We start from the raw sequence: 119,692 nt of genomic DNA, 5'->3' as shown, positions 1-119,692 counted from the left end.
CTCTTACCTAAACATGAGTCTAACTACTGTTTGTGTGTGTGTGTATGTCTCGACCTCAAAATGCACTCGGCCTCACCCCGCCCGTTGACGCTTCTGACCTTTTACCAGACAGAAGCTCTCTGTCTCCTCTATTATCAGAAAACAAGGTCCTGACTCTCTGAAAACAGTATTTCTTGTAACTCAGCAGTATAATGCATAATAAAACAATATCATTCATTCACAATAAATCAGCAGCCTAATGTAATACAAATCAGTTTAACAAATGTAATAGTTATCACCTTCTTCTAATTCAGGAGAATAATGCAAACTAAAACTACATAATAATTTCACAATCATTAATCAGGGGTATAACATGGCATTAGATAATATCACAATCTCACAATCCTTAGACTACGATGACCTGGATGACTGAGAACCTTCACAGACATTTCATTTGTCTCATTTCTTACTCAAATCTTCTCATTTCATGCTTCTTTTGCTGAATTCAGCAATTGCCATTAATAAATGGGAGGGATTAATAAAGTTAAATTTAATCTAATGTAATAACTTTAATCTCAGCCAAACTGATTTACTCACGAACAAATAAAACACTGAAAAAGCCAAACAATAACATTTTGAAGTTATCAAAGTGACTTATATATCATGTTTAACCCGAGTAGTGAAAGACCGCGGGGGTGTGAAGACGATGTGTTGGCTCAGATATTTAAAGTTTACACGGCTATATTCTCACCTGAAAATATGTTAAAAGTTTTTTTGCGACCCAGAAAGAGAAGTAAGAGTAATATTAAAACTAAGTCGCTGTCGCCATTGTTGGAAACTGGAATTGGCTGGGCCGCGCTATGAATTCTGCGATATGGTTTTTCAATTTTGTTGTCCGGGTAGAAAATCGGGAGAAATTCGTGATTCTCCCGGAAAAATCGGGAGGGTTGGCATGTATGGTTATGGCAACATAACTAACCGTGTCAAACACCTCAGAGTAAATCATATCACAGAATATGACAAGCGTATGTTCAGTTCAGTTCATTTTTATTTCAAACATTTCAAACATGAGCCTTCACAAACATTACAATATATTATTCCATTATTTGTTTGAAAAGGAGTAGGTAGAAGTATTTACTTATTTGTCCCTACCCCCTCAAGTTTTACCTCTCATTCAAAAATTTTTTATTTATTTATTTATTTTTTAGTCTCAAATTAAACAAACAACATATGAAACAAAAGTAAAGCAAAACAAAACAAAACATACATAAATCAAAAACTAGAAATTAGCAATCCCCACCACAGTATAGTTTCTTTCATATGAAAAATACAGAAGGTTTATATTTGCAGATGCACAAATTATGGAAAAACAAACAACCAAAACAAAACAAAACAAAAAAACCCAAAAAAGAACCACAACACCATTACCAGCAACATTACCGTCCTGGGTTAACCCCGTTTTCTTCATTGTTATACTTATTTATAATCAGGTTTTTATATTTTACTTTAAACTGTTTTATGTTTTTACTGTCTTTTATTTCTTCTGTTAGACTGTTCCATAATTTAACTCCTGCAATTGAGACAGACATCGTTCTTAAAGTTGTTCTAGCACTTTGTATTTTTAAATTCCATTTCCCTCTTAAGTTATACCCACCTTCTCTTTCTATGAACAATTTACAGATTTCTTTTGGAAGCAATTTATTTCTTACTTTATACATTATTTGCGCTGTTTGAAGCTTCACCAAGTCTTGGAATTTAATAGCTTGCATTTTGACAAAGAGTGCATTTGTATGGTCCCTGTACCCCACATTATTTATTAATCTAATGGCCCTTTTCTGTATTACAGTTATTGTTTGTGTGTTACTTTTGTATGTATTTCCCCAGACCTCTACACAGTAGCTCATATATGGCAGTAGTAAAGCACAGTATAAAATGTGCAGTGCTTTCTGATCCAGCATATGCTTTGCTTTCCCCAGGACGGCAATGCCCCGTGCCAGTTTCCCCCGAACATAAGTAATATGTGGCTTCCAACAGAGCTTGTGGTCAATGATCACCCCAAGAAATTTTATTTCATTTACTCTTTCTAAATATACATTGTCAACACATATTTCTACTTTGATGTTTCTCTTTTGGTTTCCAAACAACATAAATTTGGTTTTATCTAGATTCAATGATAATTTATTTATATCAAACCACTTCTTTAATATAGTTAATTCCCGTGTGATCATTTCCAAAACCTGTGGCAATTCCACACCTGAACACAGTATATTGGTGTCATCTGCAAATATTACAAACTTTAAAATCTCCGATACTCTGCAGATATCATTTAAGTACATAATAAACATTTTTGGACCCAGTACTGAACCTTGAGGTACTCCACAAGCTATATCCATCAAATTAGATTTATATTCATTTATTTGTACATATTGTTGCCTATTCCCAACATAGCTTTTTAACCATTCCAAAACCACTCCCCTAAACCCATACTTTTCCAGTTTTTTTAATAGAATTTCATGATTAACAGTATCAAATGCCTTCTTTAGGTCTAAGAAAACGCCAAGCGCATACCTCTTATTATCCATACATTCCGTTATCTTTTCCATTAAATCTATTAATGCCAAAGCTGTTGATCTGTTGCTTCTGAACCCATACTGACTCTCTGTCATTAATTCATATTTTTCCACAAAACTGTCAAATCTTTTTATGAAAAGTTTTTCCAGTATCTTAGAGAACTGGGAGAGTATTGACACTGGTCTATAGTTTGTAAAATGATGCCTTTCACCGGTTTTGTAAATGGGAATAACTTTAGCAACTTTCATTTTTTGTGGAAAAACCCCTTTTTGAAACGACAAGTTGAATATATATTTTAATGGTTTTACAATACCATCAATAACTGTCTTTACTGTTACCATATCAATATCATTCCAGTCTGTACTGGTTTTGTTCTTAAGTCCTCTAACTATGTCATAAATCTCTTTCTCTTCCACTGCTCTTAAAAACATTGAGCTACTATTCCTTTCAATATTTTCACCAGTGTCCCTTTCTATTCCATCAACCTTTATTTCTTCTGCCAGTTTTGGCCCTATGTTTACGAAGAATTCATTAAAGCCATTTACTATCTCTTCCATGTTATTAATACTTCTTGTCCCTTCTATAAAGTACCCAGGGTAATCATTATTCCTTGATTCATTTTTGATTATACTGTTTAATACATTCCATATATCTCTTGTGTTATCTTTATTGTGTTCTAACCTTTTAATGTAATACTCTCTTTTACAGGATCTCATTATATTAGTTAATTTATTTTTGTAAGTTTTATACTTCCTTTCAGTTTCTATTGTTCTCTTTTTTATGAATTCTCGATATAGGGTATTCTTTTTTTTGCTGGCATTTTGTAGTCCTTTAGTCATCCATGGTCTTCCTGCATAGCTGTGTTTCCTATTGCTTTCAATTACTGGGCAGTTTTTATCAAGTAATGTGTTAAATGTTCTTAAAAATCCTTCGTAAGCTTTATTCACTTCTGTTTGTTCATATACAATATTCCAATCTTGCTTTAAAAGTTCATTTCTAAGACAATTTAATGTCTTCTCTGTTCTTATTCTTTTGTAAATAATCTTATGTCCATCATAGTTCCCTTTATAATGGCAATTATAAGATGCAAAGACTGGTAAATGGTCACTTATATCATTGATTAACAGCCCACTTTTTATATTTCCTTCTATTATATTTGTAAATATATTATCTAATAGAGTTGCACAATGAGATGTTATTCTGGTCGGTCTTGTTATCAGTGGAAATAAACCGATGCTGTACATGGAATCAATAAATTCTTCTGTACTCTTATTATGATTTGGATTCAATAAGTCAATATTAAAGTCCCCACAAATAAACATTCTTTTCTGATTTATATTTGTAAATAAGTCCTCCATTTTATCTTTAAATAACTCAATGTTAGATCCTGGTGTTCTATATATACAACTGACAATTAGGTTTTTCCTTTTTTCCATACTTATTTCCACTGATAAACATTCCATCACTCCATCAATAACAGTTGTCATTCTTCCCATTCTTTCGTACTTTAGGTTTTTATCAATGTAAAGTGCCACCCCACCTCCTTTCTTATTGATCCTGTCTACATGAAGGAATTCATATCCATTTATTTTAAAGTCTTCTTCTTTTCCAGGAGTTATCCAGGTCTCCGATATGGCTATCACATTGAATGGCTGTTCAAACTGTATTATATAGTCTTTGATGGATTGAAAGTTTGCATATAAGCTTCGACTATTAAAGTGAACCATTGATATACCCTGTTCTACCTTGAATTCCTTTTTAAGTTGTTCCTTTGTATAATAATTGCATTCATTTGTCTTATTGTTAAAGAAATTACAATCAGGATCTATGTTGCTGTCATACATCAATATCTTATTTTCAATATCTATATGAGTTGTTAGTTGAAAATTATCAGACATCTGCGTTGGTTGTGCACTTGGACGGTCCCATCATATTCAGCACTGCTTTGCATTTATCAGTTATATTTTTCTAGTTCCGTCATCTCTTTGATGACTAGAACCTTAGCCTGCTCTGGTGTTCCATTTAACTTAATGAATATTTTACAGTCTGACGTCCAAGTTGACTGTATTTTCTTCTGTTTTCTTAATATTCTTGCTTGTCTTGCAATGTCTGCATTTTTCTTGATTAGGTGTTCATTTAAATAAACATTTGTACCTTTTAGCTTTCTTCCTTGCTTGAGCAGTTCTTTTTTCTGTTTTCTATTAACAAAACGAATGATAATGGCAGGTATTTGATTTTTGTTTTTCCTCGGAAGAGGATGGCATCCCTCAATATTTTTATTGTCCATTTCGATACCTTTGCTTTTAAAGAAGGCCAGTACCTGTTCTTCCAAAGAGCGTAGCTCTTGCTCGGGTGGCTCCCCTCTCTCTGATGCTGCTACCCTCGCATATGTCTGATGCTTGGTTTCCAGTCCTGTCACTATCACATCATTTACTCTTGAATATTGTTCCAGATCTGACACCCGTCCTTCCAGCATAGCAATCTTCTTGTCCTTTTCCTCGCTCTGCCTTCTTAGTTCTTTAATATCATCCATTAAATTAAGTATCAGTTTTTGTTGTTTTCAAGCGTATGTTGAGACGAAGAGGAGGACAGGGACGACGCTGCTAGGGCGAGACAGACGTCTCTCAGGGAGTCATTTAGTGCTGCAGGCAACGTGTTCAAATAGCACAACTTCAGTTTGTTTATTTCTATATGATGAATTCTGCATCATTAAGTGATAAGAACAAGTAATCTGATGTCCTGTAATCATTATGATGCTATAATTTGAGATACAATAAATAAAATAAGTTTTTGTACAAAGTATCGGATCAGTATCGTCGATACCACCCTGAATATTACTTGGTATCGGATCGGAAAGGAAATCAGTGGTATCGCACATCACTACCACTCGCGCGATCTGCCTGCGCATGACGTCTCTCTCTCTCTCTGTCATTTGGGTTAAAAACACATATTAACAAATTGCTCAGTGATGAACAAGTACTCAGATCCTTTACCTAAGCAGTGCGCTTTGTCAAAACAAAGTGTGTGTTCATTACACTGACATTCTGTTGTGCAGTTGTTATTTACTTGTATTTTATAATTTGACTTTACATACTGCTGGGTGGTTTGTAAAGTTTACAATAACTAGTATCATCATTATGCTATATTTTCTAATATATATAATAACCTCAAAAGTAATGCCTTGAAGCAGAAAATAGTAATGCTTTATTAAAATTTAAAACTAAAGTACAGTATTTGAATGTGTGTATTGTGTCTACTGTTTGTTAACTCACCATATTCATAAACATCTTAATAATATTCTATTACCACATTATTTGTGATCAATGGGTTTGCTGGGTTAGGGGTGTGTGTGTGTGTGGGGGGGCTTTAGGCTTTGGCCCCCACCCCTGCCACCAGTATATTTTTAAGCAAGTATTTCTAACTTCATTTGAATATTCAGTTTCCTACCATCTGCTCTTAAAGAGTAATCACCAGGTAACCCGCCCTCCCCCCTTGCACACATGCACACAAACAAAACACACAGTATAATTCACACTCTAATTATAGTAAATAAATATTTATGTCATTTTACACCATCAAACTTAGACAGCTAAGGATGAAGAACCTTTTGTTCTTTAAAGAACCAGCAGACAAAATAAAAAGGTTCTTTGACGAGAGTGGAGTGAATGAAGATGAGTCTTCATAGTGACTCTGGAGTATGCATGTGCATTTTTCATGAAGAAGTTAAAGGATCTTGATGAATTCTTGATTATTATTGTTTATTACAGCTGGTAATAATCAATATTAATACATTATTACAAATAACTGATGCAATTTTTCATTAACAGCTGAAAAAGATGTCAGATATCAACTTATTTTTTCACATTTTGACCTTTGGTCTTTACAGTGTATTAACTGAGGAGTGATATGATTTTAATTCTACAGTATGTTGGCATCACAGGAGTCAGGCTGCAAAATCTGCAACATAACTATCAGTTTAACAGTCTTCCTAAACCAGGGATAGAAAAACGCATAGATAAGTGGATTTAGACAGGAATTACAATAAAGTAACCAGACCCCAAAAATGGAAAATTCCACACTGGTTGATGTGTCCTGCCCTGCGAGCGAGGGATAAAAGTAAGGACAGAAACACATCAGAAACACAACCACAACAACACCAATAGTTGTAGCTGCTTTTCTCTCAGACTTCTTAATGTGAGCTGAACCCTTTGAAGTAACAAAGGCAACATGAGATCTCATAGCCTGAGCATGAGACGCAGCCACCAGAAATACTCTCACGTACAGAAATATAATCACAGCAGTGGGGCCGATGAAGGTAACTACGACATCAAAAGCACCAGTTATGAAATCAATTACAACTATGCATTCCCCGTCACAAGAATTATATCTGTCTGGCTGCTTCAGAAAGTTGTTTAGTATTGTGCCGTTATACAGCAGTGAACAGGCCCAACACAGACAGACACTGATTTGGACTTTTCTTTCAGTAACTGTGGTGGGGTAGGACAAGGGGTCACAAATAGCTACATACCGGTCAAATGAAATAAGCACCATGTTTCCTACTGAGGCAGATGTGAGAACAAAAGAGGCATAGTAAAACAGTCCACACATGAAGGTGCCCAAAACCCAGCAGCCCCCTAAAAGGAGGATTCGAGGAGGCATCAGCAGGAGGCCAACAAGGAAGTCTGAGACAGCGAGAGAGAGGAGGAAGAGGTTGGTTTGGTTGTGAAGCTGCCTGAGAAGAAAAACAAAGAAAGATGTAACATAATATTAATAAACCTGCAGCAGGTGGATCAGCTGCTACAGTAATGCACCAAGTCTGAAAGTAAAACAACATACAATAAACAATCCAGTGCAACAAAGTAGGGCAAATCTCTCGTTTCCACATCATTCTGAGAGGAGGGGGTTAAATAGTACAAACATTTATCACATCAGCTGTTCCTTTCTAAAAGAGCTATTACAGTTTAGTAAAGGCCACATGTGAAGAGTACTCTGTAGCTAATCCAAGTATGCTCAAGTCAAACACAATATATTACAGTTTACTTTAACACCTGAAGTGGGAGATAGAGATGATGACCAGGACGTTGAGAGTCACTGTGAGCAGAGAGATGCAGGAAAGCAGAATGTACAGAAAAATGGTCTGATTGTGATGTTGCAGCGGCTTCCTACAGGAGGTGTTGAGGAGCTGTGGAAAGCAGAGTTGTTGTCCATACAGGTTCTCCATGAGCAGAAAGGGAAAAGAAGATGAAAGCTGCTGAACACTGGCACCTTTCTGACTAAAGCTATCCATGTAATGTGACTTACCTTACTCCTCCTACTCCTTTTCTCCATCCACCACACCCCAGAAAATCTCTTGTGCGATATTCTCTAACGAATTCACTGGAAATGCACATGATAGCACGTCCTGAGATTTACTTATGTTTCACAGCTTGACAAAAATAAAAACACACCCATTCCACCGACACATCATTTCATTTCCTGCTGTTTCTCCTGGATTTCAGGAGCACGAGTCTAAGAAGGGATGCCTATGCCTCCTGTCCAGCCACCTATCCTTCTTTTTCTGGGCTCCAAAGACATAATGTCACCAGCATGTCATGGATCTACCACAGGGTCTTGTGATAAACATTCCCCAAACACCTCATCCAAGTGTCCAAGAAGCATCATATCTGTTGTAATAGTAATTTTACAATGTATGTTTAAGGAATATTACTGCCCTCTGTTGGTGTGTCTGTGCATTACATGCAATAAAAGGTGTTCGTTAAAAACATCAGGTTATGGGCCCAGAGGTCGCCAAGGGATGCTGCTAACACGTTTTCTTTTGGGAGTCATAAACAGAATTGTGGGATTCACAATGGAAGATAGACTGTTTATTGACAAGCTGAGCGGACCGGAGAATTGGGCAACGTGGAAATTTCAACTGGAGCACCTGTTGAAGGCAAAAGGACTGTGGGGTATGGTACAGGAGACGGAGCAGTTAGCTGCGGATGCTAATGCCCAAGCACGTACTGAATTTGAACGGAAGAAAGAAAAGGCTTTTTCAGTGCTGGTACTGAATGTAAGTACACCCCAATTGTACTTGATAACAATCTGTAAGACCCCCAAAGAAGCGTGGGAGATGCTAAAGGCACAGTTTGAAAGAGATACTGTTGCTAACAAGCTATTTCTGAAGAAGAAGTACTTCCGGTGTGAAATGAAGGAAGGAGAACATCTCACTGATCATTTAAAGAGGATGAAGGAACTTACTGATCAGCTAGGGGCAATACGTTCTGTAATTGAAGAGGAAGATCAAATTGTCACCCTTCTAGGTAGTTTGCCACCCAGCTATGCAACTGTTGTTACTGCTTTGGAGACAAAGATCGGTGGCGCTGTCACTTGGTGTTCGCTCACTCTGTGGTATAGTATCGCTTCCTGTTCCTGCTCAAACACAGTGGTGTTTCTGAGTAGCTTATTTGCTTAGCAGTTTAATTAACAACTTTTAAATACATTCTTTTTTTTCACAGTATAATCTTCACGTGCTTCATCCGAAGCACACTTTCTGTGTACTCACTACCTAATTTATAGCCAAAGTATTCACTCACTGTCTCTGTACTGTTTCGCTAGCTTAGCTCGTAGCCGACCCGTTAGCACCATGGCTACTTCACCTGTCCCTTCTGCACTTTCTTGCTCATTGTGTCAGATGTTTAGTTACTCCTCGGCCTCCTTTAGCAGTAATGATATCTGTAACAAATGTAGCATATTTGCAGCTCTGGAGGCCAGGATTACTGAACTGGAGACTCGGCTTTGCACCCTGCTATCACCCTTAGCTAGCCAGGCCCCTGTAGCTGGTGCAGCCGAAGATAGCGTAGGCCCCGCTAGCTGTTCCCCGGCAAACCCCAAGCAGCTGGGGAAAGACGGCTGGGTAACGGTGAGGAGGAAGCGTAGTCCTAAACAGAAGCCCCAGGTACACCACCAACCCGTTCATGTGTCTAACCGTTTTTCCCCACTCGGTGGCACACCCGCTGGGGGTCAAACTCTGGTAATTGGTGATTCTGTTCTCAGACATGTGAAGCTAGAGACACCGGCAACCATAGTCAGTTGTCTTCCAGGGGCCAGAGCAGGCGACATTGAAGGAAATTTAAAACTGCTGGCTAAGGGTAAACGTAAATTCAATAAAATCATAATTCACGTCGGCAGTAATGACACCCGGTTACGCCAATCGGAGGTCACTAAAATCAATATTGAATCGGTGTGCAACTTTGCCAAAACAATGTCGGACTCTGTAGTTTTCTCTGGTCCCCTCCCCAATCAGACCAGGAGTGACATGTTTAGCCGCATGTTCTCCTTAAATTGCTGGCTGTCTGAGTGGTGTCCCAGAAACGATGTGGGCTTCATAGATAATTGGCAAACCTTCTGGAGGAAACCTGGTCTTGTTAGGAGAGATGGCATCCATCCCACTTTGGATGGAGCAGCTCTCATTTCTAGAAATATCGACAAATTTATTAAACCCCTCAAAACATGACTATCCAGAGTTGGGACCAGGAAGCAGAGTTGCAGTCTTACACGCCTCTCTGCAGCTTCTCTCCTCCTGCTACCCCCCCAAAAACCCATCTCCATAGAGACTGTGTCTGCTTCCAAAAAGACAAAAAACAAACTAAAAACCAGCAACAAACAACTTAAACATTTACAAAGAAAGAACAATACAGTATCCACATCTGAACCAAAGAGTAAAACAGTGAAATGTGGATTATTAAATATTAGGTCTCTCTCCTCCAAGTCTCTGTTAGTACATGACTTAATAATTGATCAACAAATTGATTTACTCTGCCTTACAGAAATCTGGTTGCAGCAGGATGATTATGTTAGTTTAAATGAATCAACACCCCCGAGTCATTCTAACTACCAGAAATCTCGAAGCACAGGTCGAGGGGGCGGTGTGGCAGCAATTTTTCACACCAGTCTATTAATTAATGAAAGACCAAGACAGACTGTTAATTCATTTGAAAGCCTGATGCTTAGCATTGTCCACCCCAGCTGTGAAACTCAGAAACCAGTCTTACTTGTTATCATCTATCGTCCACCTGGGCCTTACACAGAGTTTCTGTCTGATTTCTCAGACTTTATATCTAATTTAGTTCTGAGCTCAGATAAAATAATTATTGTGGGTGATTTTAACATCCATGTTGATGCTAAAAATGACAGTCTCAACATGGCATTTAATCTGTTGTTAGACTCAATTGGTTTCTCTCAAAATGTAAAAGAACCCACCCACCACTTTAATCACACTCTAGATCTTGTTTTAACATATGGCATAGAAACTGAACATTTAACAGTGTTTCCTGAAAACCCTCTCCTGTCTGATCATTTCTTGATAACATTTACATTTACAATAATTGATTACGCAGCAGTGGAGAGTGGACTTTATCAAAGTAGATGTCTTTCTGAAAGCGCTGTAACTAAGTTTAAGAATATAATCCAGCCACTATTATCATCGTCAATGCCCTGTACCAACACAGAGCAGAGCAGCTATCTGAACGCTACCCCAACAGAGGTCGATTATCTTGTTAATAATTTTACCTCCTCACTACGTACGACTCTGGATACTGTAGCTCCAGTGAAAACTAAGGTCTCTAATCAGAAGTACCTGACCCCGTGGTATAATTCTCAAACACGTACACTAAAGCAGATGACTCGTAATCTGGAGAGGAAATGGCGTGTCACAAATTTAGAGGATCATCATTTAGCCTGGAGAAATAGTTTGTTGCTTTATAAGAAAGCCCTCCGCAAAGCCAGAACAGCTTACTACTCATCACTGATTGAAGAAAATAAGAACAACCCCAGGTTTCTCTTCAGCACTGTAGCCAGGCTGACAAAAAGTCAGAGCTCTTTTGAGCCAACCATCCCTTTAACGTTAACTAGTGATGACTTCATGAACTTCTTCACAGATAAAATTTTTATCATTAGAGAAAAAATTACCAATAATCATCCCACAGATGTAATATTATCTACAGCTACTTGTAGTTCCATTGATGTTAAGTTAGACTCTTTTTCTCCAATCGATCTTTCTGAGTTAACTTCAATAATTACTTCCTCCAAACCATCAACGTGTCTTTTAGACCCCATTCCTACAAAATTGCTCAAAGAAGTCCTGCCATTGATTAATTCTTCGATCTTATATATGATCAACCTATCTCTAATAATCGGCTATGTACCACAGGCCTTCAAGGTGGCTGCAGTTAAACCTTTACTCAAAAAGCATCTCTAGACCCAGCAGTCTTAGCTAATTATAGGCCAATCTCCAACCTTCCTTTCATATCAAAAATCCTTGAAAGAGTAGTTGTCAAACAGCTAACAGATCATCTGCAGAGGAATGGTTTATTTGAAGAGTTTCAGTCAGGTTTCAGAGTTCATCACAGCACAGAAACAGCTTTAGTGAAGGTTACAAATGATCTTCTTATGGCCTCTGACAGTGGACTCATCTCTGTGCTTGTCCTTCTTGACCTCAGTGCAGCATTCGATACTGTTGACCATAATATCCTATTAGAGCGATTAGAACATGCTGTAGGTATTACAGGTATTGCACTGCAGTGGTTTGTATCATATCTATCTAATAGACTCCAATTTGTGCATGTGAATGGAGAGTCCTCTTCACACACTGAGGTTAATTATGGAGTTCCACAGGGTTCAGTGCTAGGACCAATTCTGTTTACATTATACATGCTTCCCCTAGGCAGCATCATTAGAAGACATAGCATACATTTTCACTGCTATGCAGATGACACCCAGCTCTATCTGTCCATGAAGCCAGATAACACACACCAATTAGTTAAACTGCAGGAATGTCTTAAAGACATAAAGACCTGGATGGCCACTAACTTTCTGCTTCTTAACTCAGATAAAACTGAGGTCATTGTACTCGGCGCTGAAAAGCTTAGAAATATGGTATCTAACCAGATTCTTACTCTGGATGGCATTACCTTGGCCTCCAGTAACACTGTGAGGAACCTTGGAGTCATTTTTGACCAGGATATGTCCTTCAACGCACATATTAAACAAATATGTAAGACTGCGTTCTTCCATTTGCGCAACATCTCTAAAATTAGAAATATCCTGTCTCAGAGTGACGCTGAAAAACTAGTTCATGCATTTATTACTTCCAGGCTGGACTACTGCAATTCATTATTATCAGGATGTCCAAAAAACTCACTGAAAAGCCTTCAGTTAATCCAAAGTGCTGCAGCAAGAGTACTGACAGGGACTAGAAAGAGAGAGCATATTTCTCCTGTTTTGGCCTCCCTTCATTGGCTTCCTGTTAAATCCAGAATTGAATTCAAAATCCTGCTCCTCACATACAAGGTCTTAAATAATCAGGCCCCATCTTATCTTAATGACCTTGTAGTACCATATCACCCTATTAGAGCACTTCGCTCCCGCTCTGCAGGCCTACTTGTTGTTCCTAGAGTATTTAAAAGTAGAATGGGAGGGAGAGCCTTCAGTTTTCAGGCCCCTCTTCTGTGGAACCAGCTTCCAGTTTGGATTCGGGAGACAGACACTATCTCTACTTTTAAGATTAGGCTTAAAACTTTCCTTTTTGCTAAGGCATATAGTTAGGGCTGGACCAGGTGACCCTGAATCCTCCCTTAGTTATGCTGCAATAGATGTAGGCTGCCGGGGGATTCCCATGATGCATTGAGTTTTTCCTTTCCAGTCACCTTTCTCACTCACTATGTGTTAACAGACCTCTCTGTATTGAATCATATCTGTTATTAACCTCTGTCTCTCTTCCACAGCATGTCTTTTATCCTGTCTTCCTTCTCTCACCCCAACCGGTCGCAGCAGATGGCCGCCCCTCCCTGAGCCTGGTTCTGCCGGAGGTTTCTTCCTGTTAAAAGGGAGTTTTTCCTTCCCACTGTCGCCAAAGTGCTTGCTCATAGGGGGTCATATGATTGTTGGGTTTTTCTCTGTATCTATGAAGCGCCTTGAGGCGACTTTTGTTGTGATTTGGCGCTATATAAATAAAATTGAATTGAATTGAATTGAAAGATGGACAGTCTGACGCTACAGTTTGTTCATCAAGCCTTGATAAATGAGGAACAAAAGCGAGTGCTTACTGACAACACCACTGTGTCCAGTAGTGTATCAGCTATGTCATCTCAGATGCATAGAAATGAACAGAGTGGATCAAAAACAGTGGGAGCAAACAGCTCATGGAGATGTTACAAATGTGGGAAGGAAGGACATATCAAGCGTGATTGTCCAAGCATTAAAAAGAAATACAAGGCCCACAAGGCTAAAAGCGTGGTATATAAGGACAAAGAGGACACATTTGAGGGAGCTTTTGTTGTAAATGAGTCATGTGAAAGTGATGCACAAGAAGAAGAATGGTTAATTGATTCAGGAGCGTCAAAGCACATGACATGGAATAAAGAAGCTCTACAGAACTACCAAGAGTTTTCAGAACCACAAACAGTGAAACTCGGTGATGGCAGAGTAGTTGAGGCTTTAGGTCTGGGCAACATAACAATGAAAATGTCATTCAGAGTTAGTGATGGAAAAGATGCCACAATGTATGATGTGCTGTATGTTCCCAAATTATCAATGAACCTTTTCTCAGTGGGAGCTGCTGCCAAGAAGGGAAACAGTGAAGTTCAAAAGGACTCATTGCTACATAAGAGGAAAGAATGGAGCTCTCCATGGAATGGGAACACAAAGATCTGACGGATTGTATCAGCTGGATATCGAGGGAAACTGCACAACTTGTCATGGAGCGTCAACTACATCAGTTCCAGCAAGTATGTGGCATCACCGCCTAGGTCACACTACAAATCTGGAAAAACTCAAAAACTTGGTAAAAGGAGTTAGCTTTACAAATGAAGAGGAGGACATTTTTTGTGAAGCTTGTGTTGAGGGCAAATTATCAAGAAAACCTTACAAATCAGTGGGAGAAATACAAACAAAACGCAAGTTGCAATTAGTGCATAGTGACGTTTGTGGTCCTTTTCAAACTGAGTCACTAGGAGGAAAAAAGTACTTTGTAACTTTCATTGATGACTACTCCAGATGTTTTAAAGTGTATTTCATAAGAGAAAAAACGGAAGTCCTGAGCAAGTTCAAAGAGTTTGAAAGAATCTTCTCAAATGAATGTGGACAGGGAGTAATAAGACTCAGAACTGACAATGGTGGGGAATACACATCTAAAGAGTTTCAAGAATATTTGAAAGCTCAAGGCATCCACCATGAAATGACTGTACCACACACACAAACAGACATTAGCCATATGAAAGTATTTGGATGTGTTGCTTATGCTCATGTTCCAGACACAGAGAGAAAGAAGCTGGACAAAAAGGCAGTGAAAGTTCGTTTCCTGGGATATGCAACCAATGCAAAAGGCTACCGACTGTGGGATGAGGAAAAAGGAAAAATACTGATTCGACGAGATGTGGTCTTCAACGAAACAGAGTTTAAATGCAAAGAAAGTGAAAATTATCTGTTTGGGGAATGAGGTGACACTACACACAGGTGAAAGACAAACAAGTACTGAGGAGGCTGTCGCCAGTGAGGCTGCAAAAGGAGATCAGGGGATCAGAAGACCTCCAAACAGATATGGATTTGAGGAGTTTGCTGATGCAGCTACAGTTGATCATTATGCAAACATCTGTTGTGTCACAGAACCAAATACACTGGAAGAGGCTATGTCAAGTCCAAATGCAAAGGAGTGGAAAGAAGCAGCTGATTTGGAATATGAGTCACTGCTAGAAAATGGCACATGGGATTTAGTGGATCTACCAAAGGATCGCAAAGCAGTTGGATCAAAATGGGTCTTTAAAGTTAAGCATCACAGTGATGGACAAGTGGAAAGATACAAGTGCAGACTTGTTGCCAAAGGCTATTCACAGATTTATGGTGCAGACTATGATGAAACATTCTCTCCAGCTGTACGATTTGGTTCAATTCGTACATTGTTGTCATTTGCTGTGCAAAACAATCTAAATGTGCATCAAATGGATGTTGTGACTGCATTCTTGAATGGACACCTGGAAGAGGAAATCTACATGGAGCAGCCAGAGGGTTACATCAAACCTGGACAGGAACATCTAGTGTGCAAACTAAACAAGTCAATATATGGACTGAAGCAGTCGCCACGTTGCTGGAGCAAAGCTTTTACAGAGTTCATGAAAAGTATTGGTTTTACACAGAGTACTTCAGATCAGTGTGTGTTTGTTAGAACAGGTCAGGAGTTGGAAATATTGGCTGTGTATGTTGATCTGATTTTGATTACAGAATCAGCAGAGAGCATGAAGACCTTAAAGGACACTCTGAAGAAAAAAGGAATCCTCTTTGATCCATTACTTGTGTAAAGTATTTCCCCAAAAGACAAGGACACAGGCAACAGGTAATACTGAACTAAATGTAAAACCTCAACCTTTTTCATTTTTACCTAAACCGTGTGCACAAAACTCTGGAGGGATCTAAATGCTAACGTAGAACCCAGTCAGGACGTCTGCTACTGCTGTTTGCTCGTTTGTTTGTTTTTTATGGGAGATCGTTTTCAGGCTTAAAGTAGCACCATTATACCAACATTTCATATTCTAGACATTGTTTTAGGTGTATTTGACCAAAGGTTTGACTGAAAATTCACCTGCAAGCTTTTTTCAAGGCTGTGGTATTTGCGGCAAACAATACCTTTCAGCTAGCTAAAACAGAATATTATGCTATCAGCGAGCAACATGGCTAATGCCTTTCACACAGCTTTGTCTCAACTCCAAAGAGCCACAGAAGTAAAAGCTAATAACAATAATTGAAACAATCTTTGAAAAAATGACTTACCAAGCAGGGCAAACAACTCAAATATGTAGAGCAAAATGTTCTGAAACGGCTTCACTTCAGCTTCGACTGGAGCCGTGCTGGGGGCGGAGTCTGTGAATTTACTCTATTGGTGTCATAGCCCCTGTAGGAGTTCAGAGTTAAGAGGTCAAGAGTTAATGTTTCAAATTCAAATTCAAATTCAAATTCAAATTTTTATTTGTCACATACACAGTCATACACAGTACGATATGCAGTGAAATGCTTGGACAACTGCTCGTGACCTAAAGAAAAAAGAAAAGGCTATGAATAAGATAGGAAATAAATAAATATGAAAATAAAAAAGGGTAAATTTAACCAGGAAGGAATAAAATAAAATATAAAAAATTAAGTTAAGAATGAGATAACTGTACAACACAAATTAGAATGAAGGGTAAATTTAACTGGGAAAGAATAAGATAAAATATAAAAATTAAAGTTGAAAATAAGATAACTGTACAACAAAATACAAAGTATAGACATATATAAGAATGTAAGAGAAATATAAATATATATACACACATTGTAACACCTCCAAATTTGACATAGAAACACTCATTTTTAACACTCGATTTTAACTACTATCATTTTACACCTCAGAGTTACATTAAAAGAATGTGACTCTACTTAGAGTAAAATTAACTCTAAGACTACTAACACCAAAACATTTAACACTTTTGAATTTGCTGTGTACAAACGTATGGAATGGACAGTGCCAATCCAGTAGCAACTCCAGCTGACACAAATGTCAAATTAAGAAAGAGTGATGATGTCAGTCAACCTGTAAACCCAAGCATGCATCAGTCAATGGTTGGAAGTTTATTGTATGCTGCCATGGCCACACGACCAGATATTGCACAAGCAGTGAGTGTGGTGTCAAGGTTCAATGCAAAACCAAACACTACACACCTGACAGCTGTGAAAAGAATCCTGAGATATTTGAAAGGAACTCTAAACCTGGGGCTCAAATATCAAAGGACAGAAACAGGAACCTGGGTTGGGTATTCAGATGCTGATTGGGCAGGTGATCAGGACGATCGACGTTCTACAACTGGAAACATCTTTCTACTTGCAGGAGGTGCAGTCAGTTGGCTTAGCAAGAAACAAGCAACAGTTGCACTTTCAGCTGCAGAGGCTGAGTATATTGCTTTGAGCCAAGCTGCACAAGAAGGAGTTTGGTTAAGACGACTACTAACTGAGCTTGGAATGGACACCAAAGCAACAGTGATCCTGGAGGACAATCAAGGATTGCAATCGCAAAAAATCCAGTCGATCATGCAAGAACAAAGCACATAGACATTCATTACCACTACATTTGTGAACAGTGTTGGTCAAGTTACTTGAAAAAAGTAATCAGTAATTAATTACTGATTACTTCCCCAAAAAAGTAATCCCGTTACTTTACTGATTACTTATTTTCAAAAGTAATTAATTACTTAGTTACTTAGTTACTTTTTAAAAACATGATTTACAACCTGAATAGGCGATAAAGCGATAGATCTTTCAGCCCAATTCTACTTTTTCTACATAATCCATCATACAAAATGTAATCAAATGGAAAAGTCTCTTTTTAAAACTTGTTTTGTTAGTTTTAATCTTTTAACTTTATGCATGAAGCAAAATTTTAATTATATGCAACATTCTCTGACTGGAAGAAATTAGTTTAACATTTAAACCTATTTTCTGCACATTCCAGCACATACATACATACATATATATATATATATGTATATGTATATATATATATATATATATATATATATATATATATATATATATAGTGTTTACACTCACTCTTTCAGATGCAAGTAAAACACAGCAGAAAATAAATAAAGTCAAAGACTAGCGGTCCTTTTGCTCTATTTTCACCTGTAAAGCAGGAGTGGGGTAGGCGGAGGGTTACCCTGGTGCAAGTGTGCCGCAGCGGTCAGTGGAAGAATCCGCGAGTTTCTCTGTGAGTTTCCCATTACGTCGTAGCTACTCGGTGCTTGTTTGGAAGTTTAGGGGTTTTTTCGCTGTAAAAAGAAGTTTTCTTCCCACGCACAACGGACACTAATGTTTTTGTCACTTTTTATGGAATCAAACTCAAAGTAAGGTCAGTACTTCCACGCTTTAAACGCTGCACGCTCATACTCTCTCTGCACTCGATATATGATCCATTGTTGATCTGCACACAGCTGTTGTCACGAACGTCGCACTCGCTTACGTCACTGTCATGAGACATTCTCGCAAAAAATCACGGTTTTAGTAACGCAGTAACGCAGCGTTCCTACGGGAAAGTAACGGTAATCTAATTACCGTTTTTGCTATAGTAATCCCTTACTTTACTCGTTACTTGAAAAAAGTAATCGGATTACAGTAACGCGTTACAAGTAACGCGTTACTGCCCATCTCTGTTTGTGAATGTGTGCAAAATGGACAAATCCAGCTGAAGTACTGCTGTACAGAAAACACGAAGGCTGACATGTTAACCAAACCAAAGGAAGGTTAAAAGCGTCGTTCAGCGCTATGTCTGAACCAACACGTTCTCACTCCCAAACCGTAACATTTTACGCTAGGTGACAAATCGTCAACATATTACGTTTTCGGCTACCCACCACGTTCCTAAATGACGACCTCGGAAAAATGAGGAAATATGAGAACCGTATGCACTCAATCTACACATGTTCGCTCTTTTTCTTCAATCGCTTAGAAACACGCTATTTAACATCATTAAAGTCCTGGTTAAGCTCAGGAAAAAGGTTATGGTTAGGGCTGGAATACAGGGCTGGAACGTCTATTACCACGGGAGCGTCATTGCACTGGATTTTGCCCATAACCCGCCGCGTACCATAAGAATGCCGAGGGTCTCCTTTCGCGTTCCTCAGGAACGCCGCGGGATGTGACAAAATGTCGGCATATTACGCCTCGGGAGTGAGAACGGGCTGGATTAATCACAAAGTTGAGCATACAGTCTAAGGAAGGCTAAAAGCGTCGTTCAGCGCTATGTCTGAACTGATATATTGATGAAATGACCTGTATGCTGTGAATGAAGGCCTAACACGCTCACATACACATAGATATGAAATATAATTTCAAGGGTAAAGGTGAAAGACTTTGTCTCTGCTTAGCATCTAGTGATCCGGGGTCCACAGGAAACATCTGGGGGGGCCAGACAACCAAATAAGGAGGAAACTTGTTGAACTGTCGTTAATTATAACCTGTACTTGTGATGTTTTTTCTGACGCGAGTCGGGGCGTTAACCCTGACATAATAAAACCATGCTGAAAGTATGTTTTGACGGAAGATCTGTATTGACAATATAGAGCTGTATCTTTCCACACATGTGTTTAATAAAATCATTGTTTTGACGCACTTTGACCAGTAGTCGTTTGTCTCACACCTCAATCACGGATCGGGACACAAGCTAGAGTATTTAACACATCTAACATGGACTATGAAGCTCCAGACCAGGCAGACATTGAGCTTAAACTGGCTGGTTCAGCAGGAAAACTGTGGTTCAAGAATCAGCGGTCTAGGGCACTGAAACAGAGGGAAAGGAGAGTCAGGGTGGTTGTGGGAAGTGGTGAAAACGTCTAAGCCTTAGTTGCCTCAGAAAATAGAGACGACTCTGGCCCTTCCTGTAAAGTGCAGTGGTGTTTTTAACCCAGTCCAGTTTATTATCAGTGTGTACTCCGAGGTATTTATAGCCCTCCACGATGTCCACATCGACCCGCTGGATTGAAACAGGGGTCAGGTGTTTCCTGGTCTTCCTAAAGTCCATAATCAATTCTTTGGTCTTTGCCACGTTGAGCTGCAGCTGATTCTGCTCGCACCACGTGACAAAGGAGTCGACCACAGCCCGGTACGCTGACTCATCACTCTCACTGATGCATCCAACCACCGCAGAGTCATCAGGAAACCTCTGAAGGTGGCTGAAGTCTGTGGTGTAGAGGGTGACGAGGAAGGGGTGCAATGAAGAAGACGCACATACTGTGACTTTCCTGTCACATCCTCAACAATCCAGGACACGACAAGCATCCACATTCATTGCTGTTAGGTTATCAGCCAGGAGAGTTGGCATGATTTCGCTCACAGTGCTCGCCTTCTGATCCAGTCTTCATGAGCCTGGACATGAGTGAAAGTGACAGGTGGGGTGTCAAGACTCACAGGAGGCTTTGGCCATGTCCACGCGAATACGTTTTCGTTTGAAAACGTATCTTTTTGTCTCCGTTCGGCCTTCACTCCACACTGAGACGGCATTTTCGGTCAAGGAAAACGGACCAAAAACAATTGAAAACGCTGTTTTCACGTGGCAGTGTGGACAGCGTGACCGCAGACTTTTGGAAAGATGACCCATTTTAGTTAGAGATGGCACGATACCACTTTTTTATGTCCGATACCGATATCATAAATTTGGATATCTGCCAATACCGATATGAATCTGATATAGTGTTTTTTAATCAATAAAACTGCTTTTTTTAATATCTTGCTGCATTTTGTATAAGTTTATACTCAAGTTTAAATAAATAACAACACTAAAGCTATTCTGTTATACCTGTATGTAAAAAATACACTGCAGCCAAAATATTTCATAGTTCAGCAAAACTGATCAATCTAATAAACTTAAACCTGCTCCATCCTCCCTATTCTGGTATTTTAAAGAGTACTTAGCAGAAATATTGAGCAACCTAACTAATAGGGTTGCAAACTCCCAGCAAAAAAAATAGGGAACCACCCCCCACCTCATGATGCTTAATCGATGTAATCAACTTTAATTTGATGCAGTGTGAAAAAAAATGCACAGAAATAAATAATTTTTTTGAAGAATAATTAAATAGATTCAACATCTTTCTTCTACAGAACTGCAGACTGCACAGATGGTTCCCAAAGGAAAAAGTACTACAGCTTACTAGGGTATATTAGACTTAACAGTTACTATATACAGTAATGGACTTCTATATATTTTACATCAGATTAAAACTTTGGGTGTAAGATTCAGATAATTATTTATTAAAAACTCGACATTTTAAATGAGAACAAGAAAGAAAAGTATGTCTTTGTGCCCCCTTTTCCCTGTTCATGCCCTATCGGCCCCCCTGGCTAAACTTTGCTAGCTCCGCCCCTGCACAGTTACGTCAGCTGTAGAAAAAGATCCTGGTGTAGAAATAATATTAAATAAATTCTAACAACAGCTGATCAAGCTTAAACGTGCTGCTGTTGTTCAGCTGCTGGTTTCCTCTTTCTGGTGAGAAGTGGGCCAAAAACTAAGAAGAGAGACGATCAGCTGATCATTGATCAGTTTATGATTGAAGTAGCAGCAAGAAGAGGGAGGGAGAGAGAGAGAGGCAGTCGCTCCATATATCGGTTGTTAAGCTTAACGCTTTACAGACATTCAGAGATGAACTTACACACTTGCTTTACTTCTCTCTGGGAAAACTTCCTCGGAGATGAAATGCTGGTTTGCTAGCTAGGCTACAAATACACACACAGCAGGATCGGATTACATTTTTTATTTCTCGCCGATATCCGATCCAGTAATTTAGGTCAGTATCGGACCGATACCGATACGTAATATCGGATCGGTCCATCTCTAATTTTAGTTATATGATGCAGTCATGTGACCAATTAAACTAAGACAGCGGAGCAGCAGTTGTTCTGTTTGCTCTCAGTTTTGAGCCCTATTAAAGATTAATATCAGTCTGCACGTGCTCCAGAGAGCTTTTCTTCAAATTCTTTAATTCTCACTCGCTTCTGCAACTTTGTGCTTTTGTGTTCCTCGCAGCAACAACTCCACCTCATTGTTAGTCCATTTAAAAAACTCGCTGCTTTTCCTCGACATTCAGCCACAATTTTCAAAGAGCCGGAAAGTAAATAAACGGCAGACAGAAATGAGGCGGGTCGAATCTTCTTACTTTACATGCATGCACAGGACTGGACTGTAAGCATTTTAGGTCGTTTCAGTGTGGATGCACAACTCTTTGGAAATGATAGTGTGGACGTGGAGTGTTTTAGACGAAAACGCCGTTTTCAAATTTACCCGGATTAGTGTAGACGTAGCCTGAGGTGCAAACTGGAGAGAGAGTAGCTGAAGGCTGACCACAGGTAAATCAGTAGGGAGGTGAGCATTTCAATCTGTTGAAAAACACACAGATGGGACGGCCTGAACACAGTGATGGTTTTCATGCCAGTCAACACCTCTCTCACCCCGTCCTAAATGACTGAGCTCCTCACTATAACCATCTTGGTGTCAGCCAGATGTGATTGCTTGGTGAAAGAAAAGCACTTCATCTTCAAAAAGCAGCGATAAGATCCCGAGACCCTCAAACCTGGCACCCTTTGCATGTATTCAATTTCTTCAGCCTCCCTCAGCGTACAACTTAACACGGAAGAAGCTGTAAAAGGCAGCGAGGTAAAGCACTGGCACGAACAGGTCATAGAGTAGCAATTTATTAACAACAAGCCTTGTTACATGTAAATAAGTATCAAGTCACTGACTATAAAATCACGTTACAATGAGGACACAAACCTGGCTGATGCCCGTAACCAGGGGAGACTCCTACATCCTGCTACCCAATCACATTGGTCCTCCAGCATCAGAGGTATTTACCCTGCACCATTATCCCACTACACAAAACAACAACTGTTGCCACCAACACCAATGACGTGTTTTAAAAAACGGATACTGTGTTATGCAATTAAAAAATAACTTGTGTCTCAAATTAAGTACATTTTACCACCTGACCTGGATTAAACACCAGTTTGCTTTTCGGGCAAACTTCACAGATGACAAAACAACTGCTCCATGTGCAGTAAATGCTCCGTGTAAATGGCCTGTATTTGTAACATTTGAGATTATCCATACATGTTTAAACACACAGAGTACACAATTCTTCTTAAAAGGCAAAGGAATACATGCATATTCATCTACAAGCATATCTAAAGCTACTGTAATCCCCTCTGAAAGGCTACACGGTGTCCACAGCATCTTCTCACAGGACCAGTACTGGGGCCGCTGTCCTCTGTAGGTCAAGACCACAGAGAGGCGAGAAGGGAGGCAGGCTTTCATAACCCAGCAGCTGACGGGTGGCGGACTCCCAGCTCAAACCAAACTCTAGCCGACAATAGACACAGGGGTACTGTCGGTCAGCCCAGCGAACCCAGTCCACCGCCTTCTTCACCTGCTCCCATCGTTCAGGCCTGAAGTGAACAAACTTGTTAAAACCGTCGCTGTGCAAATATTTCCAGACCTAACTGCATTTCTAAAGTCATGCAAGGCAGTGAAATAAGCTTCATTAATATATCAAATCACGTTTTGTACAAAATGTTTTTCAAGCTTAATTTCAGCTGATTTGTAACAACTGCAGAAAGATTTTACTCTAAGCTGTTGTGCATCCTGTGTTGGACAGACCTGGACTGAGAAGCTTCTTCCAGGCAGAACAGGGTGCGCAGCAGTTTGCCTTCTTCCAGTTTGTCCGCTTTCATCAGCTGCAGAACCAGAAGAGTCGCCACCAGCCTCAGGATAGCTGCGTGGGCCGTCACGCCTTCAAACACACGTGCAAAAAAGATCCCAAAGTAAATCACAAAATGGTACTTTTATAACCAAAGTTTTCTTTGGACCAGACACAACGTCCAGACGAACAGAATCAACATCATGAATCAATCTCAAACAACAGCTGCCCAGTTAAATGTCGCACTAGGGAAGAATCTACAGGTTTAACAGGTGCCTGATTTTTAAATAAATAATGAAAAATAAGGTTAATTAACATGTGAGCTCCTAGAAAACTGCATATAAACAGCCCGTTCTCACTTCCGAGTCGTAATATACGATTTGTCATGTCCCGGACGTTCCTGAGGAATGTGACAGGTGACCTTCCGTGTTCTTATGCTACGCACCGGGTTATGGATGAAATCCAATAGAATGACACTTCTGCCATGTATTCCAGCCCTAACCTTATCCCAAACCATAACCAGCACTTCAATGATGTTGGATCATGTTTTCCAAAGCGATCGGAGTAAAACCTCCCTTAGTTATGCTGCAATAGACGTAGGCTGCCGGGGATTCCCATGATGCACTGAGGTTTTCCTTTCCAGTCACCTTTCTCACTCACTATGTGTTAACAGACCTCTCTGTATTGAATCATATCTGTTATTAACCTCTGTCTCTCTTCCACAGCATGTCTTTATCCTGTCTTCCTTCTCTCACCCCAACCAATCACAGCAGATGGCCCCGCCCCTCCCTGAGCCTGGTTCTGCTGGAGGTTTCTTCCTGTTAAAAGGGAGTTTTTCCTTCCCACTGTCGCCAAAGTGCTGCTCATAGGGGGTCATATGATTGTTGGGTTTTTCTCTGTATCTATGAAGCGCCTTGAGGCGACTTTTGTTGTGATTTGGCGCTATAGAAATAAAATTGAATTGAATTGAATTGAATTAAAACAAACGTGTAGATTCATTCCAAATGGTTCTCATGTTTCCTCATTTTTCTGATCTTGTAATATAGGGACGAGTTGAGTGATCGGAAGCGTAATATATCGATGATTTGTCACTTAGTGCGAAATGTTGCGCTTTGGGAGTGAGAACGTGTTGGTATAAAAACTTTTCTTACAGACATCGAGGTAAAGTGTTAAGTGTGAGCTCATAATAATTATAAAACGAAGTAAATTAATGTTTTTAGTAAACTTACAATAACTTGAAAAACAAGAAGCACAAATCTGTCGACCCATCAGTCTCTGGGCTTTATTTAAAGGAACAGCGTCGGCTTTTGTTTGGAACCACTTTGTTTTCTGTTCTTTGTAAACTTTAAGAAAAAACAAATGCAAAGAATTCGGTTTGATTTATGTGGATATACTGGATATGTATAATTTCTGTTTACTGTTTAGTAAAATGAATTTAGATATTTAGTAACAAATATTTAGTGAAAAGTTTTTGATTTTGTTTTCATGAGAAGCCTGATTGAGGAACATTGAACATGCATTTGAACAGTCATGTATTTAAATGGTTATAAGAGGACCCAAATAACAGGATGTGTAAAATCATCATCTATTATTCCCTGGCTTGATGTTGTCAGTATATAAACAACAGTAGTAAGAAACATAGTTTAAAATCTATTACAGCATTACCCCAACATTCTCACCCCAACCAATCACAGCAGATGGCCCCGCCCCTCCCTGAGCCTGGTTCTGCTGGAGGTTTCTTCCTGTTAAAAGGGAGTTTTTCCTTCCCACTGTCGCCAAAGTGCTGCTCATAGGGGGTCATATGATTGTTGGGTTTTTCTCTGTATCTATGAAGCGCCTTGAGGCGACTTTTGTTGTGATTTGGCGCTATATAAATAAAATTGAATTGAATTGAATTGAATTATTTTCACTTTGATATTGAGCTCCATCTGTTGATCACAGAGGTCAGGCCTCAAATGTAACATGATGCTGTAAATCTTTATATGGCACTTTATATACTTTAACAAAACACACATGTAAGAACTGTAGTTTCTAAGTTATTCGAGGCTTTTTGTCAATTTTCCACCAATAAATCTCAAGTTGACCCTAAAGACCTCGGTGGATGTGAGTCACACTTTATATGGATTGTTAACATGATCCCAAGTTTAACTTTCATAAAACTTGAAAGTACAAAGCTAGTTTTTCCAGAATTGAACGAGCTCTCACCGAGAGAATGGATGCCTTTGTTCTTCAGGAACACGTTGGCGAACAGGTCCACGTTGACATTAATTAGTTCCCCCAGCTCTGTGGTTAGTTCCCAGTACCCTTCCTACAACACGCATAAAAATAACACCATTATATCAAAGTTACATTTTTTCCAGGTGCATGCACTCAGAGTACAAAGGTGTGGGTTACAGTTTTGTCCTTGGTCATTTTAATAATTCTGTCCAGCTTTTTTGAGCCTCGCTACCTCTACCAAAGCACAGGAGCTAACCACAGGAAACTTCCACTACAATAAAACACTTTTAACTCTTTGAGCATCACTATCATGACATTACCAGTTTAATATCTGTGATGTAGATTGACAGAAACATGGATGTTTGATCTGTATTCTCATAATTAACTGGATACCATTTGAAAAACTGCATTCTGGGTAAACATGATAGCAAGGTCTTGTTTATATCCCCGTTATGATCCCAGACGCATCATTAGCTGCAATTCTTTCTGCGGCAAAATGATTTTCACCCCTCGGCTGTAAAAGAGTGATGGGGTACCATCACATGGGCAGCATGGACACTCGAGCTCGTGAATGCAGCAACTCAAAAACAGGTGCAGCCACTACAAATCTCAGACCAGTTTGAATACCAGTGGCCTTTAGTATAGGTAAAGGTTGGAGGTCAAGTTTTCTGGAAATCTTGTGAATGTGACGAGTTGAGAACAAGGTGAGTCTACGAGGAGGCTGAGGGGCATCGCTGGAAGCTTTCTTTATATATTCCTGTCATAAAACTCTGAAATGTAGCTTCAAGTTTCAAAACAATGGATGTTTGCATGCTCTGTTAACCCTTTAAGACCTACCATAGAACCAAGTCCGACAGAGCTTATATTATAGTTTTACATGCTGTGGAGCCATTTTTGGGAGTCATATGCTTTAAAGGGTTAAAGCCGGTCAGAGCGAGCACGCTCCGTTTTGCATAACTACTTTTAAATCCTTGTAGCTCTGCAACCACGTGAGCTAGCGCAATAATGTTTTTGCATATGAAACCGGAGGAGTTGTACTTACATCTTATGCCATCAGCTTGTCCTCGGTCACAGTTTCCTTCCACATATAACTTTGCAAAAACTGCATAAAAAGCACTTGCAGCAACAAAAACATAATATTCCAGAAACACGCTTTGCCGATCCGATCAGCTGTTCATAACACTTCCTGTGTCCATCAGCGTGAACTATCACATGTCCGCCATGACCTGCCCGAAACCGGAAGTGACGTCATTTTCGCGGAGATGTAGTTTTTTACCATCAAGGCCTCATGAGCCTATACTGGTGTTTTTAAAAGTTATGTTTGACTTTATGACTTTCTGTGTGGTTTCTGGGATGCTTAGGACTCATATTGCACTGCTGGAAAGTTTATTTTGATGCATATGCTGCTTTTTTGCAAATTTGCATTATAATATTTATTTTCGTTTTTCCTGCAGTTTATAAAAATTGGTGTATTTCAAAAATAAAACTATGAAGACACTCAAAATAAATTTCCTGTGGTGGGAAACTATTTTGTGCAACTTTTTTGTATTTACAGTTTTGAGGGATAAGCCTCTTAAATTTCTCTAACTAGAAATATATGTTAAAAAAACAAAAACGATTTTCAATTTTTTTGTAGTTTATTGCACTTTTTTGCAATTTATGTAATTACTATGCACTTAATGCAGACATATTATTAAAATTTAGGCTGTAATGGTTGTATTGATGTATATCAACTTGAAATGCTCCCAAAAATGGCTCCACAACATGTAAAAATATAATATAAGCTCTGGCGGACTTGGTTCTATGGTAGGTCTTAAAGGGTTAAAGGGTTAATATATGACATAGACTAAAACCCTAGTCTGAGCCTAACCTGACAGTTTAACCTCGTAAGACCCGAACTCTTACACGGCATTTTTAATTTCTCTTTATTTGGGCCGATTGAACCTGATGAATGTAAAAACAAAGAATTATGTGATTCTTTGTTTTTACCAAAATTTAGCATTTTGGTCTGGACAACCCAAAATATGATGTCCACATGTGTGGACGCCAGGTCCTTGGAGGTTAAATTCTCTGTGTTAGCCGTGCAGTACATTAGCAGTCTCTCCAGAGTGTACTCTGCCTTTCGCCCCATGACAGCTGGAATAGGCTCCACCCACCCAGGACCCTAACAATGATAAGAACAAGTCCCGTAGAAATAAAAACAGATGTTAACGAGTGATTCAGTAAAATAATTAAGCTTCCTTCGCAGTTTGAACCTGTCAGAGAGCCAAAGGAAGCTGTTGCTTTGTCCGAGTGATAAACAGTCGTTTGCTTAAGTGAACCCGAGACTATAAAACCACAAAAAGCTCACTGAATGTTGCATCTGGAAGATCTTCATCCACTTGAGCTTCAGCGCTTCAGGAGATTCTGCTGCATCCAGTCTAGTTAACATACAGTCATTTCCATCTGTTAGACAAACACTTCTCATAGTTAACAAACAGAATGTGTAGAAACGGTTTAGGGACTCACACAGCTGACTGATGACGCAGGACAGTCGGGAGATTCTGATGGTCGGCGACTAAAGCTATGACGCCCATTCTTTGTCGAGGACCTGCTATTTCATAAGGTTGTGGTGCATCGCTCTGAGCTTCAAGTTCATGGTGAGGTTGTGATGCTCCATTAATTCTGGGTATATAATTAAACCGAGCGGCCCTCTCAGGAGCCATTGCAAGGCCTACAGGAACATCATCGTTGGGACGGGTGGGAAGTAACGAGGACCCAAAAAACCGGGGGGTTCTACTCCCACTTCTTCTCAGTCCCAGCCTTACTGATGGCAAGCACAAGTCAGGTTTTGGTTGGTGCTCTGAATCTGATAGAGCTGACGTCACAGGAACCACTGTAGAACCCAGAGCACCACCATAGGTGGAGCCACTGGAAGTAAACGTAGCTGACCCAAAAGACGGCGCTCTGTCTGTGGCAGTCTGTGCAACAAGCAGAGAAGCTGTTTCACGTGTGTCATCAGATTCAACAACCATCTGAGACGGTAATGCTGCAGGAGCCATGTCAGGAAGACTCCCATCTGTGCTGAGGCCGCACAATTCGGGAGGTAAATGGGACTTCTCAGGTAAGTCTTTACTCTTAAACTCGGCTCTTTTCCGTGCCCGAAAAGATAATGACTTTCGGAGGTGAGGTTTCGCTTGGTGCTCTAAAACCGATGGAGCTGACGTCTCAGGAACCACTGTAGAACCCAGAGCACCACCATAGGTGGAGCCACTGGAAGTAAACGTAGCTGACCCAAAAGACGGCGCTCTGTCTGTGGCAGTCTGTGCAACAAGCAGAGAACCTTCAACAGCTTCAACAACCATCTGAGACGGTACTGCTGCAGGAGCCGTGTCAGGAAGACTGAGGCTGCACGATTCGGTAAGCAAATAGGACTTCTCAGGTAAGTCTTTACTCTTAAACTCGGGTCTTTTCTGTGCCCGACGAGATAATGACTTTCGGAAGTGAGGTTTCGCTTGGTGCTCTAAAACCGATGGAGCTGACGTCTCAGGAAGTTGTTCTCTAACTTCAAAGCCAAAACTACAAGAATCTGGGCTGAAAGACGGATGTCTGGCAAATGAAAATGAATCCATGGATTGACTAAGAGGACAGTGATTAAATAAAAAAGAGCTGGACAGTTGAGGTTGTTGAACAAGTCCTGAAACAACTTCTGAACCACACCTCATAAAAGAAGGAAGTGGAGGTGGAGGTGGAGCCGAGTGTCTAAGAAAAGAAAGGTGGGGAACTTCGTCTGCAGCAAGCTTCATAAAAGAAGGAGGTGGAGGTGGAGGTGGAGCCGAGTGTCCAGGAAAAGAAAGGGGGGGAACTTCGTCTGCAGCAAGCTTCATAAAAGAAGGAGGTGGAGGTGGAGGTGGAGCCGAGTGTCCAGGAAAAGAAAGGTGGGGAACTTCGTCTGCAGCAAGCTTCATAAAAGAAGGAAGTGGAGGTGGAGGTGGAGCCGACAGTCTACGAAAAGAAAAGTGGGGAACTTCGTCTGCAGCAAGCTTCATAAAAGAAGCAGGTGGAGGTGGAGGTGGAGGTGGAGCCGAGTGTCCAGGAAAAGAAAGGGGGGGAACTTTGTCTGCAGCAAGCTTCATAAAAGAAGGAAGTGGAGGTGGAGGTGGAGCCGACTGTCTACGAAAAGAAAAGTGGGGAACTTCGTCTGCAGCAAGCTTCATAAAAGAAGGAGGTGGAGGGGGAGCCGAGTGTCCAAGAACAGAACATATTGAACCAAGCCCCTCACGAGAAGGAGGTGGAGATGGAGGAGAGTAGTCGGGACTCTATGAAAGGAGAGAAATAAGCAGAAATTTAAACTCCGACTCTACAAACCTCTAAATGTGTTGAGATGAATTGTATCAGAAACACTGTTGGTAAAGTCTTTTGACAGGTTTCACAATATAAGAAAAGTTCTACATCAACATTAACCCAACAAAAGAATCACAGTTTGTTGCCCTGCAGGACATCTGCTACATGCCAATTTAGACATTTCTGAAACTGAACTGAATTGATTATTGTTCCATATATTTGTTAAATTTGTTGTTTTCCTGAATGTGCTGCATCAGCGTCTTAGTGTAAGGGGACTAACCGTGATTGAAAAAAGAGAGGGACCCTCCATCTCCACATCACCATAGCAATCTATCTGCTCCTACAGCAGGAAGACAAAAGCATGAAGTCATAAATGTTTTACTGAATGTGCTGCATCAGCGTCTTAGTGGAAGGGGACTAACCGTGACTGAACCACAAGAGACAAACAAACCAAAGCCTCCATCCTACAGCAGGAAGACAAAAGCATGAAGTCATAAATGTCAGCATTTGTGAAGATTGCAGCAGCAACACAGTCAGCACGATCAATAACATGATGATCACATGTTTAGTAAAGGACACACAGGTGTTGCTCCCTCGGCCGCTGAAACAAAATCTTTGGCAAAACTACAGCTCCAGTTTATGCGCATGAGGACTAATCATGTATGAACAACAGTTAAAAAAATTCATACCAAAGAGTCTTCCTCTGTTAGGTCTTCTTCATCATCCTCGGGAGAAATCCAGTTAATGTAGGGAAGGAAGTCCACATCTTCCTCTGCAATCAGCTTGGGGACGTCTGTAAAACCAGGCTGTGGTTGCTCTGAGTCCTAAAAATACGACCAATTAAATAAATATTTGATAAAGAAGCTAAAAGAATGGAAGACAAGCTGTGAATGTGAAAGAAGGCTGATTTGACAAACCCGCTCCTCAATGGCCACGAAGCTGGTGAACTGAGACAGGATGGAAAACTCTTTGCTTAACTCGATGATGAAGGACTTCAACTCTGCTTTCTTACCCTGCAAAAGTAAAAAACCAGTAAAAATCCAGAGTTTCTCCCTCACAGCCCACCCAGCTATGCTAACAATTAGCCTGTAGTCACCTCTGAAGATATCCACGATGAATGCATTGTTAAACAATCCCAGCACTGTTAACTAGAGAGCCTAAGCCAACTTCTGTCAGTTTGGACAGCAGTGGGAACGAATGGGATCATCGTCCATTGGCTGGACCAGGTGACCCTGAATCCTCCCTTAGTTATGCTGCAATAGATGTAGGCTGCCGGGGATTCCCATGATGCATTGAGTTTTTCCTTTCCAGTCACCTTTCTCACTCACTATGTGTTAACAGACCTCTCTGCATTGAATCATATCTGTTATTAACCTCTGTCTCTCTTCCACAGCATGTCTTTATCCTGTCTTCCTTCTCTCACCCCAACCAATCACAGCAGATGGCCCCGCCCCTCCCTGAGCCTGGTTCTGCTGGAGGTTTCTTCCTGTTAAAAGGGAGTTTTTCCTTCCCACTGTCGCCAAAGTGCTGCTCATAGGGGGTCATATGATTGTTGGGTTTTTCTCTGTATCTATGAAGCGCCTTGAGGCGACTTTTGTTGTGATTTGGCGCTATATAAATAAAATTGAATTGAATTGAATTGAATTGTCCTGCTGCTTGACATCATTTAGGCCAGAGATAAGCTGTTGTACAGATACAGCCATGGCTGCCTTATTCAGGACCATGACAGGCACCTGGTGGGTCCATGGCTGTACCGGCTGATCCGTCATGTAATAATATCCCCCAAATGCTAAGGTGGGAAGTAAAGTAAGTAAGTACAAATACTTTGTTACTGTAATGAAGTACGATTTTTAGGTATCGGTACTAGTAGGGCTGGGCCATATCATACCGTTCACGGCAACACCGGTGTAATGTTGGGCAATGATAAAAAAATGAAATATGGCGATAGAATATGGGTAAAACGCGCATGCGCAGTGCCTTTGTTTACATACGCACATGGCGGCGACGCAAAATGAGAAGGGCGAAAGTGGATCGTTGAATGAAACAGATGAACCTGAACTGGTTTGTAAAAATGCTGCAGCTTCACTGGTGTGGAACTGGTTTAGCTTTCGTCCGTCAGATACACAACAAAGCACTATTTTTGGTAGCGCATGCTAGCGGGCCGTCGTTATTACCGTGTTGTTTGGAAAATACGGCACACTTAAAATCAATCCTTTGATTTTTCTGAAAGTCGACAGAGCCCCTTATAATCCCGTGTGCCTTATGTATGAACTCTGGTTGTGTTTACTGACCTCGAAACGATTTTATGTGCACGGTGCTCGAACATCTGTCAGATGTTTCAGTACGACTTTGCTAAGCTACGAAGCCGCACCGCTTGATGGATTGTTGGAGCCAGTGTTGCCAACTCCTCAGTAAGGAAAATCGCTATTGGCTGTCCTAAAAGTCGCTAGAAGTTGCCAAATGATGTCATCGCTTAATTTGCATAATGCTAATGTAATTGTAACCTACGGTGTTGGAGAGAGAAATAACATCGTGGACATAAAGTGAGTAAAAAACGTCTTTACAAAAATTTATTTAGAACTACAAATTAAATTTATTTTAGCAATTATTGTTTTTTTTAATGTCACAATTCCAACCCTGCTCCTTTACCCGGGCTCGGACCGGCAAAAGTTCTTTCCACTGTGTTCCTGTTAATGATAAACTCCAAATTACCCTAAATTACTAAAATATCGATATTTTAATGTGAGAATTGATTCTAGAACATAAACGATTGGTATCGGAGGAATCGACATTTCAGTATCGATCCGCACATCATCTGTCGTCATAAATAAGTCTCCAATAACAACAGAAAAAGTCACCAGATTTGTCGCTAGTCACTTTTTAGAAAAAAACTCGCTAAGTTGGCAACACTGGTCAGAGCATTACGGCATCGTAGGCGGAGCCTCGCGGAGTGATACGTACTGTGCTTCAACATAATGTTACCGTATTGTGTGTGTATAACTGTTTTTAAGTGTTGTGGATATTATACATGGTTATGCTGAGGATATGTCAGCCAGTTTCCACTGGAAATGCCTTTTGGTTAAACTGTCAGCGAGGAATTTGCACTGTTACATATTTATATAACTTTAATGCACAAAAAAAACAGCTGCTTGTTTAACCCTTTAAGACCTACCATAGAACCAAGTCCGCCAGAGCTTATATTATATTTTTACCTGCTGTGGAGCCATTTTTGGGAGCATTTCAAGTTGCTATACATCAATACAACCATTACAGCCCAGATTTTAATAATATGTCTGCATTAAGTGCATAGTAATTACATAAATTGCAAAAAAGTGCAATAAACTACAAAAAAATTGAAAATCATTTTTGTTTTTTTAACATATATTTCTAGTGAGAGAAATTTAAGAGGCTTATCCCTCAAAACTGTAAATACAAAAAAGTTGCACAAAATAGTTTCCCACCACAGGAAATTTATTTTGAGTGTCTTCATAGTTTTATTTTTGAAATACATCAATTTTTATACACTGCAGGAAAAACGAAAATAAATATTATAATGCAAATTTGCAAAAAAGCAGCATATGCATCAAAATAAACTATTTCCAGCAGTGCAATATGAGTCCTAAGCATCCCAGAAACCACACAGAAAGTCATAAAGTCAAACATAACTTTTAAAAACACCAGTATAGGCTCATGAGGCCCTGATGGTAAAAAACTACATTTCCGCAAAAATGACGTCACTTCTGGTTTCGGGCAGATCATGGCGGACATGCGATAGTTCATGCTGATGGACGTAGGAAGTGTTACAAACAGCTGATCGGATCGGCAAAGCGTGTTTCTGGAATATTATGTTTTTGTTGCTGCAAGTGCTTTTTATGCAGTTTTTGCAAAGCTATATGTGGAAGGAAACTGTGACCGAGGACAAGCTGATGGCATAAGATGTAAGTACAACTCCTCCGGTTTCATATGCAAAAAAATTTATTGTGCTAGCTTACGTGGTTGCAGAGCTACCGGGATTTAATAATAGTTACGCAAAACAGAGCGTGCCCGCTCCAACCGGCTTTAAAGGGTTAAGTGAAAATACATTGATGGGTTTTTTTGCACTAATAAAGTTGAGGAGTTGTAAAGTATTTTGTCGTGTCAGTTATATCGTTATTGCAAATTTTCAAATGTATATCGTGATAAATATTTTTGGTCATATCGCCCTGCTCTAAGTTTATCAGTAGTTTATTTTCTGACTACTTTTTACTTGAACTCTCTACATTTCTAAACAAATATATGTACGTTCTACTAGGGACCAATCCGATATACAGTATTGTCCGATCCTGACCTAAATTACTGAATCGGATATCATTCCAGTTTATGGCAGGCTTGAGCTTTGTTGGGTCATTCCTGAACATCCTTACAAACTTCCTCTCATCTGAGGGGTTGTGTCCATGATGAGTGTGAGTAAACCTTTGACCACAGCTGTATTTATTGTAATAAGGATTTTGAAACTAAACTGAACTGGAAGAAAAATGTGAAGAACAATAAAATATATATATCACTAAAACAACAACAACTACTGGGATGCAAATTTCAATCTGTGGTCTCACTTATCTGCAAAGTACCTCGTGTTCAGCTTCACTGGTGTCCAGGTTCCCGTCTTCATAATCCCTGATGACGGCCCTCGCGGTGAGCTTGTGAAGAAACTAAACACATGACATAACAATTACCTCCCTGTCCTCATGATCGCGTGATGACAGTCAGCCTGCGTGAGGATTGTAGGCTTAACAAGTGAGATGTATGCGCGTACAGCAGGTGCTGTTGAGTGTCGGTGTGCGAGTTCTTACTGTGCCCTTTGTTTTCTGCAGCTCGCTGGTTGACACCATTGTTTTGAGCTCCTGACCACTCAGATTTCCCAGGAGAGTAGCCTGTATTAACACAACGGCATTATTTTATTGTCTAACGGTGTTGTAACTCTTTAATCAGCTCAAAAAGCCAGAGACTGCAAATTAAAATAAAGTTCAGTCACACTGATGCAGTGTTAACTCGTTTGTTGTTCCCCTCAGGCCACTCGCAGTTCCTGTTCAGCTGGTAGAAATATAACCATGCCTGACGTTTCAACCAAAGCATTACTGACCATAGAATAGTGACAGAGTGAAATTAGGTCCTGGAAGTAAGTTAAAGATCCACTTCCAACGTCTGTGAAGGTTCTCAGTCATCCAGGTCATCGTAGTCAAAGGAGCTGCAAAGAAAAGCGTCTGGACTTCTTTAAGTTACTTGAAGACGTTTCACCTTCATCCGAGAAGCTTCTTCAGTTCTAAGGTCAAATGGTGGAGAGTCCCAGATTTAAACCTAGTGGGAGTTTCCCCCCACAGAGGGACAAAAGGACCCCCTGATGATCCTCTAATCGCCTGAGCCAAGGTGTGGAACTGGGTGTGGGTCCCAATCAGCCAGAGTTTCAGGTGAGCTCATTGTGAAACCTGGCCCCACCTTATCATGTGATTTCCTGAGGTCAGATGGCCCAGGGTGTGAGTGGGCGTTAAGGCGTCTGGGAGGGAACTCAAAGCTGGATTATAGATGGCAGAGAGTTGGTGTCGTAAGCCCCGCCCTCTGTTCAAAGATGGTCGCTCACAGTGGACATAGATGCTTCTTTCACTCCTCTTTCAAACCATCTGTCCTCTCTGTCCAAAACGTGAACACTGGCATCCTCAAAGAGTGACCTTTGACCTTTAGATGCAGCTGGACTGCTGATTCGTGTCCCGTGTAGGTGGCTCTTCTTTGTTGTGGCGTGCGTTATGAAGTTGCTGTTTGGTCTCTCCGATGCAGAGGTCTGAGCACTCCTCGATACCCTGTACAGCAAACACTACAGTGTTAAGCCATTGTTGGAAACTGGAATTGGCTGGGCCGCGCTATGAATTCTGGGATATGGCGGGCCACGAAGGATACACCCGACCCATTCTTGAAATCTGGGGAAAAGGAGGACGCATTTGTCGCCCGGATTCAGAGGAGTCTACGAATTCGGACAGCCTTTGCTGGGCCGCTGTGATGTTAAAAGGTCTACAAATGCAGCCTCATGAGGATGCAGCCTACGTTTTGGGACACAGCTTATGTCACTTATTTATGTGCCAATGTTTAATAACGTTAAAACATTACTGTTGGCCACATGTCAGCAAAGTTATGTGACATTAGTGATGTTTGCACTAACTTTGTTTTAAAGCCTTTACTTTAAAATATACGCTGTTCAATAGTCGACCTTAATCTCACAGAGAATGTGATGATTTTTTGGATAATTAAAGTCAGTCATATATCCACAATCACAACATCTCATAAAAGCAATCAAACCAACAGAAAGTCTCCTTGTTAAGCTTGTGTGTCCTGAGTCTGAGTTTCGCTCTGTGTGTTTCCTGTTTTATTTTGATAGTCCTTGTCCGACGTCAGTGTTTCCACTTTAGCCAAGATAGAGCTGCCTTTTTAGTTCACCCTGGTGTCTGTGAGTCCTGTCTGCCACACAGCAAATCACAACACTGCCGATCATATTCTCACTTGTTACATGGACATTTTTAGCAGCACAAAACGTAGTTTGTACATTTCTAAATGTAAGATGGCGGCGCGTGAACAACACGAGGCTCGGTGTCCCTCCAGAATCTGCTATTTAGCGGGTTGTTTTAATCTATTTTTGACCGGATTCTTCATCCAGAATTGCTGTGCGTTGCTGACCTACAGCAGACAAAACCTTCTGGACATTTGGACTCAGAACTCCAACAGTTTTATCGCCGATCTGCGACTCATCCCAGAGATCTCCAGAACACCGGAGGCTGGTCAAACAACAGCTGCCCGGACAATATGCTATTGAGTTAGCAGGACGCTACACACACCGAGCCGACAGGCTAGCAGATGACTCCGGCAAGACCAGAGGTGGAGGTTTGTGCATTCAAGAAAAAAAAGAGCCGTCAGGTGCTGAAAAATAAACCTTGGACTCAAACTTTGAACAAAAATGGTGGCCGTTACAACTTATGTCTAAAGGCTGGAGCCGAACAACAACACCCTGATAACAACTGTTTAGACTGTTCTTCCCACTCTATGCAAGGCCACCTGGGTTGGCTGGTAGACTGTTTACTTAGCCTGGCAGGGCGAAGGACACAGTCTCAGCTGAACTATGGACACACACACACATACACTGATAAGCACTCACACATCCCCCCTCCTCTTCAAATGCCTTCGATGCTTGTTGCCTCCTGGGAACACGAGGCGGGTCTGGGCCCGCGCTGGATGGCTGCTGTGTTGCCTGGGATTACTCCTCACCCCCTACCCAACCCTGTTGCTGGTCACATGCTCTATAATGTTGTACTGTGGACATTTATGTGCTTTCTGTGCAGAGGAGTTTTTTGTTTCCTGTTCTCATGCTGTCCTCTATAGCCCAGCATGAGTAGAGTTCTCTTTTTCCTCTTGTACTTTCCCATTGTAGTGTATATTTCAGTGTTTTTTTCTGTAATGCAACCGTTCTCCGTCTTGTATCCCCATGTGATGTCTGTGTCGTGTGTGTAAGGTGGGTTCATTCCACTGCAGGGCAACCTGCCACTGCATGTGGCGAATAAAATTTGAACTTGAACTTGAACACGTATAGTTTCATGCATCGGTTAAAACACTGGAGTCCAGGTAGAGGACGCCCAGCTGGAAAACGTCACCCAAGTCGAGCTGCCCGAGATTCACAGAATTTACAGAAAATATTACATTTTTGTGATTTATACCGTTGTCAGGACGATAGATGTCTTATATCAGGATATTAGATTTTTGTCATGTCGCACAGCCCTACTACAGCCTGTATATACTTATAGTTATTGCAGATTCATAACATACCTTCATACCGTGTACACTGTAACACACCCATAATAGACCCATTTTTGTAATATATCTTTATTATTGCTAATATATATTTTCTAATATACCTATATCATGGCTAAAGCCCTTCTGCATGGATGCAAACTGCATTTCGTTGCCTGGTACTTGTGATACGTGCAATGACAATAAAGTTGAATTCTATTCTTTTCTATTCTAAAAGACAGAAAAGAAGGAAAAGCCGGGCTGTGTTCAGCTCAGCAGAGAAGCAGCTTACCTGAGTACAGTGTGGCACAAAGCCATAAACCAGAGTGTGACAGTCATTGAACAGAGCGTGCAGCTGCTTGGGAGCCTGCAGGGGTGGACTTGTTGGGCTGAACTGCTGCCACTTGACAGACACTGAGCTGCAGCCAGGAGATGCCAAACGCTTCAGCTGACAGGCCACCTGTGAACACAACAAAGAAAGTTTTGGATTTTATTTAATCTTCTTATAACGAGTCAACAACTGAATAACAATTAACAGCTGCTTGTGTATGACACGAGCGCTCACCTTTTCTGCCCAGTTGTGTTTGGTTTTTGTGTCGAAGAACTCATAGGCTCCGCCCCCTGCTTGAGCCAGGGCTCTCAGCATGTGTTGGTTGGCCGTCGTGCTAAAATCATCAGACACATACTTTATGCATATTTAAAAGATCAGATGGATCAAATCAAGAAGAAGCTCAGTGTGCAGAGCATCACAGAGTCCATTATAATGATCCGTGTTGTTAATGTTGTGATTCAGGCCTTTGTAAACTCACGTCTCTCACTGGTGACTCTACAGTTTAAACAGCAGGACGCACTTTAACACGACAGCATACAGCTGTGGGCAAACGTTTACAAACTGTGGACCCACTTCTTGTTTTTTAAGCTCATTAAAGATGGAAACTGTGTAATAATCTTGGAAAAAGAGCAGTTCAGAGAAATCATGACAGCCTACTGTTACCGTGACGATCATGTTCATGATAAATGGATGTAAACTTGTGACCACAGCTGTAGGACGCCACACATTTCCCCACTTTCTGACCTGAGGCCACAGGTGAAGAGGCGACTGTGCCGAGCGTCGTCTCTGAGCAGCTTCAAGGTGAGCTCCGTGTTCTGGACGTGGCCGTCCGACAGCAGCAGCAGGTTCCTGATGCCGCGCGATGGAGGCAACAGGCTGAGCGCTCGCAGGGGACGCCACAGCTCGGTGCCTCCCCCTAATGGAGCGGAGTGCTAAGAGGAAAGAGAAGAATCGAACTCTCTGTTGAGTTTGGCTTTAAACACAACATTACCAGTGCCATTAACATCAAAATATATTCACTAATACAACACAGTCCAGGGCTCGACGTCCCGGGGCTAGCGATTTTTCTGGTCGGGCGACCAAAATCCATCTCAGCCCTGCTGCCATAGGCAAAAGTAACTGTCAGTATGTGACATATTGAAATCGCATTTGAATTTCCGCTTGTTTTTTGCTTCACTTTCAATAGAGAGCGGCAGCTACTGACTGGTGAGTGACAGATTAATTGCGCACCAATTCCTCTGACATCGTCTTATCACTCATTAGCTTACTATTCAAACGTGACGAGTGAAATCTCCCGCAGTGAGCTTAAACATGTGATACAGGTTGATTGCACAGAGAGTCGCTGAGCGTTATGTGAGTATGTGTGTAAAAGCAGATGGATTTACGCTGGTATTTTAGTTCTGCAGAGCCAAATAAGACAAGTGAGGGTGAAGAAGTGACAGCCAAAGAAAAGCCGATCACAAAACGGAAAAGTTATGACAAATCAGACTATGAGGCAAAAACAAAAGTGCAGCTTGTTTTGGTTTCATGGACAAAAGAATTTCTGTGGCTGGAGTATGACGAGCTAAACAACATGATGTTTCTGAGTCGACAAGCACCTTTGTTACTGGGACCAGTAATTTTAAGAAAGACCCCATCAGAACCCATGAGAAATGCAAGAAATGCATTATTGCTCAGTCTGCAGTATCTTTCCCAGAACAAACGCCAATTGCAAAAAAACTACTAAAAATAAACCAACAAGAAGAAGTCCAGAAGAAACGCAGAAGAAAAAGCTGTTTAGAACAGCGTGATGTTGCAAAGAGTGAACTACCTTTGGCAAAATGTAGCAGCCTTTGCAAACAAAGCAAACGGCCTCGATCTTGGTTCCTTTCAGGATTCAGGATGTGACACAGACTGATCCATGTTCTACAGTTCTTACAAGTTCATAGAAATGTCTGTTCGATTAGAACCAAGTATTTGAGTTGATGATTGTAATTTTCTTTTTATAGTTGTTGTAATTTGTGTTTTAACATTTTTTTAAGTCAATCAAAAAATTGTCCTCTTTTTTTTTCAGGCTACTTAAATTTATTTTGGGCTACCAAAACCTAAAAGTGTCTGCCCGAAGGGCTACCAGAGATTTTGAGATTTTGCGAGCCCTGCAGTCACATTATAACAGAAGCTACACATAAATCTGTGGAGGGAGCCGAAGGTTTTAGTTCATCAGCCACAAAACATTTGTGACTTGAAGAGGATCTGCAAACATGATGTGTGCAAAACTTGCAACTGCACGACACGCCTGACCTCTGATTACCAACAGAGGATCAAATACTTTTTTCCTTCATGAAAATGAATGTGTAACGTTTTTAAAATGCATTTTTCTACATGTTTTTCCTCATTGCTCGCTCTTTCACTGTTCACATAAACCCACCATAGAAATTGATCATTTCTTTGTTTATGGGCAAGTTGCAAAATCTTTTGACGTCTTACTGGCGTCATAAAAGCAAAAACATGTAACAAATTGTAATAAAGGCCAATCTCCAACATCAGAGCTCATCACAGCACAGAAACAGCTTTAGTGAAGGTTACCGTCATGGCCCGGCTCTAAGTAAGCTAATGTAGTTTTTGTACATGTTTATTTTTCCATATGTTGTGTTTTCGGTGGTTTTCCTTCCTCCTTCCTGTGTGTGTGGTCATACGGGGTACTTTGGGTCACTGAAGGGACTGCGACACCTGCCGCTCGTTAGCAGCTGCAGCTGATGGCCTCATCACGAGAGTCCTTTCTAAGAAGGGGGCGGAGCTCCAGTCAGCGCGGGACTATACTATTCCAAACCTGTAAAGTCTCAGTCGGGAGCGAGGAGCGTCGTCTCGAGGGGAAATCACGGAGCGCGATCGGAGTTGTCACCTCTTCACTGTTTATGGACACGTGCACGGTGTGGAATCGCCGCGGGAGCCACAGTGCTGCATTTGTACATGTTGTTTTTTCCACTCACTATAAATAAATCCACTGTCCTTCACTTCACACACAGGTAGTGTGTACTGAGCTTTTTGGACATTAAAAAAATAATTCAAATTGTAACCGTGCTGAGGGCAAGTTCCAGCTTGGAGCTGTTCGGTTTGGGCAGTCCGGGCGAGGAGGGTGCGGCTGCCTCCCTGGGAGCTCCAGTTTCCCCACCGTCGTCTGCTGCTCACTCGTTGGACCCTCCACTTCAGGGAAGAAGGCTTCCTCACCATCGGCACACTACCCCATCTTTTCTCACTCCTTCAACGTCTGCTGAGTCAGCAGACGAAGGACCAGCAGTGCTAGTTGTAACGCCACTTGCTATTAACAAGATGAAGGCAGTTTCTTCCCCACTCACTAGCAATGCTAAGCTAGCTGAAAGTAGAGAGAAAGGTCTAACCTGTCCACTGTGGGTTTCTCTGGGTCAGTGGGCCTGGAGACTGTTAGTTCACTGTCAGCCGTCCCTGTAGTTACTCATTGTGAAGCTGTTGTGAGTAACCGAGGCATTTTGTCATTACCTGTTGGAACAGTGACTATTCATTCAGGGAAGGAGTGTTTAAACTAGAGCCCATTAACAGGCTGTTTGTGTGGCTGCTTTAAAGTTAGTAACTGAGGCTGAACATGGTTGTGGAACTGCCGCCTTCAACCTTGGCGAGGAGATCAAGTGAGCTTTTATAGTGGACTTTGAAATCGCACGTGCTGAATTAAAGCACTCAGAGCTGCCAGCTCAGCATGAAACTCAGCAATTAGCTCAGTCAGCTGCTCGACTTCACCCATAAACGTCACTACGGTCAGTAGCTGAGTTTCCTGCGTTGCCAAGAGCTCAGTCCCTAGTGCGAGACGTGCAGGACCTGAAACTACGGATACTGGATGCCTGTGCTGGCATTTCTCCTGCGGTGTTGCTATCAGTGTGGGAAGAGTGGGAGAAGAGGGTTGCATTGACAATCCAACACAATGGGCAGCACATTGAACACATTTTATAAGTGGTCAGAAACTTGTAAATAACTCATGAAAGAATAAAGTTACGTTGAAACCAAGCACACCGTTGTTTTTCTTGTGACATTACCAATAAGTTTGATGTGTCACATGACCCTCTTCCTATTGAAAAAACAAAAGTTGTATCCAAGATGGCCGACTTCTAAATGGCCACCATGGTCACCACCCATCTTGAGGAGTTTGCCCCTCACATATACTAATGTGCCACAAACAGGACTTTACTATCACCAACCATTCCCATGTTATTACAGTGTATCCATATTGTTGGGTTGACCAGTTGACCTCTGACCTTGAGATCATGGTCACTAAGATTCAAACATGTCTGACACTGTTGGTAGATACACCTATAGTAAGAATTCGAAAATCCTACATGGCTTCGTTCTCAAGTTATCACATTCACAAACTTGTCTGGTGACAAAACCATCAGCCTTTTAGGGCTGGATCATGTTAGCTAGTGTTAGCGTACCTGCTAACATAAGAATAGAACAAATAGAGCAGCATGCAGCCATGCTACTCAGTACCAGGAGCTATAAGAGCACCACAGATTTATAACCGACCTTGATGAATCTCTGGGCTTCTTCATAAACTTCACCGAGTGGCGTCACTGTTAGGAAAGCTTCTGTGTGATCTGAAAGACAAACACAGTAGAAGTTCAGAAAGCTAGCACTGGCTGCAGCATTTGTGGGGTTTCCTCAGTAATGTGTGATTAACAGCTTCATCCGAGCATCGTGTGGGAAAATGCAAATATGACGAACTGTAAATGAAAGTCTTGTGAATGACACACGTTATCTCACAGAAAGACCTGCTGCTCTTGTTATTCACATCCTTCAGGCTGACTTTAGCTAACACTTTTTAAACGTTAGCCTAAAAGCTGTAAGCACAAACCGACCTGTTCCAAACAAAACGACATTGAGTCTCAGGCTGCGATCCAGGCTTTTGAGGATCTGCAGGGCGATTCTGCGGGCCGAGCGGAGAGACTCTCCCTTCATGGACTCGGACGTGTCCAACAGCAGGATGACTTCATCTGCATCTGGACTGGAGCTGACCTCAAAGTCTGGATAGAAAACCAGCATGCAGGCCTAAAGGGACGGAAACGAGATGGCTGAACACAAAAGCAGCATTTTTAGAGTGACAGGAGAAGACAAAGAGACGACAGACAAACCTGGCTGTCCTTGTCAGGGTGTTTCTCCACCCACATCCTGGGCAGGTGGACGTCAGACAGCACGATGGACAGCTGAAATCCATCCGGACCCATGACCTGACCTGGCAGCACGCTCACCACGGCCTTACAGTCGGTTTTCTACATGACCACAAACATTAAGGAGCAAAATGATTGGTTTGCATGCAATAAATCCATATTTGTAAACAGCAGTTTGGTTTAAACTTTGAGGTAAAACAGCAAAATAATTAGTGGTATGGACACCCAGCCTTCCTTTGACTGGATAAACACAGACAACAGGTCAAATAGAAATTATTTTCAACTACATTAAACAAATATTAACAATCAAAATCTTTAAATAGAATGAATGATGGTGTTTTGGAAAGCTGTAAATAATGATAATAATGATTATTATTGTTATTACTAGCAGCAGAATTCATTTTAACGACTTCTGATTAAATCCCAAATGCAGCAGGTTGTCATTTGTTCATGTGCTCGATCAGAGGGACTTAAATCCCCAAAGATTTGGATCATACTTAACTAACAATAATCTGAACAGTTCCAGTCTGGTTTCCGCCATCCCACAGCACTGAAACTGTGCTAATAAAAGTAACCAATGATCTTCTCGTGGCAGCTGACTCTGGTTTACTCTCCATTCTTACTCTTCTCCATCTGACTGCTCCTCAGTAGGCGAGCCTCCATCGGTCTCTCCCATATCCCACTAGCCAGGTTTATTCGACTTAACTCCTTCACTTCTCAGCCCTTTCCTCTGGTTGCAGGCGTGCCACAGGGATCTGTCCTGGGGCCTCTTCTTTTCATTATCTACCTTCTTCCACTTGGACACATTTTTTTGTAAATACAATATTCAGTTTCACTGCTATGCTGATGACACCCAGCTGTACCTCTCCCCCGTCCTCCCTCACCCTCTGATTAGCTGAACTAAATTCATGGTTCTCTTCTAATTTTCTCAAACTCAACAGTAACAAATCTGAGCTCCTCCTGGTCGGCACTGAACAAACACCATCCTGAACTAACAGCTTTTCTATTACAATCAATAACTCGCCGGTCTCCGTTTCCCCATGTGTGAAAAGTCTGGGTGTCATCCTCAATAGTACTCTATCTTTTAACTCACACGTCAATGACATCACTGCATATTTCCAACTCCGTAACCTTAATCGTCTCCGTCCTTTTCTCCCCAAATGATTTGTCCATCAGCTTCAGCGTGTCCAGAACTCTGCTGCTCGTATCATCACCAGGACTCCTTCTATGCACCACGTCACTCCTGCTCTGCAGCAGCTTCACTGGTTTCTGGTTAAATACCGCATCAATTTCAAGACACTTTTGTACACGTTCAAGGCTACCCATCATCTGACCTGGTTCAGATCACCGTTCCTTCTCCGTGTCTCACATCCTCCTCCTCTCTTTCCATCGTTCCCCCGGCTAGCCAACGTGGGGCGCAGGGCTTTCTGCTTCCCTTCCTCCTGAGGTAAGAAACATCACTTCCTTCCCTCTTTTTAAGTCCAGGCTCAAAACTCACCTGTTCACATTAGCCTATTCCACTTAAACTTTTCCATCCTACTACTTTAATTTATTTTATTTATTTGCTCAACGTTTTATCTTATTTTTATATTATTTTGTAAATTGTTATGTTTGTTGTTGTTATTGCTTGTGTACAGTGTCCTTGAGTGTTTTGAAAGTCGCTTTCTTAAATAAAATGTATCATCATCATGTTATTATTAAATTTGATACTAAGGATCAAACAATTTCAGGTCCAAAAACATCGATAAATCACAGATTTGTGCAGAGACTTGTGTGCATGAGGCCCAGCGTTACTTTACATGTTCAATTTACCATGAACATGATGGTACAAATACAGACCATCATGTTCAATTTAATGACTTTATATTCTGCGAGCTTTCACTATAAGCGTGCAGCACAGTGTTATCAGTATATATCTGCTATGTAATATTGATTAAAGAGGTGTGTTGCTGTTCCTTTATGAAAAGAAATCAGTTCTTCCTGATTATTTGTCACTGAGTAAAACAAAGCATGTAAAAAAACATCTTCTGACCCTTAAATCACTGACGCAGGACCTTATTGGTACTTTAATGTGAAAATATGTGTGAAATAAAATCTACTGATTGGTGCTTCACAGGTGACTCGATTAATAGAAGCACCATGATTGGCCCACAGAGACCCAATCAACATGCTCAGTGTGCATCATTACCATCCCCACCATCAGGCAGTTATAGATTATGATCTTATGAAGCTCAGGTTATAAAAACAACAGAGGAAACTTTAATGATACTGATGTTATTGACTTCTCTGATCTCTGGCTACTTGAATCTTCTCGCACGTGTTTCCAAAAGTCTGGTAGGTGGGGATCGGTCCGCCAGGGTCTCTGCTCCGCCGCCCGGCACACAGTGCACCGCCCCCTACGGTGCCTCCTGCAGGAGAATGGGCCCGTGTCCCCTTTTCGGGCTGTGTGCGGTCGGGTCACATGGACTAACGCTCGCTCTAGGGCATCCTCCCCAGGCCGGGGCCCCGGTAACCCTATCCTGGGCAGAGTGATATGAGAAATCCATTTAGGGAACCTAAGGGTCTTCTGAATCGCTCTTTGTCTGGTTCCTCACCGAGGACCAATTTGCCATGGGTGACCCTACCAGGAGGCAGAAGCCCACAGACAACACAGCCCCTGGGATCTCTGGGACACACAAACCCATCATGATAAGGTAGCGATTCACGGAGAGGAGTTCAAGTATCTCGGGGTCTTGGTCACGAGTGACGGGAGGAAGGAGCCGGAGATCGACAGACGGATTGGTGCAGCTGCAGTGATGCGGACGCTGCACCGTCGTGGTGAAGAGAGAGCTGAGTGTAAAAGCGAAGCTCTCTATTTAATGGTCGATCTACGTCCCAACCCTCCCCTATGGTCTCGAGCTGTGGGTAGTGACAGAAAGAACGAGATCGCGGATACAAGCAGCAGAAATGAGCTTCCTCCGAAGGGTGACTCTCCCTTAGAGATAGGGTGAGAAGTTCAGCCATCCGGGAGTGGCTCAGAGTAGAGCCGCTGCTGCTCCACATCGAAAGGAGCCAGCTGAGGTGGTTCAGACATCTGACAAGGATGCCTCCTGGGTAGGGATGGGTATCGTTTAGGTTTTATCCGATACCGGTGCCAAACCGGTACTTTTGAAACGGTGCCGGTGCTTAAACGGTGCTCAAACCGGTGCTTAAAGAATGGAGAACACAAACTTTGTCCAAAAACCTCTCATGTTCAGCTGTTTTTTTGTAAAAAGATAACAATGTTAGCCTTTTCTGCAGCTATAGGGCATATATGGTATCACTCTTGGCTGGAAGCAGCTTAAACAATGGAAAAAACACAAACTTTGTCCAAAAACCTCTCATGTTTAACTGTTTTCCACTTTTTCTTTGGTCATTTTAGCCTTTTTGTCCAGGGTGAAGGGAGTATCTGCCATCAAACAAGAAGACAGCCGCATGTAGCTATGATGATGTTTGCTAGTTCACCTTACATGCATTAATGTAATAACGTGGTTAGCCTACTCAACGTAAATTACACACGAACAACATTAAGCTACTCACGCAGAGAAGAACGGCTGCTGCTGCATCATCATCCTCATCATTTCTGCTACACTGGCAGGGCTAGGGGCCAGGACTCTCCTCTTCGGGTTCTTGGGGGATGTTGCTAACTCCGGGTCGATAACAGGCACCACACCCGCAGTAGATGTGCTCGGTGTGAGGTCTCGCAGCAACCTATCAAATACGGCGCATTTCTCGGCTTTTAAAAAAACGCTATGCATCACCAGGTGTTTCATCAGATTTGAGGTGTTACCTCCTTTGACAGCATCACAGTATCAGCTTAAAGCACTTGTTGCAGCTGCTGAGTTTGCATCTTTTGCTGTGAAGTACAGCCAGACTTTGACCGCTTCGCCTTGGGTGTTTTTAATCTGTAGCTCTGCTCTAAAAGAACGTACGTACCTGGACCCGCCTACTATCCTCGGAAACGTAAAATGATTGGCTAGAATCTAAAGTGTATCACAGCTCAGCAAGAAAAAGCACTGAAATGTGCGCTGCTTTTCGGTCTGGTTACTCCCGGTGCCATCATGGCACGACATGCTGGAGAGATCATCTCTCAGCCTGGGAACACCTTGGTGTTCCTTCAGATGGAGGCTTCTCTGCTTGGGCTGTTGGCCCCATAGATAAGCAGAAGAAGATGGATGGTGTTTCCAAAAGCAGGTTCTGTGGATCCGTCTGCTGTGATCCTTCGGAAACGAGCTGAAAGTTGGAAATGTAACTTTTTTGTTTACACAACACAAGCGTCTATCCCAAACAGCTGATTCTGTTCATGTGGACGAAGGTTTCATCCACTTCACTCAGAGCATCTTGTTTGGGTTTGTTGGAGGAAGAAATATTTGTCAGTTAAGCCTGAATTTTATTGTTAACCTCAAAGAAAGACGGACAGAAAATTCAAGTTGCTTGTGTCAGTCTTAGTCAACAACAGTCCCAAAGCTGACGACATCTCCAGAGGCTTTGAATCACACCTGTAGCAGTTTCTAATCTCACATAAAACACACCCCTTCCTCATTCACTGATAAATATCGTGACTAAAATGTAAAACAAAAAGCCAAATGACCTTCATCTTGATTTGGTGAGTGATACATTGCAGGCTGGAGATCTCGTAGGGCATTTCAGCTGACAGGTCCAAGGTGAACTCTCTGAGAGAAAAGGAACAGTGATGGAAACCAAACCAAAAACACGATACACGACATAATAAAGGTGTAAATGCTGCAAAGCTATTGTTCAGTTGTTAACAGTTTGGATGAGCAGACGAGGTTCACGCTGACGGGTTAACAGAAATGCTTCGTTTCGCTCACCTGACACTCGCAGCTTCATCGGTCACACACACCTTCTCCACAGTGACCTGTGGAGTGACGTTTAAAGTCATATTTCTGATCAAAGCAAACTGATCCAATCACGAGCTGAACAGGATCTGTTACCTGTGTGGTCTGGTTGAGGGCTGCGCTCTCCTGCCACGGAGCCACGCTGCCGGGCAGGGAGAAGAGAAGCGTGCCGTCCCGGACAATCAGCTCGGAGACGAAGGTCACTTTGATGAGGACAGTTGCACCAGGGGGCAGGTTACCCACACTGATGGTGAACACATCCTGCAGTGAGGATAAAGACCATGTCACAACCAGTGGTGGCTAAAAGGGCCTACATGTGTGTGTGTGTGTGTTTAGACGTACAGGTGCATCCTGGTCCATGAGGTAAGCTCCATGTCCTTGCTCAATAGCCTGTTTGTACTCCTTGCGAGCTTTTTCTTTCTCCTTCACCTGAGAAACAAACATCCATCGGTTTGCTCACGTTGTGTTGAACAGCATAACACCAAGATAGACGCAGTCCCTCAAACTGAGCAGCTTCACTATTCATCGTTCATCTAGATATAGATCTATATATCTATCTAGATAATATATAGATATATATATATATATATATCTATATAGATCTATATCTATATATATCTATATAGATCTATATAGATCTATATCTAGATAGATCTATATAGATCTATATAGATAGATAGATCTATATAGATCTATATAGATATGTAGATCTATATCTATATCTAGATAATATCTAGATATATATATATAGATCTATATAGATATAGATCTATAGATCTATATAGATCTATCTAGATATATAGATCTATATAGATCTATATAGATATATATAGATATAGATCTATATAGATATATATATATATCTATATATTATATAGATATATAGATCTATATATATCTATATCTATCTATCTATATATCTATATCTATATATATATCTCTATATGTGTTTATATAAATGGAGAGAGTTTGACAGGTGTTTATATTGTAATTCATAGAAACAGGAAATGAAAACTTTCAGACGGTGAGCTAGTATTTAAACAACGCTCCGTTACCTGTCCCACGACATGCTTCCCGTTGATGAAAGCTTCAAAGCCACACACTGCAGCTGAATCGTCTAGAGGGAAAACATACTTTGCCTCGATGGGCACTGAGCTCAGGTTTGTGTATTTCTGGAAGATGATGACCTAACAAGGAGACAGACGATCACATCAAACGTCAAATCGTACGTCAGCAAGCTAACAATGAAAAACACTGAAAAGACTCGATGTGCCACCGTTACCTGCGAAAGCAGATCCATCAGTTTACACTTCACATGAACGGCCTGCAGAGGGAGCTGCTGACCAGCGCTGTCCAACAGTCCGGCGGTCACCTCTTCCAAGGGGTTTTTACTGCTTTCAAACATATCGTCGCCTAAACTGAGCTCTACAGAAACAAGTGCAAAATGACGTGGTTAGCTTCATTTCTATTTTTTAGCTTCACTGTTCAGTGCTTAGAGACTGTCAGTCCCATCCTGACCAGTAAACACAGTCCTCTCACACAGAAGAAGCCACTGCAGCAGGATTTTGACTCTTCTTCAGCCTGCATGGCAACAAACCTGTAGCTGAGGCCACAACCAACATCCTGGACATACAAACAAACACTTTGAAGAGCTCGACAAAAAACTGTTGTTGTGTAGTTTCACCGACTCCACATGCAAAGATTTTGTGTCTTTCTACAATAAACTAAAAAGTGCTTTGAGTAAAAAAGTCCATCTGCAAATACTAGGGGTGGGGAAAAATGGATACTGTGTAGCATGGTGATATCTTGTTTGCTAATAATGTATGGATACAGGGACAGCAGAAATCGATATTTTGTTACAAAAAGGTTTTTGTGCTCTGACTTCAGAGCATGTTGATCCTTTTTCTGAGCAAGAATCCTGACATTCCTTCACTGTCCAAATGTGTTTAACTTGTTTATGGCAGCAATAAACATGACAGTTTACTTATTTTAATTTAAGACATGTTTTATTTTAATTAAGTTTAAAACTTTTTTATTTAATGTAAAATTATATTTTGTTTTAATTTACTTTCAAATTCTTCAGTTGCTGAAGGGGCTGCATAGTTTTCATAAACTGCATAGTTCAGAATAGCTATAATTGTACCAGATGGTTGATTCAGTTAAGTTGGACTAGACTGTAATACAAACCGTTCAGTTTGTCAACAATCAAACTGAAATGAGAGAAAGACTGAGTGTGAGACTTTGATATTAGAGAAAATTAATATTGATAAAGTTTACCTTTATGTACAGAATCTGAATATCGCAAAATATTTTAAAAAATTGCAATAATATCGTATCGTGCGTTAAGTATCGCAATAATATCGTATCGTGGGATGTATGGTGATTCCCACCTCTAGTGAATTATAAGCTACATCTAATGACAGCCGACTCAATGAATGACGTCACTGTTTACCTTTAAAGAAAGCTGTGGAGCAGTGCTCGCTCCACTATCTGTTATATCTGGTGGTGTTACTGGTTAACCCCACCTGGGATCAGTCTGGGCTCAATGTGAGTCGATGTAAGTGTGGAATAAATGTCATAATCCTGGGTGGCTTCCTTTTGGACTTTTCAGACCTGTGAACTTGATCTTGAGGTCATGGTCACTGATGATTTTTAGCACTGGAGGTTCAAATTTCTACGTTGCTTCATTCTCAGCTCACTGGAATCATAAACTTTGCCGTCCAGGCTGCCAGACCAGCCGGGTGACGATGCTGAGAGTATTTAAAAGTAGAATGGGAGGGAGAGCCTTCAGTTTTCAGGCCCCTCTTCTGTGGAACCAGCTTCCAGTTTGGATTCAGGAGACAGACACTATCTCTACTTTCAAGATTAGGCTTCAAACTTTCCTTTTTGCTAAAGCATATAGTTAGGGCTGGACCAGGTGACCCTGAATCCTCCCTTAGTTATGCTGCAATAGATGTAGGCTGCCGGGGATTCCCATGATGCATTGAGTTTTTCCTTTCCAGTCACCTTTCTCACTCACTATGTGTTAACAGACCTCTCTGCATTGAATCATATCTGTTATTAACCTCTGTCTCTCTTCCACAGCATGTCTTTATCCTGTCTTCCTTCTCTCACCCCAACCAATCACAGCAGATGGCCCCGCCCCTCCCTGAGCCTGGTTCTGCTGGAGGTTTCTTCCTGTTAAAAGGGAGTTTTTCCTTCCCACTGTCGCCAAAGTGCTGCTCATAGGGGGTCATATGATTGTTGGGTTTTTCTCTGTATCTATGAAGCGCCTTGAGGCGACTTTTGTTGTGATTTGGCGCTATATAAATAAAATTGAATTGAATTGAATTGCTACCACATGAGCCTTTTACAGCTGAGGGGTAAAAACGTATGAAAGCTCAAGTTCAACCGCTAAGCTGAGAGCGCCGTACTCTTACGTCCATTGTCATAAATAAGAGCTGATCAAAGGCGCAGGTGTCCGGTGCTCACCGTCAGCAGAACAAGGAAGACAGAGCTCTGGTGACATGTTCAGGGCAGGAGTGAAGTCCTTCAGCTGGTCTCCTTGGATGCTGAACTGAACCACATACTTGAGTTTCACCTGATCAGGACTGTAAACCACATACTCGTCATCCTGGAGGACACAAGAGTGGACGTATGTTTGTGTGCGTTATTGAATGTGTTTTATTCTGTTTATCTCCATGTAAACGCTCACGCAGTCCTACCTCAAACTCAGAGGGGGTGTTTGGAGTGCGGCGGACTCCGCGCACGCTGTCGTATCCATCGGGAGCCTGCTTCAGCAGGACGTCCGTCCTGTAGACCTGCCTGCAACGTCCCAACGCAACGTCACACACCAACAACAGCCGGGAGCCATCCGTCACGCCGGGCTTGGAGTATTTCAGACTGGTGCTGTGGACGGAAAACGTGACTGTGTTGCTGCCATGTTGGTCCAAAGATATCAAAACTCCAATAATAACGAGTGAAATCATTTAGTTTTTATTACTGATGGTCATTCAGAGGAAACTCTACAACCAGAGGACTGAACACAGCGTATGAACCTCACAGTCCTTCTTAGGCGTGGGAACCAAGGAGAAGATGCTGAGGCACAAGATCACGTTAAAATAAGCGGCAGCGAGTCTCATGATCTGATTCAAATTGGACGTTTTGGTTCAAAGCGTTGCCGATACGCACGGCAGTCGGGGGAGAGGTGCAACACTGAGTTCAGCTGTGGTGTTGGAACCAATGCAATCATCAGATTTGTCTCCAGATTGTAACACAAAACGGGAACACATCTCTCGTCCTTGAATTAGTTCTTTATACTTGCCTTATGTGTCGTTTCCCACCAACGTTTGCACTTTTCACTCAAAATGTCAATGAATGAGGGCGGCTCAAGACTTTTGCACAGCAGCGTATGTGTCAGACAAAGAAACTGGTCACATTGAGATTTTCGACTAACCTCAGGGAATCACTGAAGTAGATTCCTCCGCCCAGTTTGCCGACGTCGGTTCTTTCTATCCCGTGGTGGTCGACGCCCACACGGGGCAGCAGCAGCCCACTGAAGAGGACAAAGACAAAGATATCGTTATGTTAATAAAGGAAGTCTAATCGAGCTAAATGATTGGACTAATACAGACGGACACAAGACGTACAGCCAAGTCAGTCAGCTGATCTTAACTGAGCGTTTCATTGGCTGAAGACTAAACTTTGGCTCTGCTGCTGCAGTAAAGGCACAGCACGACAAAGGAGGAAGCTCCGCATCTGGTGATGTCCATGAACTCAACACTTGTCAGTGGCAGAAAAGGCTTTTCAACAACTTTCACTTGTTTCATTTGTCCACTGATGTCTGAGCCCCTGAAACGATGAGATTGTGTCACATCTTTTTGTTCCAAACTCTGAAAGCTGGAAGTCTGAACTTCATTCAAAATTCATTGTGATAAAAACCAAATCTGTCTTTGTCCAAATGTTTATGGACATAATGTTTATTTAAAGTGAGAGAATAAGAGAGAGGACAAGTGAAAAAACGACATGTTTCAAAGTGATAAACACATCATGGATGTCTGTGTATATGGTGAATGTGAAACCACTGACAACATTTTAAGGTGACTGTTGTGATTTGGGGCTGTAGAAATAAAGCACTAAACATCCAGAGACCCTGTGTCCGGCCGGTCAGTGTCCTTAAAGACGAATCACATTTCCCTCTAACTGGTTAAAAAGCGAGACGTCTCACACAGACAACAAACCTTTGGTGTGACCCAAAGCGTCACGGTCCTGGGTCGGTGTGTTTAGATTTTTGTATAATTATTGAGCTTTCATCGTGGTTCATCATTACCAGTCTTTTGGTTTAAGGTTCTGTATTTCGAGCTCTAGTAGTTCTTTGTTCTGTAATTTTAGTCCTTAAGTTTTGTTTTTGTGTTTCCTGTTTTATTTTGATAGTCCCTGTCTGTCTGTGAAGGTTCTCAGTCATCCAGGTCATCGTAGTCAAAGGAGCTTGCAAAGAAAAGCGTCTGGACTTCTTTAAGTTGCTTGAAGACGTTTCACCTTCATCCGAGAAGCTTCTTCAGTTCTAAGGTCAAATGGTGGAGAGTCCCAGATATAAACCTAGTGGGAGTTTCCCCCCACAGAGGGACAAAAGGACCCCCTGATGATCCTCTAATCGCCTGAGCCAAGGTGTGAAACTGGGTGTGGGTCCCAATCAGCCAGAGTTTCAGGTGAGCTCATTGTGAAACCTGGCCCCACCTTATCATGTGATTTCCTGAGGTCAGATCGGACCATCAGGGGGGCCATCAGGGGGGCCATCAGGGGGTCCTTTTGTCCCTCTGTGGGGGGAAACTCCCACTAGGTTTATATCTGGGACTCTCCACCATTTGACCTTAGAGCTGAAGAAGCTTCTCGGATGAAGGTGAAACGTCTTCAAGCAACTTAAAGAAGTCCAGACGCTTTTCTTTGCAGCTCCTTTGACTACGATAGTCCCCGTCCTGTGTGCAGCGCGTTGGCTTTGCTTCTGTTGTCTCGTTAGGTCTGATTTGTCCCAGCTGTGTTTCCCTCCCCTCTCCCATTCCCCGATTGCTCCGGTGTTTATTCGAGCCCTGTGTTGTTGTTGCATCCTCTTGTGAGTTCTGTCTGCCTGTTAAGCCGTGTTATCTTCCCCAGTCTCGTTAGTTTTCTCTTCGTTTCCTGTCCAGCAAATAACCAAGTTTCCATTTATTATTCCCAGACAGCATCCCAGATCTGAACAGAAGGAGCAGCAGGCAGAGATGTCCTGGTAGCTTATCAGGTAGATGTAAATACCAAACAGAGTATTTATTGAAATACAATAAATACAGAAAATCTTTGTTTCTTCCTTCAGTCTTTGCTCTGATTGGTCGACACATTAAACCAAACGTGTTCGTGCAAATGGGCTAAGACGTCCACACGGTTGTGTTTTATCCCCAAAGACGCATCTATGGCATAAATGTTCCTCATTAACTTTCAGTTGACCTCTGACCTTCAGGTCCAGGTCGCTACTAAATGCAGCTGTGGTATCAATTAAAGTTATCATGAAGTTTCCATGAGGGCAACGTCACTGAGATCCAGACTCGTCGAGATATTTGGAAGCTGCAGCTAAAGCGCCGCGTTCTTGTTGTCCACTCCACCCGCCTGCCTGCCCACGGCGGGTGACTACAACACCCTGACGACATTCAGACTTGTATATGAGAGCGTCGACCACAGCTCGATGCGACGAGCTGAGTCTCTGACTGCTTTACAGAAGAGTTTTGTCGGGTTTCAGCTTGAAGTAAATCAGGTACGAGACAAACGACAGGATCAGTTGTTCTCACCGAGACAGGATTCCCACAAAGTTGTTGGGGCTGGAGGAATGGAGGAGTGGCTTAACATTCCCCAGCTCGCTCTTAAAGGTCTGAAGCTCCACCCCTCGGCCGACACGCACGATCTGCTGGATCTGCAGCCTGCTGCGAAACAGATGAAAGCAGGAAACATCTGTGAAAGATCTTTGTGTCGTTGCATACAGAAGACAGAAAACTGAAGACAGATCATTGTGAACACGTTGGCTCGTTTGCACGATCTGATATCCTCGTGTTGGTGTTGTTCCCAGATCATCATACTAAAGGTTGTTCCAGGATCAACATTGCAAGTGACCAATCAGAATGTTGTGATGTCATACTTTTGCGACTTCGGGAAAAAACGGCGTAAAACAAAAAACTGTACTTAAGCTGCGAGAAACCGCCTTTGTCCGCCGATCAACGGACCCTAACCCTAACCCTAACCCTTTAATAAACGCTAAGCAGAATTGATATTGTCCTTGCAACATTGGAATTTCATAAATGCACGAATGGGTTGGCGCGCAAAAGAATAACGTCACAATAATGTGATTGGTCACTTGCAATGTTGAACCTGGAACAACATTTTCATGATGATCTGGGAACAACACCAACACGACGATATCAGATCATCCGGCTCGTTTACCTCTGCAACTACGACTTCTTATAGCAGGGATAATAACACATTTTATTTAAAAGCACCTTTCAAAATACCCAGGGACACAAATACAACAGGCATAAAAACATGAAATATACACAACAATAAGAGCAGCAGACAGAACGTTTAAGTTCGTGGATGAGTTATATGGAGCAGGCCATTTTAAACAGGTAGGTTTTGAGGTTGGACTGAAAAAGAGATCTGAGGCACTGGGACGGCGATCTGAACCAAGTCAGGAAGGAGCAGGAAGTCACCCCCATGTTACATCAGAGGCCAGTAAAGCCCACTTTGATCTGGGTGGGACACGTTTAACCAGTTGTATGTAACAGACAGAGAAGCAGAATTCCAACAGCATGTCTGAGTTTTTGTACATGATAAAGAAATGACAGAAACCTATAATGTGTGGTACAAATGGCCACGAGGGAGGAAGAGCCGTCTCTTCATATTTTCCAAAGCCATCCAAAGTGTTGATTTGGAGTGTTTGGCCCCCAGTTTGACACCCCTGTGTTAGGACAACATCTATATTAAAGTGGCAGGGGTGTGGCCTGCTGCAGTGGAGGGGCAGGTGTGAGTGCTCAACATAATGATCTTCTTCTTCTCTGCGTATATAAACTCTCTCGTTCGGCTCTCAGTGAAGGCGGTCGCACTTTTCTCCTCTCCCTTATCTTCCCTGCTTAGCCTCTTATGTCTTTGTCTTGTCTCGTGACTGTGTCTGTGTCTAAAACCTAAAGAGAATCATGGATTTGATCAACTGGTCTCTGAATGTTATTGACACCCTTTAACGAGAAGTCTGGGCTCGGGAGAGCCCGAGTGCCCTGGAGGACCTTTCCCTGCCGGATACACGATGGACGGGTGGCAGAACTGGAGGGTCGTGTGCCTGGCAGGACTGTGGATCGAGGACGCTGAAGATATCTACCTATTAAGAACCATGATAACAGGGTTCTTGCTGATCGGAGCTGGCTTGGCCCTGGCTTATCGGAGAATTAAGGAAGCGGAACCGGCTGTTCAAACCCCCACGAGGCTGCCCGCTGGGATTGAAACGATGGGACGAGGTGCAGCTTCTCAGAAAGGGCTCACTGAGCGCAGCACGGTTAAGAGCTTGGAGGCACTAACGGCTGCAGTGAAGGCTCAGAACAACACCTCTGGGCGGAAGCTACATCTCGGATCAGTTGGCTGCGGTCGTGAGGTCTCAGAATCTGCTCTGTGAGCAAAAGACTGAAAAGACCACAGAATTGAAGGTAAATAACATCATGGAGAAACTCGCAGCTATTAACGGGAGATTGAGAGACCAGTGTCGGTGTCGGAGTGTTAAAAACAGCTCGAAATTCTCAGGAGTTGTTTGTAAAAGAAAAATCTCTTTTTTCCTCTTGTACTTTCCCATTGTAGTGTATATTTCAGTGTTTTTCTGTAACGCTACCGATCTCCGACCTGTCTCCCCATGTGATGTCTGTGTTGTGTGTGTAAGGTCGGGGGGGTCCGAATAAAGCTTTGATTGGTGTATATAGTGACGGCGGAGATGGAGGAGGGTGTGTGGAATGGAGCAGCTATTCCTGAGTGACCACAAGACGTCAAAACATCATGAAATCCTGTGTGTTGGGTCCTTATCACAATATATCACCATGAATTTGAACGTCGTGTCGCTGTTACTTAATCCTCGTTTGGAAAGCAGACATGAAACTACCTGTCCTGCAGGAGATCGGTCACCGCCTGAAACTCGGAGCTACCGGGGGGAACCGTCTCAACGCTGCACCTCAGAGCTCGATACTTCCCCACAGTGGAAGGGGCGGGGCTCCTCAGAGTCATCTCACTTGCATTCAGAACATCTCGGATTAACTAGAGGAAATCAAATCGTTGTTTTGTGTTAGTCTAAAGACACAAAGAGAGCACAGAGGCTGAGCTGATCGATATCGTGGACCAATCATCATCCTCCTCTGGCCCTTCAAACAGACTTTTAACCTTTGAAGTCATCGTGTATTTGTTTTCTTTAATGTTTTCTACAAATGTGTGATGATATTTGAGACACAGGACAGCTTACACCAGTGCTGCAGCGCTAGCTTGGTTAGCATTTTACTATGTTTTAGTAGGAAAACCTGAAAACAAGACCAAACATCTCTGGATAAATGAAGAAATGCATGCTGGGATTGTTTTTGGTAGTCTGTAGTGTCGCAGTGCACAGTTTATCCACCTGTTTGACATTTTCTAAACCAATTTTTTATATTTTAGCATGAAAGCGATCAAAAAATGAAACGTTTTTGTGAAAAAGCGCCATCTCCTGGTGGAGTTAAAGGGTCGTAGTTCAGAAACACTCCCAGCAGCTGGGAGAGGCCTTATGTGTACTTTACATCACGGGCACGCCTTTGTTTCCCTCCTGTCACATTGACCTTTACGATTTTATGAATCAGAATCAGACGTGCTGCCGAAGCGGTGGAACCGGTCGGTGCTCTCGGTGTTATCGCGAGTTGTTCTGATAGTTTTGTTGGCTTTTCTGTCCCGGCTCAGTCACACTGCATCTCTGACAGAAATCATCCTGCAGGATATTTTTCTCAGTGCGTGTGACGTCAGTGGGCGTGTCTCGGAGCCTCCTGTATGAACGTGTTACCTGACAGAGGTCCAGTTTCTGAGAGATGAGCTTGGTGCTGGGAAACATGGAGGCTTGTCTGTGTGGCAGCAGAGTGTAGAAGTCCTCCAGGAGACTCATCAGCTCAGTGTGGTCTCCCTCTGTCAGCTTCTTCTGAGCCTGGAGCAACAAGCCTTCTGCCCTGCTCACCTGCACACACACACACACACACACACACACACACACGCACACACACACACACACACACCTATCAGGTCAGGCTGATCTCAGTGTTCACCGTCAGCACGTTTTACAAACAGTCCACAGAGACGCTCTTACATCATTCAGGCTGAGCTTGTCAACTGAAACTCTGAGGACGTTGTCGAGGCAGCCCAGCGCCTCGGTCCACAGCAGCTCCACAAATACACCCACTTCCTGTGATAAGCTTCCTGTGTTGAGCTTCTCTTCCAGGAGCAGCTGTCAATCAAACAGAGCATGTATCAGTGTGATGGCATCAGCCACACAGGAGTAAATCAGTCCATTTTTTACTTTATTAGTTTGCTTTGCAGGTTTCTTCATTAATCATTTGGTTAAACCCAACATAGTAACATTGTGTGGTTTTTCTAAAATGTTTTGTTATATTAATGTTTCTCTTTCTTTGAGTTACCTGAGTTTGGGCTGTTTCCTGTCTGGGAACAACATGCCTGCTCAGCAGGACCAACCCTGGGCTTACCAGGAGCTGTTTTAGGTTTAGTTCGGTTATTCTGTGCTTAGTTAATATTAGTGTGTTTGTGTTTCCCCCTATTGTGTTCAAATGGTTTGGCCAAATCATTATAAAAGCTACCCTCATGTGTCTTTGTAATTAGGTCAGTTTGTGAGTTAAGTTGTGTCTCACTTTGTTTTGTTTAAAGTTTTTGGAAATTACTTTTTGTGGAGTTATATTTAGTTGACCTCTTTTATGGGCCTGCTAAGTATGTTTTTGAATTTTATTAATTTTGGACTTTTTGAGGGTTAAAATAAAGAAAACTCTTTTTGAAGACACTTTTTTGCCTGTGTCCTCTTTGCTTTGGCTGCTTGGTCAATCATCCAGCTGCTGAGCAGCACAGATGGAGGTCTCAGATACACGCTACTAAGAAACAGGATTTCCCACATGTTCTCTCGTCCAGCTCCAAATTTGGTCCAGAAACATGAATTCAGTCGTTTTAGTTTAAAGCAGATCGTGTTTTCCTTCTGTGTTACTTTTAGGAAACTTTAATCTGAGCACATATAAAATGTGACACGAACAGATAAAGCAGAGCATTGTTGATAAATCTGTACTGAACTGTTATTATTCATGGTGTGAGACGATCCACCCACAGCTTTGTAGTATGAACTGCTGCAATACAGTTTAACAGAGAGAAAGTTGTAGTGAAGGTTGGTGATTTAGGCCACAGTGGTTGGTGGGAGTTACTTTGTAATATTGTGTCCTCTTAATATGTCAGAAATTATAACCAGTGTTGTGGTCAGTGTTGATATTCAACAATATTCCTCATTGGAAAAACTGATGATTCTTTAACCCTTTAAAACCTACCATAGAACCAAGTCTGCCAGAGCTTATATTATATGTTTACATGCTGTGGAGCCATTTTTTTCAATACAACCATTATAGCCTAGATTTTAATAATATGTCTGCATTAAGTGCATAGTAATTACATAAATTGCAAAAAAGTGCAATAAACTACAAAAAAACTGAAAATCGTTTTTGTTTTTTTAACATATATTTCTAGTTAGAGAAATTTAAGAGGCTTATTCCTCAAAACTGTAAATACAAAAAAGTTGCACAAAATAGTTTCCCACCACAGGAAATTTATTTTGAGTGTTTTCATAGTTTTATTTTTGAAATACACCAATTTTTATATACTGCAGGAAAAACGAAAATAAATATTATAATGCAAATTTGCAAAAAAGCAGCATATGCATCAAAATAAACTATTTCCAGCAGTGCAATATGAGTCCTAAGCATCCCAGAAACCACACAGAAAGTCATAAAGTCAAACATAACTTTTAAAAACACAAGTATAGGCTCATGAGGCCCTGATGGTAAAAAACTACATTTCCGCAAAAATGACATCACTTCCGGTTTCGGGCAGGTCATGGTGGACATGTGATAGTTCACCTGATGGACGTAGGAAGTGTTACAAACAGCTGATCGGATCAGCAAAGTGTGTTTCTGGAATATTATGTTTTTGTTGCTGCAAGCGCTTTTTATGCAGTTTTTGCAAAGCTATATGTGGAAGGAAACTGTGACCGAGGACAAGCTGATGGCATAAGATGTAAGTACAACTCCTCCGGTTTCATATGCAAAAAACATTATTGCGCTAGCTCACGTGGTTGCAGAGCTACCGGGATTTAAAAATAGTTACACAAAACAGAGCGTGCAGCTCTGACTGGTTTTAAAGGGTTAAACCTCAGAAAGAAAGTGGGAAACATTTTTATTTAAACTTTAATTCTTCAAATAAAAAACGAGTGAAGTAAATAAAAGCTGAGAGCAAAGATGTGATGAAATATGGAAACTGAGTGTGTCAGACCTGCTGCAGGGGCGCAGAGCCCATCTCACGGGCAGAAGGAGGAAACCTGCTCTGCCTCCGGAGACCTGAAGCCTCCAGGCTGTCTCTCAGGGCCTGGAACACCTCCAGAGCTTCCTCTGACGTGGACACAAACACCAGCTTGTCCCTCACGGCCTTCTTCTGTGAAACACAAGTATGTGTGCAAAAAAAGACCAAAGAATCAAGTCTATGCAACCAGTGACGTGTGATTGTGGAACATGTCTTCCTATGTCAGCGTCCTGTTTTGCAGACAGTCGCTGCTTACTTGTGCTAGAGTTTCACATCAGGACACAGAAAACATGAACCAGAGTGGAGTCGAGTCAGTCTCACACATGTATACACGTCTGTTGTTTGTGGATATAAAAACACTTCTTACCTCACAGACTACATCATCCTTCCAGTATCTGACCACACGGTACTGCCGCCCCTCCTCCCCTTTGAAGCTCTGCAGCTCCAGCACACACCAACTGCTGCTGTTTACCTACAGCACACATGTTTAATACCAGTGAGAGTCTTTACAGTGATTATTGCTGTGGGAATATCATGAGTGGTGAGCTACAAAAACGTTCTTTTACCTTCTCAAAGATTGAATACTTTGCCACTTGAAAGTCTCTTTGGTCTGATGGAAGATCCGAATCAGTTTCTCTATAAATCCTGTCAAGATGAACATTTCAAACATCAGTCGTCTTCTGAGGCGCCGTGACTGCAGAAAACGTGTCAGAGCAGTCATCTAATAACTACAGAGAACAAACAGTTCAGGTTTTTAACCAGGCCAATCTTTCCAGATCTGAACCCAACGTGGGCGGGGCTGAAACTATGACTGTGTCTGTGCTGCAGTTCAATGAGCTACCAGCAGATGGAGACACCTGATTTCAAGCCAACATGACAATAATCACAATCTTTGTATTACTGTAGGCTCTACCTGACAATATACAGACACCACTGTTGTTGTCATGTGGTATAAACATGTAATTACATATTAGCAGCCCAGCTTTAGCATTTCTGGCACATGAGGATGCTGGGATGCACTTCGTGCCTTTACTAGTGATTCTTGACTTTAAATATATTGTATAAGCAACTTCTGCTTGTGTGTCCACTTCACACTCGGCAGAGGCAAAGTGTGAAACGCACACCGTGCACCTATTACACGCCTATTACATGCCTATTACACGCTTTGCCGTGTAATAGGCATGTAATAGGCATGTAATAGGCATGTAATAGGTGCACGGTGTGTGTTTCACACTCGGCAGAGGCAAAGTGTGAAACGCACACCGTGCACCTATTACACGCCTATTACATGCCTATTACACGCTTTGCCGTGTAATAGGCATGTAATAGGCATGTAATAGGCGTGTAATAGGTGCACGGTGTGCGTTTCACACTCGGCAGAGGCAAAGTGAAACGCACACCGTGCACCTATTACACACCTATTACATGCCTATTACATGCCTATTACACGCTTTGCCGTGTAATCGCTCACATGAACCCAGTTTGTGTAAATCAGAGCAGAATGGACTTGGCTGTTAACCATATAGCACATCCAGGTTCTTGAACCAGAATCAGACACATATCTGATCCCAAACATTAGATCAGTGCATCCCTGGTACTTTGTCCTGTGACAGGTCAGAGGCGTCTTCATAACTCAGGGTGTCGACATTAACAGACAGATGGTCCTAATGTGACTCGCTGATAGACAGATGGCGTCTCTCACCTGAACCTGTCCAGCACATTCCCACTCCTCTCAGGACTCTCTGCCCTCTGAGTCCCACTGACACGCTCCACAGGTTGGGCCCGGCCTTTTGACCCTGCAGTATGGACACACACACAGTTTAATAATTAACTCCATATCATATCACGCTGTGCATAGATCTCTGCACACACCGAGTAGCAAACAGGTTCTTATCCATTTGCACAACAGTGCTGCATCAGCTTTAAACACAATGTGACTGTGTAACACTGCACCCAGCTGCACCCAGCTGCACACAGCTGCACCCACCCATGTTCATCTGACCTAATAAAACTAGTTCAACCTGCTGGCTCAGTCTCCTGAACATTTTTAATGTGAATGTATTTCAATCAGTTCAATCAAATTAATGGAAAAAGAAATAAATGAAACTGTAAACATCTGCTTAGTGGTGCTTTCTATACAGACCTATCTGCTGAGGTGCGAGTGAAGCCAGCGGAGCCGTCTTGAAGGAGGGGCGATGAAGAGGACCTGATGAGGCAGAGGACGTGTCCAGCTTGTATTCATCTACCTGCAGGAGAACTCCTGTCTCCACACACCTGTACACATAATCCACCCCGACCACAGGTGTGCGGTGTTTCTGAATGCTGCGCAGCCTGTTGGAGCTTAGGTTGGATACATCGGTTGTCACTACCAAAGAGCACTGTGGGAAACGTAGGAAGAAATGAGAGAGAAGTCTGAGATGTTTAAATGTATTTATTGGTTTTTGGTCTCTGAACATAAAGCTGCAGAATGAGCACTTTTGCTCACTTGTGTGCTTCTGTTGGTACCAGACTGTCCTGTGAGGCTGCAGCCGATTGGTCGTTGATCATAACCAACTATTAACTACATGTTTCTATAAATGTGGGAGAATTCTAGTTTGAATGACTTCGATCATTCGTGGTGCAGCTTGGTTTCAAAACCTACGAACATGTTGTGAACATTATACTGAAATAGTCACGCGCTGCAGCTCGATATGGACGCAGTAAAGTAAAGTTTAGTAAAGTTTGATTTGAGTATTCAGCCGTGAGGAGCCCCCCCCCCCCCCCCCCCCCCCGCGCGCTGACAGCTCTCTGACCTGTTTGTTGACCACAAACGAAAGGTTGCCTCCGTGACCTGTGACTGCTGACTTCACCTTCTTCTTCTCCTTGAACGACAAACCTCTGAGCTCGAACAGCACCGAGCAGTTGTCGAACACCGCCATGTCTGGAAGCCGAGGGAGACGTGTATCACACAGCTGGCGCTTCCGCCAACTCCTGTTAAAATGCGGAAGTAACTCGCAGCAAAAAGTATCCAATGAAACCGATCAGTTAGAGAACAGCCGCGCGGGACTCGTGCTCGTTAGTAAACATACACAACAAAGCATCGACACGATCAGAAACAGTAAAGTAAAGGTACTGACGAAGTACCCGAAGCACGCACTCGTCCAGTGACTAACTTAAAGGGAGCAGCAACATTTAACTTCCTGTCTGGTTCGGTTTTCAAAATAAAGGTCGTGACGTTAACAGAGGCGTTTCCGTCCTCGAACACGTCCACGACAAATCAGTGTCGAATCAGACTGAAGCGTCACATATTCAGACATTAACACAGTGGTTCCCAAACTTTTTTGCTGCCCCCCCCCCCCCCCCTTTGTTTTACAAGAAAAATGTTTGCGCCCCCCGCGTGCACGCGCGCACGCACAAACACATCCTCCGACCACACACACATATTTGGTCGTTTGCGGTTTATTTCACACCTCAAACATTTAGTAAACAATTAAGCAAATACAAGTAATCTGCAATAAATTACAGGTAGTAATAAAATAAACTACTAACTCTTTTACGCTGCGTCCACACCTACACGGGTGTTTTTGAACACGCAGCTGTTTCGTCCACGTAAACGGCGTGTCGAATCACCGAAAACTGATTTTTTTAAACTCCTTTTTTGCGTTTACGTGTGGACGAGGAATACAGAGTTCATCACACAACAAAGGTATGTGCCTTTTTCACGTCACGCTGTGTGCACGTTATTGTTTACATGAGATGAATTGCAGAATGATAGAGACAAAATACTGTTAATCTGACTGTCTGCAGGTTTTACACAGTTACTGTCCCTCCATTAGAAAGGCAGAGGCGTCACGGTGTCATTATTTTACATAGTTGTTTTTTTCCTGTGTAATAATATTCAACATTGCTGTCAAATCAAAAATTTCTCTCTGTGCAAAATGGGTTTAAAAACATAAACAGCTGTGGGATCCTGTTTGTCCGTGATTTGAACAAATCGTGGCAGGATCAGCCTGATGTTATTTGTATCCTGTAACTTTACTGTATAAAGAGCAAACATCTCCAACATGTCAGGAGTAGTTAGTCATTACAACAAGTGTTTGAACTAAAAATCAAGAATGTGGGATCCTGTTTGTCCGTGATTTAAACAGCCCAGCGCTGCTCCCAATGAAGGGAAAACCAATCCTGCAGGGAGACCTACCTCGGCACCTGTGCAGGTGAAACCAAAGGGAAGATTTGCTTCATCATATTTTCTAGTCTTTGGCTCAGAATGAAGTTGGTTTGGAAACATATTCATGATGCTTCATCTCCTGCTTTGCCTTTCTGTGGCCGCCCCGTGCTACCAGTGTCCGAGCATTTTGTTTTTTTCCCCCCTTTTCATACCGCGCCCCCCCCTAGGGCACGGGCCCCACACTTTGGGAAAGTCTGCATTAACACATCTCACCAGATATGACAGAAACAACCTGTTTTCAACTTGATCACGTGGAGCCATCCGTGTGCTAATAATGAACGTGTCAAATATCCGTATTCTGCACTAAGCTGTGAACCTGTTTATGTGTCACATCTCTGTCCTTGCAGGTTTAAGCATGTACAGACGTTCTGACTGTTGTCTACAGTTGCTTTATTATACAATGAACTGGCTTATACTGAGATTGCTTCCTCTCATATTGTTGTTTAAAAAAATTTAAACTGTTTTTTGTAAATTTTAACAGGAACAGGCCCCATATAAACAAAAGTTGGAACAGCTGTTGGAGTTAGTAGCTGCAGCTTTCATCCGCCCCATTACTGCAGAACAGCTTTAAACTGTTAACCAACACTGTGTTCCCTGAAAAGGCATTTTTGTATAATCCTGAAATGTACATTATTTTACAGTTTGGGGTCACCTTACCCTTTTTAACCTCTTCTAGTTCACCACATTTGTACCTTTTCAAACGATTCATTGGGAAATATAACTTGGAGAATTGGGCAGTTCTGAAAGTTTCGACCGGTTGTGTTTATTCTTTAAAGTTTTCATGCAAAACATCAGGATGGATGACTTTCATGACTTTTGCTCCTGAAGTATTTCTTAATAATAATAATGATGATTTTTATAATAACGATTGAGGTTATTTTACTTTGACAGGTTCACTGTCTCTGCACTGTTGCTGCTTCTTTAAGAGACGTGTTTGGGTTGCAGGAAAAGACGAGTGTGTGCGGGAAGGGGAGGGGCTCTTGTTGTTGTTGGGGGGCGGGGGAGTGAGTTGACTGGTGGTGGTCAGAGGGCCCGGTGGCGCCAGTGTCCGGCAGCCTCGCCTCTGTCAGTGCGCCCCAGGGTGGCTGTGGCTACAATGTAGCTGCCATCACCAGTGTGTGAATGTGTTAAGCGCTGTACAAATACAGACCGTTTGACTCTCCTCGGGAGTTTCCTGTGCTCTCTTTCCTCCTCCTCAATAAACTGTGTTGAGAACAAAACTCTGGTGCTTGAGAGCAAATGTTACAAAAGATTAAGAAAAAAGAAATCTTTTTAATCCTATTGGGCCAACAAAATCGTTTTAAAATGGCAAATGAGGGATTATCACTGTTGACATTGGAAATACAGGTACTGGCCTGAGTCTGTGAGCCTGATCCACAGCTGGCAGCTTTCTCTGGACTGCTTCGTTACACAGAGTCATGCTGCCCTCCTCTGGATGAAGAGATGTACTACAATAAATGTTCACTTTGCATTGTTGCGTTTGCTCAATAGGCCTCAGTTTGACACAAACAAATTAAATCAAAGACATCTTTTTCTACACTCAGAAAAGGAAACTGGGTGGTTGTTACATTTACAAAAGTCTAACTTGTAATTTGAACAAGGTGAACATAAATCACGTAGGCTCTGCATGAAATTCAGCAATGTAATTAGTTTTTGTTGAGATGACATGATGCAGTCTAGTTCAGGGGTCACAACCTTTAACACCAAAGAGCCGTTTGGAGCCGGTTTCCACGCAAAAGAAAACTCTGGGAGCCACAAATACTTTTTGACATCTAAAATGCACATTTTGAACTCTTAAAGAAACATAACCAAAGGAAAGTTGAACTAAAATGATCCAGCAAACAAAAACTGTTGTGAGCCGCCCTCATATCTCCTTTGTGCTTTTGGAGCCTTGACCTGACTTTTAAAAAATAATTGTAATTTAAAAAGGTCGGTGGTTCGATCCCCGGCTGCTCCAGTCTGCATGCCAAATATCCTTGGGCAAGATACTAACCCCATGTTGCTCTCCGATGCATCCATCAGAGTGTGAATGTGTACGAATGTTAGATACTCAGCACTTAAACTTAGAAGTGCTTGTGTGAATGGGTGTGATTGGGTGAATGAATTAGCTGTATAAAGCGCTTTGAGTGCTCGGACAGAGTAGAAAAGCGCTATATAAGAACCAGACCATTTACCATTTACCAATTGAAAAAAAAGCTCTATGCTGCTAAAAGATGAAAAATAAATATTTGCAAAATTCTGTTTAAATATGTATTTTACCTGGTTAATGTGTGTGGCGGGGCGTGGTCTGCAGCGTGGGGTGGCGTGGTCTGCAGCGTGGGGTGGCGTGGTCTGCAGTGCCGCTGCAGAAAAGGCGGACGCACCTGAGCGGCACCCGCAATCACGCCTCGCCGCCTTAACGTCTGTGCTGTTGTGTTGGTGTGTGTCGGGCTGTGAGCTGCAAAGCTACAGCCGGCTGTGTGCGTACAGCAACCGTGTGTGAAAAGTGGTCAATAAAGAGAAGCTGTAAAGCGTGTTCATGCAAACATCGTCGGGTCTGCTGTGATATGTTTGCAATAAGACTTCTGCTCCTGAATCTCTGCGCACAGCGTCTGCAGATCAGGCTGTACGAGTCACCTCATCTTTACTGTAAGCTGTCGTCTGTGAGGCGTGTTTGTTTTAACATAGTTCACAGTGGAGCTGCTGACATAATGTGGATCAGAAGATCCATAACTGGCCTACCTGGGCTGAAAGTCTCGATAAATGCACGCCGTTTCGGCGTTTCGTACACCGGCTTCCACGAGTGTGACGCTTATTTTAAACGATGAAAAAATAATAGAATATAATTTTATTTTTATATTTCAAAATCACAATAATCTTCCAATTTAGAACTACGAGTTAAAAAAGAAATAAATAAAATACACTTCAGCTCAATACTTCTAATTTATTTTCCCAAACCACGCGGAGCTAAAGAGCCGCATGCAGCTCCGGAGCCACAGGTTGCCGACCCCTGCTCTAGTAAGAGTGGTTCGTTGCCTGGCTCACAAAATTCACAAGATTACGCGAGATTTCAAACTGCAGGAAAACCACTGGGCTTATAAGAGGAAGACAACTACACACACACACCACGTGTACGCTATTGCTATTTATTGTGGTTCAACCTGTCAAGGACAAAGATGTACAGACAATTCTGCATCAAGCCTTTAATCATAGCTTTCCTACTTTTGTACTTTGGATTGACAGCTCGGTGGCGTGTTGATTGGTGCTGTTTCTTCACAACAAGAGTTGGGTTCAAATCCACAGTCTGGCTAGTGCACTGTTTTCTCTGAGTATTCTGGTTTCCTCCCACAGTTAAGTCATGCAGTTACTAGAGTTAGGTTAGTTGGTGAATCTAAATTACCCATAAGTGTGGATGTGAGTGCAAATGGTTGTTTGTCTCCCTGTGATAGACTGGCGAGCTGTGCGGGTGTACCCTGCCTCTTATCACCTCTGGGTTATGGCCCAGCCCCCCTGCAGATGGAAGTTGTTGTAAATCCATTCAATTTTTATCTGAACCAGACTCTAGACCTGAACATTGTGTAATAGAAGACAACATGAAGTTAACTGACCAAGCAGTATTTGTATAAGTTATTGAATAGTGTTGGAATAAAGTGACTAAATTGTGATTAAAATATTCCAGGAGCTGCACTTCCTTCATCGTTTCAATCACATGTTATCACCACAAAATGCACAGGTTTATTGAAGATGAATAAGTTGTGTGGATTTACGTTTCTGCCAAAGCAAAACATTTGTGTGCAACCAATGTCCACAATATCAAATATTAAACGTTTAAACTGAGAAGGTCTGCCACTTTAACAAAAAGATCAGGTCGTTTTGAATTTGACGGCAACAATAAATCGTAATAAAATTTGGACAGGGCCATCTTTACCACTTTCACATCCCGTCTTCTTTTAACAGCACGTCATAAATGTCATAAAGTCTGGGAAGTGAGGAGACCAGGTGCTGGACGTTTAAGAGAGGAAGATTGCCCTTGACTGATATGGAATTCTAGCTTTTCAACGATCCTGGGTCATCTTTGTCATCGTTTCGTGGATGCGCCAAATCTTTTCAGTTGGTTGGCTCTGGACTCTTCTACTATGAAGTCATGCTGTGGGCCGTTTGTCGACACGTGTAAGGCATTTGGAAAAGATGCTGTCTGTATGGGAACATATAACATATAACGTACCTTTCACTGTTGATGGAGCCTTTCTACATGTGTAGGTGCCAATTCCACTGCCCTGATGCAACCACAGCCTATCAGAGATGCAGACGTTTGGACTGTGTGACTCTTCTTTAGTCTGGAGGACACAGCATCCATGTACATATGTACAACAGATGATATGATACTCATCTTCACTGCTGAGAAACTAAGATGCCCTTTTGTTAACCCAGTCATGTTACTGACCCACAGCGAGTTGTTTTGCTGCCCTCGTACCAACTTTTGAATTTGCTGCCATCAAATTCAAAATGAGCTACTAGTTTCCATTAAATCATAAAATGTCTGTGAATAAAATATGGGTTTACAAGGCTTTCAAATAATTGCATTTTGTTATTTATAGTAAACAGCGTCCCAACTGTTACTGTGTTACAATATTGTTATAAATTCATACAGAACATGACTTTTTCTTCTAGATCTGCCGGATGTAAAACAGTACAGTGCGCTTTGTCAGGGACAAAGGTACCATATTGACATATAAGCAGTTTCATGGCTAATGTAAAGTTAATATAAAGTCCAAAGAGATATTGCAGGTAAAGGATAAAGCATAATAATAAAGGAGGCTGAAAGCTTTTTGTTTGTTCTGTATAAAAGCGTATTCACTAGCTGGGGAAAAAAGACCATGGATGGAAACCAAAGAACCAAATGATCATGTAGTATAACAAACTCCAGTCAAGAGATGCCTTCATTAATGTTAATACAGAATGTTTATAACAAGGTGGTTATACATTAGGTGGGATTTCCGGCTCTTTTTAGAGAGCCGGCTCTTTTTAGAGAGCCGGCTCTTTCGGCTCTTCAGGTTGTTTTGTTGCTTTAATTAATTTATTATTAACAATAATATAAAATTATGCACAATAGTAATTACTAATGTAAAAAAAGTGGTTTTATTTATATATGTTTATTAGGGGTGCAACAATATTCGTATCGATATTGAACCGTTCGATACAGTGCTTTTGGTTCAGTACGCATATGTATCGAACAATACAAAATTTTTTTATTTATTTTATCAACTTTTCTTCTTGACGGTGCTGTCTGTGTTGAGCGCTCAGTGGATCTGCGCTCGACAGTGCAGCCTACGCAGAGTAGTCGAACGCAGATTCACTGAGTGCAGCGCAAGCTAGCAGACAGAAGCTAAGCTCTCTGCAACATGGCAAATTGAACCTCCCCCACCCTCATTCAGATCTGGCGTTTGGAACTATTTTGGTTTTCATGTGACGTATGACCCTGAAGGTAAGCGCGTCATGGACTAAAGTAAAACAGTATGTCAGATGTGCCAGCAATGCTCAATTACATTGGTGGGAACTACTGCGTTAGCGCAGTTAGCGCAGTTAGCGCAGTTAGCTTGTTAGCGCAGTTAGCTCGTTAGCGCAGTTAGCTCGTTAACGTGTTGGTCGTCCAGCCCCACGCACGGGGCGATCCGCGGTAGCTCGTTAACGGAGATTTGCCGTGTTGTGGCGTTAACCTCATTTCAGATTAACGCTGACAGCACTAGTGGGAACACAATGAATATGACTGCACATTTACTCCGACATCATCCTAGTACAAAGACAAGTGGAAGCAGACAAAAACAACAAGCACGCATGCTACAAACTTTACCCGAGTCATTTAGACAGCCGTTAGCACATGATTCTCCTTATGGGGACCTGATATGTTTAATATGCTGCTGAGAATATAGCCCAGAAGAAGCATATAGTATAGCTTTTATTTTGGAAAGAGACATTTCTCTGTAATAAACTCTCTTTTCCAAAGATGAGTGATTTCTCCATCAGATATTTATTTTTTTTATTACTTTGTTGTTTTAGCAACATTAAATTTAAAAACTGTACTTTTGAGTTAAAATGTATATTTATAATTTTAATAAATGACAAATTAAAAAGGCATAAAAAATTTTTTTGTATCGAAAAAATATCGAACCGTGACACCAAAGTATCGAACCGAACCGTGAATTTTGTGTATTGTTGCACCCCTAGTGTTTATATATAAATATATACGGTGGCCCCTAGAGACAAAACAAACTCCAAAACACATTTCTAGCGTTAACTGAACTTCCAAAACAGCTACCTAGATCATTTAAATTACACAACTGAAAGCATGAAAGCATGTGTGTATTGTTTGTGTATTTATACACAAACAATACACACATATACATTCAAATAATTAAAAAAAAGTTTATTTACCTGTTACTACACACACACTGTCACACACCAAATCCGGTCGTTGGTACTTGCTGGCTTGTGTAGCCACTAGGTAACAAAAGCTCAACACTGCCCCCTAGCATCCTGGAGCACTGCTGTTGTGTTTTGTACGTGTTTTGTCTCTAGGCGCCACCATAAATATACTTTATTATTCACTCCACATAAAATGTAATAAATAAATCATATAATACAAAAATCAACTATTTACATTTCAACTTTTAACTATTTAAATTTTCAGCTTTTTCCTTTTAAACAAATTTAGAGTGAAACAACACAAAACACTGCAAACCACAACACAATTAAATATAAATTAAAATATGAAAACAAAAAGAAGATGCATATTCTCTGTCATATGGACCTGCATGAATAAACTTTCTGAATCCTTTATCATCTGCAACTGAAAATAGTTGTGGATGATTACTATACCTTTCTAATGTGACGTTGTTGTCCCTGCCTCTCTCTCCTCCCGCTCTGTTCCTGTGCTACTGAGTGTAACTACCGCCCCTCCCCCCTCTGCTCAGCGTAAAGCACAAGGCTCGCGTGCGGAGTGAAGCGGGAAAAAGTGTGAGAGAGAGGCTGAGAGAAAGAAAAAAAAAAAACCACGGCTCCCAATAAGGAGCCGGCTCGCGTCGTTCACATCAAAGATCCGGCTCTAAGAGCCATTTCGTTCGCGACCGACACATCACTATTATACATGCAAGAACAGGAGACACAAATTAGCCTGAAAACAGAGACTGTCCAATTTTAAAGGCTTTAAGTGGGCAGTAAGAATAGAAGTGCTATGTGATGCAGTCCCAAAAGTAACTATAAGAGTAAAACTCATTCTGGTATTAAACTGAACAGCCACTGAAAATGTGCACTCTAACCTTCACCTACCGCCTACTGGTGTTGGCCAGAGGGGCTGATGGCGCGATATGGCAGCCTCGCTTCTGTCAGTCTGTCACAGGGCAGCTGTGGCTACAACTGTAGCTGCCTCCACCAGTGTGTGAATGTGAGAGTGAATATATAAATGCAATCCATTAGAACCTTTCTCACAATTTTAAAGGAACTGATTCAAAGACAGATCACAATCGAACCAGTCTTTGGTTTGCTCATGCTCAACGTCTCATCTAAGTTTAATAAACTGTGTAGCTTCATAAAGCAACTTTGAATATTTTTTAATATTTAAAAAAGTAATAAATGTAAACACTGTCATTTACAGCCACCAGGGAACCATGTGGCCTCATGGCCTGGGTCTGTACAGCCATTCATATTCTTCTCTTTGTGGTGAAATAACTACATAATCAAAGCTTCTGCTGCTTTTTCAACCAAATCACACTCTCTGCAGTTTTTCTATGCATGTACGATATTCTGGACTGTTGCTATGGCTACGTATTCCCGTTGCTTTGGTATACTATTTTGTACAAACAGCTGTCAGTTGTTTATAACAGAGAAAAACATGTGCATCAAAGAAAAAAGAAAAAAGAAACATTGTTATTTTTTATATATTGTTGTAAGAAAAAATGAAAACAAAAAATGTTTGATGTTCCAAACACGATCGTTCCTTGTTGAGTCGTACAGAGATTTCGTCTGTTTCGTCTTTGTGAATGTGCTACTGAGTCAGATCAACAAAACTACAAAGTCAGAAATGTGGAACATTTCACACTATCGCCGTGTTGGGTAAGCAGAAAGCCAATGTTTCGCCAACGAGACATTTTCAGACAGCGACAGAAGAACATGTCCGTCACCACATGCCCGTCACCACGTGTCCGTCACCACGTGTCCGTCACCACGTGTCCGTCACCACGCCTCCATCATCATGCGTCACATCATTCTGCGTCCATCACCATGTGTCCATCATTGTGCGTCCATCACCATGTGTCCGTCACCACGCCTCCATCACCATGCGTCCATCATTGTGTGTCCATCACCATGTGTCCGTCACCACGCCTCCATCACCATGTGTCCATCATTGTGCGTCCATCACCATGTGTCCGTCACCAGGCCTCCATCATCATGCGTCACATTATTCTGCGTCCATCACCATGCGTCCATCATTGTGTGTCCATCACCATGTGTCCGTCACTACGCCTCCATCATTATGCATCTATCATCACGCGTCCATCACCACGTGTCCGACACCACGTGTCCGACACCACGCCTCCATCATCATGCGTCACATCATTCTGCGTCCATCACCATGCGTCCATCATTGTGCATCCATCACCATGCGTCCATCATTGTGCGTCCATCACCATGTGTCCGTCACCACGCCTCCATCATTACGCATCTATCATCACGCGTCCATCACCACGGGTCCATCATCATGCATCACATTATTCTGCGTCCATCACCATGTGTCCGTCACCGCGCGTCCATCATTGCACATCTATCATGACGCGTCCATCATGACGCGTCCATCACCACTGGTCCATCATCACGCGTCCATTACCACGGGTCCATCACCACTGGTCCATCATCACACGTCCATCACCATGCGTCCATCATCACGCGTCCATCATCACGTGTCCATCACCATGCGTCCATCATCACACGTCCATCACCACTGGTCCATCATCACGGGTCCTTCACCATGCGTCCATCATTTTGCGTCCATCATTGTGCCTCCATCATTGTGCGTCCATCACCACGCCTCCATCATTATGCGTCCATCACCACGGGTCCATCACCACGCGTCCATCATCACGGGTCCATCACCACTGGTCTATCATCACGGGTCCATCACCATGCGTCCATCATTTTGCGTCCATCATTGTGCCTCCATCATTGTGCGTCCATCACCACGCCTCCATCATTATGCATCTATCATCACGCGTCCATCACCACGCGTCCATCACCACGGGTCCATCATCACGCGTCCATCATCATGGGTCTATCACCATGCATCCATCATTGTGCCTCCATCATTGTGCATCCATCACCACGCCTCCATCATTATGCATCTATCATCACGCGTCCATCACCACGCGTCCATCACCACGGGTCCATCATCACGCGTCCATCATCATGGGTCTATCACCATGCATCCATCATTGTGCCTCCATCATTGTGCATCCATCACCACGCCTCCATCATTATGCATCTATCATCACGCGTCCATCACCACGCGTCCATCACCACGGGTCCATCATCACGCGTCCATCATCATGGGTCTATCACCATGCATCCATCATTGTGCCTCCATCATTGTGCATCCATCACCACGGGTCCATCATCACGCGTCCATCACCACGCGTCCATCACCACGGGTCCATCATCACGCGTCCATCATCACGCGTCCATCACCATGCATCCATCATTGTGCCTCCATCACCACGGGTCCATCACCACGGGTGCATCATCACGCGTCCTTCACCACGGGTGCATCATCACGCGTCCTTCACCACGGGTGCATCATCACGCGTCACATCACATGGGCTGAATTGTAGCAGAACTGAGTTATATGTAAAGGCTGAAGATGTTGCCTGTGTTTTCACGTGATAATCAGTTAAACCTTGCATCCCTTCCAGTAAGCGTGCCACTCTCTGTGTTTAATTTGAGACAACAGTGGTAGTGTCCAGAAACAGGACACACTGTGTCCCTAACAGGCTGATGTGTGCATCATTGCCAACATGATACGGTAAGACTGGAGGACATTATTTGGCTGAGGAATTTTAAACAACCAGCTTGGAAACTGATGCTGTGAGTAAGAATGAGCATGTGTAGATGTACGGGTTGCTGTGCCCAAGAACATTTTTGGATGACAAATTGGATGATATGCATCCTGCTGGAAAGGAAAATCAGCAATGGACTGACAGAGAGAACGGCAGGAGGCAGCTCTCCCACACACTCTTTCCTGAACACAATCATTTTTCCATCGCTTCAGAAGACATTACATCACTTATTTCCTGAATGTAACCCTTAGCAAAGCCAATCCCTAAATGAAATTATCCCTGAAATGTTTCCATTAAAATATTAGTAGTAGTTTAATATTTCATAATATGTAATTGGGCTTTTCTTGTCTCCAGCACAGAGGTGAAGTCGCACTTACCAGCAGCCTTATGTTGCAATTATCTGATCAGCCCATCACGAGAGCAGCAATGAAATGCATCAACTTTTGCAGATGCAGGTCAGAACCTGCAGTTCCAAATCAAACAGCACAGTGGGAGAAACGTGGTGTTAGAGAGACTAGCTGTGCTTTAATTTGCATACCTCATTGTTAAATGAGCTATTTCTAATTCTTAATCTGTACTGATACTATGAAGTGCATTACAAGTACCCAGTGTACTCACAGGAGTGAAAAGATAAGCACACTGCACACTCAGGGATTGTTGTCCTGGCTACATAGCAGAAAGTAGGAGGCCACAAAATACTTTCCTTCTTCTCACATTTTGTGGCACATGTATGATACCAGCTAACGACAGCAGAGAGGCTCATTGTCTAGTTTCAACATTATGTTAATTTAGTCACCAGAGCAGATGGATCCAGATATTTAATTTCCACAGATTTTTGCACTAGATTCCCTTCCTGATCACCTTCACACCGGCCATCTTTCATGTGTTAGAGAATTATGGTAACCAGTTTATAACCAGAACACTCTGAAGCCAATCAGACGGAGAGAAAATCTGCAGAAATGATGCCACGAGTCATGCCAACACCAAGCACAGCTTTATGGGGTCTATGACATGTCCTCACACACACACACACACCTCCCAGTGGGGATTCTTGCAGCTGCCGTTCCTGCCTGCCAGGACTTGCATCATCAGACACCAGAATCCTCCAAAGCTTAGAAAAAGCTGCTGAGATGAGAGCGTGTCGAAATGTGAAAAAAGTGTGAAATCATTGTATTCTCAGTATTATATCATTCTTAGAGATGTCTTTATGAACCAAAGGAAATGTATTTTATTTTCACACATAGTTATAGTCCATTTAACCATTTTCATACATTATGGCAACCAGACTTGTTCTTTTTAAGAGCCATTCCATTGAAAGAAGAGTGTATTTTACTATTTAAAACATTACTTTTATTGTTATGCCATTAATAATACAAAAAAGCAGGTAGTGACTGAACAAACAGGACTGCAGATACAAGCTTCCTCTGAAATGTGCCCGAGCTCACCGTTAGATAGTGTGAGGAGCTCGGTGATCCCAAAGGGCTCAGAGTAGAGCTGCTGCTGCAGCACACCGAAAGAAGCTCCTGATGTGCTTCTGTCATTTGATTAGGCTGCCTCCTCCGTCTTCTTTAAGGTGTCTGGGCATGTGAATGCAGTTACATTTTATTTTAACAGCTCCAGTTGACCACAACAGTCATCTTAAGGTACTTTGTACTGTAAGCTAAATGCAATATTAAAGAGAATCCCAATGATCCCATGATCCCATGAGCAAACACGGAGCAGAGCTGGGCTCACGGAGAGGCAGACATCTACCCAATCACCATCATCAGTTTATTTGTGTAGCACTTTAAGAACACACCGGGCAGACCAAAGTGCTGAACAACACAGATCAAAAACAACTAGCAAAATTAAAAATAAAATAAAATAAATAAGAAAGGCGTTAGTTTCCTACAGAGTAAGGACACTAATCACAAGATGGCATCAGACTTTTTAGAATCATTATTTGGAAATGGATTATACCCTCCGATGATTTTAAAGCCAAGTAGAATAACAGATACATCAGCAACATTAATTGATCATATTTTTATTAACCCTCTCGAGGCAGGCGTTGCAGATTTGCAACAAGTAAAAGCTCACAACCTGATTACCCCACATACATATTTATGAGTTTTTTTACTCAGAAGCACCACTGCAGGTATTCTTTTGTTGATTAGCAACAAAAACTTAATTTGAGCCTGAGAGGGTTAATAGTTTAGGGAATAATATTAACAGTGGCTTCATCATAAATGATATATGTGATCGTTTACCTGTTTGTTTGTTTGTTTTTTACCTTAGATTACAATATGAGAAATCGTAAGGAGGAAGAGCAATCGGACAGATGTATAAGGATAAGAAATATAAAGTCTATAAAAATAGGCTAGTATTAATATTAAGGAAGGCCAAGAAAGAATATTATAACAAATTATTTCAAGAAAAAAAAATAATATAAAGGGTATTTGGAATATTTTCAGAGAGATATTAGGCAATTAGAACGTTTCCTTAGATTTGCCCAATTATTTTTATAAGGAAAATAAGATTATAAAGGACATGAAGTGGTAAATTAATTCAATTCCTTTTTTGTAAATATTAGACCTAAGTTGGCAAACCTAATTAGAAAACACGATAAGCTAGAACAAAAGGATGATTGGAAAGGTGGAAGCAGAGTGGTTAAGTCTATATTTTTAGCTGATATTGCTGAAAAACAAATTGCAGCAATTCTAAAAAAGACTAAAGACATCTACTGATTGCCATGGTTATGGTTAAAAAGACATTGGACTGTATAATTACTCCTCTTTGTTATATTTTCAATCTTTCATTCCATGCTGGTATTTCCTGACAGAATGAAAGTGGCAAAAGTGATACCTCTGTATAAAAAGGGAGACAAACATAGTTTTAATAACTATAGGCCAGTGTCACGTCTGTCACAGTTTTCTAAAGTACTTGAAAAACTTTTTGTGGAAAGACTTGATAGCTTTATTGAAAAACATCAATTACTAAGTGAAAATCAATATGGATTTCAGAAAAACAGATCAACGGCATAAGCACTGATGACTACTATTGACGACATTTCATGTGCAACAGATACTACTGGGGTGAGAGGAATTGCATTAAACTGGTTAAGTAGTTATCTAGAAAATAGGTCCCAGTATCTGCATTATTCAGACAATTCCTCTGAAAGACTGAAAATTGAATGTGGGGTTCATCAAGGGTCTATTTTGGGACCAAAACTTTTTAATTTATATATAAATGATATTTGCGATGTGTCCAAAATGCTAAATTTCGTTTTGTTTGCAGACGATACAAATTTTTATTGTGTTGGGGATAAATTGAAAGAATTGGCTGAATTAATGGTTTCTGAAATGGAAAAAACTAAAAAAAATAGTTTGAGGTTAACAAATTATCTTTGAACTTGACAAAAACAAAATTTATGATTTTTGGAAATCGGGTAAAAGAGGATGAAGTAATTCTGTCCATTGATGGAGATCCGATTGACAGAGTTTCTGAACTCCGTTTTTTGGGGGTAGTGTTGGATGATAAATTAAAATGGAAATCTCATATTGAACATGTTAGAAAAAAGATGGTTAAAAATATTTATATTCTGGGTAATGTCAGAGATGTACTAGATTATAAGGCAATGCGTATTTTATATTTCTCACTAATTTTCCCCTATCTCAGTTATTGTGCTGAGGTGTGGGGGAATACATATGGTACGAATGGTTCATAATGTTAAATATAGAGAACAAACAAATAATCTGTTTATAAAATCGAAATTGTTGAAATTTGAAGACTTAGTGAAATCACAGACATTATTATTTATGTTCAAGGCAAGAAATAATACATTACCTCTTATGTTACAAAGTTTGTTTGTATTGTGTTCAGGAAGTGGTGCCAGCAGAAGGAAGTTTGACTTCAAGCATCAGTTTGGACCACACAAAGGCAAATGTGTCCGACAGTTAAGGGTATAAGAATATGGAATTCTCTTCAAGATAATCTCAAGGGTTGTACAAACATGCACCGTTTTAAATGTGTTACATACTTAACAGGATAAATCAATATGAAGAACATGAAAGTAATTTGGGCTAAATGTGGAAGGAAAATTTTCATTGCCATTTAGTAGTGCTGCATGGTTTTTTGGGTTGTTGGCGCCCTCTTGTAAGAATAATTAGATTGCAGATAGGGGGCAGGTGCTAACAGGAACTTATTCTTCTTCCAGCTCCTTTTCACCCATGGGTGCAGTGTTATATTAATGGGAAGGAGGATTTGTTTGAAGGAAACGAAACACTGTTGAACCATGTGTGAAATAAATAATGAAATGAGTTAAAAGCCAGGGAATAAAAATAGGTTTTCAATCTGGACTTAAAGACCTGCACTGATGACGCTTGTCTAATATGGAGGGTTATTCTAAAGCATCGGTCTCCTCTGCATTTCAGCCGCGACTTAGGAACCGACAGCAACAGCTGCTCAGCTGAACGGAGCGAGCGAGGAGGAACATGTGACTTCAGCAAATCAGATAGGACAGGAGCCAGACCGTTTAAAGATTTAAAAACCAATCAAAGAACTTTAAAACGAATCCTAAATTCAATGGGAAGCCAATGCAAAGAAGCCGGAACCAGAGTGATGCGATCGAATTTCCTACTATCGGTTAAAAATCGTGGCGCCGCATTTTACACTAATTGCTGGCGTGATAAAGTGCCCGATCCAACCCCAATTAAAAGGGAATTACAATATTCCAGACGTGAGGTGACAAAAGCATGAATACGAGTTTCCAAGTTGCGTTTGGTAAGGAAAGGCTTAACTTCCGATAGGCGTCTGAGGTGATAAAAAGCTGATTTTACCACCTCATTTACATGACCATCAAAGGTAAGTGATCGAACTTTTCAGATGGGAGGTCAAATCTCCAAAATCAACATCTGGAGTATCAGTAGAGCGATGTGGGCCAAATAAAATTGTTTCCCTTTTGTGATCATTAACATTTAGAAAGTTATTTGCCATCCATGATTTGACATCGCTAAGACAGTCAAGCAGAGATTGACATGGGGAAGTATCCAAACGACTAAAGGGTAAGTAAAGATGACAGTCATCGGCATACAAATGAAATGACACTCGGTGTTTACGAAAAATCGCACCAAGACAGAGTGAATAAAGTGAGAAAAATAATGGCCCGAGGATAGATCCCTGGGGGACACCCCAAAGCAGAGGGGCTACAGAGGACGCGGTCAACCGCAGCTTAACACAAAAACTCCTTTCGGAAAGATTTGATTTTATCCACGACAATGCCAAGTCAGAAATTCCCACACAGCAGGTCGTGGTCCACTGTGTCAAATGCAGCTGTCATGTCCAATAAGACAAGCACAGCATATTTACCACGATCAGTCGCAACAAGAATGTCATTCAAAGCTTGAACAAGAGCTGTGAAAGGGCTTCAAACCGGATTGGAAGATTTCAGACAGCTGCGAGTCATTCAAGTAGTCTAACAGCTGGGTATGTACAATCCCAGGTATGTTAACCTGGCTTTGATGGGTTAAGAAACCTGGCTTAACTTTTACTTTTAGTCAAATAAAATTTAAAAACATAAAGAAAATAAACAGGACTAAAAAAACAGAAAAGAAAAGCAAGGAGACGACAGTTAGCTAAAATCAATACTCCCATTTAAACGCACGGTTGTCCCCCAGCAGCTGAGCCTATAGCTGTTTAAATGAAGGGACTGATCTGGTCCTAACCAGTTTGTATGTCTTCAGCCTGGAGGAGAAGCAGGATCAAGATTACATCTCTCAGCTGGAGCTTGAGACTCAGGAGCTGGCCAGAGGGAATGAGGTCTGGGCTTCTCTGTTTAGACAGCTGGAGCTGGACAAGTGGAAGAAAATGGATGGATTGGTAACATGTATGGCTCTTAATCATGGAAAATAGGACACTCTTTTGTACTGCATAGTGCAATAACAGTGTTACATCCCTCTGCAGGCTCTAATCTGCTCGGTGTGTTCAGCTGGTGCTAATTGGCCACACCTAGTTAGGTGTGGATAAAAGCATACCTGAGGCAAGCTTCCCGGGGAGCTCACTTGCCTTTGCGGCGCCAGCCATTTTGGCCAACCTGCTGTGCATTTTGGGATTCGGGGCCTCTTCTCGCTGGCACTCTGATGTTCATCTCCTTTTTTATGTTGCGGCTTTGAGCCGGGTCGTAACATAAGTGGGGGCTCGTCCGGGATATTTGGACATTTTAGTGGAGATTGAATATCAGTTTGTTTGACTTTTAAGTGGGTGAGTGAAGGTGTTCACTGTGATTGAGCAACGTCTCTTTTGTCAGTTGACACAAACAAAGTAATACCACACCAAAGCTCTTAGTATTATGATGCATTGCAATAATCTCCTTGTATGAAACGAAAATATATCCCGATCTCTAAAGTCTCTTTATCAGTAAAAGACCTTCCTGAGGTGCTTGACATAGCTGATGTTACATCAGCCGTCCTGGATGTCGTCATCGTTCTTAAACACTGGCTTGTAACGAGGCGCCTGCCTGTTACGAGGTGCTGCCTGTTCAAGTGGCTGATGCGTAGCTACACTTGTTTTTCCGCTTCTCTTCCTCCTTTTTCTTTAATTTTCTCAGGTGTAGTTGTTGGTCTGGTAGGTCTCTGGGTGTTTGTCATGGGCCAACCTATCTTCAGCTGTCGGTAGTTCATTTACCAGACTTCAGGTATAAGCAGGACAGGCGGTGCTATGATTCCTACGATATGGTGACCCTATGGTCCGATCTCTGCGTAAATCACTGGTTGGTTTGCTGAAGTCTTGTTTGTCCCTTTTCTTCCTGTGTTCCTCCTGGCTGTCCACTTGAGTTTCCCATTTGAACCCTGCCGGCTCAAGAATCAGCTCACCTGTGATCTGGTAACCTTGAACACTGTTTCTCCTCCTCACCACCATCTGAACCTCCAGATGCCATGACCCACGGTCAGTCTGCCTCCTCCTCTCCACCTGTTTTCTGAGGAAACTCACCCGCCAACCCAGACCTCCCCCCATACTTACCACCTCAGAAGCTCAAGTAAGATTAGCTCTGGTTCAGTTCACACGTAACCTGTAATATTCTCTTCCATTAACTCTCATTCTCTCCTCCTCAGCCACAGTCCTTTCCTCACTCTCCTCCATTATAACTGAATTCACTTAAGTAAACACTTCTGTTTGCCGACTCTGCTTTATGGGTCCAGCCTGCCCGACATTATGACAGCTGAGTGGTAGTAGTTATGGTGTATTTAAATAATAAGTAATTGCACTCAGTCTAAAAATAATTGATGGTTATATTATTAGTGATTAAATTATTGAAATAACTTTAATTAACATAGGAAAATATGGAAACTGTTTGACGATCAAGTTCAGGTAATGTTGCCAGAATGTAACATTTTGGAGGAACTCCTGCCTCGTATGATAAACCACGCAGAGAAGTTCAGAGGTTAGAGGGGCTGACTCTTCAGTTGCTTGTATGCAGTGTTGGGAAGGTTACTTTTAAAATGTATTCCATTACAGATTACAGATTACATGCCCTAAAATGTATTCTGTAACGTATTCCGTTACGTTACTCAATGAGAGTAACGTATTCTGAATACTTTGGATTACTTAATATATTATCATGCTGTTTACAACTACATGAATGTACTATTGCTGTGATTTATTACTGTTACTGAAGGTCCGCGGCTCCGAACCGTAGTAAAGGGACCTCTGGCTAATACGGTGGGTTCTGTGTCGGCCTCGTAGCTGAAAACTAGCTTTACTTTGTTGTCTGGGTCAACTTTGCTAGCAGAGACAGAGAGAGGCGTTGAAAGGCTGCTCCAACAGAACTTATTGTTTTTGGAGGAAAACACGAACACGGTGTACAGTCGAGTCTTAATAGCTTACTTACAGCTGGGCTCGTCAGGCTCTCTTCTTGGCTGCAGTGGTTATTATTATATTTACATGCTTCCAGCTCCCGTTTCTGCTCGATGACAGCTCTACTTTTCCTTTTTCTCCCTCCCTCGCTCACAGACACATAACGGGTATGGCAGTCCATTCTCCCTGCAGCACGGACTACACTTCCCATGATGCTACATTCTTCAGAGCTATACCTGTAGCATTCTGCCTGTTAGCTTAGCACAACAACAACAACAGGCGCTCTCTCACCCAGGAAACACGCAGAGAGAGAGCGTCACCCTGTAACCATGGCAACCGTAACGCTGTCTGGAACAACAGAACGTAGCTGTCAAACAAAACCCAAACAGTCCTGACCCGCCACAATATGAAACAGGGAAGTACCGCCGTGTAATCCATTTATTTCAACAAAGTAACTGTATTCTAAATACCACCTTTTTAAACGGTAACTGTAACGGAATACAGTTACTCATATTTTGTATTTTAAATACGTAACGGCGGTACATGTATTCTGTTACTCCCCAACACTGCTTGTATGTGAAGTAAAATGTGCATATGCAATAGCTCGACTAAACGAACCAATCTGTGTGGATGTGTGATAGTTTGTACAGGCTGAAGAAGGATAGTCACTGCAGGAATAAACACCTGCACTTTCTACTGCACAGCCCCGGAGCAGCTGCTACACAGAACCAAAGCTTTTTCACGTTTATGTGTGCTGTGCACCATGAAAATAAAGTTCACATGAATCCAAAAGGTCTCACTACAAACTACATGTTACCCTCTAGTTTAAATAAGAGAAAAATAAAACCATGCTCCAAATAAAGTGCTTATTTTCATGTTGTTGGGGTTCTCATTCAATGTAGTCCTTCCATGAAAGCATCTTATACACAACATTTCCACAAGATAAAAAGCATCTAAATGAAATCTTGATACACCCACACAGCAGCAGGTTTCTCTTAATGTCAGAGAAAATGTAAATCAAATCAAATCTTTATGGAAATAACAACTTGTCTGTACAGGAGATCCTTTAATCATGGTTCCTGTAATCTTTCATCATAGTGCAAGTTTATCTTTATCATATGAACTAAAGCGTGTTTCCACAGAGCTGATCACCCGCTCCGGTGTACTAACGGTGTCTTAGATTCGAGTGTTGCAAACGTGCACGATTGGCTCAGTGCTGGGATGTGTTAACGTTAATGAAAGAGGAAATAATCTCCTCCAAACTGTACGTTGTATTTTTGCACATTTGGTGAAACAGGCTCCCCGCAGGACTTCTCTCACAAGTTGTTCTAAATTCACGATGAAAGCATTTGTTGGAGCAAATTTCAGTTTTCACGCTGCGAGACATTAGAACAGCTCGAGAAGCTGAAAGCTTGGTTGGATCCTTTATGGATTTTATATTTCTTTTCTTTTTAAAGGTGATAATTGTCTTTTTAATTCCTCTAAAACACTGAGTAGGTTTTTCTCATAAGTTCAGTATTTTTTTCAGCAGCTCGCCTTGAGGAGCTGCAGGCCTGAAAGAAGGTTTAAAAGGTTTTATATAACAGATTTTAGATTCTGTCTGCCCCGTGTTGGACAGCAGAGCTGGGCTGTTTAGAGCAAAACGAATACTGGAAAGATGAATTGTTCATCAATCAGTAATCTAATAGTGCATTAATGTTTGAACATCAACCACTGAACGGTTCTACAGAAAATGAGAGAACAGCATCTTTACTCTGTTTGTCCGGCTGCATGTTATCGACGTATTCGTCTCAGAGAAACTTGACTCATGAGACCGCGGGAGGAGTGGGAGGAAAAAGAAGCAGGCATGGGGAGAATATGCAAATCTGCACATCTTCAGTATGTTCATTGCACATGCTATGCTTGTGATACAGTCTTCAATATTTTACAGTCTGTGTGTTTTATATAATGTTTGAGCCCTTTTCTCTTCACCAGAAAGATGAAGAAACTAACTGTACTTTGTGAAATGTGAGTGCCTTGTTAGTCCACAATCATGTCTTTGTTTCTTTGCTTCTGTTCCTATTTTGAACTCCTCGCCCTGACCACTGCAGTACTCAAAGATGTCCATTAGGAGGAGCTCTGACTCTAGTGGTCCACACCAACATGGCTTGAGCAGCGACACGGTAAAGGGTTGTTGATGTGAGGACCCCTCATAGTAAAATTTCCCTTAATACGAGATATCACCTCAAATGCTAGATTTGAGGTGATATCTCACACACACACCTCCAGTAAATTTAAACCCATCCTTCCTCAGCATCTTTTATCTCTCTGTCAGCCTTTTATACATATTGTTCTGTAGCCCATGTCACATCAGCTGCCACATGCATTCCTTCATTCTCATTGTGAATCTCATCCTCACATGAGGAGAGAGAGGCTGTTGGTGGTGGTTATACAGCAGCAGCGTGAGGCTATTTTCATACAGAGTTTCTGGATGACAGCAGCTGCCTTAATGCAACACAAACAGAAATACGTGCAGCATGCAGGGGATAAGATTTATACTTGGTTTGAGGGGAAAAATTGAATAGAAAATGATGCAATTTCCCTGAAAGTGTACAAGTTGCCTCTGTTTTCAGACATTAACAAACATAACAGGTGGAAACATGTTGTCGAGGGTCTTGAGGATCGGTTTAATGTGGTGTTGGAAATATTTAAAATGGAAAAATTGACATTCCTTTAAAAATTCGAAAAGACAATTTCTACAAAATATGGAATAAACGGATTAGCTTTGTGTCCCCCATCCACCCTGAATTTAGGTAAGACCAGGCCTGAATTGGTGTATCTCCCATGTATCGTACAAAGCCAACGAGTTTATTTTATTTATTTTTGCTATCAGAATGTAAAACAAAAGGACTTTTTTTGACTAAATAATGTCAGTGCACTTTATTGTAACAAGTTCTTTCTTTTTTCTTCAATAAAAATGCAATTAAAATAGAAACATGTTGTTGTGTGTTAATGATGACCAAAGTTGACCTATAATATGAACATTAACATGCAGACATGCCATAACTGAACAACCCTGTGGACCTCAGGTGATTCGTGTTCATCAGACGACATGTTTTTAACATAAAAGCTGAAAATCTGTGGGATGCTTACAGCTTTTGATTGTAATGGCATGAGTCTCACCCTTGCAGCCAAGGGACATCGGCATTCATTCATCTTCCTGCATTGTGTTTGGGCTGCTGGTCTATTCTTTACATCATTTCGGCTTTCCCACATTGTCACATTTCATTCTGTTATCATCATTTTCCTCTGCCCAATTTCTACGATCCAATCAGCTTCTGTCCTGTGTGCTTTAGATCTCAGCGCTCGTCTGTCATTTTGTCTTTCGGGCTCTTATTCATGCAATCATGTTAATCATGTTTATGCTTATTAGTTGTATTTTCAGTCACATTGAATGCTGGCAGCAGCATCTTCAGCCTCATCATGATTCCTGATAAATGAATCCAAAGTCCTAATGCCTCTCCTGTGCAGGGGAGCGAGCTTACACGTTGTGTCAGGTCCATGACCAATCCTCCTCACTGCAAATTCTCCCTGTCAACAAACTCATCCAATCTTAGTGCTGCGCAATTGCAAGAGCTCACCTAAGTCACTGTGCTCTGCTAGCCTTTGACACCTGTCTGCAAGCTCTGCAGAGCACAATCAGTACACTCCTGTACAAACTGCCCTGTTCAGCCAGAAGTCATCCTGGCTTCAGCTTCCATATCCTCGGTTTTTTGACCCGGTCAAAGTTTGGACGTCTTTGGTTTGAACATTCATGCTCAAAACTTAAATTCATCCCTGTAGATAGATTTAAAACAATTATGCAGAGAACAATGGACCAAACTTCCTTAAGAGTTATGCACAAGACTCATTGGTAGTTATTGTAAATGCTTGAAAGCAGTTCTGCAGCCAAGGGTGGCTGTTAGGTTCTGTCTGCAGCTACTTGTTCATAGGATAGTTTTATTCCATTAATAAATCAAATCGTCATTTAAAAAGTGCATTTTGTATTAACTCTGTTGACTTGTAGCTGGGTGAAGTACTGATACTGTGATGGGCATCAAATACCTTTTTTTACATACACTGTAAAAAAACATCCTAAAAAACAGTAATATTCCAGCAGCTGCCAAAACAATACCGTAAAATAACAGAAAATAACCGTCCCTTAAAAATACGGTTATGTTCAGTAATGAAAATACAGTTTGTTGCCCTGATTTTACAATTTTGCCTTTTACAAATGCTTTTAAACATTAAATTAGGAACATTTTACTGTGATCATCACATAAAAATTTAGTTTCTAAGTGTAATCTAACAGAGTTCGTGAATATGTACTGGACTGCACTTGAATTAAGTGTAAGATTGTTGGTTTTATCTGTAACAAAACATCCAAAGAAGCCTTATTAAACAAAACCTCTGATTATAATTACATCAAGATTATGTTATTTCTTGATCACATATTGTGTATGAGCAGTTTTTACACATTTATTTTACTTATAAGACATGAAACATGGTTTCAATCATTAACATAGATTTTATTGACAAAAAGACAATCCAAGAACAATTAACACTTATGCATGAACAAAGGCACACGTTTGAGCACAAAAGAAGGGGACACTGCCACCTCGAATGTTCATCTGCCTCTCCACATCTGGAACAACGAAAAGGGGAATATTTGAGGCTCATAACCTGCAGGTTTCGAAGTAGCTCTAGCTTTCTGAAAGTCTCACATTTAGGGCTGCTGCTGGCCATTTGTGTTCCCTTGGAGAAATTTGCAATGTAATTATATACTTAACTGACTGTGATGGTCCTGGGTCGGTGACCCAGTGTTTTTGGTTTTTGTACTTTTACTTTTGATTTCAGACAGAAAACACAAAACACAAACAGTCACAAACCATTCCCACGTTAAGCTTAACAACAGATATATGGAGCGGCTGCCTCTTCTTGCTGCTACTTCAATCATAAACTGATCAATGATCAGCTGATCGTCTCTCTTCTTTGTTTTTGGTCCACTTTGCACCAGAAAGAGGAAACCAGCGGCTGAACAACAGCAGCACGTTTAAGCTTGATCAGCTGTTGTTAGTATTTATTTAATATTATTTCTACACCAGGATCTTTTTCTACAGCTGACGTAACTGTGCAGGGGCGGATCTAGCAAAGTTTAGTCAGGGGGGCCGATAGGGCATGAACAGGGAAAAGGGGGCACAAAGACATACTTTTCTTTCTTATTCTCATTTAAAATGTCGAGCTTTTAATAAATAATTATCTGAATCTTACACCCAAAGTTTTAATCTGATGTAAAATGTATAGAAGTCCATTACTGTATATAGTAACTGTTAAGTCTAATATATCCTAGTAAGCTGTAGTACTTTTTCCTTTGGGAACCATCTGTGCAGTCTGCAGTTCTGTAGAAGAAAGATGTTGAATCTATTTAATTATTGTAGAAAAATAATTTATTTCTGTGCATTTTTTTTTCACACTGCATCAAATTAAAGTTGATTACATTGATTAAGCATCATGAGGTGGAGGGTGGTTCCCTTTTTTTTTGTTGTTGTTGGAGTTGGAACCCTATTAGTTAGGTTGCTCAATATTTCTGTTAAGTACTCTTTAAAACACCAGAATAGGGAGGATGGAGCAGGTTTACGTTTATTAGATTGATCAGTGTTGCTGAACTATGAAATTTTTTTTTGCATACAGGTATAACAGAATAGCTTTAGTGTAACTACAATTCATCTTTATTCATTCTGTTACTGTCACAGACTTTGCTAATATGACTGGCTAAGGGTGCTAGCTTGTCAGCTGCACTTGAATGTACAGGTAGATGTATCAGAGGCTGAACACCACAGCGCCAGATTGGTGAGATAAGCCATTAGTCAGAGTTGCGTTGACGTCTGGTTTTAAGGCCAAATTACCACTTTGTTTATGTTTATTTTTATTGAGCTTAAATGAGGCATAAGTAATGCAAAACACTTGATGATTATTCATTACAAATGATTGTTATGGCATATGTTTGGTCTGTGACATATCACAGTTACCATACTGCAGTCTGCTTTTACTTTACTGTGCTAAGCACACACCGTCCAGAGTGCAACTCCACCACCTGCTGCAAATATTAGTCCTGGAGTCCAGAACAGATTTATTTTGCCATCATCCAAACAGATAAACAGAAGATAAACAGTCCCTTTGTTTATATTTACTTCCTGCAGTCCTGTTGCAAAATGCAGTGATTCTAATGTTGCCATATGGTGCAGATGCTTTGTGGCAGAATTTAATTTAAAAAAAAGTGAGGTAGAGTATGAAGTCAGTGGAAATCAACTGCAGTAACCAAAGCTTTTAGGCGGAAAGCAAATAAAGCACAGCAAACAGTGAAAATGTGGGGATGACGTGACTCTATACACAAATAAGGATGGTTGGGAGTGACGGTGCGGTTCTTGGATACCAACGACTAAGATGGACGAGTTCTGAGGGCTGCCTGCAGTGAAGGACGATTCCCGACACAGGATCCCTCTGGAGGCTTGGGAAGAGGCCGGCAACAAAGGTGGGACAAAAGCATGGCAAAAAGGGAATAACAAAATAGCTTTGGAGCACTAATGATCTGACAACAAGGGTGAAAAACTAGACAAAGCTGAACTAATCAAAAAGCATGGGGAAGGAACGTAAACATGGCACGAGAGACAAATGACTCTCAACAAGAAACAGAAAGTACCATGGCGAACAGATACGAGAGACATCATGAAGGCCATCATGAACCTAGTACAGGGGTGGGCAAGTCCAGGCCTCGAGGGCCGGTGTCCTGCAGGTTTTATATCTCACCTTGGGTCAACACACCTGAATCACATGATAGTTCGTTACCAGGCCTCTGGAGAACTTCAGGACACGTTGGGGAGCTAATTTAGCCATTTAAATCAGCTGTGTTGGATCAAGGACACATCTAAAACCTGCAGGGACACCGGCCCTCGAGGCCTGGAGTTGCCCACCCCTGACCTAGAATGAATAACTAAACCAACAGAAACCAGAATGTAATGGACAATAACCAAAGAATAAACCTGAGACAACATAAAGATGCAGAATACCACAAAACTGTAAAAGTAACAGGAAATAAAGAGAGTAAACAACAGAAAGAATAAACATATGTTTGTTTTTTAGGTTCATATGGAGACTGACAGCTACAAAGGTAAAGTTGCCACACACTTTAGATTTTGAAACGGGACATCGTCGTTGCACCACTGCAGGTTCATTTTCGTTTTACAACACAACACCTGAATAGAAGTAGATACTGTGTCCAGCCAAGATGCAAGTAAACTGTAAAAAGATCTTCTCCCATATTTTGCTTTGAAACATGAGACCACAGACATAATGCCTCTTTAAGTGCTGGATTTCCCAGATGATTAAACATGCAACTATTTTGCTGGTAATACCTGAAATGAGTAAAGAAAATCAACAGCCTATTTATACAAGATAATTCATAATTTTATTGGGGGTTTATATAGGCTGGGTCTGATTATTGGGGGGGGATTACACCCCTAACCCCCCTGGAAATTACGCCCCTGATGTGAACGTCAGACAGAGCTGCAGAACAGACATAGTGCAGCATGAATGTGTGTGTGGTATGAATGAGACTTGTAATAAAAGACTTCGAGTGCTCAACTTCAGCAGAATGGGGCCATATTAGTACCAGTCCATTTACCATCGTTTTAAAGGGACAAATCGGCTCCATGCACGAGTGCAAAGGTTTCAGATGGTTTCAAAAAGAGTACCGTGCATTTGCACATCATTTTATATTATATAAAAAAGAGTGTATACTTGTGTCTCTGGTTTGTGCATCTGGCCACAAATCTCTCAGAGCTGAACTACAAAATAACTGTTCACCATAATTAACAAAACTACATTTCATAAAACGTTTTTATTTAAATGACCTTCTTCCAGCTTCAGCTCATAATGTAATGAAAAGAATGTTCACTGCATGTGCGTACCGAGCTAAAATCAAGGTCAGGCTTGGAAACAGAACAAGCTAGGAGACAATAAGCTTGCTTGTCAGAGCAAAGAAAATTATCCAACCCAGTTGGCAGTTCTGCATCATGAAGCACTAATAGAAGCTCTGCAGATAAAGTTCAGGCACAGGTGCTAACACCTGCAGAGAATAAGGTGGAATAGATTCATTTCGGAGATTCCCAGTCAGACTAAATGCAGCTACAACAGCTACGGCATTAAATTAGCCCATTTTGTTTTTGCTCTTGCTCGCTTGCCAGGTTTCTGATAACATATCCAATATAGAGCTGGCAGCAAATTAATGGCTCCTGACATAATAAACAGAACTTGATACTGTTTGTTTAGCTTGTGGGTGTGAAAGCTATTCACTTCAGAGATGTTGGCAACAGGCTTGCAATTAATTTATGGACCATCGATATCTGCAGTAAACAGCAAAGACAACTGCAGTAAATATTTACATATTTCTAATGTTTGACCATAAATATTATCATTTGAAACAGATGAACAATTACAATTTGCTCTTGCATGTACACTTAATTATTATTATTATTATGTACGCTGAATATTAAATAGATTAAATACTGTTGTCTGTCTCATCCTGGGTTTTACTTTGTGGGATGTGATTCTGTTTTATTGATTTCACATTTTGATCTGAGTTTCTTTGTTTTTATTATCTTTAATTTATGTTTAAGGATAAAAGTCTTATTGTTTTGTCACTTCCTGTTTTATTTTGTTTTGTTTAGTTTTACTTCCCTCATCTCTCTTGCTTCTGACCAGCTGTTTTCTGCCTGCTTCCCATCCTCTCCTCATCTTGTCTGCATCTCCCTCAGTTCTGTGTCACATTCTTCCTCTCACTGCTGTGTTTTTTCTAATGTTTCAGTCTGTTTTGCTCCTGCCTTGCTTGATACTGTCTTGTTTAATGGCAGCAAATGAAACTAACTTTGTTACTAAGTTTCTGCTTGTGGGTAGTGACAGCCACACGAAGCCTCGTGAAGCCTTGAAGCTTTCCATCCAAATACAATTGGTTCAAAAAAAAGGTTCATTTCTCAAAGCTTTATGTGCACACAAACCCCCCTACTGGTCAAAACCTTTATTGACCTTTAGTGATTAACCGTTAATAAAGAGTTCATCCGTGAATTTAACAGCCTTTAAAACCTTTTCACATGACACTAAGGCAGGGGTGCACAAGTTACCCGTAATCTGTATAGTTTTGTATATATATATATATATATATATATATATCTTATACTTGTTGTTGTGATTTGGCGCTGTATAAAAAATTTTAATTGAACTGAATTGAATATATGTTTATAAATCACAACAGCACTCAAATCATTTCCAGCAGCCAGGAAAATGAGAAAAAGCCTCACAGTACAGGCAGAAGTGCTGGACAGTTTGTATAGTGTGCAACAGTGTTGTATTAATATTTATGTTTTCAGGTCTTTAGGAAGACTGGAAATATATTACATGAATACAGTCCATTTCAATTTACGAAGCAAGGCTGGCAACAGTATTTATTATATATTTTAATAAATTTATCAATGTAACAGCTCTATTATTTAAACAGATCTGAGTATAATTGCATATTTGTCTATTGGTTAATTTGGTTAAAGTATTCCTTAAGTGTATTCTGAGGACATTTAAGACAATGACAGCTTCATCCTCGTAGCTGCAACCCTGGCAATCTCTCAAAGTAAAGAACAAATATAAAAACAGAGAGTTGTTGTGGCTGACTTGGTTAAGCAGGTGACCCATATTCTTAAACACTACAGGGGCCTTGGTTTGACTCTGTCCTGTGTCATTATTCCTTCTTCTCTTTCTACCATCCTGGCTGATATAAAAATTCAAACCAGTAAGTCGGCTGCCTTTAATTATTATTTTTTTTAAATAAGGTCAAGTACAAATCTGAGGTTGTTTCAGTTAGACTGCTTTATAAAGGCAGAACAATACAGAAATATACAAAACAATCATTTGTTCTTTATTTATTATTATTTCTTTGTAGATAACAAGAATAAAATTAGCTAATTAAGTTACTTTCACAATATTCTTATTGACGCTTGTCTCTACCTGCGAACGAGAGGCCTACAGGAGGAAACATCTATGGTCAATGTCTAACAAATCTGAGCTTTGATTGTTATGTAAGCAGGGTTACACCACCGCATGTTAACAACAATGGCGAGCCCCACGCCATTCTCGTTACCACTCCCAGCTCTGTCCATGTCACGCGGACAGTGTGGAAGACTTCCATGCCTTGCATCCAGCATATCAAGCTACACTACCGATGTTCGCTTTGACTCCATGCTAGCGCTGTTAGCTCGTCCATTTTGTTTGCTAGTGACCGAACACTCCTCACTATAATAGACAGCAGACACAGCTTATACCACCTTCTCTCGTTTTTGTGATTTATTCAGTTCATGAAAGTGATGTATGTGGATATAACACTGTATAAATACAGAGAAAGTAATGTCATTGGTTATAACCAGTGTTGGGAAGGTTACTTTTAAAATGTATTCCATTACAGATTACAGATTACATGCCCCAAAATGTATTCTGTAACGTATTCCGTTACGTTACTCAATGAGAGTAACGTATTCTGAATACTTTGGATTACTTAATATATTATCATGCTGTTTACAACTACATGAATGTACTATTGCTGTGATTTATTACTGTTACTGAAGGTCCGCGGCTCCGAACCGTAGTAAAGGGACCTCTGGCTAATACGGTGGGTTCTGTGTCGGCTCGTAGCTGAAAACTAGCTTTACTTTGTTGTCTGGGTCAACTTTGCTAGCAGAGACAGAGAGAGGCGTTGAAAGGCTGCTCCAACAGAACTTATTGTTTCAGAGGAAAACACGAACACGGTGTACAGTCGAGTCTTAATAGCTTACTTACAGCTGGGCTCGTCAGGCTCTCTTCTTGGCTGCAGTGGTTATTATTATATTTACATGCTTCCAGCTCCCGTTTCTGCTCGATGACAGCTCGTACTTTTCCTTTTTCTCCCTCCCTCGCTCACAGACACATAACGGGTATGGCAGTCCATTCTCCCTGCAGCACGGACTACACTGCCCATGATGCTACATTCTTTAGAGCTATACCTGTAGCATTCTGCCTGTTAGCTTAGCACAACAACAACAACAACAAGGTGCTCTCTCACCCGAGAGAGCGTCACCCTGTAACCATGGCAACCGTAACGCTGCCTGGAACAACAGAACGTAGCTGTCAAACAAAACCCAAACAGTCCTGACCCGCCACAATATGAAACAGGGAAGTACCGCCGTGTAATCCATTTATTTCAACAAAGTAACTGTATTCTAAATACCACCTTTTTAAACGGTAACTGTAACGGAATACAGTTACTCATATTTTGTATTTTAAATACGTAACGGTGGTACATGTATTCCGTTACTCCCCAACACTGGTTATAATAGGAACCGTTTCAGCACTACTGGGGGCGATCGTGGCTCAAGAGTTGGGAGTTCGTCTTGTAATCGGAAGGTTGCTGGTTCAAGCCCCGGCTCGGACAGTCTCGGTCGTTGTGTCCTTGGGCAAGACACGTTACCCTACCGCCTACTGGTGATGGCCAGAGGGGCCGATGGCGCAATATGGCAGCCTCGCTTCTGTCAGTCTGCCCCAGGGCAGCTGTGGCTACAACTGTAGCTGCCTCCACCAGTGTGTGAATGAATAGTGGAATTGTAAAGCGCTTTGAGGGCCCTGAAAAGCGCTATATAAATGCAATCCATTATTATTATTACTGTGGTTTACAGTGCAGTCAGTACGTGATGAGGTAGTGTACAGACCGTGCACCGAGTAGCTCCTGGTAACCTGCCGTCTCTGTTTTTGCAGTTTCTGCAAAAATACATGTGCTGCACAGGAGATGAGTCAGCCCATCATTTTCTACAGTGTAACATATAGTTTCCAAATATTTTGAAACTACTCAACTTAATTATAGAATATTTTTAAGAACTGTAACTAGTCTTGGTTATTATTGGGGTTATATTTTAGATTCGTACAGTTGCTGCAAATCTCAAAAGAGTCAACATCTCACAAACTAAAACGAGATAAAAGCTTTAATAAGATGTTCATGGTAAACCTCCGTCCTCCTGTCAATTATTCTGACTGAGCTCAGTCACTTTCACCGGTGCTGCTTCCCTGAAATTTAATTTCATGCAGCTCTCACCATGCACTATCCTTTGGTTACGCTACTGCTATTAGATTTACATTGTTACAGCTTAAATTTGAAATGATTCAAATCTAATAACTCAACTCACATCCTTATAATATTAATGTGACGGGCCTTTCGGGCTTGATCGCATCCCACTGCACTGCACAAATTAGACATTGTCTTAACAGACAGCGTGCATGTATCATCTTTAGACAGAATGTGAGGTAAATTTTAGAGGTGGGGTGATTCACACAGGCACACTCCCACACAGAGCAGATTTAGAACTAGCTCACGCCTGGAGAGCTCGGACAGACAATGAACAGTCATCAGACTGAATTTTTCATAGTGTGTTTTATGTTGGATTGAGAGAATCAGTAATAACTGAGTAGGAGGCTGACAATGCTGTAACTACACGCAAATATGAACACATACCACCTCCTAATGCTGGACGAATTGAACTGGCTCCCATTTGCACACTGCAAATTGTATTAAGATCGTACCTGGACATAAAAACACACAGTGGGACACTATCAGTCATGGACTGGCCTCCCTAGAATCCAGACCCCAACATTATGGAGCCTTTTATTTCTTTATATTGGCAGATAAAAATAAATAAAATAAATAAAAAGCAGTCAACATCCAAAAAAGAGCTTTGAAATGTTCTTCAAGAAGCTTGTAGAAAAATTCACGAAGACCACCTGAAGAAATAACAAGTGTGCTACAGACGAGTGATGGGAATTCTGGTTCTTTTTAGAGAGCCGGCTCTTTCAGTTCTTCAGGTTGTTTTGTTGCTTTAATTAATTTATTATCAACAACAATATAAAATTATGCACAAAAGGAATTACTAATGTAGAAAAAAATGGCTTTATTTATATATGTTTATATATAAATATATACGGTGGCCCCTAGAGACAAAGCACGTACACACAGGTGCACTCTATTTAGTCATTAGCACTCATCAGGCAACGTCTATGTGCAACTGACTGCACTCAGACCGAAGGGGGCTGAATAATTACGCACACCCCACTGTTCAGTTATTTATTTGTAAAACATGTTTGGAATCATGTATGATTTTCGTTCCACTTCTCACGTGTTCACCACTTTGTGTTGGTCTTTCACGTGGAATTTCAATAACATTGATTCATGTTCGTGGCTGTAATGTGACAAAATGTGGGAAAGTTCAAGGGGGCCCAATACTTTTGCAAGACACTGTAGATCACTTAAATTACACAATGGAAAGTATATGTGTATTATATATTCAAATAATTTAAAAAAAATGTTCATTTACCTGTTACTACCACACACCAAATCCAGTGTTTTCCTGGCTTGTGTAGCCACGAGGTAACAAAAGCTCAACACTGCCCCCTAGCATCCTGGAGCACTTCTGTTGTGTTTTGTACGTGTTTTGATGTTTTTACATGATTTGAAGTTTGTACGTGCTTTGTCTCTAGGAGCCTCCGTAAATATACTTTTATTTATTCACTCCACATAAAATGTAATAAATAAATCATATCAATCAATACAAAAATCAACTATTCACATTTCAACTTTTAACTAATTAAATTTGCAGCTTTTTCCTTTTACAAATTTAAAGTGAAACAACACAAAACACTGCAAACCACAACACAATTAAATATAAATTAAAATATGAAAACAAAAAAAAGATGCATATTCTCTGTCATATGGACCTGCATGAATAAACTTTCTGAATCCTTTATCATCTGCAACTGAACCCGGCTTGCGTCGTTCACGTCAAAGAGCCGTTTCGTTCACGACCAACACATCACTACTACAGACACAAACACTTCTTTAACCTTTGCTTTGACATCTAAGGTCACAAAAGGTCATTAAAGTTCACAAAGATCAACTTTAAAAAATCATGTAGGTTTTACATCAGTGTCCATTCTTCCTACAGGCGCACTGTGTTTAACCATTAGTCCTTCCTATTTAACAACGCGCGAGCATATATAGTGTTTAGAGTCTGTGCGTCTGATAAAAAGAAGCCAAAAACCTTAAGCACCATGTCTGAAATAGCAGATGCAACATGATGCCCTCGCTGATCAATGACAAACCTTCAAAGACAAAAAGAGTGGAACAGTATCTCTGCTGTATCATCCAGCGCCTGAGTCTCCTGAGGACTCGTATGGAAGCAGTCGAAGATGGTGCTACAGGGGAGCTTACTTAACTCTGTCATCCAATTCCAGCAAACATGTGAGGACTCTCAGAGGACGGGTTTCATTAGCTGTCGCAGTCACAGTCAGGATAGAAGCAGCCATTAAACTCAAAACTAGTCTGCTGTTTGTTTCTCCAATGACAACAAAAACATCCAGAAGATATGGAGCCATTTGCTGCTCTGCAGGATTGAAAGGATGTCAAATAAAAATGTTTCAGTTCTGAGGTTAAAAGTTCATACCTTAACCCACTCTAGCCACTGAGTGGGTGTGTTTGGATATGGTTTTTGTTGACATCTATAGTTGTTGGTGGATGACATTGTTATAAACATGCTCATGTAGATGGAAGCTGATGGCAATGCAAAGTTGATTGCTGCATTTTTTTTACAAGCGAGATTTTTTTTCTTCCTATCAATGAACTGTGTGGGGCTTTTTCTAACTTACGTTTTACTTGACTTTTACACGACACTTGAGCACATGAGTCATAACTAGACTGCACTAACTGTTCCACTGAGCACTAAAAATACAAGGAGGATATTATCATTGTCATATTGCAAGGTGTCGGCGGCGTGATTCCTCAAATACTCACCAGTTATTTTTAGCTGTAGTATGTCACTGCATCTAGCCTGTTATTTGACAAGCACACATTTAACATGTCTGTTGTGCTAACTGTGATTAATATCAACTAAAACCAGCTGCTGATGCTAAATGGTGCAGGAATAATACTTTCTAAGAATCTAACTTGAAGAACGAGACGCACCAAATTGCTTTTCCCTGCAAAATGTACTTGGAAAAGGAAATTATTATGACATACTTAACAAGTAGTTTCTAGGACACATAGTTATTAGGATGACGATGAAAATATATATGTACAAACGGCCACATCTGAAATTATCTTTTGAACGATTTTTGATCTTTAAATTAAAAGTAATTGATAAAGCATGCTACATGGCCAGCAGTGTTGGCTTGTTACAAAAAGTAACATTACTCATTACTTATCGTAAAAGTAATGCAGCTCATCTCCACCAGGGCCTTCTCTCTGTCAGTTAGTGATGGTAAATTTGATTCTTTTTACTGAATCGAGTTTTAATGAGTCACTCACCAAAGTGAATCGAGTTTTTTGAGTCATTTGATTCACTGAGTCAGTCGACCAGAGAGTGCAAAAAATTTACATTTTCACTCAAACTTAATTTGTTTCTCTTTTCATGTAAATCCCACTGCTAAGATGAGTGATTCTAAAAGAAAACAACTATTTTATAGAGCTAAAAAGAGCAAAAAAATTTCTAAAATTAAGCAATTTCCTATCAAAATTGCTTAATAAACATTATTTTATTTTATTTATTTTATTTTATTTTTATATATTTTTATTTTTTATTTTATTTGTATTTTCCTTAAATGTGTTAAATATATTTTCTCATCTAAATGTCCACTGAAATGTGAGCCAGGGGGCGGTAATGCGCCTTAACATTGGTTGCCAACCAAGAAGAAGAAGAAGCTGTGAGCCAGGAGGGAGGGGATGAGTGAGTGAGTGATTCGTTCGCTCTATTCAATTCAATTCAATTCAATTTTATTTATATAGCGCCAAATCACAACAAATGTCGCCTCAAGGCGCTTCATAGATACAGAGAAAAGCCCAACAATCATATGACCCCCTATGAGCAAGCACTTTGGCGACAGTGGGAAGGAAAAACTCCCTTTTAACAGGAAGAAACCTCCAGCAGAACCAGGCTCAGGGAGGGGCGGCCATCTGCTGCGACCGGTTGGGGTGAGAGAAGGAAGACAGGATAAAGACATGCTGTGGAAGAGAGACAGAGATTAATAACAGATACGATTCAATACAGAGAGGTCTGTTAATACATAGTGAGTGAGAAAGGTGACTGGAAAGGAAAAACTCAATGCATCATGGGAATCCCCCGGCAGCCTACATCTATTGCAGCATAACTAAGGGAGGATTCAGGGTCACCTGGTCCAGCCCTAACTATATGCTTTAGCAAAAAGGAAAGTTTTAAGCCTAATCTTAAAAGTAGAGATAGTGTCTGTCTCCCGAATCCAAACTGGAAGCTGGTTCCACAGAAGAGGGGCCTGAAAACTGAAGGCTCTCCCTCCCATTCTACTTTTAAATACTCTAGGAACAACAAGTAGGCCTGCAGAGCGAGAGCGAAGTGCTCTAATAGGGTGATATGGTACTACAAGGTCATTAAGATAAGATGGGGCCTGATTATTTAAGACCTTGTATGTGAGGAGCAGGATTTTGAATTCAATTCTGGATTTAACAGGAAGCCAATGAAGGGAAGCCAAAACAGGAGAAATATGCTCTCTCTTTCTAGTCCCTGTCAGTACTCTTGCTGCAGCATTTTGGATTAACTGAAGGCTTTTCAGTGAGTTTTTTGGACATCCTGATAATAATGAATTGCAGTAGTCCAGCCTGGAAGTAATAAATGCATGAACTAGTTTTTCAGCGTCACTCTGAGACAGGATATTTCTAATTTTAGAGATGTTGCGCAAATGGAAGAACGCAGTCTTACATATTTGTTTAATATGTGCGTTGAAGGACATATCCTGGTCAAAAATGACTCCAAGGTTCCTCACAGTGTTACTGGAGGCCAAGGTAATGCCATCCAGAGTAAGAATCTGGTTAGATACCATATTTCTAAGCTTTTCAGGGCCGAGTACAATGACCTCAGTTTTATCTGAGTTGAGAAGCAGAAAGTTAGTGGCCATCCAAGTCTTTATGTCTTTAAGACATTCCTGCAGTTTAACTAATTGGTGTGTGTTATCTGGCTTCATGGACAGATAGAGCTGGGTGTCATCTGCATAGCAGTGAAAATGTATGCTATGTCTTCTAATGATGCTGCCTAGGGGAAGCATGTATAATGTAAACAGAATTGGTCCTAGCACTGAACCCTGTGGAACTCCATAATTAACCTCAGTGTGTGAAGAGGACTCTCCATTTACATGCACAAATTGGAGTCTATTAGATAGATATGATACAAACCACTGCAGTGCAATACCTGTAATACCTACAGCATGTTCTAATCGCTCTAATAGAATATTATGGTCAACAGTATCGAATGCTGCACTAAGGTCAAGAAGGACAAGCACAGAGATGAGACCACTGTCAGAGGCCATAAGAAGATCATTTGTAACCTTCACTAAAGCTGTTTCTGTGCTGTGATGAGCTCTGAAACCTGACTGAAACTCTTCAAATAAACCATTCCTCTGCAGATGATCTGTTAGCTGTTTGACAACTACTCTTTCAAGGATTTTTGATATGAAAGGAAGGTTGGAGATTGGCCTATAATTAGCTAAGACTGCTGGGTCTAGAGATGCTTTTTGAGTAAAGGTTTAACTGCAGCCACCTTGAAGGCCTGTGGTACATAGCCGATTATTAGAGATAGGTTGATCATATATAAGATCGAAGAATTAATCAATGGCAGGACTTCTTTGAGCAGTTTTGTAGGAATGGGGTCTAATGATTCAGCACAGGAGGGAGGGGGTGAGTGAGTGAGTGAGTGAGTGATTCGTTCGCTCTATGATTCAGCACAGGAGGGAGGGGGTGAGTAGCTCAAATGTGCTGTTAGCATGTTAGCTGTTAGCATGTTAGCAGAGCGATGCTACTGTGAACCGAGGAGCTATTGTCTTGATGTGAGCTTCTACTCAGGGTTTTTTCTTCCAGTTCAGAGCAGAAATTTTTTTGTTAGGATACTGGATGTTGTGTTTTTCTCCACAATTTTAATTATAAGCTAGCTACATTGCTGCTAACAGCAACAGGGATGAGTCAGTGAGTCAGTTGGGCTTGTGAATCATGATTCATGAGTCAGTAAAGTGATTCTCGAGTATTGAACGATTCGTTCATGATTCACACATCACTACTGTCAGTGTAACGTTGTTTCCTCACCAAGCTGTGTTCTGCCTGCCTGTCTAATTTATTTTTGTATTCCTCCGTTTACTTTTCCCCGGGTCCAGCATTAAAGCTGTTTTTTGAGTTCTGCCTCCGGGAGTCTGCATTCGGGTCCTCCGTTCCTGCCTGCCGCACACAGCACATGAATTGAATAACAAAGTCAATATTGATCAAACAGACCAGCGGGGCGTACCTACAACATGTTTCTTAGAAACAGAATGTGAGGTGATAAAAACACCAACTACATTATACTGATCTGAAATGAAAAAAAACTATATATAAAAAGTTTTTCACAAGCAGATGCTCAAAGGGTGACAAGATGACGAATCCACCTTTAGAGTGCCGTTCAGCATTGAGTGATCTTTTCCACTTCAAATGCTTTCAAGAAGTCAAACATAAAAGAAGAAATGCTGCTCAGCTATTCGTGACCCGGCCACCTGCAGAGCACTCCTCCTTTAAAGATGCTTTGACTGAAAGAAAACAAACAAACAAAACTTGTATCCTGCAGCAGTAGATGTAAATCTAATCTTGCTGCACACCTTCGTAGGAAAGCTCACCAGCACAAGGTTGAGCCGTTCTCAAACAGCTTCAGCTCTCGGTGTCTGGGATTCCCCGCAGCCTCTTTAAGATTCTCCTGTCGACATTACTGTAGCGCATGGCTCCTGCTGATTGCTCACCTATGATCTTTATGAGCAGTAAAACATTTTCATAATTCTTCTACAGTATGAAATGCCCCTTTTGTGTATCCTCACTGCAAAGATTATAGCGTTCTTAGAGCTACCCACACCTTTGGGGCACATGTTTTTTTAGCTTCTGCTTTTTCATCTGTAGCATAGCAGCACTATAGTGTGTGGACAGCAATTAACAGAAAAATAGAGTCTATTTGATGGTTCTCGTCTCTGCAGAGTGCTTTGCCTCAATTCCATTTTTATAGTGTCAACAGTGAGCATCACTGGCTAATTGTAATAAATACAGTCCACTAAGAAGGAACATTTCCACTTTAATGGGGTGGCATACAAAAAAATTGTGCTGCACAAAAGTGCAAACATAATTTCTTGGTGGTTAATTGTTTTTTAAATTGAAAAAAATCTTTTTACTTAAGTAAAAGTTAAAACCATTTTGAGAGATGTCTGTTTTATCTGAAAGAGGCTTTGAAACTTTGTGAAATAAAGCCAGTCGATGTGTTGAGTCAGGGAAGCTCACTTCTGTCCAGTGACAGTAAACCTAAGGTGTTTAGGGTACACTGATCCAGTGGTATTGACCTCAGAGTCTGGGGGCCACAGTTACGAACGCTCCATCGCTTTTTCGTTTTCAGGCTCGTATGTTGGACGACCAGCAAGCCCTGATCACATGACCTCAGGGACCTGCTGGGCATCTACGGATGTAAAGATCTCTGATATAGGTTGGTACTCGTCCATGTAGAGCCCTGTCAAAGTCAAAATCTGATTCTGAGTTTTATGGGGAGCCAGTGCAACCGGATCAGCAGAGTTATAACGTGAGAGTATTTACAAGACTTGGTCAGAAGCTTTGCGGCAGCATTCTGAACAATGCTGACCTCTACATCGGACCAAACAGCCACTTCACAAGCGCATGGCACAACACAGAAGAGCCACCTCCACAGGACAAGACTCAGCAGTTCATCTGCACCTAAAGGTCAAAGGTCACTCTTTCGAGGATGCCAGTGTTCACATTTTGGACAGAGAGGACAGATGGTTTGAAAGAGGAGTGAAAGAAGCATCTATGTCCACTGTGAGCGACCATCTTTGAACAGAGGCGGTGGTTTACGACACCAACTCTCTGCCATCTATAATCCAGTTTTGAGTTCCCTCCTCAGACGCCTTCACGCCCACTCACATCCTGGGCCATCTGACCTCAGGAAATCACATGATAAGGTGGGGCCAGGTTTCACAATGACCTGAAACTCTGGCTGATTGGGACCCACACCCAGTTCCACACCTTGGCTCAGGCGATTAGAGGATCATCAGGGGTCCTTTTGTCCCTCTGTGGGGGGACACTCCCACCAGGCTTATATCTGGGACTCTCCACCATTTGACCTTAGAACTGAAGAAGCTTCTTGGATGAAGGTGAAACGTCTTCAAGTAACTTAAAGAAGTCCAGACGCTTTTCTTTGCAGCTCCTTTGACTACGATGACCTGGATGACTGAGAACCTTCACAGACTTTCTGAACAATGTCATTGAAACGTTCTTTGAATTAACTCTACCATGGCTCATGCACTGAGTGAAACAACACATACAATGTGAGAATGTAATCAAAAGTTTCCTTGTAATTAAAGGGAAAGTGTGATTTTTAGGACACACTCAAGCATAACATTAGCTGGAATAATGTTCAGTTATTACCAGCTGGTGTTTTTTTAGCTGGCTCGCTGTCACCGGTCTGAAGACAGGAGTCATGTTTATGCACATTTTTGTGTGTTAGAGCCCTCAGTTTATTTCAGGAGATGCACCACGAGGTGAGGGGGAAGAAGATGAGAAGGAATGAATACGTAATGAGAAAAAGATGATGAAAATATATACGTACAACTGTTAAATGGTCACATTTGAAATAACTATTTTTGATCTTTAAATTAAAAATAATTTATAAAGCATGCTACATGACCAGCAGTGTTGGCTTTAGAGACGGCACGATGCCACTTTTTTATGTCCGATACCGATATCATAAATTTTGATATCTGCTGATACCGATATGAATCCGATATAGTGTTTTTTAATCAATAAAACTGTTTTTTTAATATATTGATGCTTTTTGTATAAGTTCATACTCAAGTTTAAACAAGCAAACACTGAAGCTATTCTGTTATACCTGTATGTAAAAAACACACTGCAGCCAAAATATTTCATAGTTCAGCAAAACTGATCAATCTAATAAACTTAAACCTGCTCCATCCTCCCTATTCTGGTGTTTTAAAGAGTACTTAGCAGAAATATTATTACTATTATTATTAATACCTAACTAGTAGGGTTGCAAACTCCCAGCAAAAAAAAAAGACTTAATAATTACTATATACAGTAATGGACTTCTATACATTTTACATCAGATTGAAACTTTGGGTGTAAGATTCAGATAATTACAACAGTCTCACTGTGGACAAACGTCTCTGTGTCTCTTCCAACCAGAGACCTTGGATGACTAAAGAGGTCCAGGTCCTGCTGAAGCAACGTGATGCCGCTTTCAGATCCGGTGGCGGTATGCAGTACAGTGCAGCCAGATCTGATCTGAAAGATCAGAGGTATCAGAGAGACCAAGGCAGCGCACAAGAGGAGGATTGAAGACCACTTCAGCAACAACAACTCACAAAAGGTATGGCAGCAACTAAGCAACTACAAGCTTGGCAATTCCATGATGACTGAGGCCGACGCTTCTGGAGTAGCTGAACCACTTCTTTGCACGCTCCCAGCAGCAGCCCAAGCCTCATGGTGCAGGAATGTGAGGTGAGGCGCACAATGAGGGGAGTGAACCCCAGGAAGGTCCAGATGGGGGGACCGGAAGGGTCTTAAAATGTGCAGATCAGCTATTCGGGTTCTACACTACTCTCAGGAAAATTATGGTTCTTAAATGGTTCTTCAGATGTCTTCATGGTTCTTTAAAGAACCATCATACATCAAAGAACCTTTTTATTTTGTGGATGGTTCCTTAGCTATTACAAATGGTTCTTTAAAGAACAAAAGGTTCTTCATCCTTAGCTGTCTAAGTTTGATGGTGTAAAATGACATAAATATTTATTCACTATAATGAGGCTGTGAATTACACTGTGTGTTTTGTTTGTGTGCATGTGTGTGCAAGGGGGGAGGGCGGGTTACCTGGTGATTACCCTTTAAGAGCAGATGGTAGGAAACTGAATATTCAAATAAAGTTAGAAATACTTGCTTAAAAATATACTGGTGGCAGGGGTGGGGGCCAAAGCCTAAAGACCCCCCCCCCCACACACACACACACACCCCTAACCCAGCAAACCCATTGATCACAAATAATGTGGTAATAGAATATGGAATTTATTATCAAGATGTTTATGAATGTGGTGAGTTAATAAACAGTAGACACAGCCCGAGGACAAAACAAACCAAAGACTCCATCTCGAGATTAACCGGACATGAAAGTCTTGTTATTAAGAAAGACAAAGTAATATAGCAAAAACCGGACATGGGAAATGTGAAACACACCCAGCACATCAATTGATCCTTTTGTTGTTCACTTTAGGCTCATAAAACTACAATAAACGGTAAAACTTACCAAATATGCATCTGCACAGCGCTGTCTCTTTAAATGCCCTTTTTTGCTTTGTCTGGTCCTTGTTTCCCCCCCCCCCCCCCCCCCCCCCCCGTGTGTCTCATGTCTTAAATGTGTATGCAAGTGCTTGTGTGTTTACTTCATTCAACTGATAATAGAAACATGTCATTTAGTTTTCCCTAAAGCCTGATTTTCAAGTCATACAAAGAATAAACCAAAGTATTTCTATTCCCTTTTGTTGGATATTCATTTGTTAGTTCTTGTAATTGCTAAAAGTGTTTACTAGTTTTTGCCTGTCACATATATTTGTAATAACATGTAAACTGTGAAGATTTTCGAACTTGTAATAGTGGCCTCACAGAGTCTCTGGAATCTACAGAAAAATCACAACGAGATGACATTCAGGAGTATAAACTGGTGTTTTGAAGATAAGAGAACAATCACATTGTGATTCAGCTTTAAAACAATTTTAAAAGCATCGACATCGACATCAGACTCTGCATGCTGGGGAGATTGCAAAGCTGTGTCAGTTTGTGTGTTGTGCCGGAGTTTCCTTGTGTCAGACACAGATATGTACACAGACACTGGACAGTATTTTATTACCTGGTATTTTCACTCGAGGGGCCTGGGTAAACCGTTTTTTGTAGGCTGCTCATCCTCGGAGTCTGTATATGTGTACAGGGGATTTGGTCTACAGAAAAGAAATTAAAAACGGTCTTAAGTAATTGTAAATGTGCTTTTGGCGTATTTTTTCCTAAAGTCACAGTTTGATTTCTAACAACACACACAGGAAACAGAGACGTGCAAGAAGGTACAGTATACAAGTGTACACGGCTTTGCATTTTTAAAAAGTTTGCAAACTTCCACTTTTTGGACTATATTATGTGGTGATATTGCAGCATGCAAGCACCACAGATATGTACAAAAGACAAGATCATAAATTCTTAACAATCAAAGATATGTTTGTGAATAAAAAAAGACCAGACTGGTCTGGGTTTCTTTTTCGGACTGAAGGTCAGACGTATCACAGTGTTCACGTAGAGATCTATGAAGACTGTGTTCTGCTTCGTGAAAAGTGGAAATACAAACACAATGTACGGCCAGACATACATTACGTGTGGACAAAAGGTGCAAACGCATAGAAAAATCAGCGTTTTCAAAAATAGGCTGGTACGTGTGGACGTAGCCTTATTCATTACTCAAGGCGGAAAGTCATGTACACGTGCAACGTAAAGTTAGGTGAGTGTGCAACGTACAGTCACGTGGGCATGCCGCGTGAGCAGTCAAACTGAGTCTAAAGTTTTCGTGTGCGAATTGAAGCGGGTGCTCTCCAATCATCAAAAGTAACAAAGTAATTTAACACGTTTATACAGTTAACTTTACGTTTACCAATCATATATCACAGATTTACAATTTTTTGTAGTACTATGCTAAAAAGCAACTACAGAGCGAAAGTCTGGGTCAATGGTCGCGATGGCAAGGCTAACAAAGGAGCCCTCGAAGCGTTAGGCTAGCTTTGTAAGGGAATATAACGGAAAAGTATGAAACGGAAATGTTTTCTTTGTTGATAGACTTTGTTCGCAGTGCAGTTTATTTGTTGCCGGACTGTAAGATGAAAGTAGACACAATTTCGGGCTCCCACTTTTTGTCCGAATCTGTACATTAACGAGTTTTTTACTGTTATTCAAATGCGACCGTGGAACTATCGAATAGAAGAAAATTCATTCATTCTTACCTTATAATAACCGTGGTGCAGGCCAGTGCAGTGCATGAACTGATGCCTTCTCCGGTCAATTCCGCTGAGAGTAAATGTAAAGTGCCGCTCTACTGTACAAGACAATGGTTACCTGGAGGGATGTACCACTGTGAGAGGGGTGCTGCGGAATAGTCCAAGTGATCGCTGCTTTAATTTCCCAGCTATAAAGCTGGTGAACTAGACCAGAAATCATTGATAACAAAAGAACAATAAATCTACTTTCTCCGGTACTTTATACCCGCTCAGGTGCAATGCAATTTAACGCTCAACTACAAATCGATGGCTTTTTGATGGTGACCGGTGCAGAATGATGGTCAACTAAAAACAGACGTTTTCTCGACGTTGTTGTTGTCACCTGGTCGACTACAAATAGATCAAATATCAATGACAAAAAAACAACGGTAAATCAACATTATTACAACGTCCCTGTAGTAAGACTGTCGGTTTACCACAGTATTTCAATGTTGTTACAACATTGGCATTTCAACCCTGACCATAACGACGGATCGGATGAAAAATCAACATCAATTCAATGTCATCTTGCTATCTGGAAACGCTAATTTGTGGGCACGAAACACTTGACCGATAACCGGGATCCTTCCCAGGCCCTTGCAGTTGGTTGACAATAAAATCTATCCCAGCGTTCGGATCGTACTTACGTCTGCAAAGCAACTGGGCTCTCAATATCCTGTTTAAATGTCTTTGTTGCAGTGTGTAACGTCGGGTTGCGTTTAGTGGTTGAGAGGAGGCGGCAAAACACTTAGCAGGGTAGCCAAAAGAATACACACTCGCACTGGCATTGGGAAGTCCACAGCGTGTTCTTTAATATACCTTCTCTTCATCAACCATATAAGCCCGGTTGAACGGCTGCAGCTTAACAAACATAGCGTGCAGTGTTCGTACAACCGATAACATTGCAAACAAAGGTGTCAGGAGAGGTAAAACATAAAATCCGTCCCTCCTCGTGCACTAGCGTGCAAGCACATGTCCACACAATCACAGAGAGAGTCATTGGCGCATACGGATGACAACATTGACCCTCGACTTGGGTTGTCTTAAAGAGACACCACACCATATTCCCCCCGGGTTAAACAAAGGCTGTCCCCAGCCGAACACAGCAACGGTACAGTCCAGACTTAACCAGCCTCCATACATGGTCAGCAGGATAAGAAGTTGAAACCAAAACAGGGAAATGTACAGTGCAAAATCGACAAACTGGCATACATGACAGTGTCCCACATGGTGAATGTCCATTTAAATAAATGTTATAGAAATAAAATAAACTCAGGACAGCCAGGACAATTACAGAATGAAATTCCCTTTTTCTTTCATTGCGTTTCTTCTTTTTCCCCAAAAACTGTAACAGTAAGCCTGAACATATTACCACAACATGAAAACATTGCCAACATGAATCGTGGAAAACTCAAACAATGGTCCTGTTACAACACAAAACACATCAAAAAGCAAATTACTGCTGAAAGGTCATTCAACATCTCTCAGGCAATGCTCAGACTTTATTATGAGTCTGTTGTGGCCAGTGCTATCCTCTCTGCTGTTGCATCCTGGGGCAGCAGGTTGAGGGTCTCAGATGCCAACAGACTCACTGATCCGCGAGGCCAGCAATGTTGTGGGGACGGAGCTGGACTCCCTTAGGTTGGTGTCTGAGAGGCAGATGTTGTCCAAGATAAGGACAATGCTGGATAACACCTCCCACCCACTCCATGATGTGCCAGCTAGCCACAGGAGCACATTCGGTTAGAGACTGAGATTACCCATGATGCACCACTGAATGAAACCGGAAATCGTTCCTGCCTGTGGCCATCTTTCTGTAGAGCTCCTCCATCTAATACACTGTCAACACTGCAATAGTTACATCCTTTTTGCACACACTCTTTTCTACTCTGTAATATTCTCAGCAATATTCTTGATATTTATTTAGAATCACGTCTGTAAATTCTTGATATTTATAATTGAGTGATTTGTATATATTAGTGCTATCTCTTACATTTTTAAACTTTGTAACACATTGTATTATTTGATCAGTTTAGTCTGTTACTGTTACTGTCTTGGAGCAACTGTAACTCACATAATCTCCTTAGGGATTAATAAAGTATGCTGATGATTGATTCTGGTCCCTATCCTAATGAGGACACACATACATGAGCATAACACAACACACAACATAAATCTAAGATGAAAAACAACCAAAAGAGACTTCAAAGTGGTCGCCATGGTGTAAAAATACTGAGTTTAGATCCAGCATTTACTACTTCCCATACTGTACCCACGACTGCCTGCTTCTAACTGAACAGGAGGTGTTCTTCAGTACACTGGACTAAACTACATTAGGACCTGAGGTATTGTGCACTTTTTCAGAAATCACACTTTCAACTTAAAAAGCTAAACGTGTAGTTTTTAAGCTCATGAGTAAATCAACGCCATTAGCTAAGATGAGCACTCAGCTATTAAGGGGAAAAGATGGTATTGGATCCGTTTACATAAAAGAATTTACCCAGACTAAAATAATCACTCTGCTGTGCTTGAATGTTAATTAAAAGTCAATGCTGTACTTCAAACACTGGCTCTGCTGCTCAGAGTGTGTTGAAGTGAAGGATGTTAAGACCTGCAGTAGCTGTACGTATGGACAGCAACAGCAAGTTTTAAAAAGCGTGCCTTTTGACAATCCCTTAATAACATGGGATTTTACACAATATTAACCTAAGATGAATTACTGAGACGCCTGAAAATGCTCGCACAGTATTAATCTTTTGTGGCCGATAGAAACACACTGCCTGTAATATTTTAGTTTCTACTGTTGGCTGATTGGACCGTGCTCTTCTCAATTTCAATTCAGTTTTATTTATATAGCGCCAAACCACAACAAAAGTCGCCTCAAGGCGCTTCATAGATACAGAGAAAAACCCAACAATCATATGACCCCCTATGAGCAGCACTTTGGCGACAGTGGGAAGGAAAAACTCCCTTTTAACAGGAAGAAACCTCCGGCAGAACCAGGCTCAGGGAGGGGCGGGGCCATCTGCTGTGATTGGTTGGGGTGAGAGAAGGAAGACAGGATAAAGACATGCTGTGGAAGAGAGACAGAGGTTAATAACAGATATGATTCAATGCAGAGAGGTGTCTTCTGGACAGAGACCTCGGATGTTGTATCTGGAATCTGCTGGAGCTTCCCAGTTTGCCGGGTCACTGCCCTGAGTGTTCTGATTAAAAGTTGCTGTCATCTCCAACATCGTCTCTAGCTTTATATACATGTATTTATATAATAATATTAGAGCCCTAACCCTGTTTCAGGTGTAGCAGTGCAGTGTGGGGAACAGGCTGTGATCAGCTGATCTGTGCTGCTGCTTCAATATTTTCTGCTCATTGTGCTTTTAACCAAATTCAAAAAGATTTGAGCATTTGTTATGTAAATGACATGGCTCATTTTCCAACCCTTAGATGCTATAAAGGTAATGTAAAAGGTAAGTGAATCTAACCGACATCATTATAAACAAATGCCTTGATGGATACATAGTAGGGATGCAACGATACCAATTTTTTCAAACCGATACTTGGATCTGAGTACTTGCCGATACAGAGTACAAAAACCGATACTTCTACCACACACACACACACACACACACACACACACACACAAATGCAATGAATTGGAAGACAGGTTTTATTTTATTCTCTGCCGATAAAAAATAAAATCTTAATAAAAATGACCACAAAAAAATTTCAAGTGAAAAATAAGCACTTCTGTTAAATTATTGCAGAGTCTCCACATTGTAATTTAACAAAATATCACTGAACTATTGGCACTGTCTCGAGCTTTCAGAATAATAAATAAACGCTTCTGTTTATTTATTATATTTCATATCTCGGCTCGAGTATGCTGAGAAGACGGTGCAATCCTATGTTTTCCACGACCGGCATTGGCTGGTCATCCAGAGCGATAAAATCCAGAGCGATAAAATGAGTCGAGCCTCTGTTATTTTAACTGCCCGTGGATTTTCTCTTGACATTTTTCTTCGCTTTTCCAAAACCTGAGTTAAAGTTGGCTGTTCCACACTGCTGACATTTTGTTTAGCCTAGCTACAGCAGCCTCCAGTTTCTCTTTTTTATCTGGAGCTGCCAGTCTCACTCGCCTAACCCTGTGCCTGTTTAGCGCGGGATGTCCCCCTAGTGGCCAATCTAAAGAACTACAACAAAAATGACAAGCCACCCTCTGATTAATGAAATAAGTTGGTATCGGTTCATGGTATCGGTTAACTTTTACGAGTATGAGTACACACACATTTTACAGTATCGGCCCCGATACCCGATACCAGTATCGGTATCGGTGCATCCCTAATACATAGATGACTCCAGTCCAGCACAATGCATCGATTTATCAAAAAACAAAAAAAAAGCAAACTAAATAGCTTATCCTTCACCAAACTGCCTGGTACATGTAACATGTGAAAAACACAACATTTCTATACTTTAGTTTGTTTTAGATTTCACAAAAATAAGCAAGAAAAACAAGATTCACAGATCCAAAAAGCTGATTTTAAATTTCTGAAATGAATTAGGACATTACATCTGATCTTTAAGTTTCAGAAATTCACTTTCTCTTTGACAATGATCCCTCCTCCTCCTCTCCTTCTTACATCATTCTTTTAATTAGCCAAAGATTCTGAAGTCTCATTCATCTGTAAAGCATACAGTTTATGCACTAGCTAGTGCTCTGTAAAATACAATCAGATCAGTGAGAAGAGCCGTTGCTACTGTAGCTCTTGTAGCAAAATAATAATATAACAATTTATTCAGTTATCTCTCTTTAGATAGATTTGTTATCACTGGTCAAATAATGTATACAAAAATGGATTAGGAAAATCAGCTATTACATACAAGGACCAAGGTTTCAGTTAACATGTGTTGTTAAATCTTCTCTCCAAAGGAAGAAGAGGTTTGTCTTTGCAGGGACGAACAGGCTCAAGTGTTTTTGTTGAATGAGTCTCCAGTGCACATGTTTCGTCCTGACCTGTGTTATTTGCCTAACAACCATGATACATTTCATACAGCATGAAGGAGAAAAATGTTTTTTTGTCCGTTTGTTTTTATTATGACATCACTTTGATTAGTTGAGTATCTGAGGCTGAGACTGTAAAACATGATTGTTGGGCTTCATTTCTGTACTGAACAGTTATTTAAGATTAGTTAGTAAATAACAATTAGCTGATGTTGTTCATGAGACTAAAATCATCTCACTGTGGTAATGTAAATATAATATGGCCAATATTATAGTATTGTCAGATTTTTATGATATATTACAGCAGTGAGCCTGAACTCTGAGCTTCAGTAAAGATTCAAGTTGCAGTTATTTATATTTCCTGTCACCTTAAATCTTCACTCAAAGACAAGTATCTTTGAGCTAGTTAAGAGGGAACTTAACCGAGATCAGTTCCAAGTGGTAAAAAGAAATGGGAGTTCTCAGAGGTGAGAACTGAAAACATCCATTACAAAATTGTTCAGTTAAGATGGGCAGCTGGTAGCTTCTTGGGATCCAAATGATATGTAAATTACACAATTCATCTCTTGGCAGTCAATCATTCGCTTTCTCAAGATCCACAACGACACATCATCAGCTCTGCACATCACGCATGTTCGTGAAAATCAGCACTAGTGCCTCTCCAAAAGTATGTCCACTGTTCATGTATTTCATCTAGATCAGCTGCCTTTACTCTTCATTCCCTTCATAGCTGACCTCACTTCCTCCTCTGACCTCCTGATTAACTGACTTTCCTTCATCCATCCTTCTCGCCCTCTTTCTTACCACGCGTAGCCTCAACTCCTTCCTGAACTGAAGACTGAGCAGTCTTCCTTCTTCAGTTTTCACTTATTGTCTCTAAAGTGATCCTACAGATGACCATCTGATGCTGCCTAGCTACATGTTTCCCTGACACCACCTGCAGTTTCCTGTTTGTTTCAGATCGTACCTTCTGTATATGATGTAGTTCGCCTGTGTGCACCTTCTTCCTCTCTTATACTTGACCCTTTGTTCTTCCTTCTTCTTGAAGTACATGGTCACCATCCTTTTTGTAAATCCACATCCTGCTGCATTTGTCCTTCACAGCATACCTATTCAGCAGCTCCTCACCTGTGTTCCCTTCACTTACATGTTTATTAACCCTTTAAGACCTACCATAGAACCAAGGCCGCCAGAGCTTATATTATATATTTACATGCTGTGGAGCCATTTTTGGGAGCATTTCAAGTTGCTATACATCAATACAACCATTACAGCCCAAATTTTAATAATATGTCTGCATTAAGTGCATAGTAATTACATAAATTGCAAAAAAGTGCAATAAACTACAAACAAATTGAAAATCGTTTTTGTTTTTTTAACATATATTTCTAGTTAGAGAAATTTAAGAGGCTTATCCCTCAAAACTGTAAATACAAAAAAGTTGCACAAAATAGTTTCCCACCACAGGAAATTCATTTTGAGTGTCTTCATAGTTTTATTTTTGAAATACACCAATTTTTATATACTGCAGGAAAAACGAAAATAAATATTATAATGCAAATTTGCAAAAAAGCAGCATATGCATCAAAATAAACTATTTCCAGCAGTGCAATATGAGTCCTAAGCATCCCAGAAACCACACAGAAAGTCAGAAAGTCAAACATAACTTTTAAAAACACCAGTATAGGCTCATGAGGCCCTGATGGTAAAAAACTACATTTCCGCGAAAATGACGTCACTTCCGGTTTCGGGCAGGTCATGGCGGACATGTGATAGTTCGTGCTGATGGACATAGGAAGTGTTATGAACAGCTGATCGGATCAGCAAAGCGTGTTTCTGGAATATTATGTTTTTGTTGCTGCAAGCGCTTTTTATGCAGTTTTTGCAAAGTTATATGTGGAAGGAAACTGTGACCGAGGACAAGCTGATGGCATAAGATGTAAGTACAACTCCTCCGGTTTCATATGCAAAAAAAATTATTGCGCTAGCTCACGTGGTTGCAGAGCTACAAGGATTTAAAAATAGTTACGCAAAACAGAGCGTGCTGCTCTGACCGGCTTTAAAGGGTTAAAGTCTTCTCCAATCACCACACTCTCTGCCACTTCATCCAACGAGCTCCAGGATTCCTGTCTGACATCCAGTTGTTTCCAGCTTCATGGTCATGATCCTGTCTGTTATTCTCGTCAGCTTTTTAACACTATTCACATTCTTTATGTCTGTATGTGTGGATAAATGCATGCCACTAAATGCATAAATTACACGTTGCGTTTACACTCGATGAAGGTCTAGTGAAAAATTGTCGTTTAAAAAGTCTCATGCTGTGAGACAGTGTTACATTCAATTGTTCTATGGCTGTGCTAAAATATACAGCGTCTTTACACGAAGCCCTTTCATTTGTGTTTCATGTCTCTTTACAGTGAAGGATGTAAGGCCAAACCCCTCAACATAGTTTGTCTTCGTCTAGTATTATCAAAGTGTTACAGATTGATTTGGGAGCTGTGGCTCCCCAAGGTCTGTTATGCCTGTAACTTTGATTTTACTACAGCAGATATTACCTACAAATCACACTACACAGGACTCTCTTGACTCAGTTCCTTTTAATTCTTTTACAAAGGTTTGAGGCAAATTGTATAAAGTGTGACTTAAAGGCTGCACTTTCCAGTGGGATTCCACATCCAACACTTCTTTTCAGCAGAAGCTTGAAATGTCAGATGCAGTTTGATATCGTTCCTCCAGGTTTATGAAAAAGGAACACAGTAAAACTTTAACACTGGTTCAGATTTGAGACAAGCTCCCTTGTTGCCCTACAAACAAGAGTGAAGTCTTTCTTACTCAGACAGTAAAGTACAAAAAAGAGACTGCCTCTGACTCACGGCGCTTCACTTGCTTGTTTGCCTGCTCATGCTTTTATTTTGGTGTGACTACTCTTGCATTAGATGTCTTTCTTTTGTTAACTTTGACCCATGTATCTCACTGTTTTCTTTTTGTTTATTTGCAAGATCAACACCCAAAGACTGTTCAAACTAGGGATGCAACGATACCAATTTTTTCAAACCGATACTTGGATCTGAGTACTTGCCGATACAGAGTACAAAAACGATACTTCTACCACACACACACACACACACACACACACACACACACACACACACACACACACAAATACAATGAATTGGAAGACAGGTTTTATTTTATTCTCTGCCGATAAAAAATAAAATCTTAATAAAAATGACCACAAAAAAATTTCAAGTGAAAAATAAGCACTTCTGTTAAATTATTGCAGAGTCTCCACATTGTAATTTAACAAAATATCACTGAACTATTGGCACTGTCTCGAGCTTTCAGAATAATAAATAAACACTTCAGTTTGGAATAAAATAAATACAAATTAGGTTTGAGAATAAAATAAACTTTTAAATTATTGCAGAGTGTTCATATTGTAAACAAACAAACAAAATAACAAAAGTATTTGGCATTGACGAACAAACTCCTCATCAGTCCACTGTGCCGTTAAATCAAGAACTGACATCGCGCACACACTGCTTGTCTTTACCTCTTAAGAAAGTTTTGGCACCATTATCTCCCTGATGTGTGGGTGGTTGGGAATTTCATATCACAGCTCGAGTATGCTGAGAAGACGGTGCAATCCTATGTTTTCCACGACCGGCATTGGCTGGTCATCCAGAGCGATAAAATGAGTCGAGCCTCTGTTATTTTAACTGCCCGTGGATTTTCTCTTGACATTTTTCATCGCTTTTCCAAAACCTGAGTTAAAGTTGGCTGACACACTGCTGACATTTTGTTTAGCCTAGCTACAGCAGCCTCCAGTTTCTCTTTTTTATCTGAAGCCGCCAGTCTCACTCGCCTAACCCTGTGCCTGTTTAGCGCGGGATGTCCCCCTAGTGGCCAATCTAAAAAACTACAACTAAAATGACAAGCCACCCTCTGACTAATGAAATAAGTTAGTATCGGTTCATGGTATCGGTTAACTTTTACGAGTATGAGTACACACACATTTTACAGTATCGGCCCCGATACCCGATACCAGTATCAGTATCGGTGCATCCCTAGTTCAAACCTCCTGGTTATCTGGGGGATTTCTGTGTGTTTGCGGGTTCTCGGAGTACTTCCTCCACTATCCAAACAGATTATATATCTGACACACATGACATGATGTTCAGGAACATGTGTAAAAGCTTCTGACATGTCTAGAAAGAGGATCTTTGTGGAAAATTTCCAAATGCTGCACCCAGAAGCAGTCAGCTTGATAAGATGCTAACGTAAGACAGGTCCTTAATTATTCTGAATGAAGTGGTGTTATAGTTCCCTGTTTCTACGATTGTTTGATATGTGGTCGGACATTCTGCAGTGCCATGCTGTGCACACCGCCTAAATAATAATGGGAAGTTTGTTTTAGGGTATAAATGATGCAGACATGACGATAAGACATACTGCCATGAGGCTCGGTCTCTGTTAGTGCACGGGACGTTAAAACGAAAGAAAATTCTGTTTGCCTTTCTTGTATTTTGCAGTGAGTGTAAATGATTCTGTCTGGGGTTATGCATGTTGGTTTTGAGTATCCATGGGAGATTACCATTCCAGTTTAGTTGCTGAAGAATTCTCCTCAGATGGATCTCAGCACTGGCTAGAAAAAGAAAGGAGTTCCTCATCGCCGTGGTCTGTCTTTTGGACCAAGCCTGCTCCAAGACAACTCGCACTGGTGTCTGTATCTCCCATTGCAGATACCACATGGGCCAAGAATTTAAGAGATGTCCTGAACAGTTTGCTCTTCTTCATATTCACAGTTTGGCCAGGCTCTCTGAACTTGTCCAGCGCAGCTTGAACATCAATCAAGTTGTTGTTTCCAGCAGCTGGAGAAAATAATGCAAAGCAGATGCCGTCCTCCAGATACAGAATTCTTTCCATCCGTTTCTGGAAAGTTGCTGGTGTGTTTTTAGTCGAAAAAGCATAAAATTGAACTGGAAAAGAGCCAGAATGCAGACAAATGTAATAATTTCATATAGCTCAGGAACCATGTTCACTGCCAATAGCCCTGCTCATGTTTAGAGTAGAAAGCAGCTCTTGGATTCTTTGATTTCTTGGATTTTGGGAATAGGGTGGGCATCTCTCACAGTATCTATGCATGCAGGCTCTTTTTTGGCAAGTCAGGCAACATGTTATAGAAATTGCCTGATGGAAGGGCAGCAGGGTGTTTAACACCTTTGCAAAAGCAAAAGTGTTGGGCCACCATCTGCTTTGGAGTCTGCTTTGGACTCTGTCCAGGTAATCTGACTTCCTCCCACAATCCAACGATGTGCAGGCAGTGGGATGAAGTTAATTTCTAAACAAAAACTAAAACCAATATATGTCAGTCCCACTCATATTTTATATTAAGTGCAACAGTCTTGAGATCGATGCTCTAGCACCAGCCATCACAGAAACCCCTCTTTGCACTGGGTGTGTTTCACCAAGAAAGGCCTTCTTACTAACTGCAGTTCAAGTGCCAGCCTCTTTGGCAACTGTCTGGCTTCTCCATCGTGTTGCTCTGCTGAAGCGTTGCGGTCTTCATGCCTGTGTCACTTCTGCACATGCTCCGTGACTGCTCAGCGAGTGCACTCACCTCACATCTTTTATGCAGCGTGAGCAGGTGTGGAGAACTGCTTTGATCAGGGTGTAGGAACTATAAAAAATTAAAAATAAAAGCATTTTAAATATATAGAATCATGCATACAACCATACTACAAAAGCAAATCAATAAAAGGTAGAATAAAGCATTAAAATGCTACTGCTCATGTCCTGAAAATCTGATATTGCATCAGGTTTAATGAATGCATAGTCCTACAAAATTAACAGTGGCCTAAGGTCTAATTTCCAGCCTGAATTATTGCTGAAACTGGCCTCTGGATAGTGCAGGAACTGTGCACTTTGGTTTTCAAAGGTTATGACGCTAACCTCCAGAGGCTGTAAGAACATGATGTTTAGTTTCTTTTTCTTCTTTTCTTGAGGACACTGCTTGTAGGTCTTGTTTGATTTCAACAGACTCCAGAGAAACATACTGTTCTAGTTGTTAATTTTGTCCCTTAGCAGTTTGGCGCTTAGCTGACATGACACAGTTTTAGAGCTTTATCTTGTTTTTTTTATTTTTCTTGGTGTTTTTTGGGGGGGGGTTTTGCAGTATGTGCAAATGTTGATGATTGCTAAAAATAAATCGGCTTTCTATAAACAACAGCTTGCTGTCTTTAACCCTTTAAGACCTACCATAGAACCAAGTCCACCAGAGCTTATATTATATGTTTACATCCTGTGGAGCCATTTTTGGGAGCATTTCAAGTTGCTATACATCAATACAACCATTACAGCCCAGATTTTAATAATATGTCTGCATTAAGTGCATAGTAATTACATAAATTGCAAAAAAGTGCAATAAACTACAAAAAAATTGAAAATTGTTTTTGTTTTTTTAACATATATTTCTAGTTAGAGAAATTTAAGAGGCTTATCCCTCAAAACTGTAAATACAAAAAAGTTGCACAAAATAGTTTCCCACCACAGGAAATTTATTTTGAGTGTCTTCATAGTTTTATTTTTGAAATACACCAATTTTTATAATTTTTATACACTGCAGGAAAAACAAAAATAAATATTATAATGCAAATTTGCAAAAAAGCAGCATATGCATCAAAATAAACTATTTCCAGCAGTGCAATATGAGTCCTAAGCATCCCAGAAACCACACAGAAAGTCATAAAGTCAAACATAACTTTTAAAAACACCAGTATAGGCTCATGAGGCCCTGATGGTAAAAAAACGACATTTCCGCGAAAATGACGTCACTTCCGGTTTCTGGCAGGTCATGGCGGACATGCGATAGTTCGTGCTGATGGACGTAGGAAGTGTTATGAACAGCTGATCGGATCGGCAAAGCGTGTTTCTGGAATATTATGTTTTTGTTGCTGCAAGTGCTTTTTATGCAGTTTTTGCAAAGCTATATGTGGAAGGAAACTGTGACCGAGGACAAGCTGATGGTATAAGATGTAAGTACAACTCCTCCGGTTTCATATGCAAAAAAATTATTGCGCTAGCTCACGTGGTTGCAGAGCTACCAGGATTTAAAAATAGTTACGCAAAGCAGAGCGTGCTGCTCCGACCGGCTTTAAAGAGTTAAAGTCAGATCAGGACCCCTTACCTTTGTTTATGGTTAAGTG

General features: G+C 41.1%; 3 protein-coding genes across 6 annotated transcripts; all 3 read right to left on the bottom strand.

Annotated features, from left to right (window-relative positions):
* Positions 1 to 4,453: 4,453 nt before the first annotated feature.
* Positions 4,454 to 5,107, bottom strand: LOC148098354 (uncharacterized; the record flags this gene model as incomplete). The annotated part of the gene is made up of 1 exon (XM_087852941.1): positions 4,454 to 5,107. A coding segment is annotated over one exon (603 nt), but the record flags the coding sequence as incomplete, so codon positions are not given.
* Positions 5,108 to 6,318: 1,211 nt separating this feature from the next.
* On the bottom strand, positions 6,319 to 16,439 carry LOC118455513 (trace amine-associated receptor 13c-like). Of its 2 annotated transcripts, none has more exons than XM_087829609.1 (2): positions 7,599 to 7,821; positions 6,319 to 7,282 (listed from the first exon to the last, which is right to left on the bottom strand). In XM_087829609.1, exons 1-2 carry the CDS (start codon positions 7,769 to 7,771, stop codon positions 6,469 to 6,471), a joined length of 987 nt encoding a protein of 328 aa, XP_087685735.1. In that variant the 5' UTR covers positions 7,772 to 7,821; the 3' UTR covers positions 6,319 to 6,468. The 2 variants fall into 2 exon arrangements, 1 of the variants encoding a protein (XP_087685735.1); XR_015716554.1 differs by lacking the exon at positions 7,599 to 7,821 and adding an exon at positions 16,351 to 16,439 and having other exon boundaries at positions 7,199 to 7,282.
* A 6,339-nt stretch (positions 16,440 to 22,778) lies between these two features.
* Positions 22,779 to 64,291, bottom strand: parp4 (poly (ADP-ribose) polymerase family, member 4). 3 transcript variants are annotated; one of them, XM_087830143.1, is made up of 36 exons: positions 63,913 to 64,291; positions 63,264 to 63,498; positions 62,823 to 62,916; positions 61,687 to 61,765; positions 61,488 to 61,592; positions 61,094 to 61,252; positions 58,866 to 59,003; positions 58,569 to 58,736; positions 57,651 to 57,802; positions 55,312 to 55,443; positions 52,953 to 53,051; positions 52,222 to 52,405; positions 51,989 to 52,130; positions 49,800 to 49,942; positions 49,573 to 49,704; positions 48,860 to 48,946; positions 48,614 to 48,778; positions 48,491 to 48,537; positions 48,250 to 48,331; positions 43,605 to 43,742; positions 43,332 to 43,521; positions 43,000 to 43,070; positions 39,214 to 39,401; positions 38,704 to 38,803; positions 38,431 to 38,598; positions 35,165 to 35,245; positions 34,943 to 35,023; positions 31,253 to 31,348; positions 31,025 to 31,159; positions 30,758 to 30,799; positions 30,616 to 30,675; positions 28,521 to 30,310; positions 28,363 to 28,432; positions 26,001 to 26,103; positions 23,756 to 23,888; positions 22,779 to 23,544 (listed from the first exon to the last, which is right to left on the bottom strand). In XM_087830143.1, the coding sequence occupies exons 1-36, from the start codon at positions 64,036 to 64,038 to the stop codon at positions 23,337 to 23,339; spliced, it is 6,123 nt and encodes a 2,040-aa protein (XP_087686269.1). In that variant the 5' UTR covers positions 64,039 to 64,291; the 3' UTR covers positions 22,779 to 23,336. The 3 variants fall into 3 exon arrangements, with proteins under 3 accessions (XP_087686269.1, XP_087686270.1, XP_087686271.1); XM_087830144.1 differs by having other exon boundaries at positions 55,312 to 55,440; XM_087830145.1 differs by lacking the exon at positions 30,758 to 30,799.
* Positions 64,292 to 119,692: the final 55,401 nt, after the last annotated feature.

This window comes from Neolamprologus brichardi, chromosome 16, assembly GCF_056152115.1.
Source record: "Neolamprologus brichardi isolate AB-2024 chromosome 16, ASM5615211v1, whole genome shotgun sequence".
Lineage (NCBI taxonomy): Eukaryota > Metazoa > Chordata > Actinopteri > Cichliformes > Cichlidae > Neolamprologus > Neolamprologus brichardi.
This window is presented reverse-complemented; position numbering and strand designations above follow the sequence as displayed.

What these genes read in the sequence shown, in the direction of transcription:
- parp4 (XM_087830143.1), bottom strand. Translation starts at nt 64,038, where the DNA reads ATGGCGGTGTTCGACAACTGCTCGGTGCTGTTCGAGCTCAGAGGTTTG. An exon ending in TCATGGACCAGGATGCACCT is followed by an intron (nt 48,779 to 48,859) that starts GTACGTCTAAAC and finishes TCCTCACTGCAG; the next exon opens with GATGTGTTCACCATCAGTGT. An exon ending in CCAGTGAAGCTGAACACGAG is followed by an intron (nt 31,349 to 34,942) that starts GTACTTTGCAGA and finishes TTACTTTTGCAG; the next exon opens with GGTAAGAAAGCAGAGTTGAA.
- LOC118455513 (XM_087829609.1), bottom strand. Translation starts at nt 7,771, where the DNA reads ATGGAGAACCTGTATGGACAACAACTCTGCTTTCCACAGCTCCTCAAC. An exon ending in ATCTCTATCTCCCACTTCAG is followed by an intron (nt 7,283 to 7,598) that starts GTGTTAAAGTAA and finishes TTTTCTTCTCAG; the next exon opens with GCAGCTTCACAACCAAACCA.